The sequence below is a fragment of the Triturus cristatus genome, chromosome 4_1, assembly GCF_964204655.1.
Source record: "Triturus cristatus chromosome 4_1, aTriCri1.1, whole genome shotgun sequence".
NCBI lineage: Eukaryota > Metazoa > Chordata > Amphibia > Caudata > Salamandridae > Triturus > Triturus cristatus.
This window is the reverse complement of record NC_140585.1, coordinates 1,312,356,673-1,312,500,851: the sequence shown is the minus strand read 5'-3', so window position 1 is coordinate 1,312,500,851 and position 144,179 is coordinate 1,312,356,673.

Here is a 144,179-nt window from a genome sequence, read left to right as displayed (position 1 = left end):
CCGGTAAGTTATGATAAAATCATACTCAGAGAAATATAAAGACCAACGCAATTGCCTCGGTGTCAAAGTCTTGGCTGATTTTAAGAATTTCAAATTTCGATGATCTGTATATACTGTGACCACATGTTTAGAATCCATCAGGTAATGTCTCCATTCCTTAAATGCGTCCTTAATGGCCAATAACTCTTTTTCAGTTATTGTGTAATTGACTTCTGGTGAAGTCAGTTTTCTAGAGCGAAAGGCCACGGGATGCAATTGTCCTGTTGTTTTATGCCTCTGGGACAATACTCCTCCCACTGCCAAATTTGAGGCATCAGTCTCAACAAAGAATGGCTCCGAAGGATCCGGGTGAAGCAAAATGGGTGCTGTGGTGAAATCCTTTTTTAATTGGGTGAAGGCCTCCTCTGCTTCCTTGGTCCATTCAAACCTTGCTCCTTTTTTCAGTGATCTGGTTAGTGGGATTAATTTCTTGGAGAAATCTTGAATAAATCTCCAATAAAAGTTTGCAAAACCAATGAAGCTTTGAATTTCCTTCACAGATTTCGGAGACTCCCAGTCTATCACTGCCTTGATCTTATTTTCATCCATAGTGATTCCGCTTGGGGAGAGTACAAACCCCAAAAACTCCACCGAGGAAACATTAAATGCACATTTCTCCAGTTTGACAAACAAACTATTTTCCCGTAACCTTTGTAGCACCATTTTAACATGCAATTGGTGTTCTTCCACCGTGTTCGAATAGATCAGGATGTCATCAATATACACGATCGCATTCCGATCAATGAACTCCTTCAGCACATCATTGATAAAATGCTGGAATGCTGCTGGGGCATTACATAAACCATAAGGCATCACTTGATACTCAAAAAGTCCATGCTTGGTATGAAAGGCTGTCTTCCATTCATCACCCTCTCGAATTCTCACAAGGTGATATGCTCCCCTCAGATCCAATTTGGTGTAAACCTTCGCTCCTTTCACTTGATCCAAGAGGACTGAGATTAATGGCAGAGGATATCTGTTTTTAATTGTGATACGATTTATTGCCCTATAGTCTGTGCAAGTTCTTAACTCTCCATTTTTCTTTGGGATAAAAAAAAGTGGCGAAGATATCGGGGATTGTGACTGCCTGATGAATCCATTTTCAAGGTATTTTTGCAAATATTCCTTCAGGTGGGTATCTTCTCGTTCAGTTAAAGCATAAATTCTGCTGCAGGGAAGATTGGCACCTGGTTCCAATTCTATCTTGCAGTCAAATTCTCTATGTGGGGGTAGTTTTTCAGCTTCCTTCTCATCAAATACATCTCGAAATTCTGTATACTCTTCTGGCAACTCAGTTGTTGTTATTACACAGACTGTGGCTTCACCTTCACTTAAATGACCTCATGTGATCACTCTGGCATTTCTTGTAGCAATTCTCCTTGCAATATTTTGAGTTCAAGGTAATTGTTCGGGCTTCCCAATCTATAGCAGGATTGTGTTCTGTGAGCCATGGCAAACGCAATATCAATTGGAACTGTGGTGCATCAATTAGATTGAATTGTAAGGCTTCACGATGTCCTTCCTCAGATTCCATCTCTACTAACTCAGTATGGCTCACAATGGGCCCAGAAGATAGATTTGTGCCATCAACAGCACGGACGGCCTCACTTCGATCCTTCTTAATCGCTCTTAACCCAATTCTTTCTGCAAACTTCAAGTCGCAAAAGTTTCCCGTAGCTCCGGAATCCACCATTACAGCTACTTGAGTTAATTTTTTCTCTCGGAATCGTAGGGTCATCTGAATCACTAAATGCGGAGAGGCGGATTGTAAGGTATTTGCCAAGGTATGTCTTTCTGGAGCTGTTTCTGCTTTTGCAACCACCAGTCCAACTCCATTCACTGGTGGTGCTGCGCGTTTTCCGCCGGTGATTGCCGTGGTTTCTTTGGACAATTACGAACAAAATGCCCGCTGCCGCCACAGTAGAGACATTGCTTGATTATTTTCCGTCTTTCTTTTTCCTCTTTTGAAAGGGGGCCTCGTATTGTCCCAATTTGCATTGGTTCTCCTCCATGGGCTGTATCATTTTCCTTAACACCTTCTACTCTGACTAGTCAAATCTTGGAACAGTTGGTCGAAACTCTCTCTTCTTCTCACCTCTTCTCTCGCTTTGTCGAAAATCGATCTCTAGTACCAAATTGACTAATGCAGAGATCTCTGAGGGTCTGTTTGGCACTTGCGCCAAGGCGTCCTTTAAATCGTCTTTTAACCCTTGGTAGAACACGGCGGCTCTCTTATTGTCTGGCCACTCCGTTTCCACCACCAGTTTGTTGAACTGGGCCAAATAAGAAATTAAATCTCGATTGCCCTGTCGAAGCTCCAATAACTCATTGTCTGTGGCTTGCGTTGCCCTTCGCCTGTCGAAGATCCGTAGAAACTCTTTCTTGAATTCATCAAGGTTATACAGGATGGGATCATTTCTTGTCACTAAAGGTAAGGACCAGGACGCTGCGTCTCCACTCAAATATGATAGGATAAATGCCTCTCGAGACTGCGCATCAGGGAAAACTGCTGGGCGACACATAAAGTGTAAGGTACACTGCGTCAGGAAAACCTGCGCCTTCTGTGGATCTCCATTAAAGCGCTCAGGAGGGGCTAACGGAATCACAGGTGATAAAGAATGAATTACTTGAGTAGTAATTTTTGGCTGTGGAACAGATGCTTCACCAGACACCCCTTCCTGAGAAGCCGAAAACCTTAAACTGGGTCCTGACACTAAACTACTCATTTTTACAGCCAGATCTGCAGTTTCTCTCTTAAGCTCCCTATTTTCTTCCCTGACTGAGATTAATTCTCTTTGTATACCTTCCAATATTTCACTTAACTTTTTAAAATCTAAAACTTCCGCCATTCTGCTCAGGTGCTAGTTTAAACATGGGCACTTCACTCTGTCAGAATGCTGTGCTGTCACGATGCACGGGAGCAGAATGTCGCTAAGTCCCAATGCCCCTATAAGGTTTCACACAATGCGCAATACTTAATACACAGTGCCCTAAAACCTCAGGGGGGAAAGGGGATGGGACAGAGAAGAGATGGCCATACTCGTCTGATTCTTTCTTCTGGTTCAGACTCCTGCCACTCGTCTTCCTTCGGCAATCTTGTGCTGTGAAAAATAAATGTGATTAACCTTTAACCTTCCCTGCCTTCCTTCTACCCGTCTTAACTCCCACTGATCTAAAACCTACCCTGGAGTGGTGTGACCTTGGCTCCTCTTCTTATTTGTGATGCTTGACTGCTTATTGCTGCAACTAAAGTAATAAGGGAGTTAGTCTCTTGCTCTAATCTTATTTTATTTCTCTTTATTTATCTTGCCTCTCTATTTAGATTCCTCACCTCAAGTATTGCTGTTGCTGCTTCTAAGAAAAACTCAGGTAAGTGTTTTAACCGAAAACTATCCTCCTTATTTTATTCTTGTATTTCTTCACTCTTCTTTCCTTTTCTCCTTCTTTCTGTCGAATTAATTCTGCTTCAAAGTATATTTATATGTATATACATGTAGTGTTCAACTCTTCCTCTTTTTATGCCTTCTATAGAACTGCTGGTTTCTCTCTTCAAGGTTGAGTACTAATATTTTCTCTAGCTCTCTTAACAATAGAAATATTTACACAATGAGAGCTGCGCACGCCTACACTAGCGCTGACTGACTTCTGCGCACGCTCTCTTCAGGAACACTCATTTCTTCTAGAATTGCCCAGAACAACTACAGGAACAGTCTTACTGTGAGTACTCTCTTGCTGTTGACTGAAACTTAGTTCATAGGTACAGGTTAACTTGAATATTCTCGAATTGTCTTCTGCTCAAATTCTCCAACGTCCGTCTCCCAACTTGAAGCGGTGAAGTGCACCACAGCGCGAGCTCAGCACCTGGACATTCCAGATTGCTGCCTCACGCTAGAGCGCGAACCTGCTTTCCTAATTGTCGCTCGCTGGCGGCCATCTTCAGTACCTTCAACATACGCCGACTTAGCCCCACAGAGAGTCTCACTTTGCGTGGCGTTTTGGCATTCCTGACAAGGTGTCAAATGGTGTCGGGTCGCGTCGTCATTTTCAATGGCAGGATACTGAAAAGTGCTGCTGCCGGGAAGGAGAGAAGTGTCCGAAGAGATCCAAGCCTGGATCTAAGATGTGAAGAACCTGAAAGCAGAGGGGACAGAGTCTGGGTCACTTGCCAGTAATCAGGGGCGCGATAGACGAATGCCCACCGATGTCGGGTGCTTCAGGTGCGAAGATGGGAAGCTTGACTCTTCAGCCACGAGGACCAGGAGATGTCGAGGACAACCAGGAATTGGATTCGAGCTGTCCCATGAAGAATGTTGAGTGCTGCAGTGTCGGTGCCCGGATTGGACACAACAGGCCTTGGCAACAGCAACCCATGCAGGAAGAGGAAAGGTGCCTCGGTGCGGACCAGCAAGGTCCTGGGGACTTCCCAAGCAATGGAGAGTCAAGGCACGTCTGGAGCAACAAGGAAAGCCCAATTAAAGTTAAAGTTGCCTTCACAGGGACCCACCAGTCAACATACCAGGGATCGCGAAGGTACCTCAAGCAAAAACAGAAAGGGCCGGCTCACGGAACACTCGTGGAGTGTAGGCCAGCAATCTTCAGTGAAAAAGGTGCTTGGGGTCTGGGCTACAAGTAACCCAATGCACAGCCTCAAGGGATGATGAGAAGCTAATGCACTTGCAAATGTGCACGGTGTCCAGGGGTTCCGGTTCCACGGTACCCACAAGGTCTACGGGTCTCAGCTTTGCTGGGGACTCGGGTCAACCTCTGGGAAGTCTGGAAACCCACCTTCTGTGTTGCAAATACTTTGGAGTCCGGCAGGAGGTCCAGAGATGCAAACCGGCAGATGCATCTTTGGTGCCTGCCAAGCAGGGGGTAACTCCTTTACTCCAAGGGAGATTCTTCAGTCATCTAGTCGTGTAGATCATCGAAGTTCTGGGATTTCTGTATCAGAGTGTCATCCAGGTGTAATTTAAAGGCCTCTAGCCCAGGGGTTCCTTTCTTATACCCAAGGAAGGCGGTGGACATACTCAGGGGACCAACCTATGGGAGGGTCAGGAAAGAGGGATGGCTATACCCATTTCCTTTGTCCATTTTCGCACCAGAGCAGGGGCTGGTAGCCCCTGCAACCGGTTTGAACTGGACTATGCACAGGGACACCAAATGTGCCCCCAGTGCTGAACTTCAAAGCACTCCTGGAGTGCACCCACCCAGCCCTAATCCACTAAGGCCTGTCTGGGAGGTGGTAACACCTCCCTGTGACAGAAAACCTATTGTCCAGGCCTCCACTGCTGGAGTTTCGGTCAGCAGCCGGAGGCCAGACTCGTGTCTGTGGCTGGCAGCATCCATTTTGTGATGCCAGGGCTCTGTTAGCTGGTACTGGGTATACCGGTGTTGTCATGTTTCTCCCTCTAGAACGGTGGGATCATACTTTGACACCAGTTACTGGTGTGGAGGTATCATTCCAAGGTGTTTGACACAACATGTTTCCGTGCAGCCATCCTACAGATAGCATTTACCGCAAGGTTATAATGGACTTAAGAGTTTATGGTCAGGCTGCATCACAGACAACCCCGGAGAATAGATTCCGAAGACTGCAGAGGGGCTCTGCTCATGCATGGGCACCCTCTCACATAAAACCAAGCACCCTGCCTTCAGGATTGATAAGGCCTGCCATAGGGGTGACTGATAGGTTTATATGTGCAGTGATAGGGTGAGATATAGTGAACCTATATCTCAGTAAGGGGTGCATGCACCACCTCACTCAGGCTGCAGTAGCAGACCTATGGTGTCATTTTGGAGGGCTTCCCAGGGGTGGCATAATACATGCTGCAGCCCCTGGTAGGCCTCTGGGGTACCTATGCCCTGGGTACAGAATATACCATATACCAGAGACTTATAAGGGTACCCCAGAATCCAATCTGGAGTGTACCTAAAGTACATGGAATCAATTTAAAGGGAAAAGCAGATAGGCTGGGGTCCTGAATGGCAGGATCCCAGGCAAACTAAGTCAAAAACCAGCAAAACACCAGGAAAAAAGTGCAGGCAACCATGCAGTCAGATTCCACCTTCTTACAACGTATTTTTCATGTACCGCCCTAAGTGCCCAAGCATAGGTCCTATGCTCACTCTGGCACTGAAACCAGATTGTTCACAGCCGATAATCCCATAACTAGGGTGAAACTGGTCCTGGATTGCTTGTGTTCTGGTTAAGGGAGGACCTGGCTTGGCAGTTTGAGCTGAACTGTTCCCATGAGTGATTGCAATTAGTTAGACTTATTGCAAGCAGCCTCCCATCACCTTTTGTGTGTTTCATGTACCACCCTAAGTGGCAGGGGTATGCCCAGACGGGGGTATCATGCCACTGGAACCAAACTGAACCTAGCTGATGAGCCCATAACTAGGACAAAACTGGTCCTCGGTTGTTCCGTTCTGGTTAAGAGAGGACCTTGCTTGTCATTTCGGGCTGGACTGCTTCCGTTAGGAACAGGGTCAAATCTGATTTGTATATTTTTGGGTTCAAACTGAGGTGCTTGCTGCAAGATTGGTCTTATGATATAGGTGACTGGCACTTCAAAGCATACTCGTGAATGGTGTGAGCATTCTCTAGGCCAAGAATTGTGCAGGAATGGGCACCACATTGCAGCTTCATGAACTTTGGAAGCTCGCACTTGGATGAGAAAACATGATCATTATCTAGAATATAAGCAAAGGAGAAGCTCGAGGTTTTCGGGTCATAATTATCACCGAAAACAAGGGATCCACGAAACAACTGAATAGCCCTGAAGAAGTTGCCGGTTCATCCCTTATAAAGCGGCGAAACACTTTTTGGCTTGGAATGCAAGAAATTGACTGGGGTGTATAAAGACACCGTCCACAGAAGCTAAGAAAATAAAATTACCACGGAACCAAAGGAAGACAACTGTTGTTTATATTATTGTTAATTGTACATGTACTCTCAGAGTGTGCAGGGGGGTTCAGTGACTAAATATCGAGGGACAAAATATCAACTATACAAAAAATCGACACTAAAATATCGAGGGACAGAATATCGACTCCCTATCTACAAACAGGTAAGTACTAAAATATCGATTCCAAAATATAGACTGTCAAAATATAGTTAGCCAAAATATTGAATTTTTTAAATGTATTAAAAATAATATAAAATTAATTAAATATTAAAAACAATTAAATAAAACATACATAATATAATATAAAATAGCTTAAAATGTAAACATAATATAAGTAATTTAAAAAAGTCGAGATTTTGTTGGATACTGAGAGCGTAAAAATTACTATTCCCACTCCAGTGAGTGCAACAGTAGGGAAAGCGTTGGATAGCGTAGGGGTAAAAATTACTATTCCCACTCCAGTGAGTGCAACAGTAGGGAAAATGTTGGATAGCGTAGGGGTAAAAATTACTATTCCCACTCCAGAGAGTGCAACAATAGGGAAAGCGTTGGATAGCGTAGAGGTAAAAATTACTATTCCCACTCCAGTGAGTGCAACAGTAGGGAAAACGTTGGATAGCGTAGGGGTAAAAATGACTATTCCCACTCCAGAGAGTGCAACAGTAGGGAAAGCGTTGGATAGCGTAGAGGTAAAAATTACTATTCCCACTCCAGTGAGTGCAAAAGTAGGGAAAACGTTGGATAGCGTAGGGGTAAAAATTACTATTCCCACTCCAGAGAGTGCAACAGTAGGGAAAGCGTTGGATAGCGTAGGGGTAAAAATTACTATTCCCACTCCAGTGAGTGCAACAGTAGGGAAAACGTTAGATAGCGTAGGGGTGAAAATTACTATTCCCACTCCAGAGAGTGCAACAGTAGGGAAAGCGTTGGATAGCGTAGAGGTAAAAATTACTATTCCCACTCCAGTGAGTGCAACAGTAGGGAAAACGTTGGATAGCGTAGGGGTAAAAATTACTATTCCCACTCCAGAGAGTGCAACAGTAGGGAAAGCGTAGGATAGCATAGAGGTAAAAATTACTATTCCCACTCCAGTGAGTGCAACAGTAGGGAAAGTGTTGGATAGCGTAGAGGTAAAAATTACTATTCCCACTCCAGTGAGTGCAACAGTAGGGAAAACATTGGATAGCGTAGGGGTAAAAATTACTATTCCAACTCCAAGCAGTGCAACAGTAGGGAAAGCGTTGGATAGCGTAGAGGTAAAAATTACTATTCCCACTCCAGAGAGTGCAAAAGTAGAGAAAGTTATGATTTAAATTAAATATAAGATGACATTAATTATCAATACTGATAAAAAGTTAATTAAAAATAATTACCAATTAATAACAATTAATTTCCATTTAAAAATATTAATTATCAATTGATAAAAATTTAATACCAATTAATAATAATTAATTACCAATTACAAATTAATTATCAATTATCAATACACATAAATAAAAAAATTAATATTTACTTTATTACAATTAATTTACTTCCCACCCAATTCCCCTACAAACCCACAACCCGCTCCTATTAATAACAAATACAATTAACATAATTATCAATTAATCAATTAATATAAATTAATTACCAATTAATAAAAATAAATTACCGATTAATAATTAATTATCAATTAATTAATTATCAAAACATATAAATATAATTAACATTTAATTAACCATAATTAAATTACTTCCCACCCTATTCCCCTATAAACCCACAACCCGCTACGGAATTAAATTACGCAATAATTAAATTACATAACATTCATTTGTTTAAATAAATTAAACATACATTACAACAATAATACATCATTTTAACACATATACTACCATACATAACACAAAAAAAAAATCGATATTATGGTAATCTATATTTTAAAATTCGATATTATGGTATTCGATATTTTTCAGGTCTATATTTTGGTAATCGATATTTTGTACCCCAATTTCGATATTCTGACCTATCAATATTTTGTAGAGTCGATATTCTGTCCACTCTATATTTTAACTTCGATATTCTGGGCAGTCGATATTTTGGAATCGATATTTTGGGTGTTTACCGTGCAGGGGATCAGTGGTCAAACTGAGGTCCCTTGGTGAGTCAATCAATCAGGGAATTGTAAAAGCGCAACTCACCTGTGAGGGTCTCAAGGCGTGGGGGGGGGGTCCGCAGATCTGTTTAGCTGAAGAGCCAGGTCTTGAAGGTGTTCGGGGGGGGCGTCTGATGTCTGCCGGTAGCTCGTTCCAGGTCTTGGCTGCAGTGTGAGAGAGGGATCTTCCGCCTGCTCTGGCTCTGTGGATGTGTGGGGTTTCGGTCAGTGCGAGGTTGGAATATCGGAGGTTTCTTTTGGGTACGTGGAAGTTGAATCTGTCGTTGAGGTATTTGGGTCCGTTGTTGTGTAGGCATTTTTAGGCGTGAGTGAGGATTTTGAAAGTGACTATTTTCTCCATGGGGAGCCAGTGGAGACTTTGTAGGTGTAAAAGAACGATGGGTTGGAGTGCTACACCAAGAGATAATTTCCTCTGACCCTGGGACAGAACTCAGAACTATAATCACCTCTATTAGATTAAGTATGGTCCAGAGCTTTGGAACAATCCCAAACAGCGCACCAGAACAAAAAGGAAGACGCAGAGAACCTACCAGAACTGGGCACTTTCCCAAGCAAAGCTTCAGAATGACATATGCTATGGATGAAAATATAACAACTACTCCATGACAATCAAAAGATGTGCCCCTCAACTCAAAATTAGAAGTTCCTTTTGCCACTCAGCATCTGAAGACCCACCTTCTCCCTATTGAAATGCAAGAGTATAACATTAACCACCCTTATGTCTCGGATATAGAAGTGTCTAGCATACCTCCTGCCTTCAACCACAAGATGGAGGACAGTAAGTTCAGTCTTTCTAACAGCCCTCCTTGTTTCAATCTGAAAGAGTTCATGTCACCATATAATATTGTATACAAGTTTACTATCTGATCCCTCCTTCTTCAAAGGGACATATACATCTTGTTTAAAAGGACAGGTGGTATCTTGTTGGCAACTGAAGGACACAGTGTTAGACCATACCAGCATCCCTAACTACCCATTTAATGCTAACTAGACAGGACTGCAAAGACCAAAGAGATCTGCCACTAATGGCTGGTCTTGGAAAGGACTCCGAAATAGTACACCCTGCAGATCCCAACCAGTCACATATCTTGACCACCAATAATCTATTCTTACAAAAGGATGACTATAACAGAGTGCCTGTCGACAAATCTCCTTACCTGATGTCCCATGATGGCAATCATATAAATGAGAACTGTAAAGTTGTAAATAATAACAAAGAAAGGAGTATGCAGCTCCTAAGGAGGCTGACAGTGACTTGGGAGTGTGTGCAAATAAATGTCTATCAAGAGGGAAGATGGGGAATCCCTCCTTTCGGAATTAGGGCCCTCACACACCTAGCCCGCTGGGTGTCATGCTTCATCATTGGGAATGCTCCTGTCATGTTGTCTAATCTACACCTGTTACTGTCATTAGAGCCACAAGTTCTCAGAGTGGATGACATCATGCTAAAGCCAGCATTGAAAATAGACGAAATACATAACAAAAAGTTAATAACGCAATAAAGGGCCCTGGATAACTAATCAGAGATGCGAGCATCCCACAAACTATTATAAAAAATGAGTGCCTATGTTTAGCGATTCCTCATCCAAAACACCGCCAAGTTCTGCATCCCATAGCTCGACAACTGCTCCTTGTGGCCATCATGCACAACGTGGAAACACTTCCACAGAGGCTCAAGCAACAGCAACACTCTTCCATCCTCACACTCACACATTGTAGCATTCCTCTCCTGCAGCTACGGGCTTCATCTCTCCACATAGTGTTATACAATGCTATAACACGATACAATGAAGGATCAGTGGATCTTGCATACAGATCCATGTGTGTTTTGCAAATAAAATATTTTAGCCCATGATATCTTGCAATATCTGGCTAATTTTAATTTCAATATCCAACAACTGGGACAGCTAGAAAATGTACACTGTTACAGAACATTTCCTGTCATTTGGGAAACAATTGGGTTGCATTGAAAATGAAATGCAACCGAAGGGTGTACTAGTCAAATATTTCCGGATATATCCCTTTCAGTGACAGTCTATGCACCACAACATGGATATTATGCTAATCAAATAGGTATGAAATTAACTAATATCAACAAAATCTCACAGCAGCCGAGCTCCAGCAGGTAGCGTGTTCTCAGTTGCTATTTTCCAAACAACTTGTGTCCCTTTGCTCTGCAGCGTGGAGACCAAAACAGGGGTTGAGAAACTGGTACAAACGTATGCTTGGCGAAGTGCAGGGCCTGTTCAAGAAACTCATGCCCCTCAAACCAATATGTTGGTAAATCAAACACTGTGTCCCCTATTAAAATAAATGCCCATCATCAATGTCATTTTCAAGTTTATGTTATCGTTCAAGAAAAAAAACATTCACCCATGCCATTACTTTTTCTTATTTAGCAAAATGGAAATGCTTATACAGCAAACAAACAGAATGCAAACACCAGATGCAGTTTACATTAAGTTCAAATTGCAATTACAGGCCCTGAAAATCAGGCTCGCTTTCGCTGCTCTGCATTAGCCTCCAAGTGTGAAATTAGCACTTAGATGGCATTGGTAAGCCCTCCTAATGACATGGCATTTGATGATAATGAATTCTGTCATTTGTAATGGGGGCTTAATTAATGATTTGATGCATCCGATAGCGCATCGTGTCTCTCAATAAAGGTAATGTTCTGGAAGCAATAAACAATTTGGTGTGGAGTGGGCCCCACAGGAGAGGCTAGAGAAGAGACTGGGGCCTTAGTGGTCAGCAACGCTTCGTCACAACAAAAGCAAAAGTGTAATTAACACAGCTGCACAAGGAGTGTTTTATCATGAGATTGGAGCGATGACAAACAGAAAAGACCTTCAAGGGATCTTGCATTAGTTATGTTTTAAATGTTATCATCTCAGTGAGTTTCAGCCCCTCCTGGAATTGAAATTGGGAGATGAAGGAAACCAGTGGAATCCACCAAGTAAAGCCTTGAGTCTGAGACTAGAACAGCAGTAATGCGAATGCTCCTGAAATACATAATCTTGCAAGCATTTTAGGGGATATTATCAACAAAATGCGATAAATATCGCTAAGCGTGTTTAGCGCATTTTTTTTAATCGCCGTTTATCGCTGGTTCCCATCGCATCATTAGCGGCCTATTATCAAGGCGCCACTAAGATGCGATGTGAAAGCCAGCGATAGCAGGTTTTAGCGGGAGAAATCCTGCGATAAACCCTGTGCGATAAAAAAAAGCTTGCTAATAGGCAAGCGTGGTCGTAACCTGACTATCCTCCTCCCATGTAATGTATGGCTAAGTCATATTTCATTTAGGTGTTAGGCAAATGCGATAAACGCGCTTAGCGCACGTTTTTTTATCGCGTAGCTGGATTTGGGCCGCATTGGTAATAGGGCGATGTTGTGTTAGCGACGTTTTCATGGACTTTAAGTCAGGAACGCCTACCTTGCATGTCATTAGCGACGACATGCAAGGCGTAATTGAAAACGGTCGCTAACATTATCAAGCAAGCGCTAAAGCAGTTTAGCGCTTGCTTTATAGTAGTGCGATATAATTATCGCCGCTTTTCACCCGAAAACGGACGCTAAAAGCGTCGATAAGTCTATAGCAAGACCTTGATAATCTGCCCCTTGGTGCGCAGATTGCTTTCTTTTCGTCATATTTACATAGTGAATTGATTCGCAACGTATGCGCTAAGTACTAGTGACATTTTTTAACCGAAAACCTGTTAGATGCTCTTTTAAACAGTTTAAAGTGTTCAAGCCATGATCCGATGCAGTTCAGCACTCAAATGTAAACTTTTATGACTGGTTTTAAAATTTGACATGTAAAAACTTGAAGGTCAACATTTCGTAATAGAATAGCGCCAAGAGTAACTGCCAGTGGCTGAGTTTAATTCAAGCATTCCATCCATCACTTTTTGTATACTTCAGTTTTGCAATAAAGTGATAGAGGCTCCAGCTGCAGCTTTTGGACTCCAAACCACACGGAATGATCCGATGAGATAGACAGCCAATCTGGACCTGCCTATACATCATAGCATGGCGATAACACATATCGTCACTTGAGCAATGCACATTGTCAAATGTGATGCACAGGAAGATAACATTGCACTATGGTTAAAAAAAAATAAACAATACTAGAAACCTACCAAACATTTTGGAATTGAGCCTGCACACAGTGAACAAACCAAGAGAAGTGTCAAGAAGCAAAACATACCTGCAAAAACATTCAATTTTGGTCGGATTTGCAGTCACACCCCGAGGGTCTCTACAATCCTCCTGCCTTCACCATCCGGCAGTACTCCACAGTCCGTCCCGAAAGTTCTGGGGCGCTGAAGCTGAACAGAGTGCTTTCACCAGACTGCCCACTGACAGCTTTATAGCCAAAGATGAGAGTCGCATACAGAGGCTTTTTTTTCAAAGCAATGCTACTTTGAAAGCACATGACATGATGTTTAGTTAGTGCGGTAAATTTCCACAAACTCCTTGATAGCCAGCAATCACTGTAAACAGTCTTTTTCAATTCCCAGTGTGATTTAAACATGGAGCTTCAAATATGATCAGAAAGGTAAGTTTAGTAATCAGGAGTATCACAGTAAATTAGTGTTGGCATGCAAGAGAGCGCACCATGGAATCTCGCCCTCTACGCAGCTGCAAGAGGTTCAGATGTATGAGTAAACACGACCCATTATGGAAGACTGAAGAGTCCAGACAAGCTTGAGAGCCAACAACCCTAACACAGTAATGCGCCATCAAATGTTCGGCTCCTAGTAAGATATGCCTATGCCCAGCATAGACGCCCTTCGGACAACATCCAAACATTAAACATCATGACTTGGAATGTTGCAGGGATCACCAAGGTTTTGTAAAGCACACTAGCAACACCATTCCTCGAAGGAGCTGATTTAATTTGTACCCAAGAAATATGGGCAACCGCATCTACACCAATAAGAGGCTATGCAGAATATTCCAACCCTCCCACCAAAGGTAACATACTTGAGAGACCCTCAGGGGGGATCTCCATATACATTAAGCACTCATTGAAAGTTAATTTTACAGAGATAAAGAACTCCTCGGATCTGTTTTTGGCTGGCACCATGAAAGGCCTTAATACGTTGGACGGCCCACTATCAATACTTTTGATTAACGTCTACTACAACCCCCATGGGCCGGGCTCTAAGGACAAGCTTACGCAGCTGATAACTCATATAGAAACTCTGCTTCTACAGTTTGCATCCATGGAACCCATTATTCTTGGGGACTTCAATACGCACAAAATGGGTGATACTGAAGCGCAAAACCACAGCTTTGGGAGCACCGCGGTTTTCAATGCCCTCATGCGGGCATAAAATATGGCAACAACGCACTCCCTATTCTTTAAGCATAAGCCTGGGGCATTCTTTGCACCCACTTATAACAAACAGACCACAATAGACTATATTCTATTAAGTATGAGATTACAAAAACTCCTGTCAAACTATACTGTGCACCCACGGAGAGAAAGCGACCATGCCGCTTTAATTGAACAGTTAACCATCACAACAGACACTCACCACTTTCGTGACTGCATTGGGGCATCCAAAGGGAAAGAACAGCATAAACTTCTCAGAAGAATCAATTGGGGGCCGATGTCAATCAACAATTTTGCCTCTTGGAAACAAACGTGGACAGGCTGTCAAACCGGCTTAAATAATAGGGGCATCATAGACGAATGGGACCATCTTGCCTATCAACTAGCCTCACTGCTTCGGGGGAGCACCACATACAGAAATCCCTTAGACTCTTCTCATACCCTAGGACACGTCCCAGCGATCAAGGAAAGCGCCAAACAATTAAACGCCAAACGCAGAGTCTATCAGATATACGGGTCAGAGTCTGCCAAAATACAATTCCAAGTAGCTGCAAAAAACCATTCAAAACAGGTTTAGAAAGCAAGACGTGAACGCACGGAGGCAAAATGGCTGAAGATCTTTGAGCTGCTGGCACCGTGTAAGTCCCAAGAATTTTGGCAATACCTAAACAACCTAACCCACGGGGACACTAACAGAGGGAATTCACTTGACGCGGGCACTTGGGTAGCCCATGTGAAAACCCTGTACTCTGACGATTCGAATACAACTCCTCCAAATAGTCCCACAACAATAGGGGAGGGAACTGGCAACGCCACAGCTGAACCTACCATACCGTTGGATGATCCAACCCTCCCAGGACTAGTTGGCACGACTCTAAAAAAGATTCAACACAATGGGGCACCTGGCCCCAACGGTCTGCCTGGCTCCCTCTTCAGGGACAGACTTTTGGATGGAAAATTTGGCTCAGCTATTCGCCGAATGCAGGTTCCTTGGGGATGTTCCAGATTCCTGGAGGGGATCACTGCTGCACCCAATATATAAAAAAGGGCCTAACACTGACCCCAGGAACTACCGCATGATCGCCCTGCTGGACATTGAGGGCAAGGCTTATGCAAGCACTCTTCTGGCGGAACTAGTGGACTGGGTGAGCACTGAAGGCCTCTTGCCCTTCTTTCAGGCCAGTTTTAGACCTGGGGGCTCCACTGTGGATAATATCATCGCCCTGTCATACTTGGCACATCAAGAGGTGGCCCATCAAACCCTGCCGCTTTTCGCCTGCTGTATTGATTATTCAGCGGCCTTCGACAGGGTATATCGCACCATCCTCTGGCAGAAATTGGGTTGCTGGAACATCGGCCCGTCTTTACTACAAGCTATTAGATCACAAACCTGGGTAAGGGTCAAACTCTCTAGTGAGTTTGCCACAGAGAAAATCGCCACGGATCGGGGGCTAAAGCAGGGCTGTGTCCTGGCCCGATGCTTTTCAATTTATATACAGCCAACATGGGCCAAGTCATGGGCATGGAGCCACTTTAGCCACCCCCAGGATTGGGCAAACAAAGATCCAATTGATGCAATACGCTGGCGACCTGGTTCTTTTGGATCATACCAAAATCGGCCTACAAAAATAACTCACTGCCCTCGCAGTCTACAATGCCCAAAACAAGCTGGCCGCCAACCCAAACAAGTCTAAAATAGTGATCTTTGGCCATTACCCGAAACAAAAATTGGCCAAGTGGAGGCTGGGTCTGCTGACTTTGGACTGTGTACAACACTATAAGTATCTGGGGCCTTGGCTTAGCGAAACGGACCTCCACAAACTGCAGCAGAAAGGGAAAAATGTCACCTACGCCCTCTGCAAATTAAATGCTACTTTAGGTAATCCAACAACGGCTATTCAAAGAGTACTGAGGGCGAAACTACTACCTTCCCTCAACTATGTGCAACAGGCATTTCCAGGGAAATTTGCGAATGACCTCAAAAAATACACTGCACATCTTATAAAAAGCTATTTTGTCTACCATCCTGCACCAGGAACAATTTAAATTGCCTGGAATTTAATCTTAATCAAGAAAAATTGGAAGAGATGGCGACTTTGAAAATATTTTTATCAAGCAGCGTTGGCGCCGGAAAACTCGATGAAGGCTGTTATAAAACGCATCTTCCAACAACCTGGCAATCCTTGGTTTGCCTGTCTCACCTCCGCCAAAGACCTCTTGTAACTTGCAACAGAGAATTGGGACCCCAGAATAATCAAGTATGTCACTATTAAAATGACCATAAAAAATCAACTTGGATATAGAATCCTTGGTAGCAAGAGGCTTCCACGAGACCCAAAGCCTCCCCCACACATTGCCCAGCCTCAAACCTCATCTTACGCAGGCTGTGGGGAGAAAAGCCCAAGATAGGATCCTAGCAGCTAGACTACATCCTCTCCCTCTTAAAAAACTATATCCAACTGGGAAAGGAAGGCCGGTCATCACGGAGTGCCACCTTTGCAACTACAAACAAGAGTCTCTAGCCCACATTTGTCTCTGCTGCCCGGTGCTGCGCCAAGTCCGCAGAATTTACCTCAGGCCCATTCTTCTCCAACTGGGCACTCACACAGCAAAGGAGGCAGTCCATCGACTCTATACATTGGATACAGTGAAGCATATGGACAACTTTGGCAAATTTGGCTATTATACTCGTACACCACTGATGGTCGCCTCCCCCTAGGCTGTTAGACCGGCATTGTGGGGGCTGCCCTCTGGCCACTTCTTCACAACAGACTTACTTGATATACAAGACTGATTGTCACTTGATTGTTTTTATCTAAGATAGCAAAGCAGAATTAAAACAATGTTGTGTACATACACATGTTTTTTCTATTTTTGATTTTTAGATTTAAGTCTGTCACTTTATGAGCTGTATTTTTGTAATGGTTTTAAGTAACCACACAAATAAAGAATTCATTCGTTCATTCATTCATTCATTCGAACACAGTAAAGGGGATAAAAGAAACCCGTGCTTCACAGATGAGCAAGTTGAAATTGCTGGGGAGAACAAAAATGAAAATAAGCAAAAACATTATTGCAAGTAACAGGTGGTGGACCGGATGAGAAGCACTCACTGCAAGTAAGGAACAAGAAACAGTCACAATGCACCCAAACGAGTGTTGCTCTGATATGAGTTTACCTTAAATAAATGAAAAAGAAATAGGTATTTGACAAAACAGGAACAAGTTGATTTAATTCAATGCTGCATAGGGAGAGCCTCGATAGAGTGCATCAGCTTAAAGTCTCTCGGTGTACAAAGTCTTGGCCGCTGTTATATACAGTTCATGAGGTACAATAAAAAACATTTCTACATTTCAGTTGTAAATCAAGGAGCGCAGGCATCTGATAAATACACAGATGGCTCTCGACCTCGGGGTTAGCCAGTGTGGGCCAGTATGTGTGTCCAGGTGTCCGGCATGAGGAGGCAATGATCACTATGTGTGGTGTGCATGTTGTGTCCTGATTGGTTGCATGTTTCTATCTACATGTCGCATCTATCTTTGTGGTATTTTGGGGAACATGAGCCTTTGGCCAAACGTATTTTATTGGGGCCAATTTCCTAAGACCTGTTTGTGGTGCAACTATCTATCTGTGAGATTGATTAGGGTTTTCCCTGGGCATTCGTTTCTCTTTAGGTTAAAAGAGATCCCACCTGTGCCCTGGTATTCGATAGGTGTGAGTGTGGGTCATAAAACATGTCTATCCATGTATCACTGACTCCGGGTTGATGGGGAGGTCACCTTGGGTGAATCCGACAGCATTGATACAAGTTCATTGCAACTCCTAAAACTAATATGGCAGTCACTGGTATAATTTCTATCGACATTCTTAACATTCTGGAAAGACTTATCATTGCATACATTAACATTGTTCCTGCTGGTATTGACACTGTTACATTTGCTTAAGTCATCACATAATCAACATTGTTTTTACTAGTAACAGTATCATTATTTGTGCATGGATTATGACATACATTGGTATATTGTTGGGTATTGGCATGGTCCTGTATGCACAGTTTATGGCATACATCGATACTGCCTTTATTGGTATTGCCGTTGTCAGGCCTGCACATATCATGGTATTCATTGACGTCATATTAATCCATTCCAAAACTCCCATCTCTAGCTGATTCTTCAACTACTCTATCTTCTTCATATATCATGACAGTTATGTTATTAGAAAGTGTGTGTGTGTGTAAGTGTGTGTAGTGTCTGGTGCCTTTTCCCTAGCCAAGTGCATTCTACCTAATTTGAGGATGGCTTTTTTACAGCAGAAAACCCCCACTTGTACGAAACCACATAACAGAAGTACAACAATAAGAATAGGCGTAAATGACATGAAGAGGTTGGATACCCATAATGGGATCCCTGAAAAGATACTATTCAACCAGTCCCATTCCAGGGCACCTCCCTCCTTCTTCATGTTGGTTTGCAGATGATGCAGTTCTTGTATAGCAGGGGCTAATGTCCCCTTGTCCAGATCAATTCCAGGAATAAAAGTACAACAGGAAGCACGATTTTTGCCACAAACCCCACCCTCCATAGTGTTCATCAAGTCCAACATGTACCGATGTTGCATCATGATAGGGCAGATGGCTCTGAATTCCTCCTTGATAGCTTTTAGGCCAAGCTCAGTACTGTTTATTAGTTTCATAATTTCCCATCTGGTTATTTGTAACCAGTGGGCGTTTGCTTTTGTTCGCATGATGAAAGAGGGTATTGACCCTCCGGCGTTTACTTCAGCTTCTATGAACAGTCTGAATTCTTTTGCAATGTCCTTGTACTGAACCCAGCAGCAGTTCTTATCTTTCAAGCCTAATGCAGTCAATTTGTTTTCTTCTGTAATGGATGTTGAGACAACTCAGACAGATCCTCTCCAGGTATAATCAGGGTGGGGTGTGTATGATCACAAGGGTGCAGAAGACAAGCTGCCATCTGGGAAAAAGCTAGGTGTAGGCAAGATTTCCACATTGCCAATAAAGATCTATCAACGTGGAAGTGCCCTATTGCAGGTCTGGTATATGCATTATCATGCCTCAAATCTCATTCCAACGATGTGTACCTATTAATCTCACTATCCCAGATTTCCTGGCAGAGGGTGTCTATGCTGGCTTTTGATCTCCTCCCCTGGGACTCCCCCCCAACCCAGCATGATTTAAATGAGCAGCCCTACACTGGAATTCCATGCCTGGGGTCGATTTGTCATTAACAAAGGTGACTCAAATGATGTTAAAGGTCTCCCTGGGACCACAGCCGGAGGTGGGAGCAGATGGGTTTCTGCACTGGTCTGGTGGTCTTGCTTCCTCTAGGAACATCTTATTTACAATGTCCTGGGGCCAAACAGTATCCCCCCCATGGAGGCCTTCCTGTGCATCCTATCTACTTCAGATTGGATATCACTTGGCTCAGTGAAGAAATATAAAGCAGTGGGGTTGGTTTCCAACCAGGTGATGTTTACTACTGTCCTATGGGATTCTTCTCTATTGGATTGGATTTTTGACCTGATATTGCATAGGTACAGGTGGATGATGTATTCAGATTTTTCAGGGGCTATCTCCAGTGATAAGTAAAGCCTATCTGCGCCTACGGTCCGAGGTATATGTGAACCGACGTAACATGACCTGTTCATAGTTTGCATCCCTTCATCAGTCATGAGCTGATACCTGTTGTTGTGTAGGAGTGTGCTGTGTAGTGTGTGAGGAATACTAGCTATTGGTTCAGTGTAGGTGTAGGTGAGGTGAGAGGTATCTGCTCATGTGTTGTAAGAATGTAGAAGTAGAGCTCATGAGATTAGGCATACTTTTGGCTCTGAAGGAGCTTGAGAGCACCACGGCTAGAGAGATTGTGTATAAAAAAAAATGTTGTAGGTTGTCATGCAGGCCAGTTGTCTGTTATTTGTTGTCTGATGTTTGTTGTCCTGTGTCTGGGGGCAAATATGTGTCTTGCCCTGGTGTGGTGCAAAAAATGTCTTTTAAGACGAGGCTACAAAAGTCAGTTCGGAGTTTGTGTTACTTGAGCGATTGACCTTGTAAAATAGTCTTTGGAAGGTTTGATTGAAGTAATGGTGGACTGCGGCCGTGTTGGTGCACTTGTAGCTTAGAACACAGACCTGTAGGATAAGAGCTACCGGTTGTACGTTAGCTGGGAAAAAAACATCTCTATGCAGTTTTGGAACATTTCTGTGTTTATTTGTACCTACTCAACGGATTCTACTGGAGGGCAAATTTTGATAAAATGGGACCGAGGTAAAAACATTTCAGTTTTTATCTAATTTCGGCACCTGCTAAAATTTTGGGGGAAATGGGGACTTTTAAATTTTTTAAGGATATTCGTATTATGAGTTCCCCCCTTTTCTTGTGCCAGCAGGGCCAGTATACCTTCCTGTGGGCTGCTTCGCTTTAAGGTGTGAAATTTAAACCAGCGGAGTAGTATCCTTTTGACCTGCATGAGCAGCGTGCAATTGTGAGGAGAGGTGGATGTTTCAATTTAGGCTATTGTTTCTATTGACACGTGCGCATCCCTTTGGTCTCTGCATGTGGTGTGGAAGGAGGTTTCTTTCCAATTGGTCTAAGTTACTGGTTTATGCCCTACTTCTGGAAGGGTCGAGAATCTTTGGGCCATTGTCAGGCTGTTTAGTCAGTGTCCCAGGGGGCAGTTACTTGTGGTTTTGTGCGTTGCTAATATTTACAAGGGATGCCGAAGTTTGTGTGTGGAACCCGGTATGAACCTGCATGGGAAAATGATTGGCACTATGTTGGTTTGCAGTGTTTTTCTCAGCAAAATTCAGGGCTCACATTGGGACTTTTATGTGTTCGGCCTGATGGAGGAGGTGCTACTGACTTTGATGGATTTTCCAAATGGGATACTGGCCTCGATCAAGAGGTCCCATGAATGTAATTTCGACCAGCTGAGCACGGTTGGTGAGCCTCTCCCTGCACCTCGGGTGTGGGCTGCGAAAGTAATTCCGGGAGACTTGTTCTCTCCCATCGTTCCTCTGATCCAGGATGTTCCAGATTTTCTGCAATTGGTCAAAAATGGGATGATTCCTAACCGGCTTATCCAATGGGTGGACCTTGGATGTTTTGGAAGATTTTAGGGGAGAGGAGGAAGCTGAATGTTCTGACCACAATGGGAGTCAGTTGGCCAGCTGGGACTTGCCATGCATTTTCCCACTAACTTGATGCCAGATGTGTGCATGACTGATGGAGTTCTTTTGCCTTCTTAAAAACTCCTTCCTGTAACGTCTGGGGAAGGTTGGCTTTGACCACTGGGGCAGTTATCTCATTTTGGGGGCCTGTTTTATGCACCAGTTAGAGCCGTCCTGCTCTTTCGTCAGACTGTCCACCCCCCAGGGACCATTGTCACCAACCCCTTTCCAGGGGCCTATCAGCAGAGGGGGCCCTGGACCCTCTGTGTGCACCCGGATGGTGGACACTTATGTAGATTCCCTGGCAAGATAGCATGGCTGTCTTGAAGACCAGACATGGAGGCAAGTTAGGAAGTGTGACTGGGAGTGATGTGAAGGGGATAGGTTGTTTCAGGCAATAGGTTGGACTTAAGCATGTTTTTACCCTGTGGTTGTGCTAGGGCATTGCCGCTCCAGTTGTCATAACTGGGGGTATGGCCCCTGCTGGACGGAACTCGCTTTTTTTTTGCAGTAATTGTCGTGTGTTCTACCATCCACCTAGTTGGTTGGGTGCAGCCTGATTTTCTTGATGCTGGTTGCGCGATGCAGGAGCGGCATTCTGTGTTTCGTTTTGGGGGAAATAATTTGTGGGAGCTGTCACTGTACTATTCTGTTCTGCTCATGGTATACTTTTAAGCAGCACCGGTTGCCCATCTTGCCCATTCTGTGATAAAAGTGGCACTTTAAGAGGTCGTCAGGGCCCAGCGTCCAGGAGCTTGCCCACTAGAACTGGGCGGATACCATCTGGGGTCCATGTGTGGAGCTCTCCTTGAGACAGGTGCCATCTACACATTTGTGGCTAACGCGGCTTCTTCAAGGTTGGTCTTTTTCAACTTCTGTTGGACCAGTGTGGTAATGTTTCTTGGGGCTAGCTCTTGCTTCTCCCTGTCCTTCTCTTGTCTCTTCCGGTAATAGAGTGGTATGTGGGCTTGTATTTTCCGCCAAGGTTTGGTGTTTAGCCCAACTAAATAATCTAATCTGGATCTCTGTGGGTAATCCCCTCTTGAGGATGTTGTAGAAGAATTCAACCTGGGGACCAGTGTCTGTCCATGGCTGCCTTGTCTCCTGCCCCCACTGTTCCCTCATTCTGTCTAGGAACTCAGTCATGGTTTCCCCAGGTTTTATGCTCTCTGCCATTAATCCTCCTCCATCTGGGCGGTCTGGGAACAACTCCCTACGGGCCTTGTAGATCAGGTGGCTGAATGAATCAAATACAGCCCGTCATGCTTGGTTTTGATGAGCATGACTGCGAGGATGCAGGCTCAGGAAAACACCATGTAGTTCTGCTCACCAATAAGGCTGCTAAGCAGGCTTTTGATATCACCTATAGCTAGGTTTATTTCCACAGTGTTCATTTCAAAGCCCCGACCATCAACAGGGGCAGCTTATTCCTGAGCCTTTCTTTGTCCATCTTTGCCAAAGGCACGTAGATGGTTCATACTGCACCTTTCTGGAATAACAGACAACTTCTAGCTTGTGCTGCTCTGTTGGTTTCTTCTCGACACAGTCCTCCCATCATCTTAAGCACTCCTGCATGTAGGGGTAGTTCTATTTTACATCTCCCCCTCCATGCAAGATGTAGTGTTCTGCAATTGCCATATCCTCTGGTTCGAAGGATCCCTCCTCTGGCCAAGAATGGTCATACTGGCGGCCTTTCCTTTCAGTCCAGTAGGTCAGTAGATGAGAAAGAGGCCGTGCAAAAGCCTCGCTCTCTTCTCTGTATATTACTGCTCTAGGGGTTGGTGTGTCTCAACAGCGTGTCCAGGGGGAATGGCAGATGTAGTCATCGTCGCTCTCCTCATGCACGTGTTAAGGTACTACACTGCTCCTTTTACGTCTCAATTGTGCCTCGGTCAGGCTTTCCTGGATACTTATTTTCTGGTTAGCCCCTCTCCTATGTCGACGTCCCAGTGATGTATGGGCTGCCGTTAGGGGCCTTCCTCCCAACTCATCCCTGGGGTCATCTCTGTATGGGGCCCGAGGCCGAGCTCCTGTTCTCTCCGGATAGGGGGAGTTGTTGCCTTTCTTTTTTGTTTTTCTCTTTTTCTCTCTCTATACTTACTTCTCTCCTTTTCTCTAACTCTGACCTCTGTTCCTCTCAGTGCTAAGTGCTGTTCTTTAAGGCAATTTCTTGGCCTCAATCTCACTCCCTGATGCTTCTTCCATTTCATAGGCCTGCCTAAGGAGAGTGTAGCCCGTGGCTTCCCCTTCAGAGTCAGATCTTGTGGGTTGGTGCTCCTTTCTTTCCCTCCATTGGTGGAATCACCTTCTAGGAGGGCCACAATCCTCCCTCTTACCTTATAGCAACCAGTGGGGTGCTCCTTGTTTGGTCTAGACCAGCTGGGTCACAGGTGATGGGTCAAACCCGAGGGTGCCTGGGCTGGCAGGATCTGGGATCCTCTTTCCTGCCCGATGGCTTGTTGCCCCGGGGGGTCCAGCAGCCTCCTTGACCAGTGGATTGGTGTAACCCAGAGTGGCTGCAACTGGGATGGCCAACATTAGGGAGAGCATATACCTGCAGGTGTATGGTGGGGGAGGTGCAGATGCCTAACTCATGGGTGCTTCGACCATAGTTTTGTAGGCTGGGGCAACCTTGAAGATGGCTCATAATTCTAGTAGGGCCTCCAGATTAGCCGTCTTATGTCTTGTGTACCTGGTCTGTATGTGAGTCTTTGTGTGTTCTATTGAGATGGTGTTGAATGTGCCTTCGTCAGGCTAGGGGAATGTGTGTGTCTTGGCATAGGTATGCCCCTCACAGCAGTGTTTCTCTACTTTCCTGGCTCGGGTGGGGAAGCTCGCATTCATGTGGTCTAGTAAAGTCTCCATGATGGAGTGGGAAGCTTTTTTGATTCAAGGTCTTTGCAAAATGTTGATTGTCTCAAGAAGGTTTTTGAATAATCGCAATTCTACTGTAATTTTGGGGATCCTTTGTACCACAGGGAGGTACCAAAAACCAATCTACTTAGTCATGAGCTCGAAAAATACTGATGCATCAAAGGGTTCCATTAACATAAAATAGAGACAAATATGCAATGACACAATAACAACCTATAACAAAAGAACAATTATTAGTTCAGAGCGGCACAAGTTGGTTTGCAGCAGTGAAGTAGCAATCATGAACGTGGAAAAAAGGGGTAATTATTACCTAATGCATAGACTTACTAACATTTGAATATGCAACGTGGTTTGCAAAATTTCAACAGCACCACAACATCAATGGTGGCATAACAATGGAAAAAATCTAATAGACAGAAAAAGTAGTTACTTTGTCCAACAAACTGAGGCCTCTCCTAGTGCCTATAGCCTGTGGAAAGGGGATGCTCTGTGCAGTACGCAGAGATAGGTGAGCCTGACACTATCGGCTCAACAGACAAAAAGTACCAACAATTTAAGCTGAGAAAAAGGAATAACCTGATAACTATCGCCCCCCTGTTGCCTTACACAAGCTAAACCTAATTCACCAATGTCCAAATGTTCCCTAATTTCTGAATTACACTTTGTCACACCCAGGGGTTGTGTCTGTCACTGCCTAATGCCCAGTGGTCCAAGCAGAGAAAAAAAAAGGGAACATCTCTCACTTCTTTTAGATGCTACCATTGTTGAACCAATAGCACTAAGAAAATGTTTGTGACTAAAAAAGTAAGTTTGAGATATTAGCTCTATATCACACCCAGAGCCCATGTGTACCGTCTTCCCACCACACACAGCGGTCCAAGCTATCCCTTGTTATTGCCAGGGGATAAGGCAAACCCTGCCTGTAGGAAAGTAGAATCTGCTTTCATAGTTACCCTCACTTTTTGCTGGTGTCATTATGTTTTCTGACAAGTCTGACTGGGATCCTGCTAAACAGGACCCCAGTTTCTGTGTTTCCTCCTTAAATTGGATCATGGTTAGTGCTTAGGTACCCCCAAGATTGGCTACTGGGGTATCCTTGTAAGTTCCTAGTATATGGTACTCAGGTTCCGAGGGCATAGGTAAACCAGGGGACCCCATGGGTTGAAGCATGTATTATGTCACCCATGGGAAACTACTCAAATTGTGACTACAGGTCTGCCATTGTAGCCTGTTTAAGCTGGTACTAGCACCACGTACGACAGATATAGGTTTTCTTATATCTGAAGTCACTACACTTAAAATCTATAACTCACCCCTAAGGCAGGCCTTTCAATCCAGAAGGCAGGGTGCTTGGTTATAAGGATGAGGGTGCCCCTGACTGAGCAGGACACCCGTCCAATCCCCGGAGTCTATACTGCAGGCATTGTATGTGCGTCAGCCATTGCGATACATACAGTGGCCATGCACTATTACGCAATGACTAACTATAACCTGGCTGCACTTTACCCTGGCATTTTTGGTATCAAACATGTTGGATTCATACCCCAAAACCATAAATGGTGTTGGAGGAATCGTTCCATGAACTGGGGGGCTCCTCTGGAAAGCCCCCCATGCTCCTGGTATAAGACTTCCAGAGTCTGACAGCAAGCTAGGGCTGCTGCCTACCACAGACACGATTTTGCCCTACTGTTGCTGAGCCAAGCTCAAGCAGGGGACTGTAGGACAATAGATTTCCTGTCACAGGGAGATGTGACCAACTCCCAGACCGAGAGTAGTGTATTAGGCTGGGGGGGCTTGCCAGTACCACTAGATTGCTTTGAAGGGCACATTTGGTGCCCTCCATGGATATTCCAGTTGGAACCAGTTCAGGGAGCCATTGGCTACCGCTCTGGTGCAAAACTGGACAAAGGACATGGGAATATCCACCCCAGTGTCCAGCCCATCCCCTGGGAGGGACCCCTGAATCGTCCCAACCCTTTCCTTAGGGTACTTAAGGGCTTACCTATGGGTGGCTCTTCAGATTCATTGTGGAACAAGATTCAGATCTGAATGAAACCACACTATCTTCAACCGTTTGGGCACTTCGGACTTCATCGGACTTCGCTTTGGGAAACAAGACTGCATCTGGAAGACTCCTGCTGCTCCTGGTCTCGACCTCCTACCAGTCTTCTGCGTCTTCTGTGCCGGTGCTCCATAGAGGTTCTTCTTCAGGCCTGTGGGCATCCAAAACACCCACAGGAATCTCCCTTGGAGTGAAGTAGTCACTCCTCTGCATCTGAATGCACCTCAACTAAGCTGACTGGTCTGCTGCTCCTGATGTTCCATGGACTCCAAAAGGCTCCGCAACAAAGGTGGTAGTTCTTCACCTCCATCAAGGCCTGCCCTGTCTTTTCAGCAAGTTTGAAGTCACTATCACTTGTCGGAGCCGCTGGAGCATTACCCCTATGCAACGCGTTGACTTGCCGTTGCCAAGGCTGTTGACTCTCTTCTCTAGAGCTCTTCAGGCTCCAAGAATCTCCAGGCTCCAGCATCTCTTGCTACCAAGATATGTGTCCTCACTGCATCCTTTGCACCGTGGGCCTTCATCATTAATAAGCTGCTTGAAGTCCTCTTGCGACTACTCTGCCTTCAGCCTGTGTGTCTTGTCAAGGGTCTTCTTTGGCTCCAGTGGGCTCCCCTACTTGTTTGGGAACAACTCTGACTTACCTGTTCATGATGAGTCCCTTGGATCTTGCTGGTCCCAACACTGCACCTTTTCTGTCTGCCACGTTTGTTGCCGCTGCCAAGGCTTTTTGGTGCTATCGCTAAACACCGAACCCCTGGCTCTTGTTGGACAGCTCCTGAACAGCTCCTGGAATTCAACAGCATCGCCTGATCACACAGCTGCAGCACCAAGGCCACCTTCAACTCTCCTGCATTTTCCGACATCCGTGGGCATTAGTCTTCCGTGCCTCCTGGTCACTCCTGAGTGCCATAGACTCTGTCCCCTCTACTTGCAGGAACCTCTCTTCCTGAATCCACCCATGGATTCCACCTGACTCTTTCACCTTCTTCACCAGCGGCATCTTTTCTTGAAGTCCTCCATTGTGGTCTATAGTGGTTCCCGACATCGCTTCGCACCTATGCACCCGTCTTCCCTGGTGCAGGTGTCCTGGTTCCTGGGGTATCCACGGGTGGGGTGACTCTCTGACCCTCCATGGGGTTTCTTCAAGGTACTCTGGGAAGGGTTCTTTTTTTTTAAACTGCAACTGTGACTTCCCTGTTAACTTGTATTGAGCAGGCGGTCGTGTTTCCACTCTGCACACGGCCTCCGTGGGTTTCCTAGGTACTTACCATGGGTGGTTCCTTGGGCCCCCGGCTCTTCTAAGTCTTTTGATTCCAGTCTCGACTTTGGTCATAGTTGGCATTCCACTTTATTAGTATATGGTTTGGTCTCCCCCTAGAGACCACTGTGTATTTGTGCTTTTTACCTGTTCTATTACTGAAGTATTGAGTGTATTGTGATTATATCGCCGGGGAGAAGATATTGCAATGTGTTAATGAGTGTTTATAATAGATACATGTTTTTATAACTACACTGTGTGGTTCTTTTTCACTTAACCTACACTATGATTGGCACTGGTAAAACAAGCTGATTCACACTCTTTCTGGACTAAGCCTGAGGGCTGTTCTCTACAGCTACCACTTAGAGAGCTTTCTAAGGTTGTCTAAGACCACTAAAATCACCATAAGGGTTGTGTGGATTAGTGCGAGGTGCCCCACTTAAATAAGTGTGCATCATGTACTAATCCAGCCTCCTACATTGGTGTGCAGTGGTTGGGATTCAAGCCTGCAGTCTTTTACTAGCTAATCTAGGTGTGGATTAAATGAAAAAACATCACTAGCATTAGGCACATATACAATATTTTTTATAAACAAGTAAGTTATACTGAACGTTTAGATTGGTTGTTAAGGGTCTAGCACAACCCTTGCTCCAATTGTAGGAAGTCTAGTTTTTAATTGTGGATCCCAGTGGGTCCCAAGCCTCTAGATACAGTGGTCTTAAGTTCCAGAAACTAAGAACCCTGTGTAGTTCTAGAAAGATAAAGGCAGATAACAACCACACCACAAAGTAGCACTTAAAGCTACTCATCCAAGTTGACCTCCAGAATCCTGACAGGTCAGAGGAACAGGACAATGTGGGTGGGATGCACCAGCAGAAAGGTCAAGAGGGGTTCCCTCTAGTGACCTTAATTCTGAGTATGGCCAGGAGGAGTCTGGAGACTCCACACTGGTCAATTCTGATCCCCCAGTGAATAGTGCAGATGGCACAGAGGGTGTCCCTAGAGGTCGGTCCCCTTTTATTCCTCCTGGGAGGGTTCAGAGTAGGCAGAGGAGGTCTAGGTCTTTCTCTGCCAAGTCCAATGCTTCCAATAATTCCATAGGGACCTCTATCTCTAGCAAGAGAGAGGACTCCTTAGAGAGGAAATATCACTTGATCAAACTTGAGAGAGTGTGACTCAGGCTCAGGCAAGATCAGTTGGCCCTTGACAAGGAGTCCCTGGAAGTACAGAAAGCTAGGAAGATTCAGGGACTAGGGTTCCATGGTGGCAGGAATAGATAGACCTCTGAGGCGGAAGCCGGAGGTGTAATTTGCTCGTTTTTTTAATACTTTGTGTGAAACTGTGATTATTTGTATTTTAATTCTCTGCACCTACCTGAGCTAGTTGTAGACATTTCCCGCCAGCAGGCACCTACTAACAGCGGATTCTAGCGCTGTAGAAAGGGTAAACATCGGACGCCATCGCTGGTAACGCGAGGCCACGCCCATATCCTCTTTCCATAAATGTGCGTCCCACGTAAGCGCAGCGGAAGAGCGCAGCGGGAGCGCCGTTTGCGCGCCGAAGGCGCGCCTAAGGCAAGCCCGTCTGCGCCCGTCCGCGGCCGGACGGGGCGCGGGGCTTCGGACCCTGTCACCTTCAAGTCCCAAGAGAGGCGGTATGATAGACAGGTATTGCTGGATCTATGCCCTAATACTGTACTCCCCTGCAAACACTCTATGGAGGCTATATCGCTACATGGTTGCAACATATGTCCCTTCACTCCTGATAATAATTGCCTCACCACTTCTAACACGAAAGGGCTGCTAAAAGCGGCATTATTGAATTGCAGATCCCTTAGGAAGCATTGTAATCAAATCTATCATCTCCTTGAGGATGAAGAACTCAATATCTTGTTTCTCACTGAGACCTGGTTAGATGAGCATTCTGACCCTGTCATAATTGAGGCCTTGCCACCGGGATACTCCCTCTCCAGACTTGATAGGAAGGATGGTAGAGGTGGGGGTATCGCTATAGCAACTAGGGCACCTTTAGAATGCTCCCTATCTCCTCTTTCGATAGATCATAGTGAAGCAGGCTCCTTTACCATCTTAATAGGGCCGAAATATTCCCTCTCGGGTATCCTTATATACCGACCCCCAGGAAGACTATATGACTTTACATCTAGCCTTATGGAGGCTATAACTCACCTAGCACTGAGAAAATCCAGATTGCTAGTGTTGGGAGACATGAATGTCCACTTTGACAACCCCCTTGACTATGAGGCAGCTGACATAAAGTCTGATCTGCTCTCTTTACAGCTAGAGCTTAAAAACCAGGACCCAACTCACCAATTAGGACATTTGCTGGACCCCATCTTTGGGAACTGGACTGGAGTACTCCCTCTGGCCCCTCTACCGATACCCTGGTCTGACCATTTCGTGATTCCGATGCTAATACAGATCCCTGCTACCGAACTCAGCTCTGATACTGCTTATCGCTATCAATGTAGAAAATGGAAAAATTTCTCCCTTGACTCTTTTATTAAGAAATTTGATAACGCTGGACCTCCTGGAGGGTCTGATTGTGAAACAGCTTATAGTCAGTTACAAAAATGCATCACAACTGCTTTAGATAGCACTGCCCCGATTCGTATGCTGACTAACATCAAGAGAGCCAATAAAGCTAATCCGTGGTTCACTCACGAACTACGTCTAGCCAAATCCGCTTGTAAAAAACTTGAGCGGACATGGCGTATCAATTTTTGCCCAAAAACTAAAACCCTTTACAAAGAAGCGCAAAAAAACTATTATAGAATGATCCGAGCCTCCAAAGCATCCCACTATAACATTCGCATTATAGAAGCAGAGAATTCCTCGAAGGAGCTTTTTAAGATCTTTAAAGAAATCTCTGTAACTGCCTCTAACAATATTTCCCTTAATGATTCAGTTGATACTTGCAATAAGATCGCTAAGTATTTTTCCGGCAAGATCACTGACATCTATGCCAACTTTTCGGGCAACATAAAACCAGGACATGACTTTGCTGAGAGTGATGATGCCGCTCCCACAGATTTATGCCTGCGTAATTCAACGGTCCCTTCCCTGGAAATCTTTGTGAAAATCTGCCAAAGTATTAAATCTGGTTCCCCTCGGGATCCGGCTCCTCCCAAAATAATAGCTGCTAGTCTGGCTGTTTTGGAGCCCCACCTTAGGCACGTGCTACAAATTTCCTTTTCTACAGCCTGTCTGCCTGAAGACTGGAAAAAAGCAATCGTACTTCCAATAAAGAAAAAGCCCAATGTGAGTCAGGATACCCTAGACAATTTAAGACCTATATCTCTGCTACCTTACCTAGCCAAAGTCGCAGAGAAAATAGCAAATATTCAACTCATGGCCTATCTCGAATCCCAAAATGCTTTACACAGCTCTCAGTCTGGTTTTAGATCAGGCTATTCAACAGAGACAGCGCTCCTGAGAGCGACTGAAACTTTACGGGAAGGCGCAGATGACGGTAAGACCATGGCACTCATTATGCTGGACCTCAGTGCTGCGTTTGACACTGTAGCACACTTCATCTTGCTACAGTGTCTAAACAAAGCTGGGGTCACCGGGAAGGCACTGGGCTGGCTGAAAGCTTTCCTAACCAACCGGAGCTTTCAGGTTCAGAGAGGCAATTTTCTCTCGGACAGCATAGCGTTAGAACAGGGGGTACCTCAGGGCTCTGCCCTGAGTCCCACCCTGTTCAACCTGTATATGGCCCCACTGGCAGGGGTGGTCCAATCGTACGGCGTAGAGCTAGTCTCTTACGCCGACGATACTCAACTGCTGATCTCCCTGTCCCAAGTTCCCTCCTTGGCTGCTGAAAATTTTAAAACCTGCATGAGCAATCTTGCAGATTGGATGACCCAACATTGCCTCAAACTTAACGGCTCGAAGACTGAGGTGTTGATAATTGGAGGCAAGGACACTAGCTGGACCAAGGAGTGGTGGCCATCCTGTCTGGGGCCTCTGCCTACTCCCGGCAGAGAAGCAAAGAATTTAGGTGTCTGGGTGGATACCAAACTCTCCTTTGACAGCCATGTAAATAAAATTGTAGGGAAGTGCTTTGGGGTCATGAAAACTCTCAACCGTACCCTGGACCTTCTCCCTTTGGAGGCCAGGCGTACCTTGACTCAGGCCCTAGTAACCTCTCGCATGGACTATGGCAATGTACTTCTTCTTGGTACTTCGGAAAAGAACATCAGGAGACTGCAGGTACTACAAAACTCGGCAGCACGGCTAGTATTGAGATTACCCAGAAGAGTTGCTTCTAAATCCACCTTGGCAACCCTTCATTGGCTGCCCATCAGGAAGAGAATTCTTTTTAAAGCCCTTCTTTTATGCTTTAGAATTATCTCTCACAGTGCACCGTCCTACTTGTCGGACCTAGCAGTCCCATACGAGCCTAACAGAGCACTTCGCTCGATGGGAAAGGGCCTCCTCATGATCCCCCGTATAAAAAAATCCAGAATGGGAGGTCGATCTTTTCGTTCCCTGGCAGCAACCAAATGGAACACCCTTCCCATCAATATTAGGTTAGCAAAAAATGAAGCCACCTTCAGGAAACTTCTAAAAACACACCTATTTGCCCTTTAGGCTCTTCCCCTCCTCTGATCTCTGACTCTATTCCTCAGCGCGGGGATACGCCGGTAGGCGTCACCATGCGCTCTACAAACCCCTTTATTATTATTATTAGTGTACCTAGAAACTGGGCAGGATAGTCCCTCTTTACCAGGAGGGGGATGATATCCATAAATGGATCACTGCCTTGGAGACGGCCTGTAAAGGTCAGTAGGTGCCTCAATGGCAGTGGGAAGCTGTCCCGTGGCTCTCCTTTGCTAACAAAGGTAGAGACCAGCTCCTCCCTTTTAGAGAAGAGGATGCTGACAATTACTCAGTCTTAAAGAGTGCCCTCATAGATGGGTTTGGCTTAATCACTGAACATTACAGGATTAAGTTCAGGGACACCCAGAAGGCACACACTCAAGACTGGGTTGATTTCATTGACATTGCTATTAAGGCTCTGGAAGACTGGCTCCATGGAAGCAACGTACAGGCCATTGAGGGATTGCACAATTTGTTGATGAGGGAGCACATACTTAATATTTGTCAGAATCAACTACTGCACAAGTACCTGGTGAACTCTGATCTGACCTTCCCCAAGAATTGGGAAAGAAGGCAGAACATTGGGCCGCACCAGGGTTAATTAGAAAAACCTTGGTGGAGGAGGTGACCAGAAGAAGCAAGATTCTTCTAAAACCCAAGAGCAAGGTGAGAACAAGGGTAAAGAGAAAAATGAGTCTTCTCAAGGTCCACAAAAACCTGCATCTGGGAGTCAGTTCCAAAACACCAAGAAGGGTAAAAAGAAACCTTGGTGTTACTTATGTAAAATAATAACCCATTGGACAAGAGATGCTGTCCCGGAGGGAACAGGAGCTCGGCATTGGGCCCTATATAGAGATGATCCGAGGGAGGAGAATGTTGCACTGTGAAGGTAAGTGAATTTATGTATTTATTTTTTGTAACCCCACCTCCCCCCCCACCTCACCACCCTCAGTACAAGCCAGCCGCCACTGTACGGAGAGACTAGCTTATTCCTTATCACAAATGATGACACCTTCACTCTTCACTCTTCCCACAAACCACTTACATTTTTGGGTCCTAATTATGAGAAGTACAAAACTGACAATAATACACGTGCCATTAAAAATCATATCCGTTAAGTTGTCCACACAATTACAAGTTGTTTATCACACTGAGAAAACAACATGTGCAGCAAAGATTGCTAGGTTTATTTTGCCAGGTTGAAATAGTAGTTTAAAACAGCACTACATGCTGCGTTGGCAGGCCTTAGACATGTTTTTAAAGTGCTACTTTAGTGGGTGGTACAATAAGGGCTGGAGACCCACCAGTAGCATTTAATTTACATGCCCTGGGTATCTGTAGTACCACTTTACTTGGAACTTACTAGTAACTTAAATGTGCCATTTAGAACTCTCAGCAAAGGAGTTCGGGGGGACTGGGGGTGAAGTCTTTCTGCGACTTCAGAACAGGAGGCAAGCTCTATTTCAGGCCCTTGCAGATCTTCCTCAAGCAGGAGACACAGCACACAGCAAAGTCCTTCTCCATTCCTTGGCAGAAATTAGCCACTGCAGGCCAATCCCAGACAGCATACAGCACAGGGGCAGTATTCCTCCTCAGTTCCCCTGGCTTTTCTCCTTGGCAAAGGCTCCTCTTAATTCCCAGAATTGATCTATGAAGTCTTTTCTATCTTCAAGACTTCCAACAGGATGCAAGCTCTACTTCAAGCCCTTGGAGAAAACTCTAACAGCAGGATGATGAAAGCACAGTCCAGTCCTTTCCCTGCCCAAGACAGAAGCAACCACTGCAGGCCAACCCCAACAGCACACAGCACAGGGGCAGTACTTCTTCCAGCTTTCCCAGTTCTTCTTCCTGGCATGTTTCTTAGTTCAGCAATAATCTAAAGTTCAGGGGTCTGGGCCTCTCTTTTTATAGCACAAACTCCTTTGTTATTTGGTGGCAGAGAAGCTCTTTGCTCAGCCAAAAACAGTTCTCTCCTCTCTGGTGCAGCTGCCCGGCAGGAGGTGGCAACAGCATTGTGTAAGACGGACCAGGCCTATTTAGGTGCAAGTAAATCTCCTCCCCCTACTCTAAGTGCATCCCAGGTCTAACCTGCCCAGCCCTCACTCATACAGGAAAGGCAGGACACACATCAACCCCCCTCAGTGTCTGTCTGAGATAATGCACATTCCCAGCCCCTGTCACTCCAAAGCCAGACAGTCAATCCACAAACCAGCAGGGGCCCACATGATGGCTAAGCAAGAAAATACCCACTTTATGAAAGTGGTATTTTCAAACACACGTTATAAAAATCATCTTTACTAAAAGATGCATGTTTCTATTCTGAGTTCACGCATGCTGAACTCCATCTTACTATCTTGTCCCAATGCAAAGTTATATTTATCAGATATTATAAATAAACTCTCATTCTATCCTATGGGGTAGATTGCCTTTCAATAGTGAAAACAACAAAGTTGGCAGTATTTCACTATCAGGACATGCCACACACATCAGGGAATGTCCTACCTTTCACATACACTGCACCCTGCCCACAAGGGTACCTTTGGCCTACTTTAGGAGTGACTCACGTGTAAGAAAAGGGAAGGTTAGGGCCTGACAAGTGGGTGCACTTGCCAGATCGACATGCAGTACCAAACTGCACACAGACACTGCAGTGGCAGGTCTGAGTTACATTTACAGGCTGCTCATGTGGGTGGTGCAATCAGTGATGCAGGCCCACTAGCAGCATTTGATTTACAGGCCATGAGCACACACAGTGCACTGTACTAGGGACTGACTAGTAAATCAAATATGCCAATCATGGAATCACTGATCCATTAACTACAATTTACAGGGTGAGCATATGCACTTTAGCACTGATCAGCAGTGGTAAGGTGCCCTGAGTCATAAAACCAACAAAAACTTGGTCCAAAAAAGGAGGCCCAAAAGCAATAAGTATGGGGATAAACCCGCTGGAAAAGCCAGGTCTAACAGCTATCAGAGAGTACATGCCCTTCATGACTGGATAGCAATAGTAAAGTGCAGTTCTAAAGCCAAAAGAAAATGTTCAGAAAACCGGAGGGGTGAAGGCAAAAAAGTTTGGGGGACTACCACCCAAGGTTGTCAGGTCTGACAGCTGTGTTTCTAGTGTTTGCAAATTTATCGCGTTTGGACTCCTTTGATGGTCTGATGCTTGAGAAGCTTGAAATTCTGGGTTATCTGCTGGCACACCTACAGTGTTCATCATATCTCTGGATTATTTTGTTGGCTGTGGTGACCTTTGGTTGGTGGGATGTGTTCCCTTCCACCTGTGCCCCTTTTGGATGCTGGACTATACAAAAAAATTGGAGGGTGGAGCCAGGCCTTTTCTATTTTGAAATGCATATCCACATGCAAAAATAATAAACTAATCTGAAGATATACTACAGTTGTGGAAAACAAAGGTTGAACCACTTAGGTAAGTGTTTTGGGATCGTTCCCTTTACAAACATCTTAGGAAAACGTTTGAAAAAGTATTGCCTTTATCCGCAAAAAAGAAAAGCATTACATTTTGAGTAGAGTTGAAGTTTGGACTATATAGTTGTAAATAGGTTTCTTAAGAAATGTTCTTTTTATTATTAAGGATGATGTTACGTTATGTTACTGCAATTTGTATAGCGCAACAGCTGCCCCAGCAAAGGGGCGTCCCGGCGCTGATAGCAGAGCAACTGACACGGAGGGAGGAGTGAGGCAAAGGCTACACGGTGGGAAACAGGTATGTTTTAATGGCCTTCCTGAATGCTAATTAGTTGGTGAGGCTTCGGATGTGGGTAGGCAGTGAATTCCTGAGGTGGGCCACCCTGCTGCGGAAGGAGCGGCCTCCTGCCCGCACTCTCCGAAACCAGGTGCTGACCTAGTGAGCGGAGTTGACATGTGGGGACGTAGGGAGTGACTACGTTGGCCAGGATACTGGGGGTGTTAAATTTCAGGGTTTAAAAGTGATGCAGAGGGCCTTGAATTCAATTCTCCTGGCCACCGGCAGCCAATGTAGCTGAAACCGGGCAGGACCTACGCAGGCCAATCAGGGATTTGGCTGCTGCGTTCTGGGCCCGTTGTAGCCATGCAATCTCGGCCTTATTAGACCCTAAATACAGAGAGCAGGCATAATCCAATCTGGACATTATAGATGCCTGAATTACGGTCTGACGTGTGGGTGGGTAAAAAAAGAACAGGAGGGGTCTAAGCCCCCGTAAGAGCCCGAAGCAGGTCCCTGCCACCTTTTTGGTTTGGACTTGGTAGCTGAGGGATGAGTCTAACCATACCCCCAGGTTTTTGACGGCCTGCTTGGGAGGGGGGGCACAACCCAGGCTTTCTGGCCACCAGAGTTTGCTTCACAGACCATGGTCCTTCCCCACCAACAATACCTCTGATTTACTGGCATTCAGCCGGAGGCAGTTGGCGGTCATCCACTCAGCGACAACCGCCAGGTCGCCCTGAAATTTCAGGGCATCCCTCTCGGTGTCGCTTGAGAGTGCCACCACCAGCTGAGTGTCGTCGGCGTAGGAGACCATGGTCAGTCCCCTATTTCTAGCCACCGTGGCCAGCGGTTGGACATAGAGATTGAATAGTAGGGGACTAAGGGAGCAACCCTGTGGGACACCTTGTTTAATGGGGTGTGTGCCAGAGGCAAAGGGGGGAACAGTAACCACAAATGACCATTCACTGAGGAACGAGGTGACCCACTGCAAGGCCAGGCCGACAATCCCCACCTCCTCCAGCCGCTGTAACAGAATGGCATGGGACACTGTGTCAAACGCGGCACTGAGATCCAGAAGGATCAGTGCCGACATTTGCCCATCGTCCAGTGCAGACCAAAGGTGTTCTGTCACAGCCAGGAGAGCAGACTCCGTGCTGTGGCCAAGTAGAAAACCATTCTGGGAGGGGTCCAGCGTGTTGTTCTTGGTCAGGAAGTCAGAGAAGAGTGACTTGACATACGCCTCTGTGATCTTAGCTGCCCAGGGGAGTAGGGAAATGGGGTGATAGTTTTCTGGTTTGGCCACGTCCAGCAGAGGTTTATTAGCAGAGGTAGCACCTTGGCTTGTTTCCAAGCTGTGGGCACGGTTGCCGTGGTGAGCGATATGTTTATTACCTGCCTCAGGGAGGGCATAATCACAAGAAGCACCTTTCTAAATTGCTCTGGTTTAAGAGGGTCAGCAGGGGAACCTGATTTAATTTTCCTGCATAACGCTTGCAGCTGATCTGCAGAGATCGCCGGGAATGACTCTAAGGTATTAGCAGTTTGATCACACCATACTGCTAGTGGGGTGATAGCTGTAGTTGGAAAGGACCTATAGATGTTATCTACCTTCCTAATAAAGAAGGAGGCTAGGTCCTCACACTGCTCGTTGGACTGGATCTTCTGCCCTGCATTAGTCTGCTGCGATTTAAGGCTGGAGAGTATCGAGAATATGCTCTTTGCCGGGTTATCGCTGCAGCAGATTTGGTCGGCATAGAACGATGCGCGCATCAATTGAATGGCCTTATGGTATCTTTTAACTGCCACCTGATAGGTTGCCTTCGCGGTGGTGTTAAAGTCCCTTCTCCGTATACGTTCTAGCCTTTTGCAGCCCTTGCGCAAGTCGGTTAGGTCACTTTTATACCAAGGTCTTGTTCTGGATTTGCGGTTCATTGACCATTTCTCAGGGATAAGACTATCTAGTGGCTGGCTGATCCAGTCTGTTGAAGCCCTGTATGCCTCATTAGGGTCCTTAGGTAGGCTAGGGCATGTAGTGGACAGACGGGCCTGGATAGAATCCCAGTTAAGTTTGTGCCAAGGACGTTTGAGCGAGGATGTCTGGTCCTTGCTCCATGTGGGAGTGATCTCCTGAAGGGACATGGGGACCAAGTAGTGGTCAGACCACCCCATAGGGATGGGGCATGAACTGTCAGAAAGGGTATATTTGTGAAAACTGGGTCCAGCAGGTGGCCGGCTGTGTGGGTAGGGCTTGAGACTAGTTGTGCTAGCTGGCAGGCTGCCATGTCTGCTATGAAACTAGCCATGTAAGGGTCGTCCAGTTTGTCTAGATGAATGTTCAAATCCCCAGTGACTGTGAAGTTGGCAGCGTTAACTGCCAGCACGCTGACCGCCTCTGCAAGTGCTACCTTAAAATCTGTGGATGGCCCAGGGGTCCTGTAGACAAGGAGCCCTCACATAGTGTAGCTTGGGCTAAGTGTGACCTTAAAAAGGGCGCGTTCGCATCCGAGTATAGTCTACCTAGTAAAGGTGCAGGGGTAAACGGATTTAAAAATGACCGCACTGTCCCCTCCTCTAGTCGCCCTGTTGAGAGTGAGGATGCTATACCCTACAGGAAGCGCCAGGCCAGGTTCCGCAGTCATATCATCTGAGAGTCACGTCTCGGTAAGAAAGAGGACCTCAGGGGAGGTGTCCTCCAGTAGGTCGTAAATATCAGCGTGGTGTTTAGCTAATGAGCGGCTGTTGAGGTTAAAGATCTTAATGACCTTCTTTGAACATGGTGGTGGCAGTGTGGTGTCAGCGTAGGAGTGGCACAAAAGCCACAACTCAAACAGCAGAAAGGGCCCTCAATGGCGTCCCCGCAAGACTGTCTGCAGTTGCTTACCCCTCTCCTGAAGGCTAACAGATCTTTTTCGGTGTAGGTCGGCCCACCTTTGGTGAAAGGGGCAGCATGTCTGGCGGCTGGCGACGAACTGGCACAGACGGGCACAGACAGGCTTGCCTTTGGCGCGCCCCCTCCGCGCGTCTGCCGTGCTTCCCCGTTATTGGACCCTTTTCACTGGGCTGGTACAAAGTGTTCCTGGAGCCTAGACCGTCACCCTACTGAAAATGGCGGCGGAGTCGGCAAACAGGAAGTGACTATTACCAGTCACACCTCCCTCCACTCAATCAGCACGGACTGGCTGCGGTGGACCGGGGAGGGACTGTTCGATGCTGGACCCCTAATTCGGTGTCAGAGTAAGTAAACAAATGTGCAAAGCGCAAAGAGTATCTTTCCTTCATATCCTTTAGTTTTTAAAACAACAATCACAGATTGAAATTGCGAGGTAGCGTTTCAATTTGTGCAGGCTAAAAACAGAGGTTGTAACACACGAGGGCACTCACACAGAAAAAAAACACCCAGCCTCCCACCACTGAGCTAACCTTCAGCGTGATAGATGCAAGCTGAGAACAAGAATCAACTGCACTTCCGCGCCATCGGCCCCTTTTCACTGGGCTGATACAAAGTGTTCCTGGAGCCTAGACCGTCACCCTACTGAAAATGGCGGCGGAGTCGGCAAACAGGAAGTGAGGATTGCCAGTCACGCCTCACTCCACTCAATCAGCACGGACTGGCTGCGGTGGACCGGGGAGGGACTGTTCGATGCTGGCCCCCTGAATCGGAGTCAGAGTAAGTAAACAAATGTGCAAAGCGCAAAGAGTATCTCTCCTTATTATCATTTAGTTTTTAAAACATAAAAGTCACAGATTAAAATAGCGAGGTAGCATTTCAATTTGTGCAGGCTAAAAACAGAGTTTGTAACACACGAGGACACACACAAAGAAAAAAAACACCCAGCTTCCCACCACTGAGCTAACCTTCAGCGTGATAGATGCAAGCTGAGAACGAGAATATGTGTCATCATTTTTTAAGACTGATTATGGCAACTACAATAAACACATTGTCTTATCCTTGCTTGTTTGCAATTTCCTTGATGGTAGGTGCATATTCTCCTGCCATCCAAAAAGAACAGTTCCCCTAACCCATTGAGCAGAGACCCTGGCAGCACTCCTGTGCCAGAGCAGTAAGCACAGACATCCTTAAAATGGAAAACAATGTTGTTCTGACAGGAAAAGGTACCCTAGGCACCTCAGGTTTAGGTACCTTGAGATATATTATCACTAAAATATTAAAGTGAGGAAAATTCACTACTTTTGCACATCATACATATACCATATACAATAGCAAAACCTACTTAAGTCCTCAAGAGAGTCCTCTCAGCCTTCTACATCAGAATGCATATTTTTACTTATTTTATTTCTCAACCACTGATAGCTCATGTAACCGCTATATATCATACACAACATACTACACACATACACATCATACACCATTTGGTACACCACACACTCATAGACATGCTGAAAGGGCTTTTGGACAACCCCCTTCAGCCATTGGCTCCATGGGCTGTCAGTCATGTTTTCAATCAATCAGCTGAATATGGCAAATGTCAACCTGGGATAACTAATCCTTCTCCCCTGTTGCAAAGGTAGAGAGTGGTGTCAGACGTGGATGTAACTCTTTTAACATGACCTTTCTATAGCTTTGATTTCTGAACCGAATTTCTGCTGTTTAGCACTGATGGCAGCACAATTCAAAAATCATGATATGCTCGACATTGCAAGCATATATACACAGGTTTACACTTACTAGTAGCACTGTTTATCAGTGCTCCCAAGTCAATGGCGAACGCGGGCTTATTTACAAAGAAGTGGTGCACCGCAGCACAGCAATGAAAGTGGCTGCACTGCATTTCATCACATTGAGAGAGCAGAACTCTACCCTGTCTTCAAAGAAATCGTGTAGTTCGGTTGTGCTTATGCTCTTTTGCACTTTGGGCTGTCTAGCAACAACACAGACACTCTTGTGCCAAACAGGGCCGTTTCTAGGTGTTTTGCCGCCCTAGGCGAGAATAGAAAAATGCCGCCCCCTGCCTTTTACTACCATCACTCTCTTCCCCTGTCATTCAGGATAGAAGAATTAATGCCTTAGAGATTCCCAAACTCATGTTCTTTGCCGCCCTCTCCCTTTTGCCGCCCTAGGCGGCCGCCTAGTCTTGCCTAATGGTAGAAATGGCCCTGGTGCCAAAGTGCAAGAGTGTCTGTGTATTGGTCAGGATAGGTTTTGCTGAAAGGCGTACCTTCCTGCAAAAAAACTACCCTTTTGGGATATTTGCTGCCGCACACATGAAAATATTAAATAAAGAGGAGAAATACAAATGTTACTCTTCGTTATACCAACTCTTAGTAGATATAGGTTTGCGTCATAACTCGTGTGGATGCATGGGTATGCCAGTGCGCTATCCATGGAGTGCCAATGCCAACAGCACCTATGCTTGTTTGCATTACATGAAAGGGAATTGGATGCTTGTGCAGGCGTAGGCCAGTCGTATAACGAGAGTAGCCAATATAGAGATTTTCTCAGTTAATCTTTTTTGACAGTAATACCTAAGTGTTGAAATCCTGTTATCCCTCAATTGGTCCATGTGTTCTGCTTGCATCCTGCTCTGGCGGGAGGAGAGTGAAGGGACAGAGAGGGTGCTGAAACAGCCCCCTGAACAGAGAGTCTCCTCAATTTGCTGATTAAGTCAGTGGTGAAGGGCAGGAGCATTTCGCCCAGACTTGTTCTTGAATATGGTCTTTAGGGCTTTTTGGACACAAAGATTTAAACATCCTTGAAGGTCAGATGCGGGCCACCAATACAATACTTTAGCATTTTTGCGTTTACACATCAGGCAACTTAGGGACATAACTACAAGGATATGATGCAGTGCAGCGTCAAATTGTGAAGTGTCTCGTCATTTAACCCCTTGTGTGCCCACGACGAGCTGGACTCATCATGGAGCACAGTCGCGCTGTGCCCATGACGAGTCCAGCTCGTCATGAGGCATTTCCTGGGGAATCCCTCTGGTGCGGGCACCAGAGGTATTCCCTTTTACTGCAAATAGCCTCGGGAGCTGGGGGAGAGCTTCCCCAGCTCCCGAGGCCACCCCCCCCTTTCACTGTAATGATGATCAGCGCGCACGTCGCGCCGACGTCATTACAGTGAAAGTGAAACTGAAATGAGCCAAGAGGCTCATTTCAGGTTTCACTTTGTACGTGCTCAGGGGGCTATCTCAGCCCCCTGAGCACGTAGAAAGACGGGAGAGGTATCGTTGGAAAGGGGAGAATCTCCCCTTTCCAATGGTACCCCTCCCCAGGAGGGCGATCCCCAAGCAGGGATCCACCCACTAGACACCAGGGATGGGGGAGCGGCCCCTTGGGCAAGGGCCTTTGCTCCCCCCAAATAATTTTGGCCACATTTAGTCTTTTTGCCCCCCCTTTTTGCCCCCCCTGGGGGGCAGATGGCGGCAGTAAAGTTGTGGCATCACCCGGCTGACACAAAATTCCTACCACCCAGCGTTCCCCCGGGTCTCCCGATAAAAACGGTGCCTCACTCGTGTGGGAGGCCCAAGTACCCACCACGGGCAAGGACCCAAAACGTAGTGAGGCGCACTACGTTTAGGACCCTTGCCTGTTGAGGCGCACTACGTTTTGGACCCTTGCCTGTCGTGGGTACTTGGGCCTCCCACACGAGTGAGGCACCGTTTTTATCGGGAGACCCGGGGGAACGCTGGGTGGTAGGAAATTTGTGTCAGCCCGGTGATGCCACAACTTTCCCACACAAAAATGTGTGAAAAAGGGGATTTTTTCAGCTAAATTTGTGGTTTGCAGGGCATTTTGCGTAAGGAAACATTAGGGGATCCACGCAAACCATACCTCCCTGGAATCCCCAGGTTGTCTAATTTTCAGAAATGTGTGGGTTTGGTAGGTTCCCCTAGGTGGCCGCCGAGCACCGGGCCAAAAACCCAGGTGACCCTCCTTGCAAAACCAGGTCGTTTTGAGGAAGGCAATTTTCATGTCGCCTCACTACGTTGTAGGCTCTTGCTTGTCGCGGGTACTTGGGCCTCCCACACGAGTAAGGCACCGTTTTTATCTGGAGACCCGGGGGAACGCTGGGTGGTAGGAAATTTGTGTCAGCCCGGTGATGCCACAACTTTCCCACACAAAAATGTGTGAAAAAGGTGATTTTTTCAGCTAAATTTGAGGTTTGCAGGGCATTCTGGGTAAGGAAACCTTGGGGGATCCATGCAAACCATACGTCCCTGGAATCCCCCGGGTGTCTAGTTTTCAGAAATGGGTGGGTTTGGTAGGTTCCCCTAGGTGGCCGCCGAGCACCGGGCCAAAAACCCAGGTGACCCCCCCTTGCAAAACCAGGTCGTTTTGAGGTAGGCAATTTTCATGTCGCCTCAATACCTTTTGCGCCCTTGCCTGTCGCGGGTACTTGGGCCTCCCACACGAGTGAGGCACAGTTTTTATCGGGAGACACGGGGAACGCTGGGTGGTAGGAAATTTGTGTCAGCCCGGTGATGCCACAACTTTCCCACACAAAAATGTGTGAAAAAGGTGATTTTTTCAGCTAAATTTGAGGTTTGCAGGGCATTCTGGGTAAGGAAACGTTGGGGATCCACGCAAGCCATACCTCCATGGAATCCCCCGGGTGTCTAGTTTTCAGAAATGTGTGGGTTTGGTAGGCTTCCCTAGGTGCCGGCAGAGCTAGTGTTCGAAAACTACAGCTAGGCACTTTGCCAAAAAAGGTTCATTTTTCACTGCGAAATTGAGGTGTGTCCACGATGCGTTTTGCGCCGTTTCCTGTCGCGGGCACTAGGCCGACCCACACAAGTGAGGTACCATTTTTCTCTGAAGACATTGGGGAATGCGGGGTGGGTGGAAATTTGTGGATCCACTTAGATTCCAGAACTTTCCACCAGAGAAATGTGGAGAAAATTTGTTTTTTTTGGCAATTTTTTAGGTTTACAAGGGATTCTGGGTAACAGAACCTGGTGGGAGGCAGTCAAGTCACCCCATACTGGATTCCCCTGGGTGTCTAGTTTCTAAAAATGTATAGGTTTGCTAGGTTTCCCTTGGTGCCGGCAGAGCTATGGTTCAAAAACTACAGCTAGGCACTTTGCCAAAAAAGGGTCATATTTCACAGCGAAATTGAGGTGTGTCAATGTTGCGTTTTGCGCTGTTTCCTGTCGCGGGCACTAGGCTGACCGACACAAGTGAGGTACCATTTTTCTCGGAAGACTTTGGGGAATGCGGGGTGGGTGGAAATTTGTGGATCCATGCAGATTCCAGAACTTTCCACCAGAGAAATATGGGGAAAAAGTGTTTTTTTTGGCAATTTTTTAGGTTTGCAAGGGATTCTGGGTAACAGAACCTGGTGGGAGGCAGACAAGTCACCCCATCCTGGATTCCCCTGGGTGTCTAGTTTTCAAAAATGTATAGGTTTGCTAGGTTTCCCTAGGTGCCGGCAGAGCTAGGGTTAAAAAACTACAGCTAGGCACTTTGCTAAAAACGGGTAATTTTGCATTGTGAAAATGTGGTGTGTTCACGTTGGGTTTTGATCCATTTCCTGTCGTGGGCACTATGCCTACCCCTACAAGTGAGGTACCATTTTCATCGGGAGACTTAGGGTAATTCAGATTTGTAAAGGAACTGTTATTACCTATTGACTTTCGATGCATTTCTGCCTTCCAAATGAAAGACATTGTGTAAAAAAGAAGTCATTCTAAAAAATGACTGATAATTCTCATGCTAGTATGAGTATTCCCAAATTCAGAAATGTGCAAATATCTCCTGTTTCTAAACTCTATATTTTGTTCCCATTTCAGAAATACATAGGTGTCTTTCATACCGATTTTTCCATGTACACATTTTTACAGAATAATTACTATATACCCGGTACATAATAAAAAACCATTGCAAGTTGCTGCTCAGTTTTTGGCTCTGGGTTCGTCGGGTTCTTGGTGAACCTACAAGTCCTATATATCCCCACAACCAGTAATGTCCAGCGGATGTAACGGTACATTGCTTTCAAAGTGCTGTCATAATTACCAGAAGTTACAGGTGAAAACGTTGACTCAAAAGGCGCTTTTTTTCAACAAATTTTCAATTTATCCTATATTTAACTGTTAGTTTCTATAAAGAAACCTTGATGGATCTACACAAATGACCCCTTGCTGAATTCAGAATTTTGTCTACTTCTCTAAAATTTACCCATTTCTACCATTAACTGGAAGGAGGTCGAAAGCACAAAAAATTGCAAATATAGGCTATGTCCCAGAAAAATGCCAAAACTGTGTAAAAAAATGTTGGGTTTCTGACATAAGTCTGGTATCCCCTAAAAGCTGGGAAAATGGTGATTTCAGCCCCACAAACCCTTTTTTGATAACACTTGCAGGGAAAAACCCAGAAGCTTTCATTTGCAGCCCGTTTTTCCCATTTTCCCCCCAAAAACTAAATTTTGCTGTATTTTGGCTCATTTCTGTGACCCCTCCAGGGGAATCCACAAACCCTAAGTACCTTTAGAATCCCCATGATGTTGGAAGAAAAGGACGCAAATTTGGCGTGGATACCTTATGTGGTCAAAAAGTTACAGGGGCCTCAGCACGCACTACCCCAAATAGCCAAAAAAGGGCGTGGCACAGGAAGGGTAAAAGGCCTGGCAGCGAAGGGGTTAAAAAAATGCAGGGATGCACCATATTTACAACAATATGGCATACCCCTGTGTCTTCCCTCTTGCTGACACTAAAAATAGCTGACTAGCACCAACAAAGACACACTTGCGCCAAAGATCAAGTGTGCCTGCATTGCAGGGAAAGATTGTTCATGTGCAGGAAGGTGGTCCTTCCTGCACATAACAATCCATAATGGCAATTTGCTACTTCTATATGTGCTGCATTTTGCAGCAAACAACGAAGTAGGAAATCACAAATATTTAATAACTGTTTATGTGCAGGAAGGGACACTTTCCTGCTCTTTCTATGAATGCAGCACACATAGAAAAAGCAAAAACAAGGAGAAATAAACGTATTTCTCCTTGCTGAGCCATTCTAACGCCTGCTATTCATTGATGTTCGTTTTTGGCATCACCTCAAATTTACACATCCTTTTTAATCTGGGACGGCGTCAAAAAGCAATGGGTGTTGCTATGGGACGCCCACAGCATCACGCATTGCATGCTACTTTCAAGCAGATACCTGTGTGAAAGGGTATCATAGTTACAAAGTGGCCCTAAGCCACGAAAAGTGGCTTAAGGCCACTTTGTAAAAATGGTGCAGGGTATTGCACCAGTGTGGAGCAATCCCCTTGTATATATGCACCTTTGCTTCTATCCCCATAGCGTCACCCTACCCAGGTCAACATGTGATGCCCGGTTAACCTTATACAAGATAAGAGGAGAAATATGTGGAAAAACTCGACCCTCCCCCTATGAGTTCCATTTAAAAAGCAGAATCGAAAGAAATCAGACAAAAGTAGCTGTACTCATGGACCACACTGTGGAGTTCTGAGAGTCTTCAGGACACAGCTCTGATGTAGAGGTCATGTCCTGCCACGTGCAATCAGTATTTCTAAAGTTTGTGAAAAATATAGTGCAAACATGTCCATCACAAACAGTAAATGCTAAGCATTCAATAATTGATTGCTTCTTTTTGCAGCCTGCGATTCTGGACAGAACCTCTAACTCTTCATCTGCACAGCCATGCGTGAAACACTTTCCCTGCATAACTTGTGCCCAGCAGCCGCTGTTGGTGATTTATCATAGTCAAACATGAAAGCTCTCAAACAAAGGCGCTTGAAAGGCTTTGTAGTTCGCAGGATTGTATTGTCGCATTTCCAATTGTACCTGCTATCATATGCAACAATCCATCCGTGTTACCAGGCATTAGAAAAGGACAACTCTGCACAACCTTTCAAATGCCACTTGGAAATGAGAAATATCTATTTGAAAGAACAATTTATTTCAATGGCATATCAATTATTGCTAAGCTACTGTACAATTCCAAGTGATGCACAGATGACAGCCGCATTAATAACCAAATAATTCTTTATGATCGGTTTTATTGGAACAAATAACAAAAGTGAACAATGTGAGAGAAGACTCTGAAGGGCATTGTACTGAAATAATATTTAAATGTATTATGAATAAAGAAAGACAAGGACTATACTGGCAGATTCGCTAAGGTCTTCCCTTAGACAATGGCTTAGGCCCTGAAAAAAACACGAGAATGTGCAATTCGTGGATGATTAACACTACTGATTAAACATGAAATGTATCAGTTAATGCTTGGCATTCGGGGGGGACCACTGGGTGAACTTGAGGGACCACCGTGTCTTTTTCTACTCTTGTATTAATCGGTGTTTTCAGTACCCCTGGATGGTAGATGTTATTTGAAAAATTGGTCAATACCCCTAAGTCACCTTCAATCCTAGATAGATGTTGCTCGATTTTGTGTAATCTGTCCTCCACAGGACGAAGGAGGAGCCTAATTGCATCAATTATATCATGTGTGTTCGGTTGATCGAAGGCCCTTCCCTTATCTACTTCACTTGGCTCCCCAATGTCATCCTGATACGCCATTCTAGTTGGTGATAAGTGGGGTTGGGGAGCAACTTTGTCTGGCGACACCGCCAGTAAGGACTGGTCGGGGGCGGTAGGAGGTTTTTTCGATTTTCCAGTGTTATTGGATGATTTTTGCTTTCTTTTACTGGTCTTACCCTTCCCACCGATGATGGTTGGACACCCATGTTTGTTTTTAGGGATTGCCCCGGGGTTTCTCTCTCGCAGCTGCCTAGTGCCAGACTCTGGGGCTAAACTAGGGGCAGTTGGCAACGAACGAGGAGAGGTTAGCAAAGAGTCAAAAGCCATTGACTGGTCTTCCAGGGAAACAGCAGCAACTGATCCGCTAGGTGGCAAGTCCTGGCCCGTAAGATCCACTTCTGGCCCAGTAGTGGTGGCATGGTTTAGAGTTTGCTGTGTGGGGGAGCGCACGTTGGCAAAATATCCCATGGAGGACCTCCTGGCTGCCGCGAGGTCCTGCGAGACACGGCGTTCCAGGAGCATGATTTCTTGGTCGATAACACAATTGACCTTTGTAATAAATTGGTCCATTGTTTCAGTGAGACATGCATTAGCCGCTCTACCTTTGGTGTCTTTAGGTGGCATAATATAATATAACATGGGCCCAGGGGTTGGTTGAAAAAGAGACCAAACTCAGCAGAGACAGTAAGTATAACCGCCCAGATTTACAGCCTCAGGTCACAGTGTTACTCGCAATGGATCACATGAAATAAAAGGACAACAATACCTTAGAATGCGTGATGATAAGGCGACGTTAGGGGGGTTGCCCAGTCCAGTCCACTCCGGGTGACCGGCGGCTTTTCTGGTGTTCCGGCACGCCGGGTGACGTCACCCGCTGCGCCGGTCGCGTTGTGTGCCGGGAAAGGTGGTTTGCTCAAGGCCGTTCCCCTCACGGCGTTTGGAGGTAGAGGGATGACCAGGATTCCCCCGCTGGCGAAGCCGTTCCCCTCATGGCGGGTCCAAGGTAGGTAAAGATGCAGTTGTGTTGGCTTTAGGCGCGCGTCCCGCGCTGCGGTGGCACCCGGCGGCTTTTCTGGTGTTCCGGCACGCCGGGTGACGTCACCCCTCTGCGCCGGTCGCGTTGTGTGCCGGGAAAGGTGGTTTGCTCAAAGCCGTTCCCCTCACGGCGTTTGGAGGTAGAGGGATGACCAGGATTCCCCCGCTGGCGAAGCCGTTCCCCTCACGGCGGGTCCAAGATAGGTAAAGATGCAGTTGTGTTGGCTTTAGGCGCGCGTCCCGGTAAAGATGCAGTTGTGTTGGCTTTAGGCGCGCATCGGTGTGCATGGTCTGGGCGAAACTAAAAACTTCAGTATCTATGTTCTGTTTAAATTAATTTGTCACAATCATGCTGCAGAGCTAGTACCTGTAAGATTACTAAAGTGCTGAATGCACTGTTGGAGAGATCTGAGTTTTGTCTAGTCACAGTTTTGACTCATTGTGAAATTATCATAGATTGTTAATGTACCTGCGTCAACATTTTTTCAACATTTTTTCACAGAGAGCCTTTTGTTACTTGCAATTCATAACTTACAGTCTAATATAGTACAGTGAGCAATTAATCGACAAACGCTGCATGTAAACTGCACGGAATAGGTTTAGAACCTTATTATTTGCTTAATCTTTACTTATTCTACAGTTGCTACAGAGAGTTGATTTTGGTATTAGTAAAATCTCATTAGTACGGACAACCCCAACTACTGTCCTACATTTTAAATCTTGACTTTAGATTTCCCTAGACCAAGCACTCTTAATATATACCATCTACAAGTATAGATGAGTCCTGACTTCCACCTTCCAACCCGCATTGTCTTATGTAACATATCCTGTACATTGATTTCCATGGCTGTAGGAGAAATTGTCTCTAAATAATGTGTGTGTGGTGTAAACTGATCTGACACCTTACTTTGGGATGAGTACCACTGAAAAACAAATTAAATAAAAAATAAACAAATGTCATTTAAATCATTATTTGTGAATTTACTCATGCCGACAGATATAGACATTCTTGAAGAGCATGTACATCTCCTACATACACACTCACCCAATAAGGTTGCAGCTCCGAATGGAAAGCAGACAAAGCACAGGCACTCCAGAATGACTATTAGTGTTAGCAAATTCAACCAGGCCAAATTCAACATGTTGCCAGCCGCGGTTCTGAGAACCTTTGACCCTTGAGAAGGTTTAACCTATTTCTAGATTTTGTCAGAGGCAAAGCTTAATTCACTTGATCCCCCATATGATGATATCCTGAAGCGGAATGTCTTGATACATATCTATGGGACATTCTGCTTCAGAGAATCCTCTGCTCATAGTCATCATTAACAAGTATCTAAGACTGTTAAATGTTGCCCTCAGGATTTCTTCAGGTACTCTAGCCATCTGCATTGATAAACCTTCTTTGGGATTTTGACAATGTTGAGTATCATTCTTGCATTCATCAGGAGCCAGTAGAGTGCTGCCAAAGCTGAATTTATGTGTTTATGCTTAGGCAAGTTAACGAAAATTCTGGCTGACAGTTGTTGATGTCTGTGTAGTCTGCCAATCACTGCCTTTGACAGTTCTGCAAAAATCTTGCTGCAAAAGCTTTATCTGCCCTTCACCAAGGCACATATATCAACAGTCAGTGTTGTTTTGAAGTAGCCAAATGAGTTTATGTAGTTGAAAGAATTGCAGGTTCCTGTTCCTAACCACTGCATTCAATGGGGCCTCAGAATTGATTAGGTTCTCAATGTTTCTGACTGTCAGATCATGGCAAGGGTGACCATTAGGAAGATGTTCAAGGAATATATTGTCAGTCTATGCTCCTTTGAGCTCTAGGTTGGACATCTGGGCTTCATTAATGCTTAAGAGATGTGGTGTGTAGCCAAATGGACCAATGAGGTGGATGCTCATTGCTGATATCCCACAATCCAATGTCGTTCGCCACCCTGCAAATATGGAGAAATAAAGGACAGATTTATAGGTACTGGTACAGTATTTGCTTGAGGCTCTGGTAAGTGGGAAGCTGGCCAGAGCCGAATGGACTGCCCAAAAGCATGGCAGATGTAACTGAGCAGATGAAGCCATGCAACACTCTCATCAACTCCAGGAATGACACCGCCCTCATTCATCCTGGCCCGAGACAGCATTTATAAGATCCCTATCTAGGCCATACCTAGCCATGATGCTACACATAAATAACTAAAAGATGAGGAGGGACAGAGCCACTTGAGCCCTGCAGTTGGTCAAGTGGATGTTAGAGGTGGTGTTGTCCCCTTCTCAGTGGTACTTGGGTCCTGGCTTCTGGGAAGCAGAGACCTACTAGAGGATCTGGACTATTCAGGGGTTCTGTGCACTGTCCTGCTTGGGCACATACATACCAAGGCCACTGATCACCAAACTACTCAAATATAATATTCGGGATGCGAACCTGAAAGTGACCCTCAGAAAGGGGTGGATCTAGTACCACTTGCAGCACACACTGTTTTTCTGGATTACAATAAACTGGTGCAGCGATCAAGGAAGTCCTTTGAAGATGTTAATCAAAGGCAATTTTTCTGTATACATGTTACTTTATCCATTTAACTCAAAGTATTGCACTAGGGCAAGTTTTTTTATTTGATTCTCCAGAGGTGGTGTTGGAGTAGGTCGAGGATAGGCCTTAGTGCTGAGTACTGGACTGCGTATAATGACTGACTAGACCCAAATGAACAGCCAAGACCCCACAGAGGCTGTAGGACAAGAAGACACAATCGGAAAAGACATCTCTCAAACCAGAACAACGGGGAAGAATGGCAAATTGTGGTTGAGAACCCACTTCTTGGCACACAGCTCTTGCTGGATGTACTTGACCGACCCAGTGAACAATGCCATGGATAATCCCGAAATATAGGGCTTGGGAAAAACACCCAAGAAAAGTTTTAATCACTGTCTACATGGAAGAGAGAAGGAGGTTTTTCTCACCTTGAGGATTTCTCAAGTGGGTGCGAATCCAAAGATGCAGAACCATGACTAACTTGTGCAGAATCCCAACAAATGCCAAAATATTTCTGACACAATCTAAAATCAATGTGACATAGTCCCTACACATACCAGTTCATCCTTAATTTTCAGCTGTTCATGAAACTATTCTGTCTCACTGATTGGCAATGTAGGGAGTTCCCTGTCATGTCTTTTAGGATAGTCCTGTCATGTACACCCTATTTTACATACATTGTCCCAGCCACACAACAATAACAATTCTAAACAGGTAACCTATTATCTAGTAGCTTGCTTCTGTCTCTTTGACACCAGGCTCTCAGTATTGTGTCATAATCCCTGTACCTGACATACATAAACATGTCCTCAGTCACAGTATAATTATTCTGTATAAGGGTCACCACTTTTTTCATCCTTGGCTAACAGCCAGCTTTGCATGATCGCATTTGTTTGGAAAAACATTCTTGATTGTTTCCAAAACATTTATGGTCGTTTTGAAAATATCGGTTCTAGAAGAATCCCTGGAGTGACCACTCTAGTATAAAAGAGCCTCCCTCCCCCCTACAAATAAGAGGAGAATTCCTTCCAAGCTGACAATGGTCCTGCATGCGGAATCTTCAACAAGCAGCGATCTGACATCCCTTGCTTAGTGTCATCCTCGAAGCAAAGACATGGTCCTTTGTTTTTCAACTGTCAGGTGAGGGGAATGAATCATCCCTAGGGGATTCTTGTATGAATATATCAAAGAAGCCAACCGACAACTAAATCACTGCAGTTGCTATGAAAAAACAACAGACAAAAAATACACTAAGGCTAAAGAGACTCTTCATAAGCAGCTCTCACAGTGGCGCAGGGAAGGACTCATTTCATCTGAAGAATTTAAATATATGAATAATGAATTTCCAGTTCTCCCTGCTTTATACCTAATTCCAAAAGTCCACAAAGAAACAACTCCAACACCTGGGAGACCTATTATATCGGCCATTAGAAGTGTGGGAGAACAAGTGGGCCAATACATTGATTTTTTCTTGCAAGATCTAGTAAAAAATCTACCTAGTTATGTAAGAGACACTAGTGACTTTTTGGACAAAATAAAAGATCAATGTTGGAATGAGGACATGCTATTGATAACTCTAGATGTGGAGTCTTTGTATACTAGTATCAATCATGCACAAGGAATAGCCGCAGTAAAACATTTTTTGTCCAATAGAACGATTGAATTTCATGAGCATAACAAGGTTATTGTTGATCTCATTGAGTGGTGTTTACATAATAACTTCTTTCTATTTGGAAAGGAACTGTATAGACAAGTCAGAGGAGTTGCGATGGGTTCCTGTTTCTCCCCCAGCTACGCGTGTTTACCCTTGGCCTGGTGGGAGGAACAGGTCCTAAATATAGAACACAAAGAATGGGTGAATGAGAAGATAATATGTTATTTAAGATACATCGATGACATATTCATCTTATGTCAAGGAGATGAACAAGAAGCTATAAGCTTTGTAGACAGTATTAATTGTAATTCCCTCAACCTTCACTTTACATCACACATCAACAAAATGAGTGCAGAAGTTTTAGATGTAAAAATCTACATTTCTGATGGAAAAATTGAAACTACTCTATACAGAAAACCCACGGCTGGAAATGCTATGCTGCATGCAACCAGTTTGCACCCTAAACATTTAATAGCAAGCATTCCCTATGGTGAGATATTGAGACTTAAAAGAATATGTAGTTCAACCACGAATTTCAAATCTTGGATTTGATCAAGAGATTAAAGCTAAGAGGATACACAGACAAGATACTACAACTAGCTGTCGACAAAGCTGAATTAAGACCTAGAGAAAGTCTTTTTAAATCCAACAAAACTGAATTGATAGCAAGGGAGGCAACACAGGAAGAAATTATGACATCTGAAAGCCCTAGATTAATAACTACTTTCAGTAATGAAGAAAGGAAAATCAGGGCTATTGTGAAGAAAAATTGGCCCATATTACTAACAGATGGAGTACTTAATTCAAAAGTATCCAGTACTGATACCATTACATTCAGAAGAGCTAAAAACATGGGTACCGCTTTAAACAAAAGCAGCCCTGAAACCAGACAAAATGCAATGTGGCTCCAACCTGCACATGGTTTCCGTAAGTGCTCCAGCTGTAGAGCCTGTAAATTTGGTAGTAATAAAACTCATTACAACACTCCATTCAATAAGCAAGAGGTAGCTATTAATGGAAGTTTCAATTGTAAGACCGAATTCGCGGTATATGTCCTAACGTGCACCTGCGGATTGAATTACATCGGAAGTACCAAGCTGCAGGTGCATGTCAAGATACTGCAGCACCTTCGCGCCATCTTACATAGTGACCCGACTTACCTCGTGGCACGTCATTTTAAAAGCACTCACAGTAATGACGTCTCTTGCCTCAAATATTTTGTGGTAGATTCAGTTCTGAAATCATGCTGAGGGGGTAATCGTGAGTTACAGCTAAGATAACTCGAAACTAAAATAATTCTAGAGTTCGACAGCAAGTGGCCCAATGGGTTAAATAATACAGAGGACATGCACAAATTTATATAAGTTCATTCAATGTTCTTAGTCTTGCATGCCTCATAGGATTATTATTAGTAGTATCGTTATCCCTTGGCCTACGTGTTAGCCACAACATATGAATGTAAATTTTACAATACTCGGGTTTTCCTTTTGTTTTTGCTGATGCAATACAATAGATGTAAACTGGACAGTGAGCTTAATACATAGGTTCCCTGATATTAAGCACAAATGCAAGAAATCAAATTTAAATAAGATTGACTTTTTCAAATCGAATACATTTTTATAACTCTAATGCCTGCCCTTTATAACATTTATACACACATTTTTTCCTCTCTGTTTCACTATCGTGCTAGTATTTATCGATATGAAAATATGTTTGAAAATTGTATATATGATTTTAACAATGATGTCCAGAAATGGTTATTCTATTGTTGTCAATATGTATTTACCTATTTATTCATTCGATATGCACTTTACAGAATATTTGCACTAATTTGCACAGTTTTGCACAGTATATTGATAGCTATTTTATTATTTGCACTTTATAAACTATCTGTCCTTTAATGATTTGTATACAATCGTGCTATCAGGCATACATGTTTGCATGTTACTATTACAGGTATTTATACCAGTATAATATATTTGAGATTTAACTCGATATCATAATAATAACATGCTTAGCTGATTAATTACGAGTATCATCTCAGGATATCAAACGGATAGTGTTTTCTCTATGTTTATGGTCACATGATCTAACACGAGTAAACTGTGGTGATACACCTTTAAGCACTTAAATAGAATCAGTTTCACTGTGACTGCTCTGTGATCAAGGGCTCCCAAACTCGAAACGCGTCACTGCTGTACCTGGGTTGAATAAATTTAATCTCGCTGATTCCCTGTGGTCCGTCTCCTTCTTCGCCGGCATCGCTGGAGGTTGCTTTGGAGTCAAAACGTTTTAATATATATATATATATATAAATATATATATAGATATATATGAAAATATATTACCTACTGGCGGTCGCCAGTAGGTAGTTATAGTTAGGACCACGTTTCCATAGGAAAACCTCAACATTCTATTTTGAATAACTTTGGCGCCGGTCGACGAATCCTCGCGAATTTCTCAAAATAGGTGGGGCGCTACGCTCCGCTCCTACCCTGAAAGTCTCGGGGGGATCCGTCAAGCGGGGGCTGAGATAAAAGGGGGGTCCCAAAACGCGTTTTTCCCATGCATTTTTCCATAGGACCTTTAGAACGAGCTACAGCCCGAACGGCTGAACAGAATTACTCAAAATTTGGCAGAGAGGTAGTCCCTAGGTCAAGGAAGTGCCTTTTGTAGGTTTGGTGTAAATCTGTTCAGTAGATTCTGAGAAAATAGCCTTTAAATCAATATATATATCTGAGCCCGCTTACGGTACGCTTACCGTACGCTTACGGTAAGCGTACGGTGGCGTGCGCGAGCGCGATTCTGATTGGCTCTTAGATCTTAGTAAACATTCGAATCGGCCGAAACCAGGAAGCGGCGGCCGCCATTTTGTGTATTTCACTCTGAAAAAAAAGAGTGAAAACAAGGAAAGGGGGCAATGAGGAGAGTTACAGACCCCCTAACATTTGTAAGGGGGTCAAAGAAGGACAGAAAAGTACAAAGAAAACATTTATTGATTTTAAAAAAAATCACGGGGTACGCGTACGGTAAGCTTACGGTAAGCGTACGGTAGGAAAAAAAAAAAAAAAAAAAAATGAAAATCAGATTTAAGTGTTTAGATATTAGGGGGCTCTAAAAAGAGCCGTTGTGTTTATGAAATGATTTTTTAGTGGTACCTACAAGTAAGTACCGATGCAGAGTCTAAGGTTCAAGAGGAAGACTCTGTTCCCTTCATCATTGAAGTGCACACCATCTCCTCTATAAATGTCTTGCATGTCATAACGCAAGTTGTTGTGGTAAATGGCACCCATACCATAGTCACGGAGGAAAGCAGAAACAGATTTGTTGACGTGCTTTCTTGCTTTGTCATCGCACCGCGTGCCCACCGTGCGTGCACGGCACTAACTGCGTAAAGTGGGCGCGCGGTGCGCGAAGCGCACCGCGTGCTCACTGTGCGCGCACGGTGCGCGAAGCGCACCGTGCGCGCACGGAACGAACTGCGTTAAGTGGGCGCGCACGCCACGAATGGCGTAAAGTAACTTAGCATTTAAAAAACCGTACAAATTCACTGAAAAAACCATAGGTTTCACACACGTTATAGTTAGGAATTAGCATTTAAAAAACCTTGCAAATTCACTGAAAAAACCATAGGTTTCACACATGTTATAGTTAGCGTAAATTTTACTGATAAAAAACCAATGAAATTCCCCCGTTATAGTTAGTGCAGGCAACTATAACTCACGCGACCGCAATCTTCTGCTGATGACATATGTGTCTTTATGAAAAAAAAATATTTGTAATATATGTATAGCTAAAAATGTATGGAAGAAGACATGGGCAAATAAGTGTCTAAATACAGTATTAGCATCAGCAGAGGATTGCGGTCGCGTGAGTTATAGTTGCCTGCACTAACTATAACGGGGGAATTTCATTGGTTTTTTATCAGTAAAATTTCCGCTAACTATAACATGTGTGAAACCTATGGTTTTTTCAGTGAATATATATATATATATATATATATATAAATATATATAGGAAAATGGAAACATTCTATTCCCAATAACTTTAGCGCCGATTGACGAGGGGCCGAGAAAAAAGGGGGGTCCCAAAACGTGTTTACTTCATGTTAATTTCCATAGGAAACTTTAGCCAAGGCTACAGGTCGAACGGGAGAACGGAATTACCCCAAATTTGGCAGGGAGACGGGTCTTGGTCAAGAAAGCACGCTTTTGTTCATTTGGTGTAAACTCGTTCAGTAGTTTTGGAGAGGTATAGAAATTTACAGATATCGATATTTGGGAATTCTGCCATCTGATTGGCTGAGGCATTACGAGCACGAGCTTGTTGCTGATTGGCTGCGAGCGGTGCGAGCGGTTGCAACTAGGAAGTGTTGGCTGCCATTTTGTGATTCCGTTGAAGCGAGTAAGGTGAAAAAAGGGGAAAAAAGGGGGAATATATGTGTGAAATAGGAGGGTAGGAGCACTGTAACCTCTGTGGGGTGTTTAGGGGGTGCTATAGAGGGGGTACGAAGTGAAGTATTTACCCCCTACCGGTGTGTTAGTGGTGGGCTACGGAAATTAAGTGAGATATTGGGTAGAGTCTGATGCGGATAAGGTGAGCTGGTGTGGGACTCAGGGATTAAAATATGAGCCCAATTGTGTGTCTTATGCTGTGAAGTCATGTGCCGTGGCTGCTGCACTACAGTTGTGGAATTAGTGTCCGGATGTGTTTATAACTACTAGGATGAACTACTGACCCATACTGGTATGAAAGTCCTGGGATACGGAATATATGTGAGGTACTGTCTAGAGCCTCATGTTGCTAAGCTGAGCTGCTGCCGGAGACGTGGATTAAAGCATGAGCCCAAACTGTGTGTCAGATGCTGTGAAGTCATGTGCTCTGGCCGCTGTGCCACATCTGTGCAAGTAGTGTCAGCATGTAGTTATAGGTACTTGGATGAACTTTTGTTTAGAACATGGTTGCTTGTGTATGGTGCTTAGGTGGTGTTGTATAGGGAGGGCGCAGGTAAATCAATATGGTATTTGTAGAGGACAAACTACTCACCCCTACGGGTGAGTGGAGCTGGGGATCAAAGCAAGATGTCTGTGCTGCAAAGTGTGATGGTCTGGCTGCTGCGCCACAGCTGTGTGGAGAATACATTTTGACGAGGGTGCGGGAGTTGGCGTTATATGGCACTAAAATAGGGGGCCTAAGTTGTAAGTTATAGAATGGCTCTGAAACGAGCCCTTGTGTTCATTAGTGGGAGCTACATATAAGTGCGGATGCACAGCTTCCAGTTATTCAGGAAATCTCGGTTTCCCTGATCTGTGAAGTGTACTCCATCACTTCTGTATATATCCGCCATATCAAAACGTATGTTGTTGGTGTATATGGACCCCATTTTGTGGTCTCTGAGGTATGCAGAGACAGCTTTGTTGACTTTTTTCCGAGATTTTTCAGTCTGAGGACAAAATTGTTTGGACCATTTCCACTTCTGTCTTTGGCATATATTGGAATATACAAAGACAGTTTGAGGCAAAAGTAACATTAATTGTCCAAAGGTGTCCTTCATAAGCATTTCCAAATCTACCCCAGTCAATGTGCCTAGGTCCTTTCCACCACAGTGCACAATCATGAGGTCAGGGTGTTGGAGATGCAAACAGGTTTTAACCATAGGCAACAATTGGTGCCACTTCAATCCTCTCTGTCCAAAACCATTTAATGTCCACATTTTGTAAACCTAGGTCTAAGTCAATACGTCTCTGTTCTGCATCCCTCTTTTGCACCAGAAAACATAGCTATGTCCTACGATCCACACTAGCATTTTGAAGGTATTGCTGGAAGCTATGGAAAGATGTCTGTAGCTCATGCAGTTCCGTCGTAGAATAAGAGATATGTTTAAAGATGGGGAACTAGTTTCTTTTCGCACACAAAATGGTACCTGATTGGGAGATAAAAAGCATTGTTTTTCAAAAGGAGGAGGAATAGCCATCGTCCACAAGTCCACCCTCAAGGTCGCCACCCACACAGATGACACCCTCAACACCGCGGAACACCTGCACTTCTGGATCCACAGCGACCCCAACACCACCCTCAGAGGAATATTCATATACAGACCCGCCGGACCCCGGGCTCAGTTCAGCGACACCATCGCTTACCTCGCCAGCTCCCACGCACTCGCCTCCATGGACTACATCCTCCTCGGGGACCTGAACTTCCACCTCGAGAACAACAACGACGCCAACTCCGCCACCCTGATCGCCAACCTTGCCAACCTCGGCCTCAGACAACTCATCACCGCACCCACCCATGCCGCCTGCCACACGCTGGACCCTGTCTTCTCCACAGGCACCCACGTCACCTTCGACCACACCACTGAACTCCACTGGATTGACCACCGCTGCATCAATTTCAGCTTCAAAAAACCAACCACGCACCACCACACCCAACAGCTGCCTCACCGCTGCTGGAGCAAAGTCACCGAAGACCAGCTGACCGCCACCCTCACTCACAACCCACCCACTGACCCCATCAACCCAGACACCGCAGCCCGCAACCTCAGACAGTGGATAGCCGACTGCGCCAACACCCTTTCCCCGCTCAAGAAACCCTCCAACAGCCACGCCAGCAAGAGAGCCACCTGGTTCACCGACGAACTCCAGACCTCCAAACGCGCCTGCCGGAAACTGGAGAAGAAATGGCTCCATGAACGCACACTGGACAACCACGCAGCCCACAAGGACGCCACCAACAGACATCACCACCTCATCAGATTAGCCAAGAGATCCTCCTTCAAAGACCGCCTGGACAACAACACACACGACAGCAAAGAGCTCTTCAGCATTGTAAAAGAACTCTCCAACCCCAGCGCCAACACCAACGGCATCTCGCCTCTCGACTCACTTGCCATATTCTTCCACCGCAAGATCACTGACATCCATGACAGCTTCAATACCACGTCCGCCCCGACTACACCAGACTCCACCTCCCTTATGAGCACCACCAGCGACAACCGTCTGATCTCCTGGTCCAACGTCAATGACGACGAAACACGCAAGGTCATGAACTCCATACACTCAGGATCTCCATCAGACCCGTGCCCACACCACATTTTCAACAAAGCAGACGCAGCCATCGCACCCCAACTACGGAAAGTCATCAACATCTCCTTCAAAACAACAACATTCCCGGAAAGCTGGAAGCACGCCGAAATCATTGCCCTCCTCAAGAAGCCCAAGGCGGACCCCAAGGACCTCAAGAACTTCCGGCCCATCTCCCTGCTCCCTTTCCCGGCGAAGGTCATCGAAAAAATCGTCAACATGCAACTGGCCAGCCACCTGGAAGACAACAACATCTTGGACCCGTCCCAATCCGGTTTCAAACGAAACCACAGCACCGAGACAGACCTCATCGCTGCCACAGACGACATCAGGTGCCAACTAGACAACGGCAAAACATCAGCCCTCATCCTCATAGACCTCTCAGCCGCCTTCGACACGGTCTGCCATCGCACTCTCAAGAAACGCCTCCTAGAAGCCGGAATCCAAGAGAAGGCCCTTGACTGGACCACGGCCTTCCTCTCTGTCAGAACCCAGAGCGTCCGCCTCCCACCCTTCCGATCCGAAGCCACCGACATCATCTGCGGCGTCCCCCAGGGATCATCCCTCAGCCTGACACTGTTCAACGTCTACATGGCCCCCCTCACACAAGTGGCCCGCCATCACAACCTCAACATCATCTCCTACGCCGACGACACCCAGCTCATCCTCTCCCTCACCAAGGACCCACACACGGCCAAAACCAACCTCCACGAGGGAGTGAAGGGCGTCGCCGACTGGATGAGGAGCAGCCGCCTCAAGCTGAACTCGGACAAGACGGAGGTCCTCAGCCTCGACCCACCCCCTCAGCCTGGGACAACTCTTGGTGGCCGACCACAATGGGAACAGCACCAACACCCACCGACCAAGCATGCAACCTAGGATTCATCCTCGACTCCTCCCTCTCCATGTCCAAACAGATCAACACCGTTTCCTGCTACAACACTCTCCGCATTCTTCGCAGGATCTACAAGTGGATCCCGACCGAAACAAGAAGAACAGTGACACAGGCCCTCGTCAGCAGCAGACTAGACTATGGCAATGCACTTTACGCAGGAATCCCAGCCAAACACCTACGACGACTACAACGCATCCAAAACGCCTCAGCCCAACTAATCGTCAATGTCCCCCGCCGCAGCCATATCACGCCCCACATGATAGACCTACACTGGCTCCCCGTCAACAAGAGGATCACCTTCAAGCTCCTCACCCACGCACACAAAGCACTCCACAATGCCGGACCAGCCTACCTGAACACCAGACTCAGCTTCTACACCCCCACCAGCCGCCTCCGCTCCGCCAGCCTTGCCCTCGCCGATGTCCCTCGCATCCAATGAACAACCTCCGGCAGCAGATTCTCCAAACCTGGAACACCATCCCTACCCACCTACGGCAGACCCAAGACCCACTCGCCTTCAGAAAACTCCTCAAGACCTGGTTCTTCGAACAGTAGCGGCACCACCCCCCCTCAGCGGCTTGAGACCCTCACGGGTAAGTAGCACGCTTTATAAATGCACTGATTGATTGATTGTTTGAAATGTAGGGTGCACATTCGTTTTGTGGAAAAGTATGTTTGTGATTGATTAAGAAAAAGCAGTTTGTACGTACATATTATAGTACATATTATAGGATAACATTTGCTCAACTCAACCTCACCTGCTGCTTGCATTTGAAAGGTACTGTTCAAACTTAAAACAATCGTGAACTTTTAACCTGCACGTGCCGTTAAATGTTCGAGAAAATGTTGCAAAAAAATATCGTTAGGTTTAAAGTAATTGATGAACTTTTAACCTCCACGTGTTGTAGAATGTTCTAGAAAGTGTGTTGATAGAATACGTTGCATTTCTGACTTCGATGTGTACTTGAATATTAAAAAAACTATTTATATGGAAAAGTAGAAAGACAGTAATAGAGAGAATTTTTGAAAGCTAAAAGAATCAAGGAACTATTGTAATTTGTTCTGGATTACCTACTGGCAGTCGCCAGTAGGTAGTTATCACTGTTAACAGTCTGAAAGTGCGGTGTTGCTCAGAGTGGCATGGTGGTGATATGATATGGTGCTACACTCGGGTATGAAACCGAGAGTCTAAACCGTGAGGTCATTGCTGTAAAGTGATGTGGTCTGGTGTTTGTAGCATACGTGTGCAAGTAGTGTTAGTAGGCATTTATACCATAAAGGGAGTGGGAAGCGAACTACTGACTGCTACTGTGTGTTGATAGTATACCAGAAGCAGGAAGCGAAGTAGTTATGCCTACCGGTGTGAAGACTTGGGGATGAAACCGAGCTGATTGCTGTAAAGTGATGGGCTCTGGGTGGTGTAGGATACTAGCCGCTGTAGTATAAGTGTGTAAGTAGTGTTAGTATGCGTTTATAGTATATAGGGAGTGGGAAGCGAACTACTCATCCCTACTGGTGTGAAGACTCGGGGATTAAACCGTGAGCCTAAATTGTGAGCTCATTGCTGTAAAGTGATGTGCTCTGGGCGCTGTAGCAAACTTGTGGAAGAAGTGTCAGTTTACGTTTATACAATATAGGGAGTGGGAAGCGAAAGTCTTACCCCTACCGGAGTCAAGACTTGTGGAGGAAACTGTGAGCTCATTGCTGTGAAGTCATGTGCTCTGTGTAGTATTCCATTGTAAGTCATAGTAGAATGTTAGTGTGTAATTCTACTAGAATCTAAGGGGCATATTATCAAGGAACGGCGTTAAAATTATCGCCGCATTAGCGGCAGGAAACTGCCGCTAAAACGGCGAAGATTCCTGCCGCTAAAGCGGCGATAATTTTAACGCCGTTCCTTGATAATATCATATGGCCCTCAGTATGTAATGTTAGAATGTAGGGCTGTCATGAACCTTGCAGAGTTTGTACACAGTGCTGGATTAGACGGTTGCTTTGCTGTCTGCTCCTGTTGGTGGTTGTTTCAGGTGTTTTGTTTTCTTGTAATAAATCTACTTATTGGATTCACTGCTGTCTGCCTCTTCAGTACATAAATTTGGCGACGAGTGGTAGAAGGTAAAAAGAAGGCACCACTCAGCAATATTTCAAAATTGCTTGAGTTGTGCTGAAGACCAGTTTTGTTTGTGTAGCTGTTTCTACTCATGCCAGGGTCGTCGGCTCATTGAACTATTTCATCCGACTTCTGATAGAATTTATATTTTTATATTTTGCACTTCCTCTGCTTCTTCACTACATTCTGGTCGCTGTACTACACGTGTGTAAGTAGTGTTAGTATGCGTTTATACTAACAAATGCATCATGGTAGTAGGGAGGGCGACCTCTCAGGCGCAGCTCATACAATGTCCTGGGGTGTACATTCGCTGGACATATGTGTTTGCTATTAGAAGGTGGTGCATGGCTTCCACCCTGTGATAGCAATACTTGTTCGACTACTTGAAGTGAGAGGAGGAAAACCTCGTATCGCTGTAATAGAGGGGATGCGGATGGTAAAAATGGAGAGAAAAGAACAAACAAAACAAAAAAGCGGGGTCTCACCCGTTCTTCTAAATGAGACCCCTGGTGGGTGGGTAATGTTCCGTGGCCAATCCAATTATTATAATGCGGGGTCTCTGCAGGACTGGGGATCTTAAGGGCACAGAGACGTTTTGCAGCCTTGGGGAGCTCCACCGTCCCGGGTATTGTTTACAAATTGTTCGGGGGGTTCAAGGCCAACTGAAGTCCGGGGATCGCAACACTCCGGGTCTTTATTTAAATATGCAGGGTGGGCCTCGGCAGTCCTTGAAGCCTCGGTGGTCCTAGGTAGTGCCTTATTTGTTCTGTAATCACACGGGCAGTACTTATGGTGTTATAAAGTGATACACTCATAGAACTCTTGCAGTTGTACAATTACCCAGGCTTCATTTGTCTAATAGTCAGTTAGATTATGTTTGGTAGGTGCACTCTAATATTAAATAATGTTGTCCTTAAAATCTCCTACAAACAGATGATTTTCACAATAAACAATAGACAAGTGTCGTCAGAAAAAGAAGACCTATACACTCAGTTATTTATTTGAAAAGATAAGAAACCTTTATTAAAACAGAAATAAATAGAAATGTAACTTTAATAGAACAGTATAATAAAAAAAAAGGTGGGTTGGACTCCAGTGGAAGCAGCGTAGGAAACCTGCAAGACAAAAATGAAACATAAGTATGTGTGCTATGTGGAAGAGGTAAAGAAAGGTAGTCCGAATGAAAGGACCATAGTGAGAATGGAAGGGAGGGGGAGTGGGTGGAAGGGAGAAGGGGAGGGAGAGTCAAAAAAAGAGAGGGAGGAGGAGACAGAACGTCGGCCTATTGCACCCGGCCCTTAGTGTTTACCCTCCGTCACCAATTTGTCTATGACGCTGGAGTATGCGAGAAAGAGTGTGATTCAGCAAGTCCTTAAAATTAAATACATGAGGCCAGAGATTATGGGCCATATTATGAAGGAAGGGCGATACCATTATTGCCGCTTTAGCGGCAGGAAACTGCTGCTAAAGCGGCGATAAGGGTTTGATAATATGCCCTTGTGAATTCCCTTAGAAGCCCAGGTTGTGGTGTGAACCTGGGCTTCTATGGGAATTTACAAGGGCATATTATCAACCCCTTATCACCACTTTAGCGGCAGTTTCCTGTCGCTAAAGTGGTGATAATGTTATCGCCGTTGTTTGAAAATATAGTCCTACATTATTAGCTACGGGAAAATCGCTTGCATGCACCTGTGCACCCAGGGTGCTGCACCCCATCCCTTTCCCCGGCACTGTGCTTAATTGTAGTTCTTGCACACCGAGGCTTCACTGCTCACCTACCACCACTGGTGTGTCCCATGACGTGTTGGTGCAAGCTCCTAGTCTGGGGTATGTTTGTACGATAGACCTGGTCTCCGGTCAGGGACGGTGTCTTGATACCACGATGGAAGGTGTCAGAATCCCAGGGCATCATTGCGGGGTCAGCTCCCGCTCCACCCTTCTTGTGGCAATCAATGGAATCTCTGAAAAGGGAGAAATAATTTAATGGTGGAAACGTCTGGACGTAAATGAAGGTTTATTTCAAGCTTGATAGAAAATAGGAGTTGAGTGCATCCTTCGTTTTTGAAGTACGATCCACCAACTGTTAGTGGTAATTGTTGTTCAAAGAGGAGTTGGAGTGCACGAGAATACACAAGGTTAAATAATAACATGTTATGCCAACGCTCACATACAAAGGAACTAGAAGCATAATGTGCACGTGTAATGCAGTGGCGGAAGCCTGTGTGCATGCACACTTAGTAAGGAGCTCACTACAGTGTCCTAAAAGCCAACGCCACGTGTCTGTAGGGAAGCGCTGCCCGGTGGCTCTCACCTACAATACGGTCCAGCAGGTCATTAAAATTAGACCGATGTGACTGAATGATGTCAGAGATCACATCATTATGCACGGCAACATCGCTTTTTCGCACGTGGGCACTCAGGGTGATGCACCCCACCTCTCCTGCAGAACTGCCCTCGACAGGTGTCTGTAGGACAGCGCTGCCCGTAGGTTCAGGCCTACCTTATGTTATAGCAGGTCTTTAAAATGAGACAGAGATGTGACTGAATGAGGCCAAAGATCACATCATAACACATGGCAATATCGCTTATTCGCACGTGCACAGCTAGGCTGAAGCACCCCACCCCTCTCGCCACAGCGCGCTCAATTGGAGGCCCTATAGACCAAGGCCGCTCTGCTGACCTGCTGTCATTGTTGTGTGAGCAAACACTACAGGCAGCAGTGCTCACAATTCAGATGGATTGTTGATTGCAGGAGAGTGTACACCTCATGGATCCCTTTCGTAGACGACGGGCAGTAGGGCTCACAATTTAGAGCCCGTGTTGATTGCCAGGATGGAGAACACCTCATGGATCCATTTCTTTTGTTAATTGCGCATTGTGATATGCGAGGTGGATGCGTCAAATCATTTAAGGTACTGTGGAAGAAGAGGGACGTGTGGCATCGTGGTTATCCTATTTATACGTATGCAAAGTGGGCTGGGCTTGCGTACGCCAATCAAAAAAAGGGGGAAGGAGAGGTTTTTAAAGGTTAGGTTCACCCTCCAATTGTATACATAAAAAGATAAATAGCCTGAATCTTCAGGTTATGAGAACCTAACCTAGGGGTGTCAGGAAGGCACTTGTTTCCCGAAAGAACACCCAAGGAAAAGAAAGGGGCAGAACAATTCCTTTCTTGAGTCCCCTCACTCACCACGGTTTCCCCACGGTGACATGCTTCATCATTGGGGTCCTCTCAGTCCTCTACGGGCTGAGGCGTGCTGCGACTTGCGGATTACGTAGGAGCACTGAACAAGACTATGTGTGGTGCAAGTGTCGTGGTATGGAGTGGTTTAAAGTGAATTAAAATAATCAACTAGTGGGCCAAATATATTTTATTCTTGCTCCTAGCTAATTGGTTAAAAAAGTGGGTAATATGCTAGAATAAACTACTTTAATGGGTAAGTGTACCTAGCATATGGTCGACTAGTTTCGAGCTTCCCTAGCTCTTCCTCAGGACTACACTGGGACCAGCCCAGTGCAAGTACCACTCCTAGAAGACCTGATTTGGTGCAAAAATAAGTGAAAAAACACACAAACGCTGCGCCTAATAAGCATGCGTTAAGGAAAATACATACGTAATGTACGTCTAGTGAAAATATTTTAAAAGGCAAAACTGTGCCTCATGATCGACTGAGGGGGGGTGGACACTCGTACACTTGTACTCTTCAAGCCACCCACCGGAAACACCTACTGGAGACCTGCCTCGCCGACCGCATACTCCAAGCCAGCATAGGGGTGTGAATAATTATTCTGGGGACTTGGGCGTTGTTCAGTTCCTGCCTGGCCAGAAAGTGTACTTATGTGTGTTTCTTTTCAGTTTTGACCTCGCAGAGTGTGCAATTTAGATTAGTGTAGCATGTGTCGGGAGGGCGGAAACAATCGTTAATGAGATGGCATGTGATCTAGGATGTGCAGTCTGTCTGTGGATGATGATGCTCCTTAGAGCCAGCAATACCCAGGCCGAAAAGCAGCACAATAATGTGCAGACACACACACCAGGAGCATCGTGTAACACATATTTGTTTTTTTATGGAACGTTTGAGATGCATGGCAATCACACGTGGAAGGCTAATGTACAGAGCATGAATATTGATCAAGATGATTGTTGCATGTTGTGTGTAGTATAAGATATGTGTATACAGGAAAACACTTTTCAAAATAGCTTTCTAAGCAGAAGAGGTGTCTCTCATCAAACGTTGTAGAGAGAATGAGTAAAATGGGTGGGGTCGTACAACTGTTACAATGGGAAATGTTATGAACCAATCAAATGCCTTTTTTAAGGTCACATAGCAATCGTGCACCGAGCGCGCAAGGAGGCCGCACCCGACGCGATTTTGACAAAATATATTTATCATAATATAAGTTTATTACAGTTAGAAATATATGAATGTTTAAAATAATTTAGATTTTCGCGTGCTGTCATTTACTATTTGAAGTTATTTAGATTTACTTTTGAGACAAAAAAAAAAAGGGAATGGCATACCCGGCACGATACTATACGTATGTGACATAACAGAGGGCCTGGCAGTGTGTACTCGTCGAATAAGCAACGCGCAGCAGGCACGACCCCATACGTACATGACATAATGCATGGTTTGGTGCTGCGTACCAGTCGGATACCAAAGTAGTACCTGGGGGGACTTCATGTGTATATGATGTTACGCGGGATGCGGTACCACAAACTCGTCGGATACAAAATGCACATCATTTACGAGTTTAGCAATATGGCGGATAGGATTTGTGTGGTGATGGAGCATGGTACGCTACCGGTATGGGAGTGCAGTTTTCTCCTAAAAAATAAATCCATATTTTTTGGGGAAGATATAAAACATTACATGAGTTTTAAAGAAGTATAATAGAGTTCCAAAATATTTATAAATATAATAGAAAAATATAGGTTTTATAAACATTAAAATATGAAATTAACATTTAAAAAACCTTCGAAAAATTCACTGAAAAAACCATAGGTTTTACAGACCTTATAATTAAGAATTAACATTTAAAAACCTTAGAAATTCACTAAAAAAACATAGGTTTCAGGGACGTTATAGTTAGTTGAACATTTGACTCATATAAAATCAGAGAAATTCGCCTGTTATAGTTAGTTGAGCTAACTATAACTCGCACGCCCGCAATGCACTGCTGATGATGTCACATATTACATCACTCATGACATGGTCAGTGACATCACTAATGACATCACTGATGACATCTCAAATGACATCACTCATGACATCACTCATGACATCATCCATGTGACAATCTGATGCACAGACTGATGCTCTAATATAAACTTTGATACACCCATTCTAAAATGCTGACTACTATTTTTGAAACCATACACAGAAGAATGCCATATACTACATAGCATTCACTATTTCCTAGGTCTACACACACATCCAGTCACTTATACATGTAGTTACTCATCAATAGAGGACTATAATATGCACTCATACATCTATACATGCAGTCACACGCTGCCACTGATCCATAGAGTTACTCACACGCCTAGTCAGTAATGCAAAGAATGAATCACATACCCCTTTAATCATTTATACAGTTATACACACCAACTTTGTTATTTTTAGACATGCCACATCATTTATTTATACCAATACTAACACATATTTACTGTCTTATAAAATTACAGATAGAAGCAGACACTTATTTATACACCCACTCTTGAAATAACTTAGTCTCACGTATACTCATTGTGAGAAGTTGGCCTGGTATATGATGTTCACTAATTAAAGTGACCACCTTGTACCATGCCAAGCAACCCTTATGGTGTGGTTGTAAGTCAACCTTTTCGGACCAGCTGCCCTAGTGGTAGCGTAGGCTAAGCAGTATTTCAGGCTAAACTCGTTTAGGCATGTGAAGCAAGCTGTTTTACCATATGTAACCCCCTTTTATACCAATGAAAGGACACCACACAGATATACATTCAAAATATATATGTATTTATTACTCAAAGTATCCCCTAGACTCTTTATGAGCACAGGAGCACAAATCGTCAAACAAGAAAGTATTACAATATACAGAAGTTGCACTTTATATGGATAGGCCCTGGTGGCCGCTCAAACCATATACTAAAATAGTGGTATAAGTACCACGAACAGGAAAGGTAGAAGGCCTAGGGCCTCTAGAATCGCTGGGCCTACAAGGAGATAACTTTGGTTAGTGAGTAACCAGGAGGTCCACGGGTCGCGCGTGCATTGAGGAAAGTTACACGTGGGCACACATAGGTTTTCAATGGGTGCGTAAAAGTTCAAAAGTTACTGCAAAAAGGGTCTTCTGGTTGGACTACGAAATCAAGACTTCAAACATAGGCATTAGAGATGTTACTCTACACTTGTGCACCAGAGTGCCAGCTTTACCTCACCCACAGGAAGCGGGTGCATAGGGCTCGAAGTGCGTCGGGTTTCGTCTATCTGTTCAATGGAGCCTGACGACAAAGATGCTGCAGGCGGTCGGTCCAGAAGAGATGCGGTGGATCCAAGGGTGGATCGGAAGTGTAGAAGACCTGAAAGCAGAGGGGACAGTGTTCACAGTCACTAGCCAGTGACTGGCGTGGCACCAGGTAGGTACCAGGCGATGTCGGGTGCAAACAGGTGAAGAGGTGTAGCTTGTCTCTGCAGCCACGTGGTCCCTGAAGGTCGACGACGTCCAGGAGTCGGTTCACGAGCTGTCCCACGCAGGCTCTCGCTGTCAGCGGTGTCGGCGACTCAGCAGAAGCAAACAAGCCTTGGCAAAAGCAGGAGTTGCAGGAATCGAAGAAAGCTGTTAGCTCTGACCAGCAAGGTCAGAGGGGCTGCTCCTTTGGAGGGAAGAAGGGGCCAGTCTGGAGCAACCAGACCAGCATCGTAGTTTTCAGAAAGGTTCGCCAAAATGGCCACTAGCCAACGGGCCAGGGACCAGGCAGGCGCGTTGAGTCGCAAAGTGCAGAGGGGCCCCACGCAGATCGTGGAGATGCTGGAGGGCTCACCTTTGGTGCAGATGCTGCTCGGATGTTGGGCTTCTCAGGACCTAAAGCACAACTCGGAGGGAGCCTCTGTTGTCGCGCTTGCAGCTTGTCAAGTGTCTTCCAAGATGGCTGGCTCCACGTGTCTCGGTGCCTCCACGGGTTCCTTCTTTGCAGGGACTGTGGATCGGGCTGTGAGAGGTCTGGAGGTCCAGGTCTTGTCGGACTCTTGGCTCGGGCTTTGGCGGGAGGCGGCGGCAAAGCAGATCTCGATTCGCTGGTTGGTGCTTGCATTAGCAAGATGGTCACTCCCTGACCATAGGGGAGATTTCCTTCAGTCTTCTGTGCAGCAGAGCATCGAAGTTCCCGTCTTCTTCTTGTAGTTAAGTTGATTCCAGGATGTCTGAAGTCTTAGGACACAGCTCCTACCTTTAAGCGGATTCTAGGGGCCGGACTACCTGCTAGGTCCCTCCCTAAGGGTGGGACCAGGAAGGGGGGTGGTTACACCCCCAATCCTTTGTCCAGCTCGCCCCAGGTCCGGGGCTGGTGTGCCCCAGGACCGGTTTGAACTGGCATATGCACCGAGGCTCCTTGTGAGCCTCAGGCATGTCTGATTCGATTCAAGCCCTACCTGACCAATACACAAAATCCTGTCTGGGGTGGTGCACACACCTCCCCTGACAGGAAACCCTTTGTCCACGTCTCCCAAGCTGGAAGGACTCTCAGCAGCAGGAGGGCAGACTTGTGTCTGTGGTGGCAGCATCCATTTTGTGAAGCTGAGGCGATGTCTGATTTTACCCAGGTTTCAGGTACTGTACATGTCGTGTCCCTCTAGAAGGGTGGAATGCTAACCCCGTCGCCAGAATTGGCGAGGGGTTAGTATTCCAATTCGTATGACACCTTACTCGACATGTTTTGATAAAGCCAAACCAAAGATAGCATTTAACCGCGAGGTTCATAATGCACTAAAGAGTATATGGTATGACGATATCTGGAAACGGTAGAAGGAAGTTGTTCCGACCACTGCAGACAGGCTCAGCTCATGCAAGAGCACCATCTCACATGGAACCAAGCACTCTGCCTTCAGGATTGTCAAGGCCTGCCATAGGAGTGACTTATAGGTTAACATGTGTCCCATTTAAGGTTAGGTATAGGCATATGTAAATTGATACTTGTATAGCGCACTACTCACCTGCAAGGGTCTCAAGGCGCTTGTACGAATACCGCTGTGGAACCCATCCTGGCTTTCCCTGTGAGGCGTCCACTCCTGGGCACCCCCAAGGTGGAGGCCAGGCATCCGTAGCGTTGTGGGGGCCGTTGTGGAGATTAAGCAAGCTATTGCCCAGAGTTGCAGAGTGGGACTCCATGATTGGAATGGCACCGAGGCGAGAATTATCAGGTCCATGGAATTTTTGAGCCCAAGACCCGCCGAGGCGGGGAATTGAACCCTGGTCCCGGGCTAGATCTCTGCTTCAGGGTCTGCCGCTCTAATCATTGAGCCACACTTCTCCACATACTACACCTAAGTAAGAGGTGGATACACCAACTTACCCCAGCTGAGTGATCAGCTAGTTGTGTCAAATTGGAAGGCCAGACCAGGGGTGGCATAATACATGCTGCAGTCCCTGGGAGGCCTAGGGTACACCTATGCCCTGGGTACCTAGGGTACACTGTACAGGGTCCAATATGGTGATCCTTACCAATTGTGTATGTACCTAGGGTACATGGAGTCCATTTTAAAGAGAGAGCAGACAGGCTGAGGCCCTGAATGGCAGGATCTCAGGCCAACTAAGTCGAAAAACCAGCGAGACACTAGGCAAAAAGTTGGGGGTAACCATAGTCAGATATCCACCTTCCTACACAACCCCCCCCCCAAACGAAGGGAGATAAGGCTGTCCTTGACCAGGTAAGCCTATATTGCCCAAGTGGCCATATAAGGAAGAACCAGCACTGGCATGGTTACCCCCTGTCTCATGGTCCACTAAGCAATCCCTCACCCTGAGGGTATCATAGGGTCTCCACCATAGGGAATCTCTACCTTTGGTGTGTCTTTGCAAAGTAAAGGGCTGGTGTTGAGATGGAGTACTGAAGTGAGTGTCCTCAAAGTGAGGCCTCAGCTTCCTCCAATCATTCTCCACCATGGATGCCTTTCTTTCTTTCATTGAGTTGCAGTGTGCTCTCAGGGTCAGCCTCTGGCTACCTAAAGCTGGAGGCTGGGTCCCTTTTGTGGGCTTACTGGAGGGACAGGTCAGGTTTGGGGCCCTAAGGTCCCAGGTTTGCCTGTGCCCAACAGAATCCCTCTGGGGGAGTTCCCTAACTACCTGTAAAGGGGATCCCTCAGGAATGTGTCTAACCATCACCTGGCTAGGGCTACTAGCCAGGCAATCCTCATTCTTTTGATGGGGGGGTTCTTGTGGACAGGGGCCCTTTTGGGGGTCACTGGCCTCCCTGACCTCTGCAGCCCTGGGCTGACTGAGGCAGGGTAGAGAGAGGCAGGCCACCTGCACCAGACTGGGTCCCACCTTGGAAAGGTCCACTGACATCAGAGGCCCTGCCAGGCTAGGCCTGGCTACCTCGGGGGCAGTTCCTTCACAAGGGGTGGGGTCAGATCCCTGGGGAGGCTGACCTTTTCCTAATGTCTGGGGAGAGGGAGACTTTTCTTCCTCCCCACTACTCTCTGTTTGTGTGGAGTGATCCATAGTTTCAGGCTTCGCTACACCTATGCCAGTCTGAGTATGGACTGAGACCATTACAGTCCTGCCAACCTTTTCAGGGGGGCACTCAGTTTGGGTTTGAGCTGTGACTGTCACAGCTCTGCCAGTCTCTACAGGGACGTCTGTCTTTGCCTGGGCTGTGGCTACCACTGCCCTTCCAACCTTTTCAGGGAGGAAATCTACTTGGACAGGGGTTGTGGCTGGCACAACCCCACTGCCCTTTTGTGAAAGGCCTATCATTTTAGAAAGGGTGTTTTGTTCCACTCCAGCCCAAGCTGAGAGTTCCAAGTCATTCCCCAGTAAGCAGTCTACAGGCAAGGTTGGGGACACTGCCACCCTCTTAGGGCCAGCGACACCTCCCCAGCTGAGACCTACCTCTGCCATGGGATGACTGTTCTGTTGGCCATCAATGTTAGTTACCTGGTAGGAGAAACCAGGCAAAAGCTGCTCAGAGGGAACTAGCCTATGGGCCACCATAGTGATGCTAGCTCCAGTGTCTCTGTAGGCCTCAGCTTTTCTACCATTGATGTAGGGCTCCTGTCTGTACCTACCCAAAGTGTTGGGACAGGCAGTGAAGTTGGCAAACCCCATGCCACCATCACAGACAAGAGTAGCTGCTGTAGGGGACTTGGCTAAGCCAGGGTCCACCTGTGTTCCCCAAAAAAGCCCAACCACATTTTTGGGGGCACTCCCACCGCCTGGGGGATTACTGCTGCCAGTAATAGGTGGTGTTACAGGAGTAATTGGAGGAACAGTTCTGTTTTAGCCTTTGGGCAACAGCTGTCAGTTTTCCAATACCCAGGAGTTTTACACTCATGGCAGTAAGGCTTTTTAACTGTGGTAGAGGAGGTAGCTTGGGACCCACCACCCTGTGTCGAGTTTTGGGGCCCTGAGGAAGATTTCTCTTTTGTGTTATCCCCACCCTTCTCTTGAGGTTTGGTGGTATCTTTCTTTTGGTCACCACCCTGATTTTTAGGCCTAATCCTGGTCCTGACCCATTTATCTGCCCTCTTTTCCAATTCTTGGGGAGAGGTCAAATCTGAGTGTACCAGGTGTTGATGGAGAAGCTGGTTCTGACAATTACTTAAAATCTGTTCTCTCATCATCAAATTGTACAATCCTGTATAATCTGAAACCTTACTTCCCAGCAACCAACCCTCCAAAGCCTTAGTGGCACATTCAACATATTCAGACCAGTCCTGAGTCTGTGCCTTCTGGGTATCTCTGAACATTAACCTGTACTGTTCAGTGGTTAAGCCTAACCCATCAACCAGGACACTCTTCAGGGCTCTGTAGTTTCTGACATCCTCCTCCCTAACAGTGAGGAGTCTATCTCTGCCTCTACCTTCAAAGGAGAGCCATAAGATTGCTGCCCACTGGTCATCAGGAACCTGCTGCACTTTGCAGGCTCTCTCAAGAGCAGTCATCCACTTGTGGATATCATCCCCACTTTTTTAGGGAGGCACAACCTTGGACAGGTTCCTATTATCAAAGACCCTATCTTTGTCCCTCGGGACAATGCTGTCACCAGTGGGTATAGACCCACTCTCTCTAGGTTGCCTAGCCTTATTCAGTTTCTCTTGCATCAGGGCTACTTCTAGCTCCTGTTTCCTGATCCTCAGCTGAGCTTCCTGCATTCTGGCCTCATGCTCCCTCCTCTGAGGGCTGGTCATCCTTCTTCTGGAATGACCCTGAGAGCCTCTAGAGGTATGAGAGGCATTAGAGTCACCTGAGTGATTCCTCTGTCTCCCAGACCCCTGGTTAAGTCCACTGGGGAGATCCAATGGGGGGACCCCATTGTCTTTCCCAAATAGCCTTAAGTTAGCTGGGCCAAGTATAATACTTGGCACTGGGCTGGTTCTCCCTTCATCCTCACTACTATCAGTATCAGTATCCTTATCACTCTCATCCTCTGTAGTCTGATTCTCATCTAAGGGGTGACTATTGGAAAGGGGCACTTCAGTAGCATCTTCAGAAGGGGGGCCTCCTGTTCCAGTCCCTGAGGGGCCTAACTGGGAGGCTTTCTTGAGAGCTCTCTGATCTTCATCTGCTTGTAAGAGTTCTTTGAGCTCAGCAGAGGTAGGGTTCTTGGGCTGTTTAAGGCCCCTAGAATTAGCCAACTGCCTGAGCTCGTTTTGGTTTAGGGTAGCAAAGATGGATGGTGCCCTCTGGGGGTCACTCTCGACAGAGATGGGTACGTTGGACCCCTCTGCCCCAGCCATTGCTCTTAAGTGTGGGTGGATGTGTTGCAACTACCTACACTTGGGTTTTCCTACTAAACCTATCTAGTAGTTGTAGTCAGGGTGTGCTACTCCCTTTGCTCTACAACAACTAAGTTCAGTAGAACTTAAGTATATAACTTATCTTGTTTTATATGTACCTACAGGTACCTGTACGATCTTTCAATTGGTAACAAAGAGATTACAGAGGTAAAACAACAGCAAGCTCAAATCCCAACCGCTGCTCACCAATGTGAGAAGTTGGCCTGGTATATGATGTTCACTAATTAAAGTGACCACCTTGTACCATGCCAAGCAACCCTTATGGTGTGGTTGTAAGTCAACCTTTTCGGACCAGCTGCCCTAGTGGTAGCGTAGGCTAAGCAGTCTTTCAGGCTAAACTCGTTTAGGCATGTGAAGCAAGCTGTTTTACCATATGTAACCCCCTTTTATACCAATGAAAGGACACCACACAGATATACATTCAAAATATATATGTATTTATTACTCAAAGTATCCCCTAGACTCTTTATGAGCACAGGAGCACAAATCGTCAAACAAGAAAGTATTACAATATACAGAAGTTGCACTTTATATGGATAGGCCCTGGTGGCCGCTCAAACCATATACTAAAATAGTGGTATAAGTACCACAAACAGGAAAGGTAGAAGGCCTAGGGCCTCTAGAATCGCTGGGCCTACAAGGAGATAACTTTGGTTAGTGAGTGACCAGGAGGTCCACGGGTCGCGCGTGCATTGAGGAAAGTTACACGTGGGCACACATAGGTTTTCAATGGGTGCGTAAAAGTTCAAAAGTTACTGCAAAAAGGGTCTTCTGGTTGGACTACGAAATCAAGACTTCAAACATAGGCATTAGAGATGTTACTCTACACTTGTGCACCGGAGTGCCAGCTTTACCTCACCCACAGGAAGCGGGTGCATAGGGCTCGAAGTGCGTCGGGTTTCGTCTATCTGTTCAATGGAGCCTGACGACAAAGATGCTGCAGGCGGTCGGTCCAGAAGAGATGCGGTGGATCCAAGGGTGGATCGGAAGTGTAGAAGACCTGAAAGCAGAGGGGACAGTGTTCACAGTCACTAGCCAGTGACCGGCGTGGCACCAGGTAGGTACCAGGCGATGTCGGGTGCAAACAGGTGAAGAGGTGTAGCTTGTCTCTGCAGCCACGTGGTCCCTGAATGTCGAAGATGTCCAGAAGTCGGTTCACGAGCTGTCCCACGCAGGCTCTCGCTGTCGGCGGTGTCGGCGACTCAGCAGAAGCAAACAAGCCTTGGCAAAAGCAGGAGTTGCAGGAATCGAAGAAAGCTGTTAGCTCTGACCAGCAAGGTCAGAGGGGCTGCTCCTTTGGAGGGAAGCAGGGGACAGTTTGGAGCAACCAGACCAGCATCATAATTTTCAGAAAGGTTCGCCAAAATGGCCACTAGCCAACGGGCCAGGGACCGGGCAGGCGCGTCGAGTCACAAAGTGCAGAGGGGCCCCACGCAGATTCTTGGAGATGCTGGAGGACTCACCTTTGGTGCAGATGCTGCTCGGATGTTGGGCTTCTCAGGACCTAAAGCACAACTCGGAGGGAGCCTCTGTTGTTGCGCTTGCAGCTTGTCGAGTGTCTTCCAAGATGGCTGGCTCCACGTGTCTCAGTGCCTCCACGGGTTCCTTCTTTGCAGGGACTGTGGATCGGGCTGTGAGAGGTCTGGAGGTCCAGGTCTTGTTGGACTCTGGGCTCGGGCTCCGGCGGGAGGCGGCGGCAAAGCAGAAGTCGATTCGCTGGTTGGTGCTTGCGTTAGCAAGATGGTCACTCCCTGACCATAGGGGAGATTTCCTTCAGTCTTCTGTGCAGCAGAATGTCGAGGTTCCCGTCTTCTTCTTATTTCAAGTTGATTCCAGGATGTCTGATTTTACCCGGGTTTCAGGTTCTGTACATGTCGTGTCCCTCTAGAAGGGTGGAATGCTAACCCCGTCGCCAGATTTGGCGAGGGGTTAGTATTCCAATTCGTATGACACCTTACTCAACATGTTTTGATAAAGCCAAACCAAAAATAGCATTTAACCGCGAGGTTCATAATGCACTTAAGAGAATATGGTATGGCGATATCTGGAAACGGTAGAAGGAAGTTGTTCCGACTACTGCAGACAGGCTCAGCTCATGCCAGAGCACCATCTCACATGGAACCAAGCACTCTGCCTTCAGGATTGTCAAGGCCTGCCATAGGAGTGACTTATAGGTTAACATGTGTCCCATTTAAGGTTAGGTATAGGCATACTACACCTAAGTAAGAGGTGGATACACCAACTTACCCCAGCTGAGTGATCAGCCAGTTGTGTCAAATTGGAAGGCCAGACCAGGGGTGGCATAATACATGCTGCAGTCCCTGGGAGGCCTAGGGTACACCTATGCCCTGGGTACCTAGGGTACACTGTACAGGGTCCAATAAGGTGATCCTTACCAATTGTGTATGTACCTAGGGTACATGGAGTCCATTTTAAAGAGAGAGCAGACAGGCTGAGACCCTGAATGGCAGGATCTCAGGCCAACTAAGTCGAAAAACCAGCGAGACACTAGGCAAAAAGTTGGGGGTAACCATAGTCAGATATCCACCTTCCTACAACTCATTTATATACTCCAACACTCACATATAGTGGCTTAAAAAATATGCAATTAGTCACAGATATACCACTGAGACATTTATTCACTCACCAACACACCCATAGACACACTAACTCACCCATACAACCAGATGCACTTTTTAATCCATACAACCACTGAATCACCCACTCAGACTTCTTTGCACAGACTCATACACCTACCCACCCACCCTCACAGACACTCAGGGACCCATAGAGATACTCAGACAAAAAATCAATAACCTATATAGACACTCATGTAGGTATTCAGCAACCCATGCAGTTGATTACACACCAATGGAGAGACTAATACAGCCTTTTACACAGTTTAGTCACTAACTCATGCATGCAGTAAGACACGTTCAATCACTCACTTATACAGTAAGTCACACACATGCGAAATAATTCCTTTAGGCACTTGTAAATGCATTCATTCTTCAATACACCTTGGCATATATATATATAACATATTTACATTTTATAGAAAAACACATTCACTGGATGATGTCATGAGTGATGTCATGAGTGATGTCATTTGAGATGTCACCAGTGATGTCACTGACCATGTCATGAGTGATGTAATATGTGACATCATCAGCAGTGCATTGCGAGCGCGCGAATTATAGTTAGCTCAACTAATTATAACAGGCGAATTTCTCTGGTTTTATTTGAGTCAAATGTTCAACTAACTATAACGTTCCTGAAACCTATGTTTTTTTTTGTGAATTTCAAAGGTTTTTTAAATGCTAATTTCTAACTATAGCGTCTGCAAAATCTATGGTTTTTTCAGTGAAAAAAAATAAATAATATATATATATATATATATATATATATATATATATATATATATATATATATATATATATACTACACATGCAGTTCTAGGCTAGGTACATTTAGGAAAATGACCTAGGGTGTGCTTTTTAGGAATATGCAAGTTTTACTGTTTTTATCTCAACTGCTTATGGTCATCTTATTAGCATTATGGTAGAAATATATCTACTATTTACTATATTGGTCCTTGCAATCTCTTTCGAATGCTTCTGTTTCCTGATCGTCGCAGCAAATATGATTTACAAAAGACTGACGCTGAACCAATAAATACTTATTGAAACATCCTAATTGCCTTCCAGTGTATTTTCTGAGAATAAGTGAGCACAGGTGACTGAGCAAAAAGTACTGTACTGTTTCCCACGAGCCCTGAGGAATTAAGGTTGTCATTTCAGTGGTTGCCAGAATTTACCTATACCACTGTAAGATACAGGGGGGTGGTAGTGGCACTGTAGAGCTAGCTGGTCTATTGGCTGACATGTCCTGCGGGGGTGTTCAGAAGCGGTATGGATACCTAGCCCTTAGTTTTGGTCATCCAAAATGCGCAGGTCCCTTGGATTCCTGAGAACTACATGATGCCCCTTAAAGACTAGATTCAATTTGGTATCTCCTCTAACCCAAGTAATTTCAGAGAAGGGTGTCATATACTTCTTGTTGAAAATATAGCATTGAGTAGTAATGTTAGAGTTTGTTGTTTCGATTAAATGCACAGATTTACTTCACATCGGCCGCATGAAATTAACATTTCCTGAGAGTCACTCTGACAATAACTTCAAGGTTGCAATTTATTCCCCATTGATTCATGATTATTAAAGTCAATGCATGTAGAAATGTCAGTGAATCAAACACTCTGCAGGCAGGGTGCAACCTATCAGGTCTCAAATGGAAAAATGCCTGTACTACCTTGTAAAATAATTTTGCTGCTGACATTCAATTTTTGTAAGCTGTTGGCTTATGAAAGGTGTCAGGTACCACAAAGAATTTAAAAACTAAAGCTCAAAGCTTGCTCATTTATAGTGAAAATTGAGATCCATATGGGTGTTGATTACTATCTCTTAAGGTAGGCAATCTGAAGTGACCCCCACTAATACCAGGGGTGGGAACTCTCAAGTTAATGAAAACAAATGTGTTCCCACTCAGCTTGTTTTCTCACTCTTTAGTCTACAGAGGCAACTGTCATACTGCTTACTGATTTTCTGTTCAAATGACAGTCCAGCCTGAGTTCTGGAACAAAATGCAGATCTGTCTATTGTGCTTTGATCAGAATAGTTTCTTAGTGATGTGACTGTGGACATTTTATATTTCTTTTCCATCTCCAAAGAAGGACATAGGTAAGTAGGTAAGTTTATACGGGAAATGTACCTTCAATCTGAAAAATCAAATGTAATACACTACCATTCAAAAATTGAACAGGTAAGGCCCTGTGTCTTAAATTGAATATTCCTCATTGTTTATATCACAAAGTCTTGGTGTAGGAACATGCCTTTTTTTGCATGATCACCCCTATTTTGTGGACTGATGCTGCTTTTTTTAACTTTGTTTTCTGGAACTATACTAACCAGGCTCTAGTAAATGTGCTCTGACCCCTGAACTATTTTTAATTGGCTATACTCCTAATTGGGATATTTAACTTACCTATAAGTCCCCAGCATAGAGTAAAAAGTGTACCCAGGGCATTTAAGTTAAATGTCACTAGTGGACTGCAACACATATTGTGCCTTCTCTAGAGTGACAGTGCAAAACATGACTTCAGGCCTACAATTGTAGCCCATTTGTGCAGTTTAAAAACGTCAAATTCAATCTGCTAAAATAACAAGGGTGAGCAAAAATTCCTCTCCGTCAGCAGAGCTTGCGGAGTTTTGTCACTCTACATTCCGCTTGGAATGCAGAGTTTCGGCAAAACTACGCCAACTGAAGATTTTTTCTTACGTGCGGCTTGCCATTGTTAAGCTGTCGAGGGAAAATGTGTGTACTCTATTGTGATTTTTGGGTGCTAGAATACCCCCAGTGAGATTGCTCAACACAGGCAGTCACGGCCATTCGTGTTGAGAAAGCTGCCCCTCTGGCACATCGTGTGGTGCACTTTGCACTGATTTTACAGTGTGGAACAAGATTTGAGTGGTCCAAATCAGCTCAAGTGGTGCGACGTGCCAAATTCCTGTGGAGTTTTTATGTAACTCTGTGGAATTCAGCAGTGTGAAAATCCGAGAGTTCTGCCCAACCCTAAAAATAACCCTTTTTGACAGGCCTAAACTCTCCTTGTAAATATTCATGTCACCCTTTTGTAGGCATTAAAAGCCTTAAAGCAGGTAGGTGCATGGTATTTAAAAGCAGGACATGTAAAAGTTAACCATGTATTTACAGTGACAAGCTAAATGCTATTTTTACTGTAGCAGGATTAGCTTTTCCATAGGAAAGTTTGGGATACAATATTACATTCAATAATGCTATCTACGAATAGGAAATAGGCACAACGTGTATTTTTGAACTATTTAAAATAAATATTATAAGCCCAATTTACTGGTAAAGCCAGATTTGTAAAAATATTTTGTGCTAGGTACTATTTGAAACTCACCTATATCCTGGCTAAGGCCTCTAGAAGCCCATTTGCATGAGATTTCAACTGACATCCAAGAGTTGACTAGCCCTTTGATGAGGTGTGAACTTGCTCCCTTAGCTGAGACAAAGGTCGTGGGTGTCTATGGAGGTGTTCTGTTTCTCTAACAGGATGACCATTAAGTCAAAAAAGGCCATACTTATCACAGGCAGATGTAGCTGACACCAGAGCCTTCACACTCCTTTGTCCTTCTAATCAGTCAGCCACCAATTCCTGTAGGAGAGGAGCAGCCCCGAGAGGAAGGGTTGATTGCTTCCCTGTCTACACCTCTAGGGTGTACATAGAAGCTCTACAGAGGGGAAGAAAGGTTGTACTATGTTGGATTTAATTAGAGAGGGGCACTGTGGGATTATCTGCAGTATGGCACACTGGGTTACCCCCAGAAACATTTTTAGCAGTAGTAGTAGTAGTAAAAATATGATTTTAGGACAATTGTCTATAAAACATTCTAAACACTATTATTGCATACATTTAAAACAGGCCTCCCAAAATCCAGTTCAAAACACTGCTTGTCTGTGATTATAAAACATGCAATTCCTACTGTGGCATCACCAAATCACACATCAGACAAAGGTGCAATTGCATCCAACCTAGAACATACCTGAAAATGAAAAACAAGTGTCTTAAAAACTTAATCTGAACAACTATATAAAAGGTACAATCCATAAAAATATAACACAATAAACATTTTATATTTAAAAAACACGCACAGAGACCAATTTCATCCCGTACCTCCTTATACCATTCTGCAGTGGAGAAGATTGGATTACACCCAATCTTATTTTTAAAATGTCATTACATAGCTTGGGGTCTCGCAACTGGGTCAAATAAGGAAAAACATCTTCTTTGCCCAGGGTCTTCAACGCAAACCTTATTGAGGGTTTCTCTAACACATAGACCACATTCAACCTATAACACACTTTCTGAGGTGATCCCCTCAATGCTTGCTTGCTTGGAAATGGGGCCCATGCTTCTGTTGTGGCCCATAAGCATTGCATAGCTTTATGTTCCCTTATCCTAAGCCAAACATCCCTGTCTCGCTTACATTCGCTGACAAGAATTTCTTCTCAGTATAGCTTTGTGATTTTTGGTGTCTTTCCATCCTGAGATAGCGTGTTAAAGAATCTCAGCATGCAGGAGTTGGCCATTATATGTCAATATACCAGTTCTAATTCCCTCTTTATACCAAGCACCACAGTAGCCTCAGTGAACCCTTGACGACTGCTTTTTTCACTGGTTCCCAGACATGGCGAGGGGAGGAATTTCCACTTCATAAGCTGTAATAAAAGAGCATGAGACAAGCACCTTTAAATATAGTTGAACTTAACCAGTCATCCTGTTTGTAACAAGCCTCTGGTTTCAACACTCCCCATATGAGCATCCCACTTTGAATTGCTAGTTAATGTCTGCCCCAGATATTTATGAGTTCCACACTTCCACCCAGATAGAATCGAGGACCCATTTAAAGTTGGTTATTATTTTCCCAAAAAGCATTATCTTTATTTTCTCTAGATTTATTTTATGAGAGTAGATTTTACTATAAACATCGAGAGACTCTAGTTTTATTTTCACAATAGCCATAATAATCACTTCCTCAAAACATTTTGGCAAGAGTTATTTTGATAACTTTAAAAGTGGGGGTAGGTCTGCCAAAACTAGTAAAAAGGTTGTACCAAGACATACCCCTACTGGAGGCCGTTCTGGATAGAAATTTTCTTTGATAATTGCCCAGTCTTATTCAACTGTACCTGCGCCCAATTGTCAGTGTGCAGTGAATGGATCACACTGAGTAGCTCATGAGGTATATTCCAAGAGCTAATTTCAATTAAGTTCCCTGTCTACTATGTCAAAGGCTGTGCAGAAATCTATAAAGCAGAAGCACAGCCTCTGATTTATTGCCAGTAATTTTCTAATAATAGCCTGTCAGGCAAAGCAGTGATCCATGTTAGAATGACCTTCTCGAAACCAGCCCTGCTCAGTTGAGATGAGCTTCTTTTCTCAGGCCCTTTCTTCCAGATGTAAAAGTAATATTTTTTAAAAGAAACTTCTCAGATATCTCCAAGAGACTAATCATTCTATACTGTGAGGGTATTTTACCATTTATTTTTTTCAAAATAGAGCTTTTCCAAGAAGGAGGATACAGCCCTGTTGTGATTATCCATCCAAAACTTTGCGCGTATAGCATAACGGACCAATCGCTATTTGACTTGATTAGTACTGCCGGAGTATTATCCAGCGCTCCAGCCCTGCTTAGCTTGAGATAATCAGACACCAATCGGGCTCTGCACTGATGGTGGAGCACAACACTAAATTATGCTGCGTTGGTAGTGAACCATATAAGTCACCCAACCCTCCTCTGCAATAATGCAGTGTAAGTCTGTGCTGGGAATTACTAGATTTGTTGACTTTCTGCCAGAATGATCTTTGTTCCTTTGAGTGAATCACCTTTATCATTACAGTCCAATGTTTGTGAAAAACTGAATTTTATTTACTCTAAGTTATTGTATATATTGAATGTCCAGACACTACAATTCCATTTACGATTTTATCTGAGCCTAGCCTGTGTTGTTTTGATACCCTCCCCTGATGACTTTGCATCTTCTGACAAGTAGTGTCGAACCTCATTTCAGCTCTACCTTGACCATTCAACCATAATACATGATTATTCAGGTTCACACGTATACAGGCCAGCACATTTTCTAAAACCATACTAAACCAAGCAATTCTATCGTCATTTACCCTGCAATAACATCAATGCATTCCAAGACTTGGTACTCGGCCAGGTGTTGAAGATAATGTAATTCTAAACATGTTAATCCCAAGGGCAAAACCTTAGAAACTTCCTCAAGTTCCTCGAGGAATGTGGTAACCGAGATTGCGCAATCGTTGCCATCCCTACTGCCAAAGTAGGCAAACATATAGTCACTAGGGCATCTGCAGTGACCAAAGTGGAAGGTTTGGTCTGCCAGAGTATCATTCTTAAAAGGACCCTTCAAAGGTAAAAAAACAAATATTTCCCAACTATTGACCCAACACCAATGCCTCCTTATTAATCACCCCCACTGGGAAAGAGACTGAGGGTACTTCATAATTAGGGCTCCCGGTTTTCCGTATTTACGGATTTATACATATAAATACAGACGGAAATCGATATTTCCTTTGTCTGTATTTATATTTATAAACGGTAAAATACGAGTAAATGTTGCCGCGCTAGTCTCCCGCCTCCCGATTCCTGCAAGCAAAAACCCGATGCCTCTGGGTTTCAGCTGACAGGGCAGTATTGTGTAATGTGCTAATTCTTCCAGCAATTGTCGGAGTGGCGATACAGGGGCTCTAGAAGGGGTGAACAACCAACAAAGCCCCATTAACAACCGAATGGTCTTCTAAACACCTGTGAAGTACTGGGGGGGGGGGGGGGGGGCGGCGTCTGTGTGTGTGCCCGGAAGCTGTTTCAGCAGGCCAGTGCACGACTCTTGCATCCCCCTCTTTCCCTGCCTGCCATTGCGCTCTATGCTTCTGAAAGGTGATAAAAAAAACACGTGAATTTGCTTTGGGAGAGAGAAGGGATGGCAGAAAGCAGGGGTGGATGGGAAAAGGAAAGTGAATGAAGAGGAAAAAATAAAGACCAGAGAACAGAGAGATGGTGAGAGCGTGGGAGGGCGAGGGCAGTGAAAGAAAGCGAGAGGGGAAGAGAGAGAGAAACTAGGAAGAAAGATGATGGTAAAATTGAGCTGGAGGGAGAGGGGGCGGGAAAGACTGGACAGAAGCGAAGCGAGAGAAGACGAGACGGGGAGGGAGATGAGCGAAGAGAAAAGAGAGGTGATAAAAGTGTGAAGCAGAGAGAGGATAGTGCCCCCCACCTTGCAGGCTCCCTCGGCCCCCAGCGAGAGGCTCGCTGTGAGTGAATAACAAGTGTCTCCCACTGGAGGGATACAAGGAAGCGGTTTCCAGGGTCCCATGGCAACAGCTTCGGTTTCACTGAGAGACAGGACTGTCACAATGTGGACAGGAGAGACCCCCCTCCGCCCCGCCCACCCCTTTCGGGGGGCCCAGACACCCCTCAAAGGGGTAAAATGGCTAATTTCACTCACAGTGACTGATGACAACGCCCCCACCTCCACCCACCGGAGACAGAGCACCCCATAACTCCTGGAGAACCCCCCCCCCCAGTTCTCTACTATGGGCGACAGGATGACGTGGAGGTCACGGGGTCATCCACGCTCCCGTAATGCCCCAGGACATTAGTTCTTCTCCGCGGAATCGGGTTTTCAGAGCTACATTTTTAAAACCGGTAGTTAAATAACTACAGCCGTATGGCTGAGGTCTGAGATTTTTACAGCAGGTACAACCGAGGGTGTGTGTGAAGCTGCGCATTCATTCGGTGAAACGTAGCAAACAGTTGCATGAAATGAAGGTTTTTGAACAAAATATTGGCATCTAGTGTGACATTTTCAAATTAGCACATAAAAGGTTTCACAGGCTGCCAACAGGAGGCCGCTTCGAACAAGAAAGGTCTCCGGGCGAGCCATCTTCTGCACAAGGGGCCCCCTGTGTCCAAATGCCATCATTCACAAATTACATATAATGAAATATTCAGAAATCATGTGAATTTTGCTGGTGTGATTACAATTTCGCCCAGGCCTACTAGATTAGTTCTTGCACCTTCCTGGTGACTCAATCCTGGCTGACGAAGAACGGACCACATCTCACCTGCGCTGATGTCACTCCGTTGCCTGTCAGTGCTCAATGGTTGGAACTGAAGACAACGTGCCTGATCTGTAACGCATGGCAAGTCGCAAATTAGACAGAACATGTCTCGGAGTTGTGAATTTGGCTTCTGTGCAAGTTCATAGTAAATGTTTCCTGTCTGCCGGCTTCGGAGTGAGGGGTTTATTACATGGTTTTGTTGAGGCCTCTGGGGCAGGTTTCAGAGGGGTGAAGCTCTAACAGAATCTTTTGGTCATTCCAGTACCATCAGCAAATATTGAACGGGTTTTCAGTGGTCTTCACTTCATTAACAAACCAGAAAGAGCCTCAATGCCCTCAAAGTCTCTTGAAATGCACATGTGCTTTTACTACAATGGCAAAGTTTTCAGCTGAATGTATTGTGTTGCCCAATAACAACCGGGCGCAGGTGTGCCTTGTCAATGTAAATAAATGTGGAAAAATACTAGCTGTAGCGTCGCCTTTTGCTTGTGGCAAAAATAAATATGGATAAATACAGAAAAAAAGCCCAAAAAATAAATATGGATAAATACAGACGGAAATGGCAAAAAAATAAATACCATAAAACCGGGAGCCCTATTCATAATGCACTACTATCTCCTGCAGCAATTCATCAGAGTACCTTAGATACAAACGTGCATTAAAATCCCCAGCCATAATTAACATTGCCTCTTGAAATTTTCCTAACACCTTACAGAATGATTGGTCAAAATCCTCAATCCATGTATTCATTCTGTGATGCTCCTGTTTATGGACATACACATTTATCAATATAAACTGCCTACATTCTTTGCTCTTCACCCAGAGCTCTACTACAGAAAACTGTACTCAACTGGACAATTTGAGCATGTCCAAAGTGTTATTATGTATCTTGGTGTAGATTAAAGTCGGCACCCCCACAGAGGCACTGCCCTTCCCATGCTTACTACCTATACTGTTGATAGCTACAAAGCCCTCAATGGTGTTGTCCTCTTGCAGTCAGGATACCTACAGGAACACTATGTGGTATAAACGTATCCTTTCATCCACATGACCACTTCTCTTAATTTTCTCAACCCATGGATGTTTCAACTTAGGATTCACAGGTTGTGGGAGGGTCCACATTCTATTATTCATTTACCCAGTAGTCTCAATCTTGCATGCCCCAATAATGCATCAAAGGAGCAAACTGATTATTCTGCTAATTTATGTGGATTAGCTCTCTATACTCTAATGCTCTATCATGTTTTATTGCAACCCCCAAATTCTCTGTGGGCAGTGGATCCGTCCTGTATCCCAAGTGGGGTTACCCATATTGTAGAGTAGGATGATTTAAACTCCCACTGACTTGAGGCTAATCCTCACTGGGAGCTTAGAATAGGGTTGGGTCTGGGACTTCTTGTAATAGGCTCATCCTCTGCAGGGAGCACCAGCTTGATCTTTTTCTGATTCTGGCACCATGTATGTGAAAAAGGCGAAACCCAAAAGTCTACTTTACATGTGAAAATCACCCAACTTTAAATTGTTTCTCAAATTCACAGTTGCCCGGCCAGTTATTTCTTATAACTTTAACCTAGAAGTTACTACTTAAATATTTAGGTCTGATCCTATAGAGACATCTGGTAGTGTATATGAATGCATAATTGGAAAGCAAACAACCACCCTACCTTTGCCATTGCATGAGAATAACTTGAATCTCAAGTACTCAGACCAGATGAAAGTCATGTGATGTTCAAAGAAAACAGTCTGAAGGTACAGAAGCTTTCAGCAGTTTGCTGGATTTATGTAGTCCATTGTCTCCTCCATTCGCAATGTTTCTTTGCCATAATATAAAGCCACTACATTATGGGCTTAAGAACTGCTCAGGTGGACTTTGGAAGAGCGTCATTGGGATCCACCCTTACACATCTCAAATACACAACATAAATGTGCAATTAGACCATTGTTCTCTGTATCTCCCAACAAGATTAATGTAAAGTGTTGTACTTGACAGTGATATTACTATTAAAGTGAATTCACTGTAAAATTTGAGAATTCACATAAACTTTGTGCCTTAATTCATTAGATCACAGGTAAAGAGGATCACACAATCCTAGTTTCTCAAAGTTAATCCAATAATGTACTTAGCTTGTAGCGTGCAGTACGGTTTGTACTCTCTGATCCAAGAGTATCAATGATTCAGAAGCGTTTCACGATGGGGTTGTCTCCTCCTTGCACAGCGTAAAGATCCTAACCAGTAGGAATTATGTAAAGTTCATAAATCTTGCTCACAATTTACACGTATTGGACATGTATTATTTATTTTTGTACAGCTGGTCAGCTGGCATTTGTTGTGACCCTTGTGCATTCATTTTTTTGCAGATTCATTATCCCCTGACAAAGGACAAATCCAGCCTGAAATGCATCAGGATGGGATGGTGGTTTACAGTCGTTTACAAGCTCTTTGATTTTTGAGAACTATATTTACCATTCAGCATTGGCATGAAGGGAAATTACCCATAACAACTTAATGGAAATTCAATGAATAAATTCTTTATTAAAATTCGACTTTTGAATTGTGAGCAAGATTTATTAACTTTACAGAATCCCTACTGGTTAGGATCTTTAAGCAGTGCAAGGAGGGGACGAACCCCATCCGGGATCGCTTTTGAATCATTAATTCATTAAATGACATTTACTGATTAGGTGGTGAATAAACCTTCTTCACACCATTGATATGTATCCTGATTTGAAACGACAATGATTTTATGACATCTGTGTACAAATGTTTCACCTTTGTAGTTAATAGTCACATTTACGTATACTGAAAGTTATTTTACCTTTATGGACTTTCACGTGAATCTAATGTACTGACATTTTATATTCATTTGTGTTTGAATGTGTATACGTATAGTAAATGTGCACTATTGATTTATGGCCAGATGCATCAAAGGGTTTTGCCCATTCTGTATCTATGGGAAAACGTGTTCATGCATATGGCCCTTAATGCTTTAAGTTGTCCTGACTAGGCCTATGTTTCTTCTTGCAAAAAATCCTGTTTCCCATTTTTACTTGCATGTCTTTTCCTTGCAGGTAAAATTCACATGGTTTGTTAGTTTGAGAATAGATACAACATTGTACTAGCAATAGAGAGAGAGTCGGAGAAGAAGACCAACAAGGAACATGGAGAACTACAGTGTTAACTGAAAGTCTCTATTTATTAATGCCACAAAGGCTCTTAGGTGATCAAAGACAATATCGTTCCCATGTTTCGCTGGGGGAGAGTCAGGATCGCTAAATTCCCGCAGAGGAAGAGACAAACTGTGGGTGTAATCATCCGCAAAACTTGTTTTAAAAGAATGATGGCTCCAAGAAGGTTGAGGAGGCGATTCATAATCGCCCCTAAGATGGCGGCCATCGGCAGACATCAAGAGTAATAGGTTCGCGCTCTAGTGTGCGGCAGCAAGCTGGTATTTCCAGGTGCTGAGCCCGCGCTGTGGCGCACTTCACCTGACTGGGAAGAGAGAACGGACGTCGACCTTAGTTTCTGCGGAGTCGGCGGGCGAAGACTCGACGAGAAGAAACATTATCAGAGTGACTAGAGGAGTTAGCGATATTTGAAGTAAGACTGTTCCGTGTAGTGGGCATGCGCAGAAAAGTAACAGAGCAAATTTGAGAGTAGCGCTCCAGTGCGCTCTGGTGTTAGAGGATAGCATGCGCAACTAGTGAGAAAACTATCGTTTTAAGAGGAAGGATATGAGTCAGCACAAGCAGCTAGGATTATTCTTAACTACATTTTTCAGAAGCCAGAGATATATAAAGACATAAGCAAGGAAGGGCAAAGATAGGAGTAAATCTAGGAAAAAAGGAACTACGTACCAAGAGAGGAAAAAGTAAAGATAATAAGGCGTAGCAAGACAAACACTTACCGAGTATTCATTCATCGTCAGCAGTGAAAACACGAGTGGCAGCATATATAAAGCACAACAAGAGAAAAACACTTACCTGAGAATCCTTACATCGTCTGCAGTGATAACGTGAGATGAGGAATCTGAAATAAAAGAGAGAGTGAGAAAGAGAGGAAGTTAATATAGAAGATAAACAAACCAGGAGGGAAATTAACGCACATATTTTGTTTAGTTGCAGCATTCAATCACAAGTATCACTCAGACAGAAGAGGAGCCAGGGTCACACCTCCTTAGAGTAGGTTTTGAACTAATGGGCAAGGAGTGGGGAGAGCTTGGAGATAGCTGGGAATTAAGTGTTAACCTTTTCCTTCTTAGCGAACAAGAATTGCCGAAGGAAGACGTCTGAAGCAGGAAAGAACCAGACGAGTGTGCCTGTCTCTTCTCTGTCCCATCCCCTTTCCCCCCTGGGGTTTCATAGCATTGTGTATCAAGCATTACCTATTGCTGGAAATCTTGGAGGGGCATTGAGAAAAAGGTTCATTCTGCTCCCGTGCCTCGTGACTGCACAGCCTCTGACAGAGTGAAGTGCCCACGTGAAAATTAGCACCTGAGCAGAATGGCGGAGGGTCTAGATTTTAAAAAGCTAGGTGAAGTACTAGAAAGTATTCAAAGAGAATTAGTCTTAGTTAGAGAGGAAAACAGAGAGCTTAAGAAAGTGACTGCAGATTTGGCCGATAAGATGGGTAGTCTAGTGTCAGGACCCAGTTTAAAATATTCGGCCTCTCAGGAAGGAATTACAAGCGATGCCTCTGTTCCTCAACCAAAAATTACCACTCAAGTAATTCATTCCCTATCTCCTGTGATACCCTTGGCCCCGCCCGAGCGCTTTAATGGAGACCCACAGAAGGCGCAGGTTTTTCTGACACAATGTACCTTACATTTTATGTGTCGTCCAGCAGTCTTTCCCGATGCGCAGTCTCGAGTGGCTTTTATCCTATCATATTTGAGTGGAGATGCAGCTTCGTGGTCAATGCCCCTGGTCACCAGAAATGATCCTATCTTATATGACCTGGATGAATTCAAAAAAGAGTTTCTACGAATCTTCGACATGCGAAGGGCTACGCAAGCCACAGACAACGAACTATTGGAGATTAGACAGGGCAATCGTGATTTAATATCTTACTTGGCCCAGTTTAACAAACTAGTGGTAGAAACAGAGTGGCCAGAAAACAAGAGAGCAGCCGTGTTTTTTCGAGGATTAAAAGACGAATTAAAGGACGCCTTGGCGCAAGTGCCAAACAGACCTTCAGAGATTTCGGCCTTAGTCGATTTGGTACTAGAAATCGATTTTCGACAGAGCGAGAGAAGAGGTGAGAAGAAAAAAGATTTTCGTTCTAGTGTTCCAAGATTTGATCGAGCCAGAGTTGAAAGTGTCAAAGAAAATGAAACAGCCCGTGGGGGAGAACCAATGCAAATTGGAACATTTCAAGGCCCCCTTACTAAAGAAGAAAAAGAGAAACTGAGGGCAAACAAATTATGTCTCTATTGTGGCGGCAGTGTACATTTTGTTCGCAATTGTCTGAAGAAACCACGGCAAACACCGGCGGAAAACGCCCAGCACCACCAGTGAGCGGAGTTGGACTGGTGGTTGCAAAAGCAGAAACAACTCCAGAAATGCATGCATACCCTGGCAAACACCTTACAGTCGGCTTCCCCACATCTAGTAATGATGATGACCCTACGATTCAGGGAGAGAAAATTGACTCAAGTAACAGTAATGGTCGATTCGGGAGCGACGGGCAATTTTTGCGATTTGAAGTTTGCAGAAAGAATTGGTCTGAGAGCACTAAAGAAGGATCGAAGTGAAGCAGTTCGTGCTGTCGATGGCACAAATCTATCTTCCGGGCCCATAGTGAGCCACACTGAACCAGTGGAGTTGGAATCGGAGGAAGGACATAGTGAAATGTTGCAATTCAATCTAATCGACGCTCCTCAGTTTCAACTGATACTGGGTTTGCCATGGCTGACAGAACACAACCCAGCCATAGATTGGGAAGCTCGGACAATTGTCCTGGACTCAAAATATTGTAAAGAAAATTGTTATAGGAAATGCCAAAGTGATCAGATGAAGTCATCAGCGTTTCATTAAAGCGAAAGAGAAGCTACAATTTGTGTAATAACCACTACAGAATTGGCAGAGGAGTACTCAGAGTTTGGAGATGTATTTAATGAGAAGGAGGCTGAAAGACTATCGGCCCATAGAGAATTCGATTGTAAAATTGAATTGGAACCAGTTTCCAATCTCCCTTGTAGTCGAATATATGCCTTAACCGAACGAGAAGATGCACATCTGAAGGAATATTTGCAAAATTATCTAGAAAATGGATTTATTAGACCGTCACAATCTCCTGTCTCTTCGCCACTATTTTTTATCCCGAAGAAAAATGGGGAGTTAAGACCTTGCATAGACTATAGGGCAATAAATCGAATCACAATTAAGAACAGATATCCTCTGCCTTTGACCTCAGTCCTTCTAGATCAAGTGAAAGGAGCGCAAGTTTACACCAAGTTGGATTTAAGGGGAGCATATCATCTTGTGAGAATTCGAGAGGGAGATGAATGGAAGACGGCCTTCCGTACCAAGCATGGGCTCTTTGAGTATCAAGTGATGCCTTATGGCCTATGTAATGCTCCAGCAGCATTTCAGCATTTTATAAATGATGTGTTGAAAGAGTTCATTGATCGGAATGCGATAGTGTATATCGACGATATACTGATCTATTCGAACTCAGTGGAGGAGCACCAATTACATGTAAAAAGAGTGCTACAAAGACTACGAGAAAACAGTCTATTTGTCAAATTGGAGAAATGTGCATTTAATGTCTCCACTGTGGAATTTCTGGGGTTTGTGCTCTCGCCAAGTGGAATCACCATGGATGAAAATAAGATCAAGGCAGTGATTGATTGGGAATCTCCGAAATCAGTGAAGGAAATTCAAAGCTTCATTGGTTTTGCAAACTTTTATCGGAGGTTTATTCAAGATTTTTCTAAAAAATTAATTCCCTTAACTAAGTTACTGAAAAAGGGAGCAAGGTTTGAATGGACAAAGGAGGCAGAGGAGGCCTTCACCCAGATGAAAAAAGATTTCACCACAGCCCCCATCCTGCTTCACCCAGATCCCTCGGAGCCATTTTTTGTTGAAACCGACGCTTCGAATTTGGCGTTAGGGGGAGTATTGTCCCAAAGACATAAAACTACCGGCAATTGCATCCAGTGGCTTTTCGTTCTAGGAAATTAACTTCAGCAGAAGTCAACTATACAATTACTGAAAAGGAGCTGTTGGCCATAAAAGACAAGTTTAAAGAATGGAGGCATTATCTAATGGGTGCGAAACATGTGGTCACAGTCTACACGGATCATCGAAATTTAACATTTTTGAGATCTGCTAAGACCTTAACACAAAGGCAATTGCGTTGGTCTTTATATTTTGCCGACTATGATTTTGTCATAACTTATCGTCCGGGTTCCCAGAATGGTAAGGCAGATGCCTTATCCCGATTGGGCACGGAAGGAATTCCTGATGATGTCAAGGAACAGGAGATCATACCTACAGAAAGAGTGATAGGAGTCATTTTAAAAGAGTCTGTGGAAGAAGAAGATCAGACATCAATGACTCAGGATGAAATGAAGGCTTGGTTGAAGGAAGATTCCAAATGAGAAATTCGTGGCGGTTTATTGTATCATAACAAAGCCCTTTATTTACCCACGCCTGAGATGCAATAAAAGGCTTTAAAAAAATGTCACGATAACATATTGGCAGGCCATAAAGGAATCTTGAAGACGGAAGATCTGATCAGGCGACGTTTTTGGTGGCCAAATATGATTACGGATATACGACAATATGTAGCCACATGTGAGACTTGCGCAAGGGGAAAAACTGAGAGACAAGCTTCCAAGGGTCTATTGCAGCCACTGCCCACCCCACCCTATCCATGGCACACAGTCACCTTAGATTTAATTGTCGAGTTACCATCAAGTCAAGGGTTTGATACGATTCTAGTTTGTGTAGATGCTTTCACTAAGATGGCACATTTTATTCCTTTAAAAGGGACACCTACTGCCAAGACATTAGCACACATTTTTAGCCAAAAAAATAGTCCGAGCTCATGGAATACCCAAGGTCTTAATATCTGACAGGGGCTCCCAGTTTCTCTCTCATTTTTGGATGTCCTTCACAGAGAGGTTGAATATAGAGTCCAGATACTAAACTATTTATCATCCAGAAATGGATGGCCAAACTGAGAGGACAAATCAGGAACTGGAACAGTATCTTCGATTGTGTTTATTGGATCAAGAGGGTGATTGGCCAGATTATCTGTGGGCGGCGGAGTTTGCCCATAATAATGCAGAAAATGTGTCCACAGGATTCTCTCCCTTTTATTTGAACACTGGGAGGCATCCTAACCAATCCCTAAATTTTCAAGAAGCAGATGTACCAGCAGTTACCAATTTAGTGGAGCATATGACGAGAGTACATAGTTTGGCTGTAGAAAATTTGACTAAGGCTAAAGAAAATTATAAGCATTATGCAGACAAGAAGAGAAGACAGGGACCAGAATTACAAGTAGGAGATAGAGTTTGGCTAAACACTAAAAATGTAAAACTCAAGGGAAACAGGAAGTTGCAACCACGATTTGTAGGCCCCTATTTTATTGAGAAGAAATTAAGCACCTTAAATTATCAGCTAAAATTACCTAAAGGGTTGCCAGTGCAGCCAGTATTTCACGTCTCTTTAATAAAGAAAGCATCAAAAGACTTGCGGAGAAGTAAACCACCCAGACCAATTCAGTCTGAGCAAGAGGTGGAATTTGAGGTGAAACAGGTTTTAGATGCAAAAATACACTAAGGGCGTTTATATTACTTGCTAGATTGGAAAGGTTATGGACCAGAGGAAAGGTCGTGGGAGTTGTCAACTGATGTTCATGCTTCCAGACTAGTTAAAGACTTTCACAAGAAATTCCCGAACAAGCCCAAGCCGGAAGATTCCACTTTGAGGGAGGGTACTGTCAGAATCGCTAAATTCCCGCAGAGGAAGAGACAAACTGTGGGTGTAATCATCCGCAAAACTTGTTTTAAAAGAATGCTGGCTCCAAGAAGGTTCAGGAGGCGATTCATAATCGCCCCTAAGATGGCAACCATCGGCAGACATCAAGAGTAATAAGTTCGCGCTCTAGTGTGCGGCAGCAATCTGGTATGTCCAGGTGCTGAGCCCGCGCTGTGGCGCACTTCACCTGACTGGGAAGAGAGAACGGACGTCGACCTTAGTTTCTGCGGAGTCGGCGGGCGAAGACTCGACGAGAAGAAACATTATCAGAGTGACTAGATGAGTTAGCGATATTTGAAGTAAGACTGTTCCGTGTATTGGGCATGCGCAGAAAAGTAACAGAGCAAATTTGAGAGTAGCGCTCCAGTGCGCTCTGATGTTAGAGGATAGCATGCGCAACTAGTGAGAAAACTATCGTTTTAGGAGGAAGGATAAGAGAGTCAGCACAAGCAGCTAGGATTATTCTTAACTACATTTTTCAGAAGCCAGAGATATATAAAGACATAGGCAAGGAAGGGCAAAGATAGGAGTAAATGTAGGAAAAGAGGAACTACGTACCAAGAGAGGAAAAAGTCAAGATAATAAGGCGTAGCAAGACAAACACTTACCGAGTATTCATTCAGCGTCAGCAGTGAAAACACGAGTGGCAGCATATATAACGCACAACAAGAGAAAAACACTTACCTGAGAATCCTTACATCGTCTGCAGTGATAACGTAAGGTGAGGAATCTGAAATAAAAGAGAGAGTGAGAAAGAGAGGAAGTTAATATAGAAGATAAACAAACCAGGAGGGAAATTAACGCACATATTTTGTTTAGTTGCAGCAGTCAATCACAAGTATCACTCAGACAGAAGAGGAGCCAGGGTCACACCTCCTTAGGGTAGGTTTTGAACTAATGGGCAAGGAGTGGGGAGAGCTTGGAGATAGTTGGGAATTAAGGTGTTAACCTTTTCCTTCTTAGCGAACAAGAATTGCCGAAGGAAGACGTCTGAAGCTGGAAAGAAGAACCAGACAAGTGTGCCTGTCTCTTCTCTGTCCCATTCCCTTTCCCCCCTGGGGTTTCATAGCATTGTGTATCAAGCATTACGTATTGCTGGAAATCTTGGAGGGGCATTGTGAAAAAAGCGACATTCTGCTCCCATGCCTCGTGACTGCACAGCCTCTGACAGGGAGATATGGCCTATGTTGCATGATATAGCGTGAGAATGGAAAGGTCAATGGAACCCCTGATGATGCAAATAGAAAGATGTTATCTAAGAGATTCTGGTGGAAATAACTAGTGCTCACCCTGCCTGATGTTATAACACTTTCCCTTGGATTTAGAGAGGTTTAGACCTCCATGCTTCTCCTTTTACTCTTGCTAGTGTGACTTAGGCTAATACTTATTCATCTGACCCAAGAAGATTCTTCACCGAGCTCCTGAGATGCTGACACCTTCCCATATTTTCACACACTTTCCCGCTTTTCCCTAATCCTCTGCATTCCTCAGATTTTTGGGATCCTGTTAGGTCTAAAACCAACTTCATAGCCTGGACGTTAATTTAGATGATCTTAGATTTCACTCATGTATAAAACAAAAAATCATAAACTTTTCTCTTGGCACCGAATTTTGTTATTGATCTTTTGTACTTGGCAGGAACGAGTCTTCCTCAGGGCTTGCGTGAACCTAGAAAGGTCCACCTCCAGGCATTTCCAAGTCTGATTGCCATTATAGCACAGACTATTAGAGTGGCCAGGTGGGGGAAAGGGTGTTGGGAAAGGGACTGCTGGGAAGGAGACCTGTAACAAAAGTAAACTAGAAGTTAGACTACCTATTCTCTATGTATATCTTAAATCACTAAACGCGGATGGCATATTCACCTGCAAGTTGTCGTGAAAGCCTTTAGCGAGATGTGAGATAAAACAACTAGAAGACAAAACATGTGATGCTTTATCAATAATGGCTTAGGTTATTTTATAGACAGTTACAGATTCTTTTATGCAAGGTGTGAGCTACTCTATAAAACCTACTATATTTCTACTCTCTTTCCTCCTATATGTCGCATAGCTCCCATAGCTGTGAGGTGAAAAACACGAAGGACAACTGGTCATGATAATCATCACAGTAATGTTACTATATTCCTATATGGAGCGGGACCTGCCACTCAACTTTATACATAAATAGTTTCCTTTATCAAAGGTCCTTTTCCTCTTTGAAGTACAAAGGAAGATTTTGGTTCAAAACACATTTCCAAAATGTCCAAAAATTATTGTCTGGAGGTTGTTTACAAATGTTACATTTGTGCAAGAAGAGAAATAGAGTTGAATCTCTTACCCGGTAACTGCTGAGCGTTCTCTCTTTATTCCCTTCTGGATCAAGGTTGCATCAGTTATTCTTCACTGCCAGCGATCACTGCGTCAGACAATCTCTGGAATGTGACTACCAAGGCTGGAAACGCCACCAGACTTCAGTCGCTTCCAAGCCCTAGAAGCAGGAAGTGAATAACGAGCGTTCAATCTGGGGTGTGGCTCCTTTTTATAGAGGAGCACCACTCAAGATGGCCACCACGTCCGGTGACGTTCAGAAGGCGGGGTCAGATGTCTACAGAAAAACTATGACAAAAGACGAGACTGTTTCAAAGAGGCATAACTATGCATAATGGATGTTCCTATAGTTAGCGATGGCAACGCCACCAGTACCGCGCAGTTAAAGAGGGATAATGCATTTTGACAAAGGTAGGATGTGTCACAGTACATATGCGCATGAGGGCACAGCACCAACGCCAATGATAAGAACCACTACCAGTTGCTGCAGAGCCAATGGTGACAGTGGTGCCCCTAGAGCCGCAGCCCATGACCATGACAGTACTGCTGTGACTGAACTTCTTGTTTGCCTCTTCTTGATACATCTAACCTTCTTTGGAAGGCTAGGTTTTCCAGTTGTTATTCTGATTCTTTTACAATATGGTACAGGTACTAAGATTTGTTTATCTTAACCTGACTGCTAATTTGCAATACATCTTCTTACCTACAGATACTGACTCCTATGTAGTCAAATGGGTTGTACTGTTAATTGAAATTGATTGAATTAAATTCTAACGCTCCTCACCTCTCAGGCAGTGAAGAAAAGATCCATTGGATAACCAATGCTAAGAAGGTTTGGCCCAGAGTGCTGCACCAACATCGTAGCTGATTTTGATTTCTTTTTACAAATCACTGCACTCAATCACATTTGTGTGCCCTGTAGTAAGGGGCAGCATAGCTTGTTAGTGAATAATTAATGGCTTGCTGCTGGTTTAGGACATTCAGGCAACTGCTATCCAACACAGAAGCTCTTGGACAACATACAAGGATTTGTCAGGTGGGCCAGTTAGTGGGACCACAAAATAAGAGATGCCCAACACAAGTAATAATAACCATAACAATGACAAGACATGGTGTCTAGTTCTAGAACTCAAAGTGTCATATTGCAGCATGGTGCAAATAGCTTTTGTTCATACAAGAGTGCAAATACAAAGTCATGAAAGCCATGTTAAAAGGAAGCTCCGGGTGTAATGTCAATCAATCAATCAACATTCTTTATTCTGCAAAAATACTGGTACCATAAAATATCATAAAATATGTCACCAACAAATGCAACATCCAATGCAGTAAAAATTGAAGCAGTCAAATTATTCCTTAAAAATTGTAATACAATACAATGCTTTTCCTAAGATGTATAGTGCCCCAAATATAAAGTGAAGTACTAAAACATAGAAAAAGGTACTCAATTGCAAATATATGACGTGCCACAGTTTTAAAATCCCTGCTATTTTGTGGAAGAAAAATTGGTTTTTAATAATGTTTCCTCGAACCTACATAAAAATCACAAAATAGGATTAAGTGCTGCATGCTTTGTGTCGACAGTCCATCACAGGGACTGGGGGTCACACTTGTAGGACAATAATTCCTATCAGGAAAGGCCACCAAGTGATGAACAGGGCCCAACTGTAGTCTGGTTGGGCCAAAACTGTGCTATTTGTACCAGCTCTACACATTCATACACACAACTCTCATTTGGGCCCATATACATTCATACACACAATGAGCTGGCAAATATCCACAGGTCATCAATTTTATTTTACCCTAGGAAACCTTTACACCAGTATTCTTACCATTCCTGTCTCCTGAGTAACTGAACGTTTGATAAGATCTAGCAGTAGATTAGAGTAGGGAGGAAAGACAATAATGCATGTAACTTTTATTTCTAAAGAACCACAGACTCAGGGGGAGTTTTAAAAGTTTTTCTGAATTAATAATTTTGTGAGTCAAATCAAAATCCACATGAACAGACCAAAAATCTCCATCAGAAAAATAGTACAATTAGCTTAAATCAGTTTGCATTAATAACTCTTTCCAATGACAGCACCTGAGGAGAGAAAGGACAGAAAAGCAAGTACGGAGCATTTACCCTACAATTATATTTACCTAGAATGGTGTGAGGACCCCGGCATCAGAATGTCAGAGTTTCAGGACAGGAAAAGTGACCTCTTCTAGTGTAACACCAGCATTACACTCCTCTCTGGTGCAACTCTGTCCGGTTCAGGTGCGTCCGGACCCTTCCCTGGATGTGCATCCTCGGTTGTTCCGCGACTTTCCCTAGTGTAGGATTCTGCAGTCAGGTTGCAGCAAAATCGGGCCGCATCTCAGCACAGCATCAGCATCTCCGCATCAAGTGTGTCTAACTATCTATACCTACCTCGTGTTATACCAAATTCAAGTGTATGATCCACCTCCAAATGTTTCAATTCCATGTTCACCCGTAATTTGATTGGGCCAAGCAGTGGGGAGAGGACATCACACCATACCAAGTGCAATATTTTCTTAAGTCTATTGTCTAATTCTCCGCCCTTTAATTTTAATATCCACAAGCTTTATTCCCACAAGCATTTTGTATTCTGATCGATAAATTTAAGGTACAATGTTGCTGGGTCTTCCTTTCGTAGGGTCAGGAGTTTACATTCTCATGTCCTTGCTGGGTTTGGGTTTTGGCAGTCTGTCAAATTACTTCATTGACTTGAGAGCAGAGATGCAGGGCGCATGCGTGGTTGCCACAAAGGAGGAGGACATCAGTTACCTTCCAAGGCCCAAATGCGAACTATTAATAAAGTCAGAGAGAAACATGTTAGAATACAAATTTAAATGAATTCACTGTGTACCACTTACTTCTACTCTAACCCCATTTACTTAATAAATATTTTGCATTAATAGCTTAGTAGTACGTGCATAGGTTAGTTTCAGCTCATCATGCGCATTAGTGTGTTGCTTTTGAAGCGGCCATATTAGAAGTTAATGCGCAGCTGCAAAGATTTCCCCCCAAGCGACAGAAGAACGTCACACCATGTGATGTAGTAGACGCATGCACAGAAGATTTCCGTGTTTTAGCGGCCCTTTTTAGGTCACTCGGGTTACTTATTAAGACAGCACATAAACTAGCTTCCCCTGGATATGGTTATATGAAATGTGGTGCAAAATTAGAACTCATGGACAGATTGGTTATGGTATTAAAGGTTATTCGAGAGGATTGCATACGAGCAAGTTTCTTTAGATGTGAAACCTTGCTCCATCAGGGTCATACTTGTAGGACAATAATTCATATCACAAAAGGCCACCAAGTGATGAACAGTGCCCAACTGTAGTCTGGTTAGGCCAAAACTGTGCTATTTGTTGGTTACCGAGATAAGATATGACTGGTATCCTTCTGGCAGATCGTTCGATAAATATGTCATAACTGTTTGCTTCATGGATTCTTCCCTCATCCTTTGCTCCAGTCTATATTTCATAAAGGAGGCTTAAATCACACTCTTCTCAATGGAAAGGCTACTTTCGAGGTCACTCAGAATGGGTAGATCAAACAATAAATAGAATCATTTATGTAAAACAACCAAGGAATCTTAAGAGCATAATCTAAATTGAGGCAGTCTAGGATGACAGACTTTGTAAAACTGGTTTCAGAGTTTTCCCAGATGGACTGCTAATACTAAGGGTTTTAATGCTAGAATGTCCTCTAAATAGTACAGGCCAGTTTCCTTATGAGCTATAAAAGGTGATGCAGATCTAGGTACATGCAACAAATGTTTAAGGAAATTAGTCTCTTCTGCCTGAAGGGATTTACTGGGTGTATGACCCCAAAGTCTCCCCCATAGGTAGCAGTTGAAACACCTCTCGCTTTCTATATTTTGACCACTGCCTTAGTTGGCCAGCTACCGATATTATGGAAGAACTTAAATACTCCCTCACATATTTAACTCAATTTCAACTGAGTATTTGGAACTTGTTGCACACATGATCCAGTGTTAGAAAATAAAATCTCTAGATAACAAAAGTAGTTTACAGTAGCAATTGGGTAACCTTCATTAGAAAAGGTCCTGCACTTGTGCACCATTTTTCCAAAGGCCATCGTGAATCTTTTTTCCTTGTTTATTTTCATTCTTCTAGATGTCATGAAATACCCGAAGGTGTTCATTAATTTTTGTAGGCTGACCGGCATCCTGGATAACAGACCAGCAACGTAGGCGTGCAATAATATTGGCACTTAGCGGCCATTGGCAATAGGTGCATCAGCCTGTAAAGTCTATGGGGTGTCATCCACCCCATTAATAAAGAGTGAAAACAAGAAATGCGCCAGTACACACACCTGTATGATACCCCTATTGATCTTAAAAAGAAGAGGACATTCCTCAATGGGGCCATACCGCACCGTAGCCAGTAGGTTTTCATATAAGCTTGCAAGGAAACTAATAATGTTCCTTGGGGCACCCAGGGAAATCAGAGTTGACTAAAGTATTAAGTGGTCCATCAGATAAAAGGTGCTGCTTAGGTTGTCAAAGCATGAATAGAGGGACCAAGTTTTGGCTTTGGTGTACTTCTCTATAAGTATTTCAAGATTTACACATTGCTCTATAGTCTCCCGCCCTCCCCTAAACCCGTATTGGATTTTAGGAATTATCTTTAGCCCAGTTCTCTTGTTTTTGCAGTAGGACCTTTCCCATCAGTTTATCCGAAGAATCTAGGAGTGAACAAGGCCGATAATATTTTGGGCCTGATTTGTTCCCCTTTTTTAAAATGGGGATTATAGTTTAAATATCCCAGGAGAGAGGAATCAAGCCCTCTACAGCTGCATTGAGAGAGTACCCTAGTCAAAATGGGACCCCATAGTTCTCCCTCAGCTTTAAAAGTATCTACTGGGATTCCATCAGACCCTGGTGCTTTCCCTACGGCACTCGTGCTTATGGCAAGAAGTACCTCCTCTAATGTGATGTGCAGTGGGTTCTGAGACTTGTTTGATGCTCCCTTGTCCTCAACTAGGTATTTGTCTATATGGGAATCAAAAATACCCATAAAGTGTATCACCCATGCGTCACAAAACACCAGTGAGGTGGGTTCAGGCAGAGTCTCAGCTTTTAAAAAAGGGCCATTAAATGTGCGCCAAAATATAAATGAATCCTTCGTCTCCGAGGCCTGAGCCAGACTGATCCAAGCCTCCTCCTGTAATGCTCTCTTCCTGACTTTAAGAACCTGCTCGTAATTCTTACATACGGATCTGAGCTATTCCTAGGAGATCCATGCAAAGACTCTCTTAGAAGTTTTGATGCCAGAGTGCATGAATGATCAAGCCACTCCCATTTTCCTGCCCTACCAGATTTAATGGGTCTTGTAAGCAATGATTTTAGAGCCTCAGTGATCTGCCCAAAGGCATTCAATATCCCAACATGATCTACCTCCTCTTCTAAACAGTAACTGAATTCATCTGACATCAAGGTTAATAATTCTCGTAGTACTTTACTTGGGTCAAACCCTGCCCATTTAATCTGGACTCCATTAGGCCTAACTGGAATTACATTGGTAACAATCACATTGCTTACGGTATCATGGGCCATGATCGACAGTGAAATTATTAAAGGGTTATGGTCGCTCACAGCTTATTGGGACATATTAACAGAGCGAACCACATCTTTCTCAATAGCGGATATCAATGCATGATCAAAGGTGGTATGTGCATCCCTACCAATAAATGTAGGGTTCGATAGACTGGTACCCATACAAATGCTTTCCAGGAACATAAGATCATACTGAAAAATCAGGTAATTTAAAACGTTCCCATAGTCATTGTGATAAAAGTGAGGAGTTCCAGCCCCCAAAGCATTAATTACACCACAAATCTGTCTTGCTGGTAGGGGGCTTTTCTGAAATTTAAAATTACCCAAGCAAAGGATTGTGTACTTAGTGTTGATCTGAACTCCTCCAGACCTGCATCGAGGGCATACTTCTAGACCAATAGGCTGGGTTTGATACATTAAATTGAATTGAGTTGGGGACCGCAGGGTTAGATGGACCCTCGACACAGTCTGACATTGGGATAGGTAAGTTAACAGATTTCTTGTTAAAAATTAGATAGGGCTGGTTCAGCCACCCAGTCAACTGCCGGGCATTTACTCACTCAGGGCCTAGATACACACAGTCAATCAATTTCATTGAAGCCAGAAAGAGGTGCAAAACCGTTGTTGACTGACATATACTGTCTCAACTGATGACCGGTGTTGTGGAGGTAAGGAAACGGTGGTTGTATGGGAGACTTACAAAAATAGACCAGAAGCAAAGCTGATATGTTAGTGGGGATTAATGACCTCTCCTCATGATACCTTAGCAGCCTTCTCACTGTTGTTGGGTAGTGCAAGTTCACTACCAGGCAATCTCCCCATACAGTCTTTAATGAGGGGCCAACCCAGCCAACCCTACGTACAGTTAGGATCTCATTTCTCTCTGCTGAGGTAAAATCCTCATGTACCCCTAGCCAATGTGTGAATTTGGTAAGGGCCTGTTCCCCAGACTCTGGATTGGTGGGCATTAATGGCAAAATTCTTGCCAGAAGAAGGATATACTTGCCCGCCTCAGGGGGAGACTTAATGTCGTAGTGCTGGGAACTGCATCCTCACTGCCAAATACTCCCACCACTGTGTCCATCTTCCTCTGAGTACTTGTAGATAATAACAAGGCCTGATTTCACAAGGCATGCGCTGCTACCCCTGTGGTACCTTGACAGTACTCTCACCTTCGTCATTTCTCCTTCCTGTTTGGGCATGAGGAGTTCTCCTCTCCTTTTGTGGCAAGGTGCGTACCATACCTGACTCCACCACAAGATTTGCATCTGCAAGCATGTCTGGGTAGACTCATGATGTGTGCACTCTTCCCACATGAACACATTTGGCCTCTAATAAGTTTAATCATTTGGGCTTACATGGCAACCAAGACTTCCTTCATTGGGGCAAGATGCTCTTGCAGGTTTCAGCACATTTCCCGAAAAGTCATCAAGGATCAAAGCTTAGCCCGCCCTGATCTTCCCCTTACTAGCTCTTGGTTTAGGCTATTGAGGTGGTTGGGACGCTTTGATGTTAGGCCTTTTGCATTTGGCAGCGGGTTCTGTGGAGGAACTAATAATGCCTGGACTGTGGAATGCCAAATAAACACACGGGTTAATCTCTGCAACCATAACCACATTTCCAGCTCCTGCAGTACTATGGAAAAACACTCCGTCAGTATCCCTTATTGGGCAATCCTTTTCTGTCACAGGGAGACTGCCCCAAACATGCTACCACAGGCTTGTATTTCCCTCCAACTTTTCTGTGGTCCCTCTTTGCTTCACCCAGTCTCCATGGACGGTCTTTGCTCGGTCATAGCATTTTCTGTATAAACTACCCCAATGGCTCTGTCAAGCATGGTATCTATGCTTGTGGGCTTATATGGCAGCAATGTCTTCCCTGTGCCTTGCGCTTATCCAGGTGCGCTATTATCCTAATGATGAATCTGACTATGCCAAAGCCAAGGGGTGGTCTAGGGTTGTTTAGGTGATTTAGCCCGACCTCCACCAGGCACCAACAGTGGGACAACAAAACAACATCAGGCAACTCGATGCATAGTGGGCCCGATTCACAGAACTAACTTAAGACAAAATCCTAAATTTACTACCATTTTGTTATTCACAGAAGGCACTTACTCATTTTGGTATTCACAGAAGGCACTTACTCATTGATGAGTAAGTGCCTTCTGTGAATACCAAAATGAGTAAGTGCACTTACTCATTTTGGTATTCACAGAAGGCACTTACTCATCAATGAGTAAGTGCCTTCTGTGAATGCCAAAATGAGTAAGTGCCTTCTGAGAATACCGAAATGAGTAAAAAGTAGTAAGTTTAGAATTTTGTCTTAAGTTAGTTCTGTGAATCGGGCTCAATAATAATCCTCTAGTAGAATAATGTGTGACAAGGGGGCCTCCTCCTTGGGCCCACAATATCTAGGAATTGTAGGATGGGGTCGCCTCCAATAGTCCCGCAACCCCAGCAACCTACGGGGTGCCAAGGTTCCTCTGCCTGGCCCTGCTTTTCACCCAACAGTTTAAGTAACACAGCAAATGCAGACAGTCAGTGGGGGTCAGTGATACTCAAAGGGATACAAGGGGGATCACCAGACAGCAGGAACAGCAAGGGTGCCGCTTATCAATAGCGCACAGAATACAGCAGCAAATGGCAGTGGTGGTTATCAGCTTACCTCCTTCCCTCTAGTCTTGCTGGAGTCACCGCTTCTACCACACAGCTGAAGTTTGAAGTTCCAAGAGACACAGAAATTATTACAGCACTAGTTTGAAGCTTTTTACAGTTTTGTGGAAATTATTGCAGCAAAAAGAGTGGCACTGCACAACAGTACAACCTTGACGGCTGTACCCGGCATCACACCGCCCTGCCGTACACCCGCACCCACCCATCTCCACGAGCGAGCCGGGTACAGTGGCGGCAGACAGGACAGAAACAACAACAGTGGTCCTGGCTATAAGCATCTACAACTGCAGTAGTGTCAGCCTCAGCTAAGCCATTTTGTCCCTTACACGGGCAACTGAGCGTGCCACAACGCGAGATGGCAAAGTGAAGGCAAGTGGCGTGTGGCAAAAAATGAAGCGGCCTTAGAGGGAGAGAGGGCCACCAAGCCACTCCGATGTCCGTAGCTCTTGATGCAGCACTCCGTGCACTCCTGGAGTGTGATAAGTGTGAGCACCATGAGCTAGAGCCACGGTTCAGGGAGGAGGGGTACTGTAATAGAGTAAAAGGAACATGAGTCCTTAAAGAATGAGGACCACCCAGGTCACAAAACATGAACAGGTTGAATGTTATCCTTATAGCTCCTTCAGAAATACAGACATGGCATCTGGAACACTGTCTTTCATACCAAATCAACTTCCTGACAAAACAGAGTTTTTCAATTCCACCTTTGCTCCATTGTCTGATTTATTTTTATCGAGGCAAATCATGTAACACCCATCCCCATCCTGAAACTTTCAATGTACTGTGCTCTTTCACCTTACAGTTTTGTTCTAGAAGAACTGCATTTTTTATTAAACTACCCCAATTTTCACGACATGCCATATGATCTGCGTTAATCGAGAATTGCTAAAGAAAGGCCATTTTTAAGCATGGCTTTGACAACTAGGACAAGATATTAATTGAGTCTTCCAAGCCAGACAAAAAGAAAACAACTCCTTCTCTGGATTTCTTTCCTGTGTAAGTTTCACGGGAACACTTGTGCACTTTTTGTAGATAGTTGACTAGGTGAAAGCAACGTGCATTCTCCTCAGACAATGCAGGCAGTTCCCAAGAGAGGCAGGAATGGTGGGGACGTGTAACAGTAAGATACACAGAAGAAGAGGCAGAATTATGTTTGTTTCTGTGATTAGGGGCTACCACAAATCGAGGAACCTTGAAAGAGAGGAAAAACCAATACAGGGATATACAGGTTTGAGACATGATGGTAGACGTTTCTCCTGCAGCACCACACAAGCACCGGAGCTGGTTCTCAGTACATATGATTTGGGGTTTGTCATTACAACTCCTACCAGTAGTACAATCGGTCCATCCATCACGCTTTTGTGTTCTTCTTAATATGACATTCTAAGTAGTTCCTGTTCCATGCGGTGCTAAGAAATTATCTCATTAATGAGGCTCAACGAGGCCGACACATGCAGGTGTTGCTCACATACCCAATCAGATGTGACCTGACACTTTAGCTTGTCTGCCTTTCTGATGTGATTTAAGAATGATTTGCATTTGCTTGTTACCTGACTGTATTAACACAGTGAGCATGAAACAGTGGACAGGAATGTCTGTGGCAATTGCCAGTGACTCCAATCCTCACCAATTGGTGTTCCTTAACATTCCAATCCAACAAACGCAGGCAAAGAGCAATGGTAGTTGTCAAAAGCATTTGAGCCACAGGGAAAACTCCCAGGATTGCTCAAAACTGTTTAGCTCAGGAAAGAGGCATTATAAAAAAGAACAAGCATTGGCATACCCAATAGGTCTTGCCTTTGGGACCTTATAAGTGTTTAGCTATCCAGCACATTATCCTGGACTCCAGTGATTGAAGTGCTATGCAATCAATACACATTGGGCTATGCAGTGTGATTCAGAAATACATGTTTGAAATCCATGCTAGATGCTTTCTTATAAGTAAACTCAGGTAGGCAGATCCTGATAGGTTTCTATACTAGCTGGTTAGTGAATAGTTAAAAGCATGAATAAGGACAATGTTGCTCTCCCTCTGGCATTGTTTTGTGGCGAAGCGTGAAGCGGGGATTTCTCCCCCTAGGAGCGATGGTAGAGGGCCACATGATTACCTGTTAGCAAGGGAGATGATTAGGTGTGTGGGCTCTAAAAAATCATAAATCAAGCACACAAAATAAAAATCAACTCAATTCATTATAACAACCCAGTTAGAGTACACGACAAGACAGATGTAAAGCATTCATTTTTATGGTAACATAATTTTATTGATACTACAAATAGTACAACACACAAAATTCGACTGTCAGTATCAGTAGTGACTGCATTACAAATGGCAGTGGCAACTATCACAACATCACTGTCCATATTGAATGTATCTGCACATTTCCGAAGGAAATAATTTAGGCCTTTGATCAGTACATAATGTCATCTAAGTAGGGTACACACATTTACATATCATGAACATCTGAGAAAGGAAACAGTCTGAGCATAGATCAATCAATCAAGCAGAACATTTGTAAAGTGCACTACTCACCCGTGAGTAAGACAAGTGAGCATTGTATATTGTCGCATCAGTCGATGTAAAGCATTCATAAAGTATCTTGTATATGTAAAGAAGTACATTCCATAATGGTTGATTCTATTCAGCTTTAAAACACTGGACGCAGGGAAGTCTGGTGCCATGTGTGATGAGTAGTAGCATGCCTCCTTGTGTCTGTGGGATTGAGCAGCAGCACTGCTGCTCCAAGCGGTTCTTGAAACCCCTAACTAGTAACCTTCCCAGATCCTGCATTCCCACCTTCAAACCTCATCCCGACCTTCATCCCGCCCAGGGTTTAAACATCTGTTCCTTGCACGACCTGCCTGGAGGACTAAACTCACTATCAGAAAAGTGAAACTACCTGCATCAGATTACAAACTGCTACTGTACAACACAACACTGGTGGCTGCTGTGCGCCGGTGGTGTAGATACAATGTTGCCACCTGCCAGTATGTGCTCTTTTTACTTTGTGCTTTATGGAGAAAGAAATGAGTTTGTACTTTTGTACACCTATTTCAAATCAGCTTAATTGCTGGCAGCGCTGGACACAGGTTGATGGTGAGACCACACCACAGAACAATCGTAGTCTACTCATAGATGCGTTATGCACCACATGGGGCCAGCATGCAGTTACATGTGCAGAAACTGCCCGTACGGCGCATCAGCATTACAGCACACGCTATAGATGGAGACAGAAAACTAAAATACCGTGTTTGATTTCAATTGAGAATCTGTGAATCCTGACACAGAGCTCCTTGCCATGTGCAGCTACAAAACAAGTGTTAGACCAGACAGAGACGGCCTTGGGCTGCCAAGGGGCCCCATCCATGGGCCACCCTCAGGGGATCATAGGCCCATAGGGGTACATATATAAGCCCTGTGCGTCACTTTTGCGCCGCCGTTGCGTCACTTTTGTGACGCAGCGGCGGCGCAAAGCCAGCGCCATGCTGCGGCAGATTTACAGCGTGACGCATCTAGGGTGATGCGTCACGTTGTAAAGCTTGCGCCACATGTGGGCGTACCTTCACAGGGGGGGGCGTTCCGGCGCAGGAACGCCTCCGAAAAGTGAGTGAGTGAAATCTACAAGATTTCACTCAGTCACTTTTCCGGCCATGCTGCGTCAAATCCCTGCGCCTGCTTGAAGCAGGCGTAAGGATTGACGCAGCATTGTACCGATAGGGCACCCCCGAGCCTTGCTGGAGCTGCGTCGCGCTTGCGACGCAACTTCAGCAATGCGCCACCCTTCCGCCACCAGATGCGTCACGCATCTGTTTATCCTTGCGCCACGATGCGCTGCATTGTAAATGCGGCGCATCTATTGTGGCGCAAGGGTAAACTTGCGTGACGCATCTTCCCTGGCGCATCCATGCTGATTTGCAGGGATGCGCAAGGGAACATAAATCCGCCCCATAGTACCCAGGTAAACGCAAAACTACAAGTCTCAGAATGCAGAGCTGTTGGCCACACAGATCTGAATTATGAAATGAAATGAAATGAAATGAAAAGGAAGGTTTATATAGCGCAACTGTCATTCCTGACGGAGTCTCCTGGCGCTGCCAGTTAACAACTATTAACTGGCCCGGGATAATGAGTTTGAATCCCTGCAAATCCAACTAGCATTTAATATGTCCAAGGCCCAATTGGGCAATATTAAACTGTGTAATGACAACAACTAACCTTTACAGTGCTTAGAAACAGAAGTGAGGCACTATACAAAAACAGTTAGGATGCATGGTGCATTCAGACACACAATGCACCTGGCACGTGTGCCGTGCACACAGGGGCCACACCATGAGGTTGAAGGTGTCACAGATGACACAGGAAATACAGCCAGTTAGCCTTCTCCCTGTATCTCTTTATCAAGGTAATAAAATGTGGCGGACTCTGTTACAAAAACTGCAGCATTCCTTGGAGTACGTTACACCCACAGTGCCGGAGTGTTCCGTCAAAGAGGTGCACACGAACAAAGGCGAGGCACTGTAAGCGTCAGCAGCAGCCATGATCAGACAGGATCTACGTTGGCTCAGCATCTGGGATTAGCAACTGAACTCTGGTCAGTCATGCACTCTGTCCCCCCAGTAGGCCACAGGTTCAAACACTCCCCCGCCTCACATGTCTGCACCACTCAAGAACTCAAGACATGAGGCGGGGGCACCTCACGAAGTGACATCACCTGGTACTTGCTCACATTGGTCAGGAAGCGCAGCCGCTGTCGGACAACTATATTACTTTTGGATTGTTGCCTCCAACGGGGACTCCCTCTGGGGCCATTGTTGGGAGACAAAGGAGACCCTGTGAACTGTCTGCAGAGGCCCGGGCCAGGAGATACAGGCCTAGGGGCATGGGAGTGTCTCAAAGGCCGCAAAGCACATCAAAGACAAATGATGACATGTAAAACAAACAAATGCGAGACCTTTTGCATTGCAAATGATTGGCATCTCGAGAATGGGAGGGAGAGGGTGGGAGGGGAGGGGGGAAGGCATGGACAACAGGAGTGTGGGCGGGGGTATCAAAGGCACAGACAACATTCGGGGCAGGATTTTGAAGGCACAGAAGGGCGGCGAGGGGAAAAAGGCACCAATACACTCCGTGCCTCCAGTAGGAGAACCTCTTTAAAGAAAATAGTGCTCACAGTCTAAATAACACATACTTTGTAACACTCGAAGTAAAGGGGCCAGTCGTCATGGGAGGTGACGAATGAAGAGGAGGCGGCAGTAAGGAGGGACTAACAAGCCTATTGATGAATCAGAAGCCAGCATTTAGGACAGACAATGACACAAGCCAATCACAAATATGGGGGGAGAGTGGGCGGAGCTTCTATTCGCCTACTCCTCTACAATGAGCCTCGCAGAGCAGCGCATGTGCGCGGGCTCTAAGCACGACCTACAAAGGGAAGAGTAGGAATTTCAGAAGAAATATCCATCGCTAGAAAGAAGGAGTGTGCACAAGCAAATTTATAGAAATAGAGTTGATCTTCATTGACTTCCAGAACCATTCCATAGGTTTCCAGAAAATGAGACAACTAAATATTACTTGGGCCCGTATGTCTATTCCTGGTTGAAATTACAGGTGACCAGTTAGAAACTGCCTCAGATGAACAGTTTGTGATTTTGAATATTGGGCCACATACATGCATCGAAAAAATAATAGAAATAGTTCTGATTAAACACACTTACAAAGAGAGATCAAGACAGCATGACCCTCAAGTAACCCGCTCGATGCGAAAGTCGAGTTTTCTCTATAGCAACTCAGTAGATATACAAAATAGATACAGCATTAATTTCATAATTTCATCCTTTGGGACCCATTTGTAACTGGAGAACCGGAATGGAATAACAACGAGTTAGCCTTACGGAGGGAAATGCAATTCAAAATATTTAAAACCTTAACGATGTTGGTGCCGAAAATAGGGCTATTTTAAAGTAACACCGAAAATACCTAGAGTTTCCCATTAAACCTGCCATCCTTGGCACGCGAGACTACATCATTTCTAATTATATCTCTGAGACATGAATTTCAGGAGCAATTTCACACACGGTTTCATGATTGTGTTCATTCTCATTACCGTTTTTCCTGGCAAATATGCATGCAGTTTCCAATTAGAGGCCTGCTTTCAGAACTTGCTGGGTCAGTGGCCACTGCAGGAGGAAAGCAGTTGGATATATGGGGGCCTGGATGCCCGTAACTAAACTTCACTGCACGCAGACTGCACTTGGCCACGCAGCAAAATATAATATAATTAAAGAAAGTCCTCGTACGCACTATGATTTACTAAATATGATGGATCCCAGCAAGGGGGGCCGCTTTATTTCGACTTTAATTTAATGTTAGCTTTTTTTCCGGAGCTGCTTCATTGCGTACAATATTTGACTTTAAAAGGAATCATGGCAGAGAGGGAATTAAAAAAGTAATTACGTTGAAGTGAAAACAAAAGGATTGTGTTTGATTTGCGATTTGCCTCTATTTTAATGGTTGAAATCGCAAGCCGAATACAGGTATCTATTAATTGGGCAATAAGTGCCACCTGTAATGATGAGTGTTCTTTGACGAAAACGTTGTAATATTTATGCTTTCTAATTGATATATTAAACGTTTCTGATTTGCACCTAAACACAGGAAGTTCCAAGTGGGGGGCATTAGAAGAGCTCTCAGTTTACTTTACATTATAAGGCAAATAAAAACGTTTTTTTGCCCTGGCAGGGTCCCTCTGCTACCCCTCCCCCCCAGAGGCCTACCTGGTCAGGGTATTCCTACCCTGCCCCATCTCATTTTTTAAAACATTTTTTTGTGGGACTCTGCTTAAGCTGCATATCAAGATGGCTGCAAACACTTCCTAGTTTGTGGTGTTGGCAGCTAACCAGTTCTCAGAATGAGATCGGGAGGGTTTGCGGAGCCTTAGCGCCCCTATATATATAAATTTAGATTTTGGTTAATATCTCTAAAACTACTGAACAGGTTTACAACAAATTACTGGAAGCCACTTCCCTGGACTAACATCTACCATTCTGCCACATTTTTGTGTAATTCTGTGCAGCAGTTCACGCTGTAGCTAATGTTCATATGGAAAAAATACGGCAAACTGTGTTTTGGGACCCCACCATTTTCTCAGCCCCCGCTTTAATGATCACTGGGAAACATTCAAGACGTCAGCTAAAATGAGCGCTGTTTTAGTTTTTTTAATTTTGTTAGAAATCGTCAAATGGTGCCTAAGTTATTGGCAAAACAAACATCGATTTTCCTATGGAAACTAGTTCCTAACTATGACTACCTACTGGTGATCGCCAGTAGGCAATATATAAATATAGCTATCCATATATATATATATATATATATTACCTACTGGCGGTCGCCAGTAGGTAGTTATAGTTAGGACCACGTTTCCATAGGAAAACCTCAACATTCTATTTTGAATAACTTTGGCGCCGGTCGACGAATCCTCGCGAATTTCTCAAAATAGGTGGGGCGCTACGCTCCGCTCCTACCCTGAAAGTCTCGGGGGGATCCGTCAAGCGGGGGCTGAGATAAAAGGGGGGTCCCAAAACGCGTTTTTCCCATGCATTTTTCCATAGGACCTTTAGAACGAGCTACAGCCCGAACGGCTGAACAGAATTACTCAAAATTTGGCAGAGAGGTAGTCCCTAGGTCAAGGAAGTGCCTTTTGTAGGTTTGGTGTAAATCTGTTCAGTAGATTCTGAGAAAATAGCCTTTAAATCAATATATATATCTGAGCCCGCTTACGGTACGCTTACCGTACGCTTACGGTAAGCGTACGGTGGCGTGCGCGAGCGCGATTCTGATTGGCTCTTAGATCTTAGTAAACATTCGAATCGGCCGAAACCAGGAAGCGGCGGCCGCCATTTTCTGTGTTTCACTCTGAAAAAAAAAGAGTGAAAACAAGAAAAGGGGGCAATGAGGAGAGTTACAGACCCCCTAACATTTGTAAGTGGGTCAAAGAAGGACAGAAAAGTACAAAAAAAACATTTATTGATTTTAAAAAAAATCACGGGGTACGCGTACCGTAAGCTTACGGTAAGCGTACGGTAAAAAAAATAAAAAAAAATAAATGAAAAGCAGATTTAAGAGTTTGCTCATCATATGTCCTCCATGTGCGCACGGTGCGCGAAGCGCATCGTGCGTTCATGGCCCATCTAGCGTAATGTGGGCTCACTGTGCGCGCACGGTGCGCGAAGCGCACCGTGCGCGCATGGAACGAACTGCGTTAAGTGGGCGCGCACGCCACAAATGGCGTAAAGTAACTTAGCATTTAAAAAACCGTACAAATTCACTGAAAAAACCATAGGTTTCACACATGTTATAGTTAGCTGGACATTTTACTGATAAAAAACCAATGAAATTCCCCCGTTATAGTTACTGTAGGCAACTATAACTCACGCGACCGTAATCCTCTGCTGATGACATATGTGTCTTTATGAAAAAAAAATATTTGTAATATATGTATAGCTAAAATTTAATGGAAGAAGACATGGGCAAATAAGTGTCTAAATACAGTATTAGCATCAGCAGAGGATTGCGGTCGCGTGAGTTATAGTTGCCTACAGTAACTATAACGGGGGAATTTCATTGGTTTTTTATCAGTAAAATGTCCAGCTAACTATAACATGTGTGAAACCTATGGTTTTTTCAGTGAATATATATATATATATTACCTACTGGCGGTCGCCAGTAGGTAGTTATAGTTAGGACCACGTTTCCATAGGAAAACCTCAACATTCTATTTTGAATAACTTTGGCGCCGGTCGACGAATCCTCGCGAATTTGTCAAAATAGGTGGGGCGCTACGCTACGCTCCTACCCTGAAAGTCTCGGGGGGATCCGTCAAGCGGGGGCTGAGATAAAAGGGGGTCCCAAAACGCGTTTTTCCCATGCATTTTTCCATAGGACCTTTAGAACGAGCTACAGCCCGAACGGCTGAACAGAATTACTCAAAATTTGGCAGAGAGGTAGTCCCTAGGTCAAGGAAGTGCCTTTTGTAGGTTTGGTGTAAATCTGTTCAGTAGATTCTGAGAAAATAGCCTTTAAATCAATATATATATCTGAGCCCGCTTACGGTACGCTTACCGTACGCTTACGGTAAGCGTACGGTGGCGTGCGCGAGCGCGAGCGCGATTCTGATTGGCTCTTAGATCTTAGTAAACATTCGAATCGGCCGAAACCAGGAAGCGGCGGCCGCCATTTTGTGTATTTCACTCTGAAAAAAAAGAGTGAAAACAAGGAAAGGGGGCAATGAGGAGAGTTACAGACCCCCTAACATTTGTAAGGGGGTCAAAGAAGGACAGAAAAGTACAAAAAAAACATTTATTGATTTTAAAAAAAATCACGGGGTACCCGTACGGTAAGCGTACGGTAGAAAAAAAAAAAATAAAAAAATGAAAATCAGATTTAAGTGTTTAGATATTAGGGGGCTCTAAAAAGAGCCGTTGTGTTTATGAAATGATTTTTTAGTGGTACCTACAAGTAAGTACCGATGCAGAGTCTAAGGTTCAAGAGGAAGACTCTGTTCCCTTCATCATTGAAGTGCACACCATCTCCTCTATAAATGTCTTGCATGTCATAACGCAAGTTGTTGTGGTAAATGGCACCCATACCATAGTCACGGAGGAAAGCAGAAACAGATTTGTTGACGTGCTTTCTTGCTTTGTCATCGCACCGCGTGCCCACCGTGCGTGCACGGCACTAACTGCGTAAAGTGGGCGCGCGGTGCGCGAAGCGCACCGCGTGCTCACTGTGCGCGCACGGTGCGCGAAGCGCACCGTGCGCGCACGGAACGAACTGCGTTAAGTGGGCGCGCACGCCACGAATGGCGTAAAGTAACTTAGCATTTAAAAAACCGTACAAATTCACTGAAAAAACCATAGGTTTCACACACGTTATAGTTAGGAATTAGCATTTAAAAAACCTTGCAAATTCACTGAAAAAACCATAGGTTTCACACATGTTATAGTTAGCGGAAATTTTACTGATAAAAAACCAATGAAATTCCCCCGTTATAGTTAGTGCAGGCAACTATAACTCACGCGACCGCAATCTTCTGCTGATGACATATGTGTCTTTATGAAAAAAAAATATTTGAAATATATGTATAGCTAAAAATGTATGGAAGAAGACATGGGCAAATAAGTGTCTAAATACAGTATTAGCATCAGCAGAGGATTGCGGTCGCGTGAGTTATAGTTGCCTGCACTAACTATAACGGGGGAATTTCATTGGTTTTTTATCAGTAAAATTTCCGCTAACTATAACATGTGTGAAACCTATGGTTTTTTCAGTGAATATATATATATATATATATATATATATATATATATATATATATATATATATTACCTACTGGCGTTCGCCAGTAGGTAGTTATAGTTAGGACCTAGTTACTATAGGAAAATGGCAACATTCTATTCGCAATAACTTTGGCGCCGATTGACGAATCTTCGTGAAATTTTCTAAACAAATTGTTTGTTGAGATCAGCTCCTATGTTGCAAGTTTGGAGGTGATTCGTCAAGGGGGGGCCGAGTAAAAAGGGGGGTCCCAAAACATGTTTTCTCCATGTTAATTTCCATAGGAAACTTTAGACAAGGCTACAGGTCGAACGGGTGAACGGAATTACCCCAAATTTGGCAGGGTGAAGGGTCTTGGTCTAGAAAGCATGCTTATGTTTATTTGGTGTAAATTCGTTCAGTAGTTTTTGAGAAATATCGAAATTTACAGATATCGATATTTGGGAATTCTGCCATCTGATTGGCTGAGCCTTTACGAGCACGAGCTTGTTGCTGATTGGCTGCGAGCGGTGTGAGTGGTTGCAACTAGGATGTGTTGGCCACTATTTGGTGATTCAGTTGAAGTGAGTAATGTGAAAAAAGAGGGGAAAAAGGGGGTAAAAGTGGGAAATAGGAGGGTAGGAGCATGGTAACCTCTGTGGGGGTGCGAAGCGAAGTATTTACCCCTACTGGTGTGTAAGTGGTGGGCTACGGAAATTAAGTGAGGTATTGGGTAGAGTCTGATGTGGGTAAGGTGAGCTGGTGCGGGACTCGGGGATTAAAGCGTGAGCCCAAATTGTGTGTCTTATGCTGTGAAGTCATGTGCCGTGGCCACTGCACTACAGTTGTGGAAGTAGTGTCTGGATGTTTTTATAACTGCTAGGACAAACTACTGACCCGTACTGGTATGAAAGTCCTGGGGTACGGAATATATGTGAGGTATTGTCTAGAGTCTCATGTTGCTAAGCTGAGCCACTGCCGGAGTCGGGGATTAAAGCGTGAGCCCAAACTCTGTGTCATATGCTATGAATTCATGTGCTCTGGCCGCTGTGCCACATCTGTGCAAGTAGTGTCAGCATGTAGTTATAGGTACTTGGATGAACTTTTGTTTAGAACATTGTTGCTTGTGTATGGTGCTTAGGTGGTGTTGTATAGGGAGTGTGAATGTAAATCAATATGGTATTTGTAGAGCGCAAACTACTCACCCCTATAGGTGAGTAGAGCTGGCGATCAAAGCAAGAGGTCTGTGCTGCAAAGTGAGATGGTCTGGCCGCTGCGCCACAGCTGTGTGGAGACTACATTTTGGCAAGGGTGCGGGAGTTGGCGTTATATGGCCCTAAAATAGGGTGGCTCTAAAAAGAGCCCTTGTGTTCATTAGTTGGAGCTACATATAAGTGCGGATGCATAGCTTCAAGTTATTCAGGAAAACTCAGTTTCCCTGATCTGTGAATTGTACTCCATCACTCCTGTATATATCCGCCATATCAAAACATATGTTGTTGTTGTATATGGACCCCAGTTTGTGGTCTCTGAGGTATGCAGAGACAGCTTTGTTGACTTTTTTCCGAGATTTTTCAATCTGAGGACAAAATTGTTTTGACCATTTCCACTTCCGTCTTTGGCATATATTGGAATATACAAAGACAGTTTGAGGCAAAAGTAACATCAATTGTCCAAAGGTGTCCTTCATAAGCATTTCCAAATTTACCCCAGTCAATGTGCCTAGGTCGTTTCCACCACAGTGCACAATCACGAGGTCAGGGTGTTGGAGATGCAAACAGGTTTTAACCAAAGGCAACAATTGATACCACTTCAATCCTCTCTGTCCACACCATTTAATGTCCACATTTTGTAAACCTAGGTCTAAGTCAATACGTCTCTGTGCTGCAGACCTCTTGCACCAGAAAACATAGCTATGTACTGCGATCCACACTAGCATTTTGAAGGTATGGCTGGAAGGTATGGAAAGATGTCTGTAGCTCATGCAGTTCCTTCGTAGAATAAGAGATAGGTTTAAAGATGGGGAACTAGTTATTTTTGCATACAAAACGGTACCGGATTGGGAGATGAAAAGCATTGTTTTTGTAAAAGTAGGGTGCACATTCATTTTGTGGAAAAGTATTAGAACATAAACGGATGAAAATCCCTGGTGGATAAAGGCGCTCACCCCTATCAGTAAAGTACTGGGACAAAGATATGTTGTAGGTGCTCAAGGGGAGAGGGGTCATCCACCCTTCCCAATTAATGATCCCAACAGATCACATTCAAAACTGAATCAACGCCCGAGCACAGCTAGTTATAACATCCACATTGTGTAATCAGTGACAAACAGTAAAATGATAATAAATTGAGCATATGTATATATCTTCTCTTTATTCTCTCATTCGTTGGTCCAGCCAACACGTGTTTCGTCGCCCGGGAGAACCCACGACTTCCTCAGGGCTGGAAAATAAATATAGGGTTTCTTTGTAACATATACAAAACTAAACAACAACTAATATTGTTGCTGAGAAAGAGTGTATGGATAGGTCGGAAATATCTCAGCAACGCGGGTCTATTTTCGTTTAAATCAATTTTTCTTTACCTGATGTGATTCACTATATTATATTGTTGTTCATCTAGTATCACGCTTAAGGTGCAATTATATTGGCTCCACCTGTATTACACAATATTAGTCGTTGTTTAGTTTCGTACATGTTACAAAGAAACCCTATATTTATTTTCCAGCCCTGAGGAAGTCGTGGGTACTCCCGGGCGACGAAACACGTGTTGGCTGGACCAACGAATGAGAGAATAAAGACAAGATATATACATATGCTCAATTTATTGTCACTATACTGTTTGTTACTGATTACACAATGTGGATGTTATAACTAGTTGTGCTCGGGTGTTGATTCAGTTTTGTGGAAAAGTATGTTTGTGATTGGTTAAGAAAAAGCAGTTTGCACGTACATATTATAGTACATATCATAGGATACAATGTGCTCAACTCAACCACACCTGCTACTTGCATTTGGAAGGCACTGTTCGAACTTAAAACAATCGTGAACTTTTAACCTGCACATGCCGTTAAATGTTTGAGAAAATGTTGCAAAAAAATATCGTTGGGTTTAAAAAAAAATGATGGACTTTTAACCTCCACGTGTTGTAAAATGTTCTCGAAAGTGTGTTGATAGAATACGTTGCATTTTTGACTTCGATGTGTACTTGAATATTAAAAAACTATTTATATGGAAAAGTAGAAAGACAGTAATAGAGAGAATTTTTGAAAGCTAAAAGAATCAAGGAACTATTGTAATTTGTTCTTGATTACCTACTGGCGGTCGCCAGTAGGTAGTTATCACTGTTAACGGTCTGAAAGTGCGGTGTTGCTCAGAGTGGCATGGTGTTGATATGATATGGTGCTACACTCAGGTATGAAACCGAGAGTCTAAACCATGAGGTCATTGCTGTAATGTGATGTGGTCTGGTGTTTGTAGCATACGTGTGCAAGTAGTGTTAGTAGGCGTTTATACCATACAGGGAGTGGGAAGCGAACTACTGACCGAAGCGGGAAGCGAAATAGTTACGCCTACCGTGTGAAGACTTGGGGATGAAACTGAGCTGATTGCTGTAAAGTGATAGGCTCTGGGCGGTGTAGGATACTAGCCGCTGTAGCATAATTGTTTAAGCAGTGTTAGTATGTGTTTATAGTATATAGGGAGTGGGAAGCGAACTACTCATCCCTACTGGTGTGAAGACTCAGGGATTAAACCGTGAGCCTAAATTGTGAGCTCATTGCTGTAAAGTGATGTGCTCTAGGCGCTGTAGCATACTTGTGGAAGAAGTGTTAGTTTACGTTTATACAATATAGGGAGTGGGAAGCAAAAGTCTTACCCCTACCGGTATACAATAAGGAGCTGCAGAGGGTATGTGCCCAACCGCCCTCCACTCAGTAATCAATAAATCAAACAAGGCTCGGCACTAAAGAGGGATCTGATTTTAACTAATGCTAAGGACCCACACAACTTCGAGAGACTATTTATATGTCTTCTGCTACTGGTATTATATCCAGAGAATTGTGGTCCTGCTACCCTCAATTTTCAAAACATCAACAACCCTCCATTAACCAACACCTTTACAAATAGAAGTCACAAGTAATTACAAAGAAGTGAAAGTGAAAAGTAAAAAGTGAAAAAGTGAGTGGGCCCCTCACGTACGCACCACCAGGGAGGCTGCCAGCCGTTTCTCGCTAGTATGCCCACGTTTTCTCATCATCGGATGCCCACTCACATGAAACAAGAGTTAAAGACCAGTGAGGAGGGAAAGGGAACAGACCCCAAGAGGATACTGTTTTCCTGTTCCCATCAGAGAAAAAAGAAAGAACAAAAAGAAACCCGTGTATTGCAAAGAACAGATGTTTGAAGCAAGATTTAAAATTGAGTTCTAGACTCCCGTTATAGTCACCCTCTTTATTCAAACCGGTGAGCCTACTCAAACTACCAACACTCAATGTTGTAAACCTTTGTAAAGGAGGCCAACATGTTTCATTACCACTTAACTTTGTTCTGGCAAATTCGTCAGGGCAAGGGTTTCGATCACCTCACTGGATATGTGTTTGTAAGTTGCGGGAGGGCTGTTGAAAGATAAAAAACAGCAACAGAATCAAACGTGTCTATTGCACTGTTAAATGACACACATCAACCAGCTGTGATTCTAGTCACATATTGAAACACAGCGGTTATTGTTGATTTCAAACCAATAGAATGTTTACCATGCAGAGGCGGAGGGCATTTATACCTGCCTCCACTATACCCATCGGGGTTCGATTGAATACTTTACCCCCGGTTTTTATGGCTGCATTACTGTCAGCTCGTTATCCACCTGTGGAAAAAGAGACATCTATCAGAAGGCGCATAGATGTAGTGTATTCGCGCCACACTCCATTCATTACAAAGTCCTCAGACTCAGAGCTTACACCACTAATTTTTAAGGGTTCATTCCTAAAACCGGGTCACATTGACCCGTCGCAGTCCACTGTCTTTACCCAAGGCGCCCAAGCCTCTGCAAAATCGCCCTGTGTTGCTTTCACGACCAAGATATTCCGCATCTACAGTGGTGCCCCCGATTAGCATTGCTTGCCAGCAGACTGCCCTGTTCAGAACTCGCCACCCAATTTGTGCAAGGAAATATCTATGCCCAGCATACTGATATACGATCAAGCCCACTAGCACAATTCTCACCGCAAAAGTCGACTGGAAGAGCCGTATCTCGTCCCTGCTTCACCCTTCTCGTGTGCGGCAGCAACTGATATTGACTAAGCAGTGACACGCCCCTGTGCCAGCCCACGCCTCACGCAGCACGAAACGCGCTACCCTCCAGCTATAGTGCTACACTGGCGGCCATCTTGGAATGTACACAGGGATATTAAAAGGCAAAGGAGTGGCACGGGAGCTTAGAAGTTGTTATATCGCGGGTGCAGGCTAATCAGTAATCTGGCATTCATCGGGAATTTATATGTGTCGTCTGATCCGCAGTGATATTACAATAACTTAAGCGCGTCACAAACAATGGCAAAAGAGTGCCGCGGGAGCTTAAAAATTATTATTATCTCGCGGGTGCAGGCTAGTTAGTGATTTAGCATTCATCGGGAAATTATATATGCGCGCCAAAGGCAAGCCCGTCTGCGCCCGTCCGCGCCCTGAAGCGCCCAGCTGCCCGGCACCATGCCCAACCCGATCAGCTACGCCTCAGCCCTATCACTTACACTTCTAAGGAGCTCCGCCGCTTAGATACTACCCTTTCCTCTTGCACACCGCTTGATTGCTCGCTGAAATTGTTTCAAAGATGCTCAAACTGCTGCTTTTCCTATTCTGAACACTCCGCTCCATCTGTGCCTTTAAGCTCTCCCTACCAGTTCTGGAACATTAATTGCAGATCTTTGCCCAAAAATCGTGACCATATATATGACTTACTATCCTCCACCAAACCAGACGCCCTGTTCCTAACGGAAACGTGGCTGCACGCTGGCTCTGGCCCTGATGTAGCTAGCGCTCTACCATCGGGATATGTAATAGCCAGGCTCGATAGAAGCAAGGGAAAAGGTGGCGGGATCGCGATTATTTTTAAAGATATTCACGCCTGCTCTTTGGATGCTGTCCCTTTTCCTAATTGCGAAGCTGCCCTGTTTAAATTAACAGTTTCCCCCCAACTAACGCTGTCGGGCATCCTAATCTATCGTCCCCCCGATCAGTCTACACAGTGGCTTTCCTCTTTTGCTGAGCTGGTGGCTCCTTTTGCCATGAAGGCAGCAAACTTTACCATCGTAGGAGACCTCAATCTCCACCTAGAAGACACACAGAATGCACCTAGCAAAATGTTTCTCTCTGATTGCGAGGCTATCAACCTTACACTTCGCAACAGCGGCCCCAACCATCAGGCAGGGCACTTACTTGATCCTGTCCTTTCAAACATTCTGTTCGACTGGTCCTCCCCAGCTCTTCCTTTAGACTGGTCCGATCATTTTGCCATACATTTCACTCTGCCCGTTGACACTAAAAGATGCACATCCCTTCCGGGCTTTAGGAACAACTACAGACCCTGGTCCAAGCGGAATATTCCAGCCTTCAATCCCTCTCTCATGGATTCCTGCCCCGACATCAATCTTGGGTGCACTTCTCTGGCTCAGGAAGTGTCTAAGTGGTTAACCTCCAATATTAACCTTCACTTACCGCTGCGCCCAAATCCACAGACCCCTCATCATGCCCCTGCCCCATGGTTCACAGATGAATTGAAGGTCTCCAAATCTAAATGTAAACATTTAGAGAGATCCTGGAGGAAAACTTATGCCCTGAGCGACAGACTGATTTACCGTTCAGCACTCAAGCTTTACCACCAAGCCTGTCGAAAGTCCAGAGCCCGGTTCGTCTCTGAGTCAATTGAAAAGGCCATCAACCGCCCTAAAGCTCTCTTTTCCATGGTCAAAAAGTTAGCCGGCTCTAAGACCGCTCCTATTCCACCTGCGTTAGGGGATGCAGAATGCAATGAAATTGCCGACTTTTTTATATCAAAAGTGGAAACATCTACACTGCCTTTTCTTGCGCTTCCCCTTTACCCCCTCGCAAACCCCTTCCTGACCTTCCGACCTCGGACTCATTAAGCTCGCAATCCCAAGCACTTCTGATTTCAGAATGGCCCCTGCTAAATCCTAACACGCTGTCTGCCTGCTTAATGAGGATCAATTCAGGTTCTCCCCTTGACCCGATTCCTATGAACACTCTCCGCTTGCTTTCTTCCGACGCTCTCCTTATCATTCAAACACTTCTGAACTCCTCCCTGCGTGAATCTACTGTTCCAGAGGAATGGAAAAGGGCCCTCGTAGTGCCACTGTTAAAAAACCTGGTGCAGACCCTAAGATGCTCGCCAACTTTAGACCTATCTCTCTGCTGCCCTTATTTTCAAAAATCCTGGAAAGGCATGTCAACATTCACCTCACATCTCACGTGGAGACCTCAGGCTTTCTTCATCCGTCCCAATCGGGTTTCCGCTCTCATTTCTCCATCGAAACCACTCTTCTGGGGGTCACCGAGAATCTACGCTCCCGCCTTGACCATGGAGAGACCATGGCGCTTATTCTTCTAGATCTGAGCGCTGCATTTGATACGGTCTCATATTCCATCCTTCTGAATGCCCTAAGATCGGCGGGAGTGTTGGGCTCTGCTCTTGCCTGGTTGGCCTCCTTCTTAAATCAACGCACTTTCCAGGTGGTTCCCTCCGGCTCCTCCTCCTCCGTTCGTTCATCCGCGTATGGTGTCCCGCAGGGGTCCTCACTGAGCCCAACGCTCTTTAATATCTACGTAAGACCCCTAGCTACCATCGTGGAAGACGCTGGTCTTTCCCTCTACTCATACGCCGATGATACTCAGATCCTTTTCTCCCTCTCCTCGGCTGCTGAAAATTCTCCATCTGCTCTTAAATTAGGCCTCAGCCGAGTAGCAGAGTGGATGCAGGCTAACCTTCTGAAACTAAACGGAGATAAGACGGAGGTGCTCATTCTGGGCAAGCAAAAGCATCTCTGGAGCTCTGCTCATTGGCCATCAGAAATGGGCCCTCTACCCATCCCAGTCTCCCAGGCTCGTAATCTTGGTGTCATCCTGGATGACTCACTTTCCATGCGACATCAAGTGGTTAAAGTGGCAGCCACCTGTTTCTCCATCCTAGGGTGGCTTCGCAAAATCCTATGGATACTTCCACCCTCTACCAGACGCTCAGTGGTCCAGGCTTTAGTCACCTCTCGCCTGGACTACGGCAACGTGTTGTACCTGGGAGCCAACCTAGAGATTCAGAGGAAACTTCAGCTCATTCAGAATTCTGCTGCCCGTCTCCTCTATAAGGCCCCGTGGCGATCTTCCATCTCCCCTTTTCTGAAAGACCTCCATTGGCTCCGTGTTGACAGCCGCGTTAAATTCAAGGCCCTTTGCCTTTTGCACAAAATCAAACATGGCTCGGCTCCCGGCTACCTGAGGGCCCTGGTTCAACAATACTCCCCCTCCCGTTCCCTCAGGTCATCCACTCAAGGCAACTTCCAGATCCCACGTTTTAAACTGACGAGAATGGGCGGACGCTCCTTCTCTGTTGTTGCGCCTAAGCTGTGGAATTCTCTTCCGACCATGCTTAAACATGAACCATCTTTGTTAAAATTCCGCAAAGACCTCAAAACCTGGCTCTTCTCCCATTAACAACTCTATGCGTAATCACTATTCTATTGGCGCCGGGAGACCCCTTGTGGGTAGCGGCGCGCCTTATAAATCTAATTACAAATACAAATACAAATACAAGGTCTCTGGTCGGGGACGGCGTCATGATACCACGAGGGAAGTTGTCAGAATGCCAGGGCATCAGTGCGGTGTCAGCTCCCGCCCTGCCCTTTTTGTAGCAATCAATGGAATGTCTGAAAAGGGTGAAATAATTTAATGGTGGAAACTTCTGGAGGTAAATGAAGGTTTATTTCAAGCTTGATAGAAAATAGGAGTTGAGTGCATCCTTTGTTTTTGAAGTACAACGACCAACTGTTAGTGGTAATCGTGGTTCAAAGAGAAGTTGGAGTGCACGAGAATACACAAGGTTAAATAATAATATGTTATGCCAACGTTCACATACAAAGGAACGGAGCGCATGCTAGAAGCATAATGTGCGTGTGTAATGCAGTGGCGGGAGCCTGTGTGCATGTACACTTAGTAAGGAGCTCACTACAGTGTCCTAAAAGCTAATGCCACCTGTCTGTAGGGCAGTGCTGCCCGCTTGCTCAGACCTACAGTATGGTCCAGCAGGTCCTTAAAACTAGACCGATGTGACTGAATGAGGTCAGAGATCACATCATTACACACAGCAACATCGCTTGTTCGCACGTGCGCACTTAGGGTGATGCACCCCACCCTTCCCGCAGAACTGCCTTCAACAGGTGTCTGTAGGGCAGCGCTGCCCGTAGATTCATGCCTACCTTATGGTATAGCAGGTCTTTAAAATGAGACAGAGATGTGGCTGAATGAGGTCAAAAACCACATCATAACACATGGCAATATTGTTTGATCGGACCTGCGCAGCTAGGTTGAAGCATCCCACCCCTCTCACTGCAGCACGCTCAATTGGAGGCCCTGTGCACCCAGGCCGCTCTGCTTACCTGCTGTCATTGTTGTGTGAGCAAACTCTATTTTCAGCAGTGCTCACAATTCAGAGGGAGTGTTGCTTGCAGGAGAGTGTACACCTCATGGATCCCTTTCGTAGACTACGGGCAGTAGGGCTCACAATTTAGAGCTCGTGTTGATTGCCAGGATGGAGTAAAACTCATGGATCCATTTCTTTTTTTATTGCGCATTGTGATATGCGAGGTGGATGCGGCAAATCATTTGAGGTAGTGTGGAAGAAGAGGGACGTGTGGCATCGTGGTTATCCTATTTATACGTATGCAAAGTGGGCTGGGCTTGCGTACGCCAGGCCAGTGTAGGGGTTTTAATAATTATTCCGGAGACTTGGGCGTTGTTCAGTTCCTGCCTGGCCAGGAAGTGTACTTATGTGTGTTTCTTTTGTAGTTTTGACCTCGCAGAGTTTGCAATTTAGATTAGTGTAGCATGTGTGGGGAGGGCGGAAACTATCGTTAATGAGATGGCATGTGATCTAGGATGTGCAGTCTGCCCATGGCTGATGATGCTTCTTAGAGTCAGCAATACCCAGGTCGAAAGGAAGCAGAATAATGTGCAGACACACACACCAGGGGAATCGTGTAACACATATTTGTTTTTTGATGGAACGTTTGAGATGCATGGCAATCACACGTGGAAGGCTAATGTACAGAGCATGAATATTGATCAAGATGATCGTTGCATGTTGTGTGTAGTATAAGATATGTGTATACAGGAAAACACTTTTCAAAAAAGCTTTCTAAGCAGAAGAGGTGTCTCTCATCAAACGCTGTAGAGAGAATGAGTAAAATGGGTGGGGTCGTACAACTGTTACAATGGGAAAAGTTATGAACCAATCAAATGCTTTTTTTAAGGTCACATGGCAATCGCGCACCGAGCGCGCAAGGAGGCCGCACCCGATGCGATTTTGACAAAATATATTTATCAAAATATAAGTTTATTTCAGTTAGAAATATATAAATGTTTAAAATAATTTAGATTTTCGCGTGCTCTCATATACTGTTTAAAGTTATTTAGATATACCTTTGAGAAAAAAAAAAAGGGAATGGCATACCCGGCGTGATACTATACGTCTGTGACGTAACACTGGGCCTGGCAGCGTGTACTCGTCGAATACGCAACGCCCAGCAGGTGCGACTCCATACGTACATGACATAACGCGTGGCTTGGTACTGCGTACCCGTCGGATACCAAAGTAGTACCTGGGGTGACTTCATGCGTATATGATGTTACGCAGTTACTAAATGCGTATCATTTACGAGTTTAGCAATATGACGGATAGGATTCATGTGGTGATGGAGCTTGGTACGCTACCGGTATGGGAGTACAGTTTTCTCCCCCCCCAAAAAATATACATATCTTTTGGGGAAGATATAAAACATTACATGATTTTTAAAGTTAAAAACAAGAAGTATAATAGAGTTCCAAAATAATTAAAAATATAATAGATAAAATATAGGTTTTATAAACATTAAAATATGAAATTAACATTTAAAAAACCTTCAAAATTCACTGAAAAAACCATAAGTTTTATAGACTTTATAGTTAGGAATAAGCATTTAAAAAACCTTAGAAATTCACTAAAAAAACAATTGATTTCAGGGACGTTATAGCTAGTTGAACATTCGCCTGTTATAGTTAGTTGAGCTAACTATAACTCGCGCGCCCGCAATGCACTGCTGATGTTGTCACATATTACATCACTCATGACATGGTCAATTACATCACTGATGACATCTCAAATGACATCACTGATGACATCACTCATGACATCATCCACGTGACAATCTGATGCACATACTGATGCTCTAATATAAACTTTGATACACCCATTTTAAAATGCTGACTACTATTTTTGAAACCATACACAGAAGAATGCCATATACTACATAGCACTCACTTTTTCCTAGGTCTACACACACATCCAATCACTTATACATGTAGGTACTCATCAATAGAGGACTATAATATGCACTCATACATCTATACATGCAGTCACACGCTGCCACTCATCCATAGAGTAACTTATGTGCCTAGTCAGTAATGCAAAGAATGAATCACATACCCATTTAATCATGTATACAGTTATACACACCAACTTTGTTATTTTTACATACCACATCACTTATTTATACAGATAATAACACATATTTACTGTCTTATGCAATCAATGATAGAAGCAGACACTTATTTATACACCCACTCTTGAAATAACTTAGTCTCATGTATACTCATTCATATACTCCAAAACTCACATATAGTGGCTTAAAACATATGTAGTTAGTCACAGATATACCACTCAGACATTTATTCACTCACCAACACACCCATAGACACACTAACTCACCCATACAGCCCTTTCCAAATGCACTTTTTAATCCATACAACTACTGAATCACCCACTCAGACATCTATGCACAGACTCATACATCCACCTACCCACACAGACACTCAGGCACCCATACTGATACTCAGACAACAAATCAATAACCTATATAGACACTCATGTAGGTATTCAGCAACCCATGCAGTTGCTCACACACCAATGGAGAGACTAATACAGACTTTTACACAGTTTAATCACTAACCCATGCATTCAGTAAGACACGTTCAATCACTCACTTATACAGTCAGTCACATTCATACAAAATAATTCCTTTAGGCACTTGTAAATGCATTCATTCTCCAATACACCTTGGCATATATATATAAAACATATTTACATTTTATAGAAACACACATTCACTGGATGATGTCATGAGTGATGTCATCAGTGAATGTGAATATCTGACGTCATCAACAGAGGATTGCGGTCGTGTGAGTTATAGTTGCCTGCACTAACTATAACGGGGGAGTTTCAATGGTTTTTCACGAGTGAAATGTCCAGCTAACTATAACATGTGTGAAACCTATGGTTTTTTAAGTGAATTTGCAAGGTTTTTTAAATGCTAATTCCTAACTATAACGTGTGTGAAACCTATGGTTTTTTCAGTGAATTTGTACGTTTTTTAAATGCTAAGTTATATATATTTTTTTAAGGTTTTTCACCGTGCGCGTACCGCTCTGTCGGCGCGTGGTGCACTTCGCACACCGCGCGCCCACGTTACGCAGTTCGCGGAATTTTTCCGTTTCTACCGTACGCGTACTCCGCGATTTTTCGCCAAAAAATTAAAGGAAATTTTGGCCCTTGGGGGTCCTTCTGGGAACCCCTGACAAAGGCTAGGGGGTCAGGAACTGTCCACCCTGCCCCCTTTTCACATTCTCCACCTTTGTTTTTCACCCCCTCAGACTGCGAGAGACAAAATGGCGGCCGACACTTCCTGGTTTCGACCAATTCGAATGTTCACTAAGATCTAACAACCAATCAGAATCGCGCTCGCGCACGGCAGCGTGAGCGTACGGTAAGTTTTACCGTACGCGCACAGTGCGCGCTTATAGATATATATATGCTTTTAAATGCTATTTTCTCAGGAAATACTGAACAGATTTACACCAGACCTGCAAAAGGCACATCCCTGACCTGAGGACTACCTCTCTGCCAAATTTCAAGTAATTCTGTTCAGCCGTTCGGGCGGTAGCTTGGACTAAAGGTCCTATGGAAAAATGCATGGGGAAAACGTGTTTTGGGACCCCCCCTTTTTCTCAGCCCTTGCTTGACAAATCCCCCCGAGACTTTCAGGGAAGGAGCGGAGCGCCCCACCTATTTTGAAAATTTCACAAGGATTCGTCAATCGGCGCCAAAGTTATTCCAAATAGAATGTTGCGGATTTCCTATGGAAACACGATCCTAACTATAACTATCTACTGGCGACCGCCAGTAGATAATATATATATATATATATATATATATATATATATATATATATATATATATATATATATATCCACAAACAGAAAAAGCTCCTTCCGGATCTGCTGGGACCCTAGAGAGGTGGCGCACACGCCAGCGGAGCACGCCGGTAAAGTTAATGTCCACACACAACGAAATGAATGTTCGTGCGCTCTCAGTAATGAACAGGTAAATCAACGAATGTGAATAATCCAAGAGTTTAATCACACTACGCGTTTCGGCGACAAGCCTTGATCACGTGTGAAAATGTGTTACCCAACAGTCCTAATAAAGCATAGAAATTGCACTGTCATCACATAAAGTTAGAGCCAAGGCAGCGGCCATCTTAGAGTGGCGTAAACCAGTAATGGTACAAGTGGAAACATTGCATACTCTGAGTAAATCCGTAATACAAAGTTAAAAAGGTAAATCAATGATGCAATATGGCGTGTCTACACAAGTGCGGAACGTCCTTGTGGCTGCACTGCTAGATCAAAGAAAAATTACGGGTAGTTACAACGAAAATGTGAAAATGTGTTACCCAACAGTCCTAATAAAGCATAGAAATTGCACTGTCATCACATTGGATGAAGTTAGAGCCAAGGCAGCGGCCATCTTAGAGTGGTGTAAACCAGTATTGGTACAAGTGGAAACATTGCATACTCTGAGTAAATCCGTAATACAAAGTTAAAAAGGTAAATCACTGATGCAATGTGGCGTGTCTACACAAGTGCGGAACGTCCTTGTGGCTGCACTGTTAGATCAAAGAAAAATTACGGGTTGTTAAAACGAAAAAAGGGGGGTGGTTACCATGGCGATGATGCCCCCAATTACTAACACGAAAAATGCGTGAGCTGTAAACGGGGGTCATGTGAATAACAATCTCCGGGCGGGAGGGATAAGAACATCAGGGACATAGTAGTCAGAAATGATATTACTGACCGCACCACTAATACTGGCCATGGCCTCATGGGATTTTTCCCATGTGGCCATTGTAAAGCCTGCAGAAACAGCACATTCAAAGACAAACTGACACGGAACGGAACGAACTGCGTTAAGTGGGCGTGCACGCCACGAATGGCGTAAAGTAACTTAGCATTTAAAAAACCGTACAAATTCACTGAAAAAACCATAGGTTTCACACACGTTATAGTTAGGAATTAGCATTTAAAAAACCTTGCAAATTCACTGAAAAAACCATAGGTTTCACACATGTTATAGTTAGCGGAAATTTTACTGATAAAAAACCAATGAAATTCCCCCGTTATAGTTAGTGCAGGCAACTATAACTCACGCGACCGCAATCTTCTGCTGATGACATATGTGTCTTTATGAAAAAAATATATTTGTAATATATGTATAGCTAAAAATGTATGGAAGAAGACATGGGCAAATAAGTGTCTAAATACAGTATTAGCATCAGCAGAGGATTGCGGTCGCGTGAGTTATAGTTGCCTGCACTAACTATAACGGGGGAATTTCATTGGTTTTTTATCAGTAAAATTTCCGCTAACTATAACATGTGTGAAACCTATGGTTTTTTCAGTGAATATATATATGGATAGCTATAGATATATATTGCCTACTGGAAGGCAGTCAAATATATGGCTGCTGGCATTCTCAAGCCTGTCTTAATATGTTTTTTTTTTACATTCAGCACTTCAGCACCTTATTGGTCAGGGGCTGACAGGCTATGTCTTTATATACCAGACAGGTCCTATAAGCCTTTAATACTAGGGGAAAGATAGTGACCACAGCTTTTCACAGAGGTGTAGATTCGACATTGTACTCGGAACAATATTCTATTATTTAAAATTCAGATACAGTTTACATGCATTCAGCACTTTAATAATTCTCCATTGGGAGATAGGTACTACTTTTACTCTGGAACTATATACTGTTAGGCTCCAACATTGGGCCAATGAGGAGTTATGTACTATAGTAGGAGTAGCAAACGAGACGGCGTGTCAACCTGCATTAAGGTCAAGAGCAATATGATAATGTATTCGAGCAATTATTTAAATATCATGAAATTGACATTTTACAACAAGTTCAGAAATTTTAAATTAAATAGTATTAACTTCTAAGATACCTGATAATCAATTGTTTACAAATATTTTATGTCAATAACAGTAAAATCAATGTAAAGGCTTTGCAATATTTAATATGCACATGCACTTTTATTTAAAACTATGAGAAGTTCTATACTTACGCATATCCTCAAGCATAATGACCACATTAGTCTGTTATCCATGACCATGCCTGTTTTGTATCACGTGGGGTATATTGCACTTTAAATGTTAGAACTGAAGTCTACCTCGGTATGTGAACAAGCCCATTGCAATGAGCGAAACACATCATCCTGCCATCCGATCTCTTATAAAATTATTCTAACAGCACAAAGTAGAGTCCATGTCCCCATTTCCTGTGAAGCAGCGCGGTGGGGATACTTCAGTTGTGTGTATATATATATATATATATATATTCACTGAAAAAACCATAGGTTTCACACATGTTATAGTTAGCGGAAATTTTACTGATAAAAAACCAGTGAAATTGCCCCGTTATAGTTAGTGCTGGCAACTATAACTCACGCGACCGCAATCCTCTGCTGATGCTAATACTGTATTTAGACACTTATTTGCCCATGTCTTCTTCCATACATTTTTAGCTATCCATACATCATTGCGGTCGCGTGAGTTATAGTTGCCAGCACTAACTATAACGGGGCAATTTCACTGGTTTTTTATCAGTAAAATTTCCGCTAACTATAACATGTGTGAAACCTATGGTTTTTTCAGTGAATTTGCAAGGTTTTTTAAATGCTAATTCCTAACTATAACGTGTGTGAAACCTATGGTTTTTTCAGTGAATATATATATATATATATATATAAGAATCCCCTGGGGATGATTCATTCCCCTCACCTGACAGTTGAAAAACGAAGGACCCTGTCTTTGCTTCGAGGATGACACTAAGCAAGGGATGTCAGATCGCTGTTTTTTCTGTGAATTTGTACGGTTTTTTAAATGCTAAGTTACTTTACGCCATTCGAGGCGTGCGCGCCCACTTAACGCAGTTCGTTCCGTGCACGGTTTTTATCAACTTTAATAAGCCCTGTACATTTGGTGGCCTTCGGCCACCAAAAGCACAGGGGGTGGGGTCAATGTGGATAGTGTTTTTTTTATTTCGATTTTATAATTTCATGTTGCCAAAATTTAGTTTTTTTTACCTATTATTAAGCCCTGTACATTTGGTGGCCTCCGGCCACCAAAAGCACAGGGGGTGGGGTAAGTGTGGATAGTGTTTTTTTTTTTTTTTTTTTTTTACCGTACGCTTACGGTAAGCGTACGGTAAGCGTACTCGGCGAAATTGCCGAAAAAAAAATAAAACCGTTTTTGCTCTTGGGGGATGTTTGGGGACTCCCTCAACATGACTGTGTGGGAGGGAGTTGTCAAAAATGCCCCGTAACATGTTTTTGGGCATCAAGTTTGAGAAATAACTCTCAATGCGAGAGACAAAATGGCGGACGCCGCTTCCTGGTTTCGGCCGATTCGAATGTTTACTAAGATCTAAGAGCCAATCAGAATCGCGCTCGCGCACGCCACCGTACGCTTACGGTAAGCGTACGGTAAGCGTACCGTAAGCGGGCTCAGATATATATATTGATTTAAAGGCTATTTTCTCAGAATCTACTGAACAGATTTACACCAAACCTACAAAAGGCACTTCCATGACCTAGGGACTACCTCTCTGCCAAATTTCTAGTAATTCTGTTCAGCCGTTCGGGCTGTAGCTCGTTCTAAAGGTCCTATGGAAAAATGCATGGGAAAAACGCGTTTTGGGACCCCCCTTTTATCTCAGCCCCCGCTTGACGAATCCCCCCGAGACTTTCAGGGTCGGAGCGGAGCGTAGCGCCCCACCTATTTTGAGAAATTCGCGAGGATTCATCGACCGGCGCCAAAGTTATTCAAAATAGAATGTTGAGGTTTTCCTATGGAAAAGGGGTCCTAACTATAACTACCTACTGGCGACCGCCAGTAGGTAATATATATATATATATATATATATGAAAAGCAGGAAACTCCCACAACCTCCGAACGGGCGGCGAAGAAGGAGAGACGGACCACAGGAAACTTCAGGCAAGAGTATTTATTCGACCATTGCTCAGCAAACCATGACGCGTTTCGGGCTCGAACGCCCTTGTTCACATGCCAATATATATACAAAGTAGTTCTCCTCCCATCATGCAGAAACATGGGACGCGGCAGGGCTTCAAAGACCTTTTTTCGTTGATTTGGGCATAACGCGTTTCGGCGAACTGCCTTCCTCAGATGCCACCATCTATGCGCAGCCTCTCTGAACAGTGTCTATTGTAGGCGCCTCCTTTCCCAATGGTGAAGCGCGCACCTGGACTGCGTTACCTGCCGCTGACAACGGTAGTTCATGTTGGAAAACTACCGGTCCCACAATACAAAAACAGAGTAGGTCGCACACTGCTCGTCATACTAGCAAATAGCCCCATAGAACTCTGGATACTGTAGTGGCAGCGGAGAGTACGCCTATGCCACGAGTGTAAAAAATAATGCCATCCCTGGACACGTGTTTCGAGGTAATTGCCTCTCGTCAGCAGGGAGCAGGTAGGTGTGAGGGGTGCCAATAGACTGCCAAAATATTAAAGGTAAAATACCTCTCACGGCGCGCAGGTGCGGTACCAAGGCTCGTCAGCCCAACGCGCTCAAAGGAGCTTAAATACAAAAACAGAGTAGGTCGCACACTGCTCGTCATACTAGCAAATAGCCCCATAGAACTCTGGATACTGTAGTGGCAGCGGAGAGTACGCCTATGCCACGAGTGTAAAAAATAATGCCATCCCTGGACACGTGTTTCGAGGTAATTGCCTCTCGTCAGCAGGGAGCAGGTAGGTGTGAGGGGTGCCAATAGACTGCCAAAATATTAAAGGTAAAATACCTCTCACGGCGCGCAGGTGCGGTACCAAGGCTCGTCAGCCCAACGCGCTCAAAGGAGCTTAAATACAAAAACAGAGTAGGTCGCACACTGCTCGTCATACTAGCAAATAGCCCCATAGAACTCTGGATACTGTAGTGGCAGCGGAGAGTACGCCTATGCCACGAGTGTAAAAAATAATGCCATCCCTGGACACGTGTTTCGAGGTAATTGCCTCTCGTCAGCAGGGAGCAGGTAGGTGTGAGGGGTGCCAATAGACTGCCAAAATATTAAAGGTAAAATACCTCTCACGGCGCGCAGGTGCGGTACCAAGGCTCGTCAGCCCAACGCGCTCAAAGGAGCTTAAATACAAAAACAGAGTAGGTCGCACACTGCTCGTCATACTAGCAAATAGCCCCATAGAACTCTGGATACTGTAGTGGCAGCGGAGAGTACGCCTATGCCACGAGTGTAAAAAATAATGCCATCCCTGGACACGTGTTTCGAGGTAATTGCCTCTCGTCAGCAGGGAGCAGGTAGGTGTGAGGGGTGCCAATAGACTGCCAAAATATTAAAGGTAAAATACCTCTCACGGCGCGCAGGTGCGGTACCAAGGCTCGTCAGCCCAACGCGCTCAAAGGAGCTTAAATACAAAAACAGAGTAGGTCGCACACTGCTCGTCATACTAGCAAATAGCCCCATAGAACTCTGGATACTGTAGTGGCAGCGGAGAGTACGCCTATGCCACGAGTGTAAAAAATAATGCCATCCCTGGACACGTGTTTCGAGGTAATTGCCTCTCGTCAGCAGGGAGCAGGTAGGTGTGAGGGGTGCCAATAGACTGCCAAAATATTAAAGGTAAAATACCTCTCACGGCGCGCAGGTGCGGTACCAAGGCTCGTCAGCCCAACGCGCTCAAAGGAGCTTAAATACAAAAACAGAGTAGGTCGCACACTGCTCGTCATACTAGCAAATAGCCCCATAGAACTCTGGATACTGTAGTGGCAGCGGAGAGTACGCCTATGCCACGAGTGTAAAAAATAATGCCATCCCTGGACACGTGTTTCGAGGTAATTGCCTCTCGTCAGCAGGGAGCAGGTAGGTGTGAGGGGTGCCAATAGACTGCCAAAATATTAAAGGTAAAATACCTCTCACGGCGCGCAGGTGCGGTACCAAGGCTCGTCAGCCCAACGCGCTCAAAGGAGCTTAAATACAAAAACAGAGTAGGTCGCACACTGCTCGTCATACTAGCAAATAGCCCCATAGAACTCTGGATACTGTAGTGGCAGCGGAGAGTACGCCTATGCCACGAGTGTAAAAAATAATGCCATCCCTGGACACGTGTTTCGAGGTAATTGCCTCTCGTCAGCAGGGAGCAGGTAGGTGTGAGGGGTGCCAATAGACTGCCAAAATATTAAAGGTAAAATACCTCTCACGGCGCGCAGGTGCGGTACCAAGGCTCGTCAGCCCAACGCGCTCAAAGGAGCTTAAATACAAAAACAGAGTAGGTCGCACACTGCTCGTCATACTAGCAAATAGCCCCATAGAACTCTGGATACTGTAGTGGCAGCGGAGAGTACGCCTATGCCACGAGTGTAAAAAATAATGCCATCCCTGGACACGTGTTTCGAGGTAATTGCCTCTCGTCAGCAGGGAGCAGGTAGGTGTGAGGGGTGCCAATAGACTGCCAAAATATTAAAGGTAAAATACCTCTCACGGCGCGCAGGTGCGGTACCAAGGCTCGTCAGCCCAACGCGCTCAAAGGAGCTTAAATACAAAAACAGAGTAGGTCGCACACTGCTCGTCATACTAGCAAATAGCCCCATAGAACTCTGGATACTGTAGTGGCAGCGGAGAGTACGCCTATGCCACGAGTGTAAAAAATAATGCCATCCCTGGACACGTGTTTCGAGGTAATTGCCTCTCGTCAGCAGGGAGCAGGTAGGTGTGAGGGGTGCCAATAGACTGCCAAAATATTAAAGGTAAAATACCTCTCACGGCGCGCAGGTGCGGTACCAAGGCTCGTCAGCCCAACGCGCTCAAAGGAGCTTAAATACAAAAACAGAGTAGGTCGCACACTGCTCGTCATACTAGCAAATAGCCCCATAGAACTCTGGATACTGTAGTGGCAGCGGAGAGTACGCCTATGCCACGAGTGTAAAAAATAATGCCATCCCTGGACACGTGTTTCGAGGTAATTGCCTCTCGTCAGCAGGGAGCAGGTAGGTGTGAGGGGTGCCAATAGACTGCCAAAATATTAAAGGTAAAATACCTCTCACGGCACGCAGGTGCGGTACCAAGGCTCGTCAGCCCAACGCGCTCAAAGGAGCTTAAATACAAAAACAGAGTAGGTCGCACACTGCTCGTCATACTAGCAAATAGCCCCATAGAACTCTGGATACTGTAGTGGCAGCGGAGAGTACGCCTATGCCACGAGTGTAAAAAATAATGCCATCCCTGGACACGTGTTTCGAGGTAATTGCCTCTCGTCAGCAGGGAGCAGGTAGGTGTGAGGGGTGCCAATAGACTGCCAAAATATTAAAGGTAAAATACCTCTCACGGCGCGCAGGTGCGGTACCAAGGCTCGTCAGCCCAACGCGCTCAAAGGAGCTTAAATACAAAAACAGAGTAGGTCGCACACTGCTCGTCATACTAGCAAATAGCCCCATAGAACTCTGGATACTGTAGTGGCAGCGGAGAGTACGCCTATGCCACGAGTGTAAAAAATAATGCCATCCCTGGACACGTGTTTCGAGGTAATTGCCTCTCGTCAGCAGGGAGCAGGTAGGTGTGAGGAGTGCCAATAGACTGCCAAAATATTAAAGGTAAAATACCTCTCACGGCGCGCAGGTGCGGTACCAAGGCTCGTCAGCCCAACGCGCTCAAAGGAGCTTAAATACAAAAACAGAGTAGGTCGCACACTGCTCGTCATACTAGCAAATAGCCCCATAGAACTCTGGATACTGTAGTGGCAGCGGAGAGTACGCCTATGCCACGAGTGTAAAAAATAATGCCATCCCTGGACACGTGTTTCGAGGTAATTGCCTCTCGTCAGCAGGGAGCAGGTAGGTGTGAGGGGTGCCAATAGACTGCCAAAATATTAAAGGTAAAATACCTCTCACGGCGCGCAGGTGCGGTACCAAGGCTCGTCAGCCCAACGCGCTCAAAGGAGCTTAAATACAAAAACAGAGTAGGTCGCACACTGCTCGTCATACTAGCAAATAGCCCCATAGAACTCTGGATACTGTAGTGGCAGCGGAGAGTACGCCTATGCCACGAGTGTAAAAAATAATGCCATCCCTGGACACGTGTTTCGAGGTAATTGCCTCTCGTCAGCAGGGAGCAGGTAGGTGTGAGGGGTGCCAATAGACTGCCAAAATATTAAAGGTAAAATACCTCTCACGGCGCGCAGGTGCGGTACCAAGGCTCGTCAGCCCAACGCGCTCAAAGGAGCTTAAATACAAAAACAGAGTAGGTCGCACACTGCTCGTCATACTAGCAAATAGCCCCATAGAACTCTGGATACTGTAGTGGCAGCGGAGAGTACGCCTATGCCACGAGTGTAAAAAATAATGCCATCCCTGGACACGTGTTTCGAGGTAATTGCCTCTCGTCAGCAGGGAGCAGGTAGGTGTGAGGGGTGCCAATAGACTGCCAAAATATTAAAGGTAAAATACCTCTCACGGCGCGCAGGTGCGGTACCAAGGCTCGTCAGCCCAACGCGCTCAAAGGAGCTTAAATACAAAAACAGAGTAGGTCGCACACTGCTCGTCATACTAGCAAATAGCCCCATAGAACTCTGGATACTGTAGTGGCAGCGGAGAGTACGCCTATGCCACGAGTGTAAAAAATAATGCCATCCCTGGACACGTGTTTCGAGGTAATTGCCTCTCGTCAGCAGGGAGCAGGTAGGTGTGAGGAGTGCCAATAGACTGCCAAAATATTAAAGGTAAAATACCTCTCACGGCGCGCAGGTGCGGTACCAAGGCTCGTCAGCCCAACGCGCTCAAAGGAGCTTAAATACAAAAACAGAGTAGGTCGCACACTGCTCGTCATACTAGCAAATAGCCCCATAGAACTCTGGATACTGTAGTGGCAGCGGAGAGTACGCCTATGCCACGAGTGTAAAAAATAATGCCATCCCTGGACACGTGTTTCGAGGTAATTGCCTCTCGTCAGCAGGGAGCAGGTAGGTGTGAGGGGTGCCAATAGACTGCCAAAATATTAAAGGTAAAATACCTCTCACGGCGCGCAGGTGCGGTACCAAGGCTCGTCAGCCCAACGCGCTCAAAGGAGCTTAAATACAAAAACAGAGTAGGTCGCACACTGCTCGTCATACTAGCAAATAGCCCCATAGAACTCTGGATACTGTAGTGGCAGCGGAGAGTACGCCTATGCCACGAGTGTAAAAAATAATGCCATCCCTGGACACGTGTTTCGAGGTAATTGCCTCTCGTCAGCAGGGAGCAGGTAGGTGTGAGGGGTGCCAATAGACTGCCAAAATATTAAAGGTAAAATACCTCTCACGGCGCGCAGGTGCGGTACCAAGGCTCGTCAGCCCAACGCGCTCAAAGGAGCTTAAATACAAAAACAGAGTAGGTCGCACACTGCTCGTCATACTAGCAAATAGCCCCATAGAACTCTGGATACTGTAGTGGCAGCGGAGAGTACGCCTATGCCACGAGTGTAAAAAATAATGCCATCCCTGGACACGTGTTTCGAGGTAATTGCCTCTCGTCAGCAGGGAGCAGGTAGGTGTGAGGGGTGCCAATAGACTGCCAAAATATTAAAGGTAAAATACCTCTCACGGCGCGCAGGTGCGGTACCAAGGCTCGTCAGCCCAACGCGCTCAAAGGAGCTTAAATACAAAAACAGAGTAGGTCGCACACTGCTCGTCATACTAGCAAATAGCCCCATAGAACTCTGGATACTGTAGTGGCAGCGGAGAGTACGCCTATGCCACGAGTGTAAAAAATAATGCCATCCCTGGACACGTGTTTCGAGGTAATTGCCTCTCGTCAGCAGGGAGCAGGTAGGTGTGAGGGGTGCCAATAGACTGCCAAAATATTAAAGGTAAAATACCTCTCACTTGCATTCACACTCGAGCATAGGTGTATCCGCCGACGCTGACCTTCAGGGACCATTTTCATTGGGGGAACACGCCTGGTAGGTGTAGCAGTGTGCGACCAATCTGGTTTAACTTTATATTCAGGCTCCCTTGAGCCGGTGGAGTCGACGGACTCATGGTTACGCACCTGCGCGCTACGAGAGGTACTAGACCTGATAACGATTTTAGCAGCTTACACAGCAACCCCACACATTTTCCTACTCCCTGCTGACGAGAGGCAACTACCTTGAAACACGTGTCCAGGGATGGCACACGCCACGCATACTTGCATTCACACTCGAGCATAGGTGTATCCGCCGACGCTGACCTTCAGGGACCATTTTCATTGGGGGAACACGCCTGGTAGGTGTAGCAGTGTGCGACCAATCTGGTTTAACTTTATATTCAGGCTCCCTTGAGCCGGTGGAGTCGACGGACTCATGGTTACGCACCTGCGCGCTACGAGAGGTACTAGACCTGATAACGATTTTAGCAGCTTACACAGCAACCCCACACATTTTGCTACTCCCTGCTGACGAGAGGCAACTACCTCGAAACACGTGTCCAGGGATGGCACACGCCACGCATACTTGCATTCACACTCGAGCATAGGTGTATCCGCCGACGCTGACCTTCAGGGACCATTTTCATTGGGGGAACACGCCTGGTAGGTGTAGCAGTGTGCGACCAATCTGGTTTAACTTTATATTCAGGCTCCCTTGAGCCGGTGGAGTCGACGGACTCATGGTTACGCACCTGCGCGCTACGAGAGGTACTAGACCTGATAACGATTTTAGCAGCTTACACAGCAACCCCACACATTTTCCTACTCCCTGCTGACGAGAGGCAACTACCTCGAAACACGTGTCCAGGGATGGCACACGCCACGCATACTTGCATTCACACTCGAGCATAGGTGTATCCGCCGACGCTGACCTTCAGGGACCATTTTCATTGGGGGAACACGCCTGGTAGGTGTAGCAGTGTGCGACCAATCTGGTTTAACTTTATATTCAGGCTCCCTTGAGCCGGTGGAGTCGACGGACTCATGGTTACGCACCTGCGCGCTACGAGAGGTACTAGACCTGATAACGATTTTAGCAGCTTACACAGCAACCCCACACATTTTCCTACTCCCTGCTGACGAGAGGCAACTACCTCGAAACACGTGTCCAGGGATGGCACACGCCACGCATACTTGCATTCACACTCGAGCATAGGTGTATCCGCCGACGCTGACCTTCAGGGACCATTTTCATTGGGGGAACACGCCTGGTAGGTGTAGCAGTGTGCGACCAATCTGGTTTAACTTTATATTCAGGCTCCCTTGAGCCGGTGGAGTCGACGGACTCATGGTTACGCACCTGCGCGCTACGAGAGGTACTAGACCTGATAACGATTTTAGCAGCTTACACAGCAACCCCACACATTTTCCTACTCCCTGCTGACGAGAGGCAACTACCTCGAAACACGTGTCCAGGGATGGCACACGCCACGCATACTTGCATTCACACTCGAGCATAGGTGTATCCGCCGACGCTGACCTTCAGGGACCATTTTCATTGGGGGAACACGCCTGGTAGGTGTAGCAGTGTGCGACCAATCTGGTTTACCGGTCCCACAATGCAGCATGTTGAAAGCAGAGTGTCCTGGTAAGTGCAGATTTTAATACGCAGTGTAGGGAGAGGACTTGAGCAAGAATTGAAATAAAAGTCATTTGTCCCCTACTTTCCAGCTCACTTTTCCCGTTGGGGTCAAAGGATAGAAGGCACCTGTGAAGAAATAAAAACCTTTTTAGGGGTTCACTGATACACCTGGTCCTTTAACCCAACAAAGAAGAGATTGGCACAGAAGCTGTAATATAAAAATAATGCATTTATCAACCTCACATGAGGGAGACTGTGTCACACAGTACCCCCAGGCCACTGTATGAGACAGTCTAAGGAGTACAGAGAACAGGGGCCTTATATATGCATTTGTTACATAGTCAGCATAACACCAAGGGGAGGTCCTGGCACATACAAGAATACTATTTGACTAATATGGGTTTACAAAATTTGGTTGCTCAACAAAGTGGAAGGGGAGACTAAACTGCTTACATCAGTAAGAATAGCCTGACAGTTCTACACTAGGAGCAGGTGCATTCTGGCAGCTACAGGTCTTTCTGAGCATGTGCAAGGATCTGGAAGAGGGAGAAAGCACATGGTGAGCACATGGCTACATAAATGGCTGCCAGGAATAAAATGGCTTTTAGCTCATGCTAACAGCAAGTCCTGCAATCTTTAACACCTGTACAGTGACAGCGCCATTCCATGAAGTTATGGACCTGCAAATGCCAGTTCATCCTCCATTCCAGGGGTCACGTGGTGAGTCACATCCATCTACTACCATGGAAAAAACATTCACTGATTGCCAATGAGTGCCTTGACCTCTAGTAGAAAGGGTCCCTTTAAGCGTGTCACTGGCAAACCGGCGAATATCCAAAGTAGTTCTCCTCCCATCAAGCAGAAACAAGGGACGCAGCGGGCTTCAAAGATCTTTATTCGTAGATTTGGGCATTACGCATTTCGGTGAACTGCCTTCCTCAGATGCCACCATCTTTGCGCAGCCTCTCTGAATAGTGTCTTTTGTAGGCGCCTCCTTCCCAATGGTGAAGTGCGCACCTGGACTGCATTACCTGCCAGCTGACAATATATATATATATATATATATATTACCTACTGGCGTACACCAGTAGGTAGTTATAATTAGGACATTGTTTCTAGTCAAAAAGCGTTTATTCTTTTGATAATACCTTTGGCGCCGTTTGATGAATCTTCGTAAAATGTTCAAAACTAGTGGAGCGCGCCGGTCAGCTCCTGTCTTGAAAGTTTAGGGTGATTCATCAAGCGGGGACCGAGAAAAAAGGTGGGTCCCAAAATGCATTTTCCCCATGTTCACTTCCATAGGAATTTTGAAACAGGTTACAGCCCAAACTGCTGAACGGAATTACACCACATTTGGCAAAAAGGTAGCCCTTGGTTCAGAAAGAGACTTTCTTTTAAATGGTGTAAATCTGTTAATTAGTTCCTGAGAAATTAGAAAAAGAAAAATATCAATGTCTGAGCCCCGAGGAGGAGTCGCAGATCCTCCCGGGCACAAGCTTCACTCTGATTGGTTGCCAACACTCCAAACCAGGAAGTGTTGGCAGCCATCTTGTGACTCGGTAACCAAAGGGGGGCACGCGGACCCCTCGCAGCCCCTGGGACCACCACCTTTCCAGGGATCTGTAATACAATTAAAATGATGTGGGGGAAAAGAGCCCCCCAACATGCCCCGGGGACCACCACCTCCCCGGGGCACATACTAATGAAAAATGCGGGGGTCCGTAGTGGACCCCCTGGACCTGGGGACCACCACCTCCCTGGGGTTTTAAACACATAGGAGGGGGGCCATACGGCCCCCTCCTGGAGCCCTCGATGGCCCTGGGGACTGCCACCCCCCCAGGGCCGGCTCCTACAGTGCTGGGACACTGCTGTTTGCTATGGCTATGGTCCCCAGAGGCCAACTAGCCCACCAGGTGCCTCCAGTAACCTCCACAGTGCTACGTTGCATAGAGGTGGTCTAAGGCCACGCCCCTTTTTACACCACTCTTCAAATGCGGCTTCTGGTGCACTGATGGTGGGGCGATAAGGTCCTCTTTTGTCCTGAGGACCTCAGTATACAAGTGGACTTCATCCTCCCATCAGCAGTGTGCCAGAAGCCGTGTTTGCAGTGTGGTGTAAAAAGGGACGTGGCCTTGGAACACCTCTCTACAACGCAGCTCTGTGGCGCTTACTGGAGGTACCTGGTGGGCTACTTGGCTCACAGGGACCCTCAAGATTCAAGGGGACTTAATCCCCCAACTTACAATTTGCCAGGGGGCGCCTTTGCACAGTGGTGCAAGGAGGGGGCAGGGCCTGATATAACAAATTAGCAATCCTGCTGTGTGGGACTTACTGGAGGTAATAAAAGGGGTAGTTAACCCCCAAGGTTGATGTTGGGGGCTAACTATCATTCTTGTTACCTTCGCTAAAATTGCTAAAAGGTGTTTGAAAGCCACGCTCACCTTTCTCCACCGCTCTGCAAACTAGACTGCTATGTTAAAGTTAGAAATTAGCATTTAAAAAACATTTGAAATTCACAAAAATACATAGGTTTCAGGGACGTTATAGTGAGAAATTAGCATTTAAAAGACCTTTGAAATTCACTGAAAAAAAACATAGGTTTCAGGCACGTTATAGTTAGAAATTAGCATTTTAAAAAACCTTAAAAATTCACTGAAAAAAACAGAGGTTTCAGGGACGTTATAGTTAGTTGGATATTTCTTACAAAACCAGAGAAATTAGTCCGTTATAGTTAGTTCAGCTAACTATAACTCATACCCCCGCAATGCACTGCTGATGGCATCACATATTACATCACTCATGACATGGTCAGTGACATCATTGATGACATCTCAAATGAGCTATACTTATATAGTTATAGTTAGCTGAGCTAACTGTAAGTCACGCCCCCATAATATACTGCTTATAACCACACATATTACATCACTCATGACATGGTCAGTGACATCACTGATGACATTTCAAATGACATCACTGATGACATCAGTGATGGCATCATCCAGTGACTGTGAGTGGTTTTTATACGTTTATCAGTATGAAATATATATACCAAGGTGTATTGGTGAATCAGTGGGTGTATGAGTGACTGTATGGATGACTCAGTGGGTGCCTGACTGAATGTATAAGTGAGTTGTTAGGTGTCTCTGTGAATGTATGGGTGAGTGACTGGCTGTGTGAATGTGTTTCTCTGTCTTTCAGTTGAGGCCTAAGTGGGTGTATTAGTGTGTAAGTGGGTACGTGAAGGGCTATATGGGTGAGTGATTGGTTGTATGACTACAGCTATGGTTGTCTGGGTGTCTGTTTGTGGGTGAGGAGGTGTGTGACTGCCGGTATGGATCAGTGAGTGGGTGAGTCAATGGCAGTATGGGGTGCCGTTGCTTGTGTGAGATGCTGTATGGGTGAGTGAGTGTCTGTATGGCTGTGTCAGTGATTGAGTACATGTGTCAGTATGGGTGAGTAACT